This window comes from Sylvia atricapilla, chromosome 12 (genome assembly GCF_009819655.1).
Source record: "Sylvia atricapilla isolate bSylAtr1 chromosome 12, bSylAtr1.pri, whole genome shotgun sequence".
NCBI classification, from domain to species: Eukaryota; Metazoa; Chordata; class Aves; order Passeriformes; family Sylviidae; genus Sylvia; species Sylvia atricapilla.
In genome coordinates this window covers 3,666,610-3,808,899 of record NC_089151.1, presented here as the reverse complement: position 1 = coordinate 3,808,899, position 142,290 = coordinate 3,666,610, and the positions used below count along the sequence as shown (strand labels likewise).

The 142,290-nt window shown below is 45.0% G+C and overlaps 4 protein-coding genes across 4 annotated transcripts in view; 2 read left to right on the top strand and 2 right to left on the bottom strand.

Moving 5' to 3' along the window:
- KCNG4 (potassium voltage-gated channel modifier subfamily G member 4) overlaps nt 1-3,330 on the bottom strand; it is a 13,940-nt gene extending 10,610 nt beyond the window's left edge. The window contains exon 1 of the mRNA XM_066327528.1: nt 2,560-3,330. Coding sequence (XP_066183625.1) covers nt 2,560-3,309 — 750 coding nt within the window. The 5' untranslated portion in view covers nt 3,310-3,330. The remainder of the gene's footprint in view (nt 1-2,559) is intronic.
- Nucleotides 3,331-67,821: 64,491 nt separating this feature from the next.
- WFDC1 (WAP four-disulfide core domain 1) lies at nt 67,822-81,299 on the top strand. The gene is made up of 7 exons (XM_066327526.1): nt 67,822-68,077; nt 73,454-73,649; nt 75,136-75,219; nt 77,440-77,580; nt 78,665-78,706; nt 79,456-79,530; nt 80,330-81,299. Exons 1-6 carry the CDS (start codon nt 67,934-67,936, stop codon nt 79,512-79,514), a joined length of 666 nt encoding a protein of 221 aa, XP_066183623.1. The 5' UTR covers nt 67,822-67,933; the 3' UTR covers nt 79,515-79,530; nt 80,330-81,299.
- Nucleotides 81,300-87,915: 6,616 nt separating this feature from the next.
- On the top strand, nt 87,916-113,658 carry ATP2C2 (ATPase secretory pathway Ca2+ transporting 2). Its single transcript, XM_066327321.1, has 27 exons — nt 87,916-88,014; nt 93,208-93,318; nt 93,943-94,059; nt 95,800-95,889; nt 96,340-96,375; nt 96,476-96,537; nt 97,770-97,878; nt 97,955-98,104; nt 98,499-98,567; nt 98,876-98,951; nt 99,233-99,299; nt 100,489-100,613; nt 102,406-102,503; nt 103,453-103,554; nt 104,390-104,479; nt 105,873-105,974; nt 106,647-106,803; nt 108,411-108,581; nt 108,917-109,014; nt 109,106-109,156; nt 109,676-109,842; nt 110,505-110,573; nt 110,653-110,769; nt 111,402-111,549; nt 112,136-112,231; nt 112,535-112,676; nt 113,317-113,658. Exons 1-27 carry the CDS (start codon nt 87,916-87,918, stop codon nt 113,427-113,429), a joined length of 2,832 nt encoding a protein of 943 aa, XP_066183418.1. The 3' UTR covers nt 113,430-113,658.
- Nucleotides 113,659-113,712: 54 nt separating this feature from the next.
- MEAK7 (MTOR associated protein, eak-7 homolog) lies at nt 113,713-126,367 on the bottom strand. Its single transcript, XM_066327530.1, has 9 exons — nt 126,304-126,367; nt 125,999-126,112; nt 124,717-124,893; nt 121,924-122,154; nt 121,313-121,457; nt 120,245-120,685; nt 118,917-119,035; nt 117,921-118,100; nt 113,713-116,910 (listed from the first exon to the last, which is right to left on the bottom strand). The coding sequence occupies exons 3-9, from the start codon at nt 124,882-124,884 to the stop codon at nt 116,776-116,778; spliced, it is 1,419 nt and encodes a 472-aa protein (XP_066183627.1). The 5' UTR covers nt 124,885-124,893; nt 125,999-126,112; nt 126,304-126,367; the 3' UTR covers nt 113,713-116,775.
- Between the last annotated feature and the right edge of the window lie 15,923 nt (nt 126,368-142,290).

The following is a 142,290-nucleotide window of genomic DNA, read 5'->3' as shown; positions in this document are numbered from 1 at the left end:
GGACCCTAGAGTGGTACAGAGGTAAAGCCTTTTTTGTCTGTTTTTCAGAACGGGTGATGTGGATAAATTCAATTTCCAGTGTTGGTGATGTTGGAAAATGGATCCTTGCAATAATTTTAAGGACGTTTACATCAGATCTTTTGCCAAGTTTCACTCAGAATTGAATAAACCTCACGATTAGGGCATCTTTGAGTTCAGGTGTGGAATTTCAGATTGTTCAGAAACTTTGTGAAGGAATTTGACTGTTTTCTGCCACTGAGCAAACAGATAGCGAATCATCTTTGTGTTCAGCCTAAAAAGCAAAAATTTCAGGTCCTGCATGCCTGTCTCAGGTGCTGGCAAATGTGGCCCCATCTTGGAATCACTCTCTGAGATCAGTGAACTGTTCTGAGTTACAAATCTACAAATCGACTGAGAGTTGATTCTACTAAGTATGACTCAGCTGCAGCCAAGAAATCCTAATTTTAGTCAATTAACTTCATTGGAGTTAATTGTCCAGCTCTAGTTAAAATCTCTTTTGAGATCTCAGTCAGGAAATCTTAGTTGTTGCAGGCTAAGGATTTAGGGATGGAAATTTAGGGATGCCAAAACTGCTTGTTAGTAGTTCAGATCCTCTGCTTTTCCACAAGGCATGAGTATTTTGGCTCATATATTCCCCTGTGTTTCCTGTGACAGAACATCCCATAATTCAAAGGACAGGACTTTTAATCCTCTGTCTTCTGGGGCACAATGACAAAATGCATTAGGCTGTGAGTGCAAATTATGGAATGTTTCCAAATATTTGGACAAATGTGGTGCTTTCCTCAAGTTAATCCTTTATCCTCTCCCCTGCTCTTTCAACAATCCATCTTTTGAGCTTGTTCCAATGCAGTTTGCTTGTTTTTAAAGTAGTGGTACATATGCAAATCTCCAAGGAGTAATGCCATCCTTGTTTTATGGGAAGTCCAGGAGCTCCCAGACACACTTATAACCCTCAGCATGCTTCTCTTTCTAACTTAGTAAATGATTTTTAAAACACACAACCCCTCACATCCAGCAGAGCTCTGCTCATGTGCTGGTTCTTTTGCACGGGGTTTATTTATCGAAGCTTTTCCTGCAGTGCTTGGGAAATGAAGATAAAAATCAGCGAGCCACTTCCATTAGCAAAGTTAGTAGGAAGCACTTGCTGGAGCAGAGTTTGTAATGTTTGTACATCGAGCTGGAAGAAGGATGTTCTATATTTAAAGCACTTCCTTGGAAGAGGCATTGGAGCAGTGTTCACAGTTTTTCCTGTGAACATAGCTTTTTTTTTTTCCTTTTTTCAGCCAAAAAAGTAATAGCTGAGGAAGGCTGCAAGAGGACTAGGCTTATTCCTGAAAGGTTGGAGCCTTCCTGAACAAATGCAAGTTAATATCCAAGGGGTTAAAATGGAACAGGGAATGATCTTAGATTTCAGCCCTATGTGCAGTCCTCAGTTTTATTCCAGGACATCAAATATCAGGATATATTTTAACCACAAGGCTGCTTTGACCAATGGCTTGAGCAGTAAAATAGATCCAGGTCTTTGTCTTGTGCACACCAGGCTGTGCTATAAATGTAAAGATGACTTTATTCATCAATATGTGACACTCTGAGGAGTATCTTGTCTTACAGCAGGGGTTGGGGCAAGGGGTTTATTTGTCACAGATTTCCTCAGCACTTTTGGAAGGGCAATTTGCAAATGAAGTGCAGGATTCATTACAGAGATTAGTCAAGGTTATTTGATGAATTTGGACTTTACCACATGTGAAATAACTTTGGATTCTTGCTTTTCCTCTGGTCTATTATTACAAAAATAAATCTTTTAAATGCTGAAATATTTACAGCAATGCTATAGAGAAGATCCTTCATGTGTGATACAGGCTTTATTTATTTGCCCTGAATTAATGTGGATGAGTTCTTTGAGAAGGGTTTAAATGCAGTTAGCAGTTCAGAGAGTGCTTGGTATTGCTCCTACAATATATTCATATATCTGGGGCAAGAACAGAATTCTCTTAGCATGGAATTGTGATTTTTGGAGGCACAGCTTTTAAGTACCAGTATGTGCAAAAATACTTCATCTGCCTCTCATCCTTCAATCTTTATGCAACTACAGAAATGTAAGATATAAAAATCAATGAATATTTCTCCCCCTTCAAGCACCTGAAAGTTTTATCACAAGGGAAGATACCCAGCTGTTTTAAAAGTAAAGATGCCAGAGGAAAATATTTCTGCAGCTGGTGTGTCCAAAGGAGAGGTTGCCTGTAACTAGAGAGTGAAGCATCTTGAAAACTCCACAATGTCAGCTGGAGAGTCTCAGTGCTAACAAGTTAATCTTACACTGGGAGCTGCTCCTCAAGAAGGAAAAACAGCCCTGTATTGGGGAGCTGAAATACCTGCTCTTGTATTTTAGCTAAAAAATCAGCACAATGCTTGTTCCTATTATTCTCAACATGATATCTTGAAAATGATAGAACTAATTCGAGCCATTGCTGGGTTTTCTGTCCCACACTGTGCCAGAATTAATTCTGTGGTTAGACCAGCTAAGAAGGACTGACTTACCCTGTCTTCTTCAGCTCTCAAGTCTGGCATTGTGCTGACACAAAGGCTGATAGCTGTGGTGGCCACAAAGAGGATGGAGAGACAAGCAAAGACTTTTCCTGGCAGTCCTGACTGGGGGTTTTCCACCATATCTCTGAGTCTGTTCATGAACTGCCCAAACCTGGTCTTCTCATCCAAGACACACGAAGCCTCTTTGCTCCTCCGGAGCTCCTCTTCCTTGCGGATCTCGGCCAGCTCCTGCAGCTTCTGGAACAGCTTCCGAAAGCAGCAGTTCTCCAGGTTGGATTCCTCAATGCCCCAGTACCTCAGCTCCTCCTGGAAAGACAAGGCACACATGTCTCTCAAGAGCATCAGCTTGCCCGCTGCTAGGAAGCTGACAATCATCCCGAAAGCGTTGGGGTTCCTGTCGAAGAAGAACTCGTGGGTGTCCTCATCGTAATCGTCACACAACTGGATGATTTCTTCGTAGCTGCTGCAGAGCTTGAGTTTGCTCAGCCTGGTCAGGGGAAACTCGTCCAAAGTGCTCCAAGGCAGCAGGTATTTGATGCCTCCAACGTTGATCATGATCTGTGTCTTCAGATCGGCTGCAGACACTTGGTCGGGGTGGTAAATCCTCCTGGCTCTCTGGTAATGGACGCCCTTGACAGAAGGGGTTTCCACACAGATGGGGAAGAAGTGGCTCAAGGAATTGCAGGAGTTGTAGCTGATGTTGCTATAGTCTTGGTCACTGCCTCTGGAGAGAATAGGCATCTCTAAGAGTTCTCACCGGGACATCCAGAGCGGCATCGGAGCAGAGGGATCTGTCAGCCAGGAGACACAGGGAGGAGGAGAAAACATAGCAGAGGTTACTGCGAGAGAAAAGGTGCTTCCAGCCACTTTCCTCGATCACGAAATTAATGAGTGCCTGTTTTGTAAGTAAAAGTCACCTCCGTGCTCCTTGCTGGAGCCTGCAGCCCGTGAATGAGCTTTGCTTTGCAGCCTCATTGGTTGTCTGGCAACACGGAGCATTGCCACAGCCTCATTCATAATTATCACCCAGGCTCGGGTGCCTGTAAATCCAGACGGGAACACCTCGGGCTCTTCTCCCGGCAGCTCTGGGCACCGTTATTTCGGTATTTCCCGCTCGTTGTCGCTTCGCTTTCTTATTTCTATAAACCCTCAACTAAGCTGCTTAATCGTTATTAGAGGCAGAGTGCTCAATTACCTGCCACCAGCGGGATGCGAAGTTCCTAATTTGCTTTACCCGGACTGCTCCGGCTGACATCCCTCTGCCTCTTGGGGGGATCGCAAAGATTAGCTGGCAGAGGTTTGCAAAACGCCTTAAAGAGGGGAAGTTCTAAGTGATGGCTGTTGTGACCAACCCGACCCCGTGCCGCTGTAAATTCTTGAGAAGTTGGAGGGGAAGCTTTTCCCACCGCGGGGAAAACTTTGTTAAGAAGGCAGAAAGTGGTTTCTCAGCTCGGAGAGGGGCAGCGATAGAAACACCCCCCTCTTCTTTTCAGCGACAAACCCTTGCCTTTGCCCGGAGTCCTTAGAGATTAAAAAGCACTTTTTTTTTCCCCCTCCTCAACGTTGCGAGGAAAGTTTCCCGGAGTGACTTACCAGCAGAGCGGGGGCAGTGGCGGCTGCCCCGCGGGTGATGCTCACATGCCGCACACGGAGCAGGGGCCGGCGGCAGCTCCCGGGGGTACGGACCGCGACTGATTACATGGAAAAACCCTGGAGCACTCTGCAGCTGCCTGTCTCTTCCCTCTTCCTCCGTCTCTTCTTTCCTGGGAGGGGAAAGCAGCCCCGTGTGTTGGTGTAACATATGTTGCGCTCAGGGGATGCTCAGCAGAGGTGTCCTGAGGAGCAGCTCCTCTCCTGGGATTCTCCTGGTGGAAGATGCTGAGGCAGAGCTGGTGGCTCCTGCCCTCTCCCTGTCCCTCCTCTCTTTCCCCCGGGACTGTCGATGTGGTCCTGGAAGAGGAGGGGAGAGGGGGAAGGGCTTAGCAATAATCTCTCCAGCATCCCTCCGTGCATCCAGCAGGCAGCAGGCAGCAACTGGGGAAGAACATGGAGTACAAGTCCCCGGCTAATGAGGTTTAATAATCAGTAATTTCTGGCAAATCTACTTAATGAAACAATTTCAGTGTCTATTAACTCCTTCCATCATAGTCACGCTGCAGTGGCTTGGTCTGGGGAAACCACGCAGATTCCTCAGCAGCAGTTTCTGTGACCTGCGCCCCCTTTGAAACGGAGATTTGCCTTTTAGTACCCCTAGGTGGAAAGGGGGATTTGGAGGGTCCATGGATGCTGTGCCTCAGCATTTCTTTGGAATGTTTTCCTTCCATAACAGAAAAGATCCGTGGCTTGTAAAGCACAGGTGCCAAGCACTCTCTTTTCCAGATCTGCAGTGGTGTTTTCCAACAGCCGAGAACATTTTCCTTTTCCCCTTGCAGATGTTTGGAAATCAAACTTTGCCATTTCCTCTCTCTGCTCCTGCATGGCTGCAGGGGGCTGAGCTGGCTGCAGTGCTTTTGGGTTCTGCAATTGGGTTGGTACAGATTGCACACAATTTCTGTTTGGGGTCAGAGGAAACCTGGGGTCAGGTTCTGTGGACAAGGGCCCTCTGTGGGGCTCCCCAGGCAGAGAGAAAAGCCTTGGCTTGTGTCTGCAGCCAGCGTGGCTGGGGGTGAATCCTGTTCCCAGAGAGATGTGTCAGTCTGTGGGGTTTAGATATCCCACTGGGAACGTGAAGGTCACCAGGAGAAGTGAGGTGGGGACAAAGTGCTGGTGCTGCTCAGGGCAGTGATGTGTGAGGAGCTGCTGAAGCCCTGATGAAGCTGCTGCTCCTCAGCTCTTTGCCAGCCCTGAGCAAGGCTGTGGCACAGCCCGGGACAGGAAACCTTTGCTAATTGGGCTTTTGGGGCACATCTCTCCGGGCCCACGTGGTGCCCACAAGATTAATTTCTTATCAGGCTTCACCACTGGGGTTTTCACTCAAGCCCTAATTATGCCATCCACAGAGAAAGACCAGAGAGATGCCTGAAGGCTACGGAGTTCTGGGAGCACAGCTCAGGATCACTTAAATCCCACCACCTTTGTGCAGGATGCAGCTTGCTCTGCCCATCAGTCTTTCTTATGGATTATTTCTGCGAAGGAAAAGCAAACCTATTCTAATTAACTTTGGATGGATTGCCTCACAAAAGGATAAAACCAATTAGCATTTCCTTCCTACCTTGTGAAGCCCTTGCGTGGTGATGTTAAAGGTTATTTTTCTGAAACCAGCTGACAAGAAGGTGAATAAATCCAAAGCAGTGAGGAAATGCTGTGTGCAGTGCAGTGATTTAAGTGCTACATTTTTTTATCAAGAAATACACGTACTTTAATTTTAAGTTTTCTTTTCTAAGACTGGGGACTCTAATAGTTGTTTTATTGGGACCTGCAGCTGTGTCTGTAGCTAGATCAGGACCTCATTGCTGGTTAGAATCATACAAATATCTGTCAGAGATAGAGGATGGATAGAAATATTTCTATCTGGATTTTATTGATGACAGATGAATACACACAAAAGAAGGATACCTAATTTGATGTCTGAGGAAGGCAGGCCCTGAACTCAGCTCTGAAGGGCTTAAACATGTCCCAGAGCTGGGACAAACCTGGCCAGGCTCTCCTGGACCCTTCTGCCACATCTGTGAGGGATCCTCCTCAGCACTGAGACCTCCCTGCAGGTGACAAAGGCAAATTCCAGCCTCAGTTCTAACATCTGCTGAGGTGTTTCTTTGCTTTGTAAAAAATTTTAATCACTACTGCTGCAGTTTTCCTGTTAAGTTCTCCATGCCCTTTTCAATATGAAGTTCATAATCCTTAATTTCTTCCTCTGTTCCTTGTTTCCCTCACAATTCCGGGAATTGCTCTCTCCTTGCTCTTTAGCCATCTGGTTACATCAACTCCTCACACACCCTTTATGCCTTAAATGCAGTTTCCCATATGCTTCACTGATTTCTTGGCATGGATGACATTCCTCTCTCCTCCTTGTTTCCCTCCTTTGGCAGTTCTGCCATTCTCCTGTGATTTGGTTCAGACTTTCCTCTCTCAGCCCTGCTGTCCAACAAGGACAAGGTGCTGCTGCTGAGGAAGGAGCAGCAGGAGGTGCCTGGAAACCTGGTGGCTGTGATGGTGCAGCTCAAATCCTGTCCCTGTGACAGGCACAGGAGAACCTGGCAGAGCCATCCTGGGGAGTGAGCAGATTTTCCCTCCAGATTTCAGCAAGGAAAGCCTTCACAGGGCTTTTATTCAGGGATGGGTAAGAGTTGGTGCTGGAGGAGATGGGAGAGCTGGTGGTGTTCACTGTCTCTCGCCTGTGATTTCATCTCTCCTGTTTTGTTCTCTGCCAGCATCCTCTATAAAGAGCAGATACATGCAGAAAAAAAAAAAAAAAGAGACAGTTTTCTTTTTTTCCCACAGAGCACACAATAAAACTGTAGAATTTACGGGCACATGCTGTCGCCGTGGCCAGAAGTGTAAAGTATTTAGAAAAGAGCTGAGAAATTTATGCAGTGAAGGCTCCCCAGGCAGATCCAATGTCTGGCACAGAAAGTCTGCAACCCACCTAGTCCTGGGCACCAGGGAGATGTTTTAGCACAACGTGGATGCTTTTCCTGGTTTTTTTTGCCTCCAGATTCTTGATAGATGCTGTACATGGAGGCTGCTGGTGTGACCTTGGGTTTATGCTGAGACACCTGAGGGCAGCCTGGGCTCTCTTAGGTTGGTGCTGCACCTTTGGGTTGACCATGCAACATTAACCTGACAATATTTCTCAGTCAGGAGAGCCAAAAAGGTCTGAATTATCTGGTTATTATCCATATGTGCATGTATAGATACTCCAGACTAATGATGTCTGTATATAATGGGAAAGGCTCCGTGCTTCCAGCCTCCCAATCATCCTGCAGGGAGCAGCTTGTAATTTAATAAAAGCACTGTTGTCAATCCTCCTCCCTCCCCAAACAGGCTTTTTGTGATGCTTAAATATAATACCAAGATAATTGCTTTGCCTGGCATCTCTAACACAAGATGCATTTCAGGCTTTTAAAGTCAGGGGGAAAACAAAAGTGTAAATCACAATAATTATTTAAGGAAATATGAATGCACTGGAAAGGAAAAGGGGGAAAAATAAGGAAAAGAAATTAATTTTCCAGGCCTGCACTGTCCTCACCCATTGGCTTAGAAATCAGCCCAGTGCTGCATCTTCAGTGGGTGCAATTTCATGACAAAATTATTTGAGGCTGTTTCTTTTATTGATCGAGTGCACAGCCTGTTGTCCATGAGCTCTGGTTCTCCTTCAGGCCCCAGCCAAGGCATAGGCCTGGCCTTTCTCAGGTTCTTTATGCTGGTGCCATGTGAAAGCTGGTGATAAAACATTTTTTTCAGTTCTTTGGGGGAAAAAAAGTTACATTTAAACACCCCAAAATTCATCTAAATGCTTCCATTGTGTTAACTGGTGGTTAGCACTTCTGGAATTAATTGGATTTAGATAGCCTTGTTACATGGAAATTCAGCTCTTTTCAGATCCCTGTGTTATTCAGTGGCCACAAAGAATAGCTTGGCCTCTTTTCTCCATTTAATCATGACGTTACACATTGCAAGGTAAACTTCAAGGATTGATGCCAACCTTTTATTCAGTCCAGCAATGTTTGCTTCATGCTCCTGTTTATTCCCCCATAATTTGTCTTTATGAAGCAATAGAAATCCCCTCTCTTGCCAAATGCCTCGTTTGTATGAATAATTAAATTGACACTAAAGCACTCAATCCACCTCTTCATTATTCAAGCCTTACCAAGTTGCAGCATTATTGATTCCAGTACAATAATGCTGCAATGGCCCAGGAATATGTGGTAAATCAGGCTGTGGGTACCCAGGATTTGTTAAACATCTTATAAAATATTGCTGGCTCATCCCTGCCCTTGGAAACTCCTGCCATGATCCACGGTCCTGTTGTGCCACAAATTGTCTTGGAAAACTGAGTCACAAATCACTGGCAGTGTTTTATTCCTTATTTCCTTCCTTTTTTTTTTTTCTCTGTCACATGGGATGAAAGCTGAAGGGGTCACACCTGAACTACCACTGAAGCAAATGAACAATTCGGGGCATTTCTTTGCCATGTAAATATAAAATCATGCTCATGACATGGGACACACACATTTCTGTGTTGTTTCACTCCTCTCCATGCACAAAGACTGAAACTGTGCCAACTTTGTTGAAGTTTCCTGAAGTTTCCTGTGCTCTTTTCCCTCTGGGCCTGAAAATATTGAAATATCTAGAGAATGACTCCTGTTAATAAACAGCAGCTCAGGAAAGGAATCCCGAAGGAACAATCATTCCTACATGGACCACGGTGAATTTTGCATGAGGGATGAATCACTTAGGTTCAAAAGGGTGTAAGGAATTAAAATGCTGTGTGGCATGGGCAGAGGAACAGCTGAATGCCATGGGGCTGAGTGCTGATTCCTCTGCAGACAGCAGGAGATGATCAGGAGGGGATGCTCAGGTGATTTGGGAGCCAGGATTTACTCCCAGGTCTGTCCTGACTGCAGGACAAACCTGTCCTGGTTTCAGGCTCACCCCAAGCACCACACACAAACTGGGTGTTTGGGGGAGGTTTTCTGCCCTCTCTGAGCATCAGGAGGTCCAAACCGAAGGGCACATCTGTCTGAGCACATCAGGAAACAAATCTGGTCAGCGTTTTTGACCCTGCTGAGAGCTTAGCAGCTGAGGGGTTTGACAGAGAGGCCTGGCAATAATCAGCAGGGGGCTGTTGCTGATAAAGGAAGTTTTCCCTCCATTTTCTGTCTGACTGCAGGCACATTTGGGCTGTGCATTTTGATGTTTCTCTCAGAGCTGCAAGCATCTTGACAACGCAAACTGCGAGATAAAAATTGGGAGCTACATAAATGCTTTCCTTACCAAGTGCTTTTTTATTTCGGTTCCAGAGCGTTTCTGAATCACACCATTTTCATGACTGAGACCGAGGGAATCATTGCAGTGGTGCAGCTCAGGCTCATTGAAATAACACAAATATCCAATATAGAGTGCAGGATACAGCCACAGAGATAATAACTTCTTCTCTGACCCTCTAAAGCCTGGTACTCGACTGCTTTGAGTGCCAAAATTGGGTTTTTTACCATTTTCATGCATTTCTACAACAGAAACAGCAGACATGATGAAGAGGCAAAAAGGTTTGATTCAAAGGGAAGCTATCTGCAGGGTGTCTGCACAGGGCCAGGTGACAGAGGGATTGTCCCAGTGCCACCCTGAGGCAGAGAAAATGGCACCCATTTCAGGATTTGAAAGGCAAGTGGACAGAAGGACGTGTTACTTTTCTAGGAAGAAAATCTGAGGAAGATTTTAACCAGATGTTGTTCTGGATATGTCTCTGTCTACCAGCACTGTTATTTTTTGAGCTCTACCTGTACACACACACCTGACTCACAGTGCACACCGAAGTATCTGTCATTGGCTGGTGCAGAATTAAAAGGGAAAAGGTAATAGTGTGGCCACAGTCCAGTTACCAGGGTAAAATTCTCTTTTTCATCACAGCCACATCACTTTTAGTATCTCTGTGCCTCGCTTTCCCAGTCATAAATCAAATAAATATAATTACTGTGGTCTTGTAAGGGCTGTGTTTGTAATACTGAGATATGACAACAGGCTCCCATTCAAGGAGAGGGACGGGAGGTATTAAAAAGTTCATCTTCAACTAATTCTGCTGGAGAAAACAGCTTTTAACTGTAGGTAAATTACTAAAAAGACCAATTATTTAAAGTTATGTAGCTCAAGAATAAAACCCAGAAGTGCTTTCAGTTTTCAAACAGAAAGAGAAATAGTGTTAAAATTCCATTAGCTACTGTGACGAACTGCCAGATTAAAACATGAATTGCTGAGCAGGTGAGGTGGGTTTGAATACTGAATGCTGTTGATTATTTTCCCCCACTCCTGTTATAATTTATTTCTCAAATCATTTAAAACTAGTGAAGGAAGGTCTGAGAAATTCTTTTTTTTTTTTTAGTTTTTACTGGTGAGATTGATTTCTTCCTCTTGTTTTTCTTAATACCACACTGTTCAAATTACCATACAAATCCAGTTCTCCATTTATGATGCATTAAATGTAAAAAAAAGGAGAAAATATAAAAAATCATTCCAATTATCTTCCTTCCCAAGCCTTGAGACCTTGTGTTAAAAGCAATATGCATAAAACTCATTGTTGTGCATTTAGAACCACACAGTTGTTAAAAAGTACCCTTGAGGTCTTCTTAATAACTTGGCTGGCTCCTCCTTGGGATCTGTATCTGTTTTAATCCATGAAATGTTAGCCTTGTTGAGGGTAAAATATAAAGATATTATTTGATCATGTTAGTGTGGAACTGCCAGAAGGAGAACCTGTGCTTGGAGAGAGGAGGAGAGAACTTTTCCTCCCTGGTTGAGTCCCTGCATCTGCTTTGGGGATGAATTTATCCGGCTGACACTGAACACCTTTTACAATCCCATCACCAGGAGACAAAGCCAGCCCTTCCCTCATCCCCCTCACCAGACTTTCAGCCCATCTGACAACTCTGGTGCTTTGCAGCTCCGTGTCCCAAAAGTGAATTTGGAGCCCTTGGTTTGCTCGTTCCTCCCCCTGTGGGAACTGAAAAAGGCAGAGGACTTTCACAGCATTGCAATAAGCTCACATAGATGGAGGTTTCAAAGAGTTGAATTTTAGGCCTTGAAATATTTGGAGCATAGAAATTTCCTGAGCTGAAAAAAATACAAAACAAGCAACTCTTTTACGCTGTAAGGTGCAGTGTTTAGTGATTAGCTTAAGTAGACACTTGTAAGCCTTTAGCTTCAGCCTGTTGGCTAAAAATCCTTTAAAAAGGCCTTTTAACAAAGAGAACTTTGCCTCCTGTTGTTATGGAGTGAGTTTTACCATCTTTTATTTCTCTGCCTTCACAAAGACTGATAATGAAATAAAAAACTCGTGGAATGCCTCTCGGTCACCTCGTCCTGTTATTGGTGATGAGAACCAACATCCCCCTAAAGTGTTTCCCTGTCTGTTTGGAAGTTCCCATTCCCCAGCCCGGGACAGACACAGGGCTGCCAGGCTTCAGCAGCAAAACCCTTCAGAAAAACCCCAAAGGCTTGCTCAAGTTCCTCTGTTGCTGTCAATAATTCCACTTGTCTCTGATCTCTGGCTGCTCCCTCACCCCTTCATCCATTCCCACGCCAGAGCTTTTGAAGGCTCTAGAGCTGGCTTGGCACAAGGATTGGGATGTTTAGGAAGGTCTAAGTGCTCCTCGTGAGCTTCCCTGCCCAAAACTGGCATCATCAGTTGTAAAGTGATCATCCTTCTCTCTCCATCTGTATTCCCCACCTCCTCTTACCCTACAGAGTCATCAGAGTTAATCAGCTGCCACTGCTCAAAGGCCAGAGAGGGAAAATAATCAGCAAATATTTCGTTCACTATAATCTAAAAATTGCCATTGTACTGAGTCAGCAAAGGTGGGGCTGGGCAAGGCATGGATCTGTGAGTCATGTTCATAACCCAGCTTTTGTTGTGAACATTACAAGAGTGCATTAATTAACGACAAAATCAAGGGAAATGTCTGGCAGGATAGATACAGGGACAGAGGCAGAGCTGGAGAGATTAGAGAAAATGGAAGGCACTCGTAAACTCGGGCTGAACCTGAGGAAATTACTGTGTGTCCACTATGGGGGATTAATCTAAAGCAAACCAGGCATAAAGTAGGAAGAGGGAGGAATGCAATGAAAAGCAAGGGTCTGGAAAGCAGAAATGCTGGTTGGTTTTATGACGTGTTAGCCTAGCACACAGCAAAACATAAAACGACTCCATTTGTTCAATTCCTCCACCAAACTAATCAAAAGATGCTTGTAGAGATTTTTGCAAGGAACGTGCTATGGATCCTGGATTAAATGGGAGCACTGCTAAATTCTCACCTCCAGTGACTTTGGATTTCACTGTTAGAAAGAGATTTGCAGACTTGGAAATGAATGGAGCTGATAAAGTCTTTTAAAGACACAAAAGTTTTGTCTCATGAAGAAAAGGTAAAAGAACTCAGAAGGTTGTGAGTGACACCATCCATCCACAGCTGGTGAGTGGCTGTTTGCAGGAAGTGAAAGGAAATCCTGCTCTGAATAGTTCAGGGACGACCCAAAATTTCATGCTGAATGCCTGGACTACACCACTGAAAATATCTTAAATAAAATGCCACAAAGGCTCCTGAAGGGAAAGGAGTTTTTCCTGTGGGGTTGCTCTTCTCCCCAAAAGTTTTGTCCTCATCCAGTTCTGGTTTGGATGAGTATGAGCAGGAGAGGAAGGGGTTTGAGAGGATGGTTTTTCCCCTTGGCTGGAGTAAGGACAAGACACATTGCTGCAAACTGTAAAAGCAACACCCCCTCCTCTGTGTTAAGCAGCACAAACAGCACTCAGAGCATTTTCACATGCACTTCTCTCCTTTGGCCTTTAAAACCTCTTACCTGGAGCTTAAATGACAGATCCTCCTGTTTCTACGGCGCTTTCTTCCTGGCCCCTTTTCAATAATTCATATTCATCTACAGCTCATTCCAGGGCTCCTTTTCATTGCTCCTCTGATAAACAACAAGACATGAAAGGTACGGGAGATGCTGAGATATGACCGTGGCTCCAAACACTCCTGACGTGGGAGGGAAATAACTTCATTACCACTCGGTCTCTTATTGCTTGCCTGGGAAATATCCAGGCAGTGCCTGACACAGAAATGTGTGGCAACGAGGGAGGGGGAAAAGGGCTCCTCGTGCCTGCAGTATTTCTTCATGCATTCAAGAAGTATTCATGTATTTCTTCAATTATTTCTTCAAGTCAGAATTTTCACTGTTCGTTTTAACCATTTTGCACAGAAAAAAAAAAAAAAAAAACAGAATAAACATGTCCAAGAACTCCTTTGCTTGAAGCAAGCAGAAATTATCATGCTATTTGTTTTTACCCTCGGTAATGTTTAGACATGGGCTGCAGAAACTCCAGGACTCTGGGAATTTTACATTAGAGCATACATTCTGTTCACAGTCTGTGCCCAGAACAAATTCTGTCTCCAAGATGTCAGCGCTTAGAACTTTCCATTTTTGCAGTGATGTGGAAGGACTTCAGTAAATGGCAGCACTTGGCACAGCTCCATCTCACTGAACAGAGACTAATTTAAATTTTATTCATTGCAGACTATTTATTTCGATAGCAGAGCGCAAGAAACTACTTAGAGGGTGATAGGGATCTCTCCTGTTGCTTGTCCTTCCCTTCTGGGTATTTAGCTGGCCAAAAGGGCCTGTCCTTCAACCCTAATGACCTCCAACAGATAACTGCCCTCAATGGCCCAGCCCAGGCTTTGTGCGTGGGTGTCGATTCTCCTTCTAGTAATATTTAATCTGCTGAAGGGATTAGAAATAGGAAAAGATTTTGATTAGAATGAAGTCACCCAAATTGCCCTAAGCTCCTGGAGTAATGCTAGCAGCAGAAGTAGCAGTGAGCTTTCCCTGCTGTCCTTCTTGGTGGAGTCCTTCAAGACAACCCTGGTTTCTAATCACGCCCTGGATGAGTCTCCATAACCCTCCACACTCTGGTTGCTGCTGGAGTTTGTTGGAATAGTTTTTGCACTATTTCTGCAGCAGTTGTCCTTTTCAGAGGAACTTTCCCCAGCCTTTTCTCCCCCCAGGAACCCTCTCAGTGTACTGGGCCATGGTGATGGAACCGAGCAATGAAGCGAATCTGTTTCTTTGTTGGGTGACAGCACAAGGGTGCTAGTGCTTGTACTCTGCTCTTTTACTGCAAAACTTCCTAAAATCAGTGCAGGTGCTTCCTCCTCTCACCTGGGAATGCCTCAGCAGGTGAAAACAGGGAGAGTGCTTGAGGTGATAACACACAAGATTAGCAGAGGGTGTCACTCTGGCCCTCAGCCCACCCTGAACTATGACTAAGGAAAATGAACTTTGCTGCTTCACTCAGCACCTCCCTGCTCAGACTCAGAGGCAGAGCTGCTGCTGATCCTGAGGCTGCTGCTCTCCTCCAGCTTTGGGGAAGCAAAAAAAAAAAAAAAGAAAAAAAAAACCCAGCTACATCATCTATTTCTGCCTTGTTAACAGAATTGATCAAAAAGTTCAGGCAGAGTTCAGTGACGAGCCAGATCTGAGGGACCCAAGGGCAAGGAGGGTGTAGCTTGGACTGTAAGTTCTTCATTACTGATGACAGAAGAAGGAAAGAACTAAAGCTGATTAGAAAAGTAAGAAGTGCTATAATGCTTTCCTGAGTTTAGGATGAGATCTAAATTTTAAGAAAAGGCTTCGTGAAGCTTCAGATCCCAACATTTTTTTTTGCTGGCTGCAGGGCTTTGGAAGGATTGGTGCATTCCAAATTCGCATTCTGGTAGTGTGATAATAATACTCCTAATTATTATCCTGTTTCAGAAGTGTTATTGTTTTCTTGTGAGGTGATATTAGCCCATAACTTGTATCACAGCTCAGAGGAAGAAGTGTTTGAGGACTTTGGGACACAACCACCCCTGTAGCACATCTCCCTTGCTGGGGAACTTTCTGAGATGTTTTTGATTATGATTTCCAGCAAAACCCAGTATTTTCTTTGATATTTCCCAGAGATCAATGCTGGCTCTCTGGTGTCTGAGACAGGATTTTTTTCCCTTCAATTGGTCATTAGTGGTGTTGCAGCAGAGCTTAGGAACCCAAGGGATAAGACTGGAACATCCTCTTGTTGGGAGCACACACAGGACAGACAGATGGTTATTGCCTCGGAAAGTTCACCCTGGAAATGGATGCAACAAACTAAGGCAGGCTCTGTGGGTCTGTGCCATACCAAAATATTTCCCATCTTCAAGGCAAAACTTGGTCTCTGGTCTCTGAGAGGCTCCAGACTGAATCCCCAAAATTGTCATTAACTGGCCATTTACCTGATACATACAATGGGAAGGGCCAAATCCTGATTTCCTGCATCCCAGGGTTATTCTGTGCATCCCAGTCCCCTGGATGGTGTCCTGCGAGTGTGAGCAGAAGATGCTGACAGGAGCAAGGCAAGCAGGACCTGCCAGCCCTGGCTGGAGGAAAGGAAGGCCCCTGTGTTGTCAGGGATGTCCCAGGCTCCAGGGAAGCAGTGCTGAGCTGCACATCATGTCCAGAAAAGTCTGCAAGAGGAAATGTCAGCATCAGTCATATCTTCAACTCCGAATTCACTGCAGGCCCTGAAACCCTTTGGCTGATATTAACACATCTTAAGCTAATGAGTCCTTTGAATTGTAATTCCTTCCAGAAGCTATTTGCAATGGATTTAGTTGGCTAATAGTTATAAGTTTGAACTCCATGCTTCCATAATAAATTCCACTGCTACTTCCTCGCTTTCCTGGAGCTTTGTTCTGCCAGATTCACCCCGTGTGTCTCTCCTGGGATGCCTTCAGAGCAAGAGCAGGCTGCTGATTTGTAGTCAGAAGCCACACACCTTTATGAAAGATTCAAAATACCTTGTTTTAGAAAGATTTTAATTTCATTACATTTACAGCTCTAATAAAAATAAAAAAGCTGGGTGCAACACTTACTGTTTGTTCAGTAAGTGTTCTGATTTTCTGTGCCAGTCGATGGAGCCTGGAGTGAATTTGTTATGAGGGGCGAGCTCTTCTAGCTGGAGATTCAATCTGGAGATACAAGCACTCCCATATCATTTTATTTCCATTAAATTCGAGTTTATTAAATATCAATTTTTCACAGCTGATCCCAGGCATGCAGAATGATGATTTTCTACTGCCCCTCTTGTGATGTTAGCACAGCAAAAGTGTTTGTGTCCTTTGTCACACCCTGTTCAGGATGTCACAGTATCAGCAAACATTCTTTTCTCTGGATATATTTGGCTATGGTTTAGTTTGTTTAGGCTGAGTTAAAGACAAAAATAGACCTTTTCCACCCCTTTGATTTTATTAAGCGTTGTCTATTAGTATCAGTGTGGGTTCTTCAAAAACACAGTCTCATGACTGACCCACCAAAGACGCCAAAATCATAAGAAAGCCCTAAAAAGTTCCAGTTGGTTTATGATTAGCATTTTTTTAATTATTGTTTGATCTTTTTTATGCAGAAGCCATAGCCACCTCCGTTATCTGCCTCACAGTTCAGTGCATAATTGACAGCAAAGTGATTTTATCAGTATTCCTTGTAACATCTGTTTCAGATAAAGACAAGAGGAAAAAAAATCCAAATTAAATTTTTGATAGGTTTGCTTTGAAAATACACAAGACTGATCCCACAGTTCCATTTTCTTAAAGCAGTTTCATGCTGTGCTGTTTATTTTTCCTGTATTTCTGATATCCTGGCATTTAGAATTTAGTTTTTTAAGGGGCAGAAGGGCTTCAGGACTTGTATCAGTAAGGAATAAATCCAGTTTTGTGTTTGAAGTTGCAGAGTTTGGAATGTCTGGTCTGTGCTGGGGGTAAAATGAAGAGTCATATTAAAGAATACTCAGCCTTCTATGAGTTGTTGTTTGGATATTTCTGGTTTTTAGATGTTAATTTCTTGGCCATATCTATCTGGGACTATTTCAGATGGTGTTGTTTAATACTGATTAACAATTGACCTTTTATTTTTGTCTACTCATTTGTCTTTTTTACCTAGACAAAAATATGATTTCTGGCAGTTTCGAGCTCTGACACACTGCACAGGAGAGTAAATTGTGACTTTTTAGAATCATTTCCATTTGTAACTTAATTTCTGCATCTAATTTTATCCTCTGAAGAACAAAATCTATTATATTCTATGGAACTACACCAGCAAAAATAGATTGAAGTGAGTAGAGAATCATGCCAGGGATTTGGAAACATTTTTATTGCATTGACACGTTTTGATTTAATGTTCTTTTTTTAAACTATTCACTTGTGCAAAATATCATTATTGTAAAACAAATGGAATCATCACATTTATGAATGGAAGAGGACACTGCTGTCAATCTTAATATTCTTCATTGCTTCATCCCTTTTCAGTCTCATCCCACTGTTGCTAATTTTGCTCCTTTTTAAGGAAAAGTTATTTTTTTTTTTACTTATCTGTTATTGAAGTTGGTTTTGGGCAGTTTTAACCCACAGCACATATCTCACTCTTTCAGAGGAGGGAAGTTGTGCTCCTAAAATGACCAGATCCACTGAGTTATCCCACAGGAACCAAGTGGGAATGTTTCCAAAGGGACAGGGAAACAATCAGCACTGAGCCACAGCAGTCATCCCCACTTGGGTCACCCAAGGCTGGCACCTCCTCTGGCAGGAGAGACCCCTCCTCTCTTCAGAAAACCTAAAAACAAGGGGTCAGGAATGCGAGGTCACCTCAAATCCCTGCTAAAATTTAGTGCAAGTCCCCTCCTATTTAGTGCATTTCCCATTTTTCTTTGGAGCCAGCAGAATTACCTTGACAAGAATAGTTTTACTCACTGGCAAACTTTGGTTTTGCTCAGTTTTTGGAACTTTTCTCCTCTGACATTTAACCAAGGAAAACACCTCTCTTCCCAGAGATGGTTCAGCCTCCCTCTACCATACAGCCCTGCTGCTGCAAAAATATATTATTAATGCTTTAATCAAGCAGCAGCACTTTGATTAACGTCTTCTCCTGGGTCACGAGCAGAGAGAGAGAGAGCATCATTAAAACCAGAGGCTGAGTCATGGAAAGAGCCACGGCAGGAGAGGAGCTCGGGGTCTGTCATCAAGGAGCTCATGTCCTCAGCGGTGTCGTGTTTGGAGTCACCTGGCTGGCGTTCCACGATCCCTCCCTGCCTCCCCCTGGCCTCCACCCCGCCTTTGTGCCCCTGGCAAAGGTGAAATGAGAGCCTGGCCCAGGGCTCCCTTCCATTCCCTTCCATTCCCTTCCATTCCCTTCCATTCCCTTCCCTTCCATTCCCTTCCATTCCCTTCCTGCTGGTGTCAGACCACGGCCCCTCCACCTGCAGGAGAGCAGCGCTGGGGCTCGCTCTCTGTTATAAATATTGGGGAATTAATTCGTGCTTTTATAAAAATATGCTGTATCAAATGCCTCTACCTCCACAACATAAAAGTGATGGTGAAACTACAAGCTGCTTCCAGGAATAGGAGAGTCACCCATCTGCAGCACAAAGGAGGGTGTCCCCACCAGGAGATGGATCCTCTCCAGAGATAACATTGTCAATGGCCTGGTGATCAACACTGATCAGAATTTTACCTGCACTGGACTGGGTGGGCATGCCAATGCCAGGTTCCCATAAATGTAATCACAAACCTCAGCCCTGCCCAGAAAACCATTCATCAGGCCAGCAAACGAAGGGAAAGGGAATATGAATATGAGTATGAAACACCAATGGAGTGGACAATGAAATGAGGCAATCTCCCCTCTGGCAAGAAAAACTGTATAAAAGTAAACCCTGCAAAGGCAGACTGTGTGAACCAGGGAGGATACAGCACACTGCCAGACCTGAGGTTCACCCAGCACCCATCCTGGGCTCGAGGTTGTCTGTTGATTGTGGCTTTTTCCAGTAATTCCTATTTCGCGATATTTTCCAATAAAATGGCATATTGATGGAATTGGACTGATCATTTTTTACAGTCTCCAAAAAAAACAGAGCCTGAGAAAACACTCAGAGAAGCATCTTGTTAGGGATTGAAGAGGTTTTTTTCCTGCCCTGGCAAAGATCGTTTTTATACTGAGCGAGGAATTTGACAAATTCTCGTATTTATGTCGTCTGGAAAACGTTTCATTTTCATGCAGTCTGTGTGCAGAGGGTGATGTATAAAGAACATTTCCTCGCTGCCATTTATGCATGGATCACTTTCATGGATATGTTTGATAAGAAGTTTTCTTTGCCTCTACTATTGAACACCACATAACTTTGTTTTAATTCTTATTGCTCGTAGTGGACATCTTTGTGTGAGTAAATAAATGCACTTGTGCATATCTGCTCTGGGATATAGATGCGTCACAAATGGTGGATGAGGAATGATTTTGAGAAATATGAGGGGGAAAAAAAACACTTCTCTGGTTCCTTTAAGAAACGTTTGGGCTCTCACTAGGCATGAACGGGGAGTTTTCTCCTAAACACTGTTTTGCAAGCTGCAGAAATCATTTTCTGCATCACATTTCAGCGTCAGAATTTCCTTTAAAGGGATGTCACATGCTCCCCATTATTTTCTGCTTCAATACAGTCATTTTGAGAGGATCCATGATCTTTTATTAACAAGAGAAATCAGGGGGCAGCCATTTCACTGGTGGATCATTCTCAACTTGTCTGATGCAGAGACCCTAAAGGCTTATTCTGGATGTGGCCTCACAGCAAATTTCGGTCTCAGTCCTAATTTTTGTCCTTCCTTCAGTGCAGAGCTCCAAGTTTCGTGCAAACTGATGCGTAAGCTGCACTGGTTTAGAGGTGTTTAGTGATTATGGGCAATGTTAGTGACTCCTGCAGTAATTATCTTATGAAACAGGCAGATTAAGCTCTCGTGTGGGCAGGCAGATGCAGAGCTCTGTCGTGTGGGTGACACTGGCAGATTGGGCTCACATGAAGCAATTTCACCCAAGGGAACGTGAGCAAGGAGAGTTGTGTAACAGCTTCTCACACCTTAGGCTTTCCTTAGATCACGTCCCTGTAAAATCCTAAAAAAAAAAAAATAAATAATTATTTCAGGAATTTCACAACTTGGGATAACTTGCTCCTGGTGAGTTCAGAGTCCAAGAACTGGATTTTCAAGCTATTCTGGAGAATAACTTACTCTTGATTGATTGATTCCTCCCTCTGAGGTCTGAATTCCTGTTGCTGATTGCAGCACAATGGGTAACCACACCAATTTTGGGGATTGCAGTAAGTTGACCTGATGTTGTGGTTATACCAAGGGGAATTAAACCTTGAAGAGCTACAGGGTTAGAGTCCCTCACATCCCCAGGACTGTGGGAAAGAGAATGGCAGAAAGGAATAAGGGGCAAACCCTTGTATTTAAAGGCCCTAATACTGGAGCAAAGTCCCTCACATGTGCCCTATATATTAATTCAGAATCTCTCATGTGGCTGGAAATGAAAGAAATGCTCTGTTTGTTCTGAATGCTTTGGCTTTGCATTTAAAAGTCAAATTGCCAAGGCTCTACAGGCATGTTATTTGTTGGGTTTTTTCTTGCCTTTATGCTGGCAGAGTTGGGTAAACTTTATCACTTTAGTTCAATAGCATATCTGGAAGATGTTTTCTCATGTGTTTTCTATATTCAGTATATCAGTATCAATGTTTTTTACGTAGATTTTTTCAGGGATTTGTGGATAATTCTGGCTCTGTCTGGAAAACATAAATGCCAACTGGTAAAAATCGAGTCTGAGAGGAGATCTGGATGTCTCAGTAAATAAATATCTATAGAGAAGAGGTGATTTTCAACTCAGTCTAGTTGTTCTTAAAACACATTTCTTCAAGAGCTTTCTGTTAAAAGACCAGCCCAAAAAGATTTAAGAACTTTTTTTTTTTGAGAGAGGTGCACTTCCATTTTTCAGCAAGTGCTCCCTAACCTGAGACCCTGTGAGTCACTTGTTATTTCTTATTGCCATTCCTTTGCAATAAATTCATCACTTCTTCAGTTGTAATGCTTTGACTAAAGCTGTAATTTCCCAAACACTCACCTGTGTTTGCTGAAGATGTATTTTATTTTTTTTCCTGTTTCACTGTGGTTTTGTTTTCAGTTTGTTAAAACTCCCCTTTTTTTTTGCACTCTTTTATTTTTCTTTTCTTTTTTTGTGAATGTAGAAGTATCCAGGCCAGCAGGGTGGAAGAATTTAAATATTTAGTACCATGAATATTTTATTCTCTCCAGGATTATATTTATGCCTGAAAAGAGAGAAAAGGAACATGTCCTTCTGCCCATCTCTCAGCCTGGGCCCAGCAGCCACAGACATGCCGAGCAAAACAGTCACATTTTTGAGATGATGCTGTTGGGTGGTGTTTGTTTAAGTGACAGCAGTTTTTAAGATAATGTGACAAAGTTTGAGCCACACTGGTGAAGGTGTATCTCTATTTTTTAAAGTAAAACCAGTGGGAAACTTTTATTGATTTCAGGCCCACTGAGAAGCAGGAGGTGACTTTTCTTGCCCAGGGCTCAGCCTCATTTTGCACTTGTGGGGTTTTTTTGCTCAAAATGTTTGGAAAGCCATCCACTCCCAGCACAGGTGGCAGCAGCGGGTGGAAGAAATATTTTGGGTGTGCTCCTCCTGCTCCATCCTTGTCAGGGACCTCTCTGAGAGCTCTGAGCTCACTGTGGTCACCAGAGGTGACCTCCAGGACCCTGCCTCATCCAGCACTGAACAGAACAAAACATCTTTGTCATGATTTTAAAACTTTTTCAGTGCTTTTTTATTATTATTATATAGCTTTTGTAGCTGTCTCTTTTTAAGGCTCAGGGTGAATTTTTCACAGGTTTTAAATTTATAACGAATCCAGCAACTCCTTTATTTAATAATAACATTTTTAAAAGGTCACCTGTATATTACCATTGAAAAGCAAGAATAAAGTTAATTGCTGTGTAGTCCACTAAAAAATATCTCTGTTCATCAGAAGATTTTGCCCAACTCAAGGAGGAGTGAAATAAATGAGACACTTGAGGGATAAGTTGTTACTCCAAACACAGATATCAGTCAAGCCTCTGCCTTCTGAAGTGGGGCTTTCCAAGGCTCCAGGGAAGAAGAAAACTTTCCTGCTGCACTTTTTCTGATTTATAGAATAAATCCTTATAGAGATTGGGTTTTTAATGCTGCTGGCAGTCTCAGGAGCAGCAGAATTGGACAATCACAGGATTGATCGGAAAGCTCCAAGTTCATCAAGTTCAGTGTTCACCAGGTGCCCACAACCCACATCCACCTGTTTTTTTTTTTAACATTTTCAGGGATGGTGACTCCACCACTGCCCTGGGCAGCCTGTTCCAGTGTTTGATAACCCTTTCTAGGAAGATTTTTTTTTTTTTCAAATATTTCAAGTATTTTCAAATCTAAACCTCCTCTGGCTCAACCCGAGGCCATTTCCTCCAGCCCTTGGGAGAAGAGTGAGCAAGGCAGAAGCAAATTAATCAAAATAATCCCTTTGACAACTTCAGCAAGCTGGTTCCATTGTCGTCTCCCTTTTACAAAAAGTGGCATAATGAAACCCAGTTTCTGGTCTGAATTGAGAGCTCTGAGTAGTACTGCAATACATTTATATGGCGGCTATTACCCAGCCTGTGCAATACTTTAAAACATATTTTATTTCTTAGTGCTAACTTTTGTTTGAAACCAGGGGAAGGGCTTATATTTGGAGCCATTACTGTGCACTTAGAAAACACCTGTAAAAGGCAAAGGGAAAAGGAGATTAGTCCAGCAATGGGAACAAGAAATGCTCTGTGAAACCTGCCCATTTCCAGGTGTTTGCAGGGTCTCAGGTTCCCTCTGGCTCCTGCCCTGGATTGTGTGTGGGGCTGATCTCAGCTGGTTTCCTGCACACCTGACACTGGAACTCTGTGTTCATTAAGCAAAACGAAACTGATCCTTGCCTTCCCCTTGTCTGACAGGTTCACCTGACAGTTCCCTGCCATAATTAAATGGCAGAGCATTTGTTCCTGTGCCAGGGGATGATAAATGTGCCTGGGCAGCACTTTGCAGTTCAGTTTCTCCTCAGGCAAGGTTTGCTTGGGTTTTGAATGGAGTTGTGTGACTCCAGCTACTCTAAGAAATATAATTACATCTGATACCTGGTTATGCCACTCTCTTGCCTCTCAACAGGCTTCTCAGAGAGCACTGACCAAAAATTTCCCCCCAAACACGTGGTGTTCTTACAGCAAACAGGAGTTTAGGCACTGAAAGTACAGGCTAGGGGATGTGTCCCAGGTTTAGGATTATTTTATCTGTCCATGCTGCTTTGTCCTTAAAAAACTCTCAATTCTGAAAGACCAGCTGAGAAACTTCAGCTTGTTCTGTTCACTTCTTTAGTCCTCATTGTGCATGCAAATATAAACATAAATAAAAACCAGAATATTTTATAAGCCAGAGGATCTGCAGCACCTATAGCGATCTGTGTAAAGGGGTTACAAACCTGATTTCAGCAGCCTTGTGGCCACCAATAGCATTCACCCCTCTCACTGTGGGTTTGCTCAGTGATGAATTTTCTCACTGTTCTAAAGCTCCCACTGGATTTTGGTGTGTCTATCCATGTATCATAGCCATATTAAGTAATGAAATTGTAAAATAGAAAAAAAAAATGCTGGTAAATCAGGAGTACAGTGCTCCAGTGATGTGCTCCAAATTAAAAAAAAAAAAAAAAAAAAAAAAAAAAAAAAAAAAAAAAAAAAAGGTTTCTTTTTTTCCCCCTCCTTTTTTAGACGTTCTTCTAGAAACAAATGACATAATGGAGCAAAATGAAAATACCTGGAGTTTAATTACAGTCTGATGTGAGCACCTCAGAGGGACAGAACGAGGGGAATGGGATGAATTTTGAAATGCCAGCAGCCTGGCAAGCAGCCACATCACAAGCCACACACTGGCAATAAAATGCATGTGCTGGGAAACATGTGCATGTGTTGTGCTTGTTTTGATGAGGATGGAGCACAGCGTGACTGTGGGGGTTTATAAACAGCACTGGGACTCAAAATTATTTGTGGGTTGGAGTAAGTAGGAGAAAAGTCTGATTGTAAAGTGTTTTGGGGTTAGAATGTCCCACAGACCTCGGGGTTCCGGACACTTTGTCACCAACAGTTTTAAGAAACTGAGGGAGGAGGTGTTTAAAGCTTGACTTTACATTAATTACGTTGCTGGAGGAACATGGGAATAGCTGACATAAGCTGACACAATCTCCTGTGGCTGGGGCAGGCTCTCCTTGGAGAAACTCTGCAGCCCCAGAACCTTTGTGCCTGGAGGGGCCACAGGAACCTTCCAGCTGCATTCCACACAGAGCAGTAAAAAAATAGGGATGGGAATAATTTCCAGAGAGGAATTATTCCAGAGGGAATAATTTCCCTCACACCTGCTCCCAAAGCAGGATTAAACCACTTTTATCCCACTTGTCTGTGTGACTCCCCTTCTGCCCATTCCCTCTCTCCTGCCACGAGAGGTAACTGAGAGCATCCCATCCACAAATGGATCCATTCCTGTGCTGCCAGTGCTGAACTCTCTTTAGCAAGAGAGTAACAAGAAGTTGTCAGGTTTTTTTCCAGTTTTCCAACTCCCTTCTGCCATTCTTACCCTTGTCCAGTGCCTATGGAGAGCTGCAAGGAGCAGAGTGGGGAAAATCACACTGTGTTTTTACAGCTTAAAAACTGCTTTTAGTGTCTGGAATACTTTCTAAGTGATGTTTTCCAGCTCTCCCACCACCTTTATCACTCTCTGCATGTTTCAAGAGGCTCTCTGTAATATTTTTTACACCCTTGGAACTACAGGTACCGAAGTAATTCAGATGGGAACCCATGGGGTTGTACAGGCCCCTTGCAGACTGGGGCCAAAAAAACCAGAGCTTTGTCCTGCTGTGTCAGGACTGATGGAAATGTTGGGGAGGGTCAGTCCCTCCAGGAATTTGTAACAGTTCAGGCAGCCCAGGATTCTGCTGAGCCTGGAGAGCAGGGGCTGCCTGGCACAATGTGCTGGCAATGGAGGCAATAATTCCCAAACCCAGAATGGCTGGCAGGGAAACGATTGAAAAATGATCTTTATCAAATTAACTGAGAATGTGCATTGTGGTTGTGTCTGGATCACTCTCAGGGGTGCTCTCAGCTCTCATTCTCCCAGCCTCAAAGACTGCACATTGCTGCCAATATTATGTATGGGAGACAAGAAGAAGAAACATTCACTCATTCATTTGTCAGCACCACCTCAGTATGAGCCCTGGGGCAAGATTTAGGGTCCTCCTGGCTGGAATTTCAGCACAGGAACTTCACTTCTAAAGCTTTCCATTTAAAGCGTCCAATTTTTAGAGTGAATGAGTTAAAAACAGGAGGAGGCTTCAGAAATCAGGACCCAGAGCTGGTGCAAAGAACTCGTGTAGACAACACTCAGCATCAAGGTGAATTAGTATGTCTTAGCTTTGGTGAATTATTAAAAGAAATTTGGCTAACATGCCAGAGAGGAATGTTTGGAATATGTAAATTATCCAAGTGTGTGTGCTTCGAGTAATACATCAGAGAATGGAAAACTCTGCTGGAAACAGAGACATTTTTACTTCATCATGGAATAAAGCAGTGCAGCCAGGATCTCAGGTTTTCTTTCTGCAGAGATGTTGAAAGGTTTTGTGAAAAAGGTGCTAAGCCACAAAGCTAAGGCAGGGCTGGATTTATTTTCCTGTTATTTTTACTTCAATGAAATTATGATTCATTTCAATGTGAAAATTAGGAGAAAATGTGGCTGTATTTAATGAGAGGAACCAAGGCCCTAAACCCTTGACAACTGATTGCCTATCAAGATATCTTTTCTTTATATGTAAATCTATCTGCAACTTTTTATCTACACATTCAGATGCAAGAAGCCCATAATATCTCTTTAGATATTTACTATAATTCCTTTCTGCTTGTATAATCCCACTTTTCTCTGTAGAATTGCTGTAATAATTGGTTGTTTTATCACGGGGCAGAATGTGCCCACTGATAGCTGGTGCTGATAGAAGTGTCCTTCAATACTAAATTAAAAATATGTGATTCTATCATCGTCTGTCTAGACCAGGGACTTTCATCCTCCTGCTGTCTGCTGCATCATGACAGTTTCCACGTCCTTCCACAACTTCATCTCCAATTTAGGTAGGAGCAGCAGCACACATGGCGAGCAGAAATAGCCTGGCTTCCAGCAAAATGTCACTCACCCCATAAAGTTAATAAAAAAGCCCAATACCTTATTTTTCCTGCCCTGCAGTTTCCATCTCACACGTCAGGAGAACGTGCAAGGCTGTGGGAATGGCCATCTGTTCTGCCTGCACAGTGCTGATACTTGGGAGTGCTGAATTACTCAGATGTTCTCATTTTCAGAGACATCTGGAACTGGTGGCCATCTATTAAAAAAAAAAAAAAAAAAAAAAGCAGTAGGGAAAATTAAACCGGGCTGAGTGTCTTCTCCACGGAATCAGGAGAAATTTCAGGACCAACATTTGTGGAATCATGGAATGGTTTGGGTTGGAAAGGAACTTAAAGCCTGTCCAGTCCCACCCCTGCCATGGGCAGGGACACCTTCCACTGTCCCAGGGCTCTCCAAACCCCATCCAGCCTGGCCTTGGACACTTCCAGGGACCCAGGGGCAGCCACAGCTTCTCTGGGCACTCTGTACCTCCCCACCCTCACAGGGAGGATTTTTTTCCTGATATCTCATCTAAATCTACTCAGCAAAATGTAATAAAGCCAGAGGGGATGACACCATTAGTAGGTTTTAGTAGTTTGTTTTCTTAATGACACCATAGAGCTCGTGAGGAAGTAGAAGGAAGAAAGTCAGGAGTGCAGAAAGGTGCTAAAATCTAACTGGATGGACTCAGTTATGTACAGACAAATGGGGCACATTGTCCAAGCCTTTAGAATGAAAGTACTGTAATTATATTTTAGTATTATAGTGTTAATTGGTACAGGGGAATCCCAAAGGTCCATAGGAGAGTCCTGGATTCCACGTGAGTTTATCAGTGAGCCAAGGGCACCTTTGTCCACACCAGGAATCAAAGGAACATTTCCTTTGGTGGGGTAATTCAGCTGCCAGTGGTGCCTTGGGAAGGCTGAGCTGGAGCAGAGACTGGACAGAGCTGGAGAATAAAGTAGATATTTATTGAGAGGCCTTTAGGGTACACCTTGGGCAGGACAAGAGCCTGGCCAGGGTTATACTTGAGGTAGACTTACAATGGTCACAAAATGCCTGACCAGCAGGAGATCTCACATTTTGATAAGTTTTGGTCCATTTGCACATTGGGGTTTAATTGTCCCATTCCAGCTGTAGGCTGTGAGGTCCCATCCTTCTTGTCCCTCCCTTCACCCACCCTGTTTGTGCTTTTGGGGCTGAAAGTTGTCCTTGGTGTGCAGCAGGAGAAGGATCTGTTTTGTGTCCCTGCTGTGTGCAGAGCTGAGTGACACTGACTGTGAGCTCAGAGCTGCACCCCTGGGCACCACAGAACCTGAAACACATTAAAGTTCTAACCTGAGGCACCACCAGTCCTGGGATCAGCTGTCCCTTGGCTGGAACAGACATGGGTGTTGGAAAATGTGGAAATACCACTCCAGTGAAGAGGAGAAGCTGTTCCCCGGCGAAGAGAGCAGGAGCAGCAACTGCTGAGGACTCTGTGGAGCACCTCAAGAACCACAGAGCTGATGTTTCCCCTGCAGCCCCAGCACGGAGAGGGCCCTTGGACAAGGTGCTTTGGATGCCAGTGCAGAGCCAGAAGGAGGAGTGGGGAGAGCAGGGGGTGATTAATAACTCTGCAGTAATTACAGCCTCAATAAACACAGCGTGGTGCCACCCAGGCAGGGAGGAATCAGCTCGAGGGAATTGCAGTTTCTCCCTGCCTGGGCTGTGCCACCTCATATTTGTGCTCTCCCAAGGCATTTTCCTTTTAAAAAATCCTTTCTTTTAAAAGTAAAATGAACATTCTAAACACGCTTTCATTAAAGAAACTATCAGAAGATTTCTGCAATTCTCTCTTTGCTACTTGAAACAATTGAAGTCTTCTACAACTGCTTTTCGTTCTGATACAGAATTTGTTTTAGTATCTTTCTGACAGGGTGCTTGTGTCAGAGAAGGGAAGTTTGATGAAGAAGTCTGGAGATCAATTAATTTAAGATTCAGCCTTGCTGTGAAGTTTCCTCCCAGCAGCTCTTGTTTAGGAACACGATTTTTCACATACTTTAAATTGAAGTCCAACACACCAACAGGATTTCCTATGGATGGAGCAGGTGCTTAACAACAGCACTGCCAACACCTGCAGCTAAATCACAAATTAATCTTTGCAAATTTTGTTTATAAAAAAGAAAGAAGATGTTCTCCCACTTGTACCTCCTGCTTGGTTCTGTAAGGTGTATTTCGATTACATTCTTAATTCTTTTCATGACAATGATGAACGCCGATTAATGTTGAAATTCCTTTTTATTATTATTTTTCATTTCCTGTGGGCTGAAACTCTTGGAACCGACGACTTGCTGGACCTGCAATTTAAGGGAAATGAAAGAGTGGGAAATGAAATTGAAGATAGTGGCTACCTGGCTTAAATTGTGTATTGCTGCTGTGAAACCTAAAAGCAAATATTCTCTACAAGCACAGTGCTGCTCACAGCCCGGGCAGGTGCTTTGCACCTGTGGACCTGGCAAGTTCTGGTTTTTTCCTTTATTTAGCAGCAGTGTTTTCAGGTGAAATATTTTCCCACAAATCTTCTCATGCAAAATGAACACCTGGACAGCGAGCTGTGAGACCTCAAAAAAGTGGGATTTTATGTGTCAGAACTGGTGTTTTTTCTGCCACTTTGTTGTGCAGAGGAAACTTTTACATGGGAGCCAGTGAGCCTCAGAGACACAAATTCACCTTCTAGGGGAAATATTGTTTGTGGGGGCTGCTAAAACCATCATGTCAGAAATGGCATGTGCAATCTTCTCTCTGATTTACCACCATTTGATGGCATCATGTTTAAATATTAAGTGTTGTGGAGTAAGACAGGCTGTTTGTATCTGCCACAGGACATTATTCCTAACTGAGCAAATTGGGAGTGACTCATCCCTTGCTTGATTTAAGGATGTGCTTGTTCACATATATATTAAATGTCCAGATATATTCAAAACGTTGAGGTGGATTTTCTGCCTTTATTGTAGCAAAGTAGTTTAATACAAGCCCTAGTGCTCATTTTATGGGCTTTTTTGGGAGGTTTTGGGGGTTTTTTTGAGGGGGGCTTTGCTGCTGCCTCACGGGTTTGGAACCAGTCACACACTTTGTTGCATCCAGGTTCCTTTGGAGACTGAATCCTCAGTGAGCAGCACGCAGATGGCAGTTTGTGCCAGCATTCCTGGGTTTGTTACTCCCCGTTTCAGATGGCTATTTAATTTGTTATCACTTTTGGCTGGAAACCTGGCTGTTAATGTAATCAACCGCCTGCTTTCTGTCAGGCCCCAGGCATTTATTTCCATTACTGGGGTTGCCTAAAAAAAAAAAAAAATAGAAAACCAAAAAAAAAGAAAAGAAAACCAGCCTGGAGGGTGGGTGTTGGAGTGAAGCTCTTTGGAGAGTTGTGTGTCCATCTGGTGTGTGAGTCTGGAATAAACAGAGAGGGCCTGGTGTATCTTCAGGAGGTGTGAGAGCAGGATGCTTCATAGCAGCCACAGGGGATGGTGCCTGTCTGAAGACCACAAGATTTAACTCCATTTAAAAGACCTTAAAGGAGGGAAGAGCCCAGGAGGCATGAAAATAAAATGGACCTTTTCACCCTCAGCCCCCACAGTTGCTCTCGCTGTGACTTTTTGCAGTGTTCCCAAATTCCATTCACAGTGTGGTTCTCAAGGACCCTCTTCCCCCAGACACTGTCCACCCCTAACTCCCTTCCCTCGTGTTCCCCAGCACAGAACTGCAGGGTTCTCACCCTCCTGCTTCTTTTCCCTGCCTGCAGCTGCATGGGTTTGGAAAGCAAAAGCAGCTGGGGGTATTGCAGGGCACCTGCAGCTCAAGACAAGGGAGATAAAGATGACAGAAAATCAAAGGAATAAATAGAATAAAATCGGGAGGAGGAAAAACAAATCGCGTGGGGCAGGGGGAAATGAGGGGGGAAAGGGAAGATGGAAGCATCTGAGGGGTGCAGAAAACTCTCTGCAACATTTTTTTCCGTAAGACACCAAGAAAGTTAGTGCTGGTGAGGCAACGAACATAGATTGGATATTTTGGAGAAACAGAACTAAGAAAGATGTGTTGTAGTAGGACCCACGAGGGGTAATTTTAGATGATTGGCTTTAAGGCATTATCAGTATTGTGTGCCAAAAGTTGATAGGCCAAAAAACGCTTATAATATTGTATTGTAATTAGGAAATAGTTTGGCTTCTGATTGTGGTGGTGTGAATTGTAACATCTCTACTGCCTCACCCTTCACATGAGACTGAAAATGGAATAAGAGCCTTTAAAACGCCTCTCGGGAGCCCTTCTCTGGGTCAGAAAAAGGGATAATCCAACAGTGTGCCACAGCTCAGGAAGCTCTATCCAGGCTGCTTTAAAAAAGAATGAGCCCTCTGAAAAACGAGAAGGGAAAAAGTCTTCCTTCCACAACTGATCCCACTTAACTACTGCAAAAAAACAAAGAGCAAACAGAGATGAAACACATCCCTGCTAGCTCAGAAACCTTCCTGCAGGCCTGGGGCCAGCTTTGCCTTTCCTCACTCCCCGAGCACAAAGCTGAAAGACCAGAGCTGAGCTGGGCACAGGGGCCAGGCCACCCTGGGCCACAGCTCACTGCATTATTGCTGTTTGTTGACATGTGCTCTGTAATTCGAGGGACCGTCTGCTTTCCCTGGCAGCAAAGTCAGATGGCAGTCTGGGATTTTCTGCCCTGCACTTGATTATTTCTTCTGTCTCCACAGTAAGAGCCCAATCTGTCACTGGATTATGCACATTGACTTAGCAGAGAGATTTTTAAGGCTGAAATGAGCCTGTGAGAACTGGCTGCTGAAATCTTAAAGCCCTTGGGTCTGTGAGAGTGAAATATTGGGAAGGGAGGGATTGAATAATAATAATAATAATATTCTGCACAACCCAGCCAAAGAAGAAGCATTCAATTTCTTTATATTTCCATCATGCAAATGTTTTATTTTAAATTCAGTATATAGGTAACGGAGAGGTTTTAAAAGACCATTAGCCAAGGATTTCCTCTTGGTTGATTTTCTTTTCTTACAACTGAATGCCCCAGATTACGTTCTGAGGTCTATTATTGACCAAAGTTTGATGGTAAAAGAAAATACCAGGATCCAGAATGAATGTTTGAGGCTGAATCAAAACACTGGGGGGAAATCTTTGGCCAGTCAGGACAAAGGTCTTCCACAGCCCCCCAACTGGTCTGTGTTGCTCTGACCCATGAATTTCAAGGTTTGACCCTGACTGGGAAGGTCAGGAAATATTATGCATTCTCCAAAGCCATTGTATTTACAACAGCACAGCCAGAAGTGGGCATAAAAAGCTGATAGAGATCTTACAGTTTATCTCTTGTGATTTAAAAATCAGCAAGGTGACATAAATACACCACTATCTCCAACAACTGGGGCTGTGCTCCTTCCTCCTTCCTCGTACGGATTCCCAGTGAGATTTCTCTCATCCCCTTTTAGCTCAGTGAGTTCATCTGACCCTTCAGCTCTCTCAGTCTGACCCACATCACCACCACCCTTTGGAGGGGGAGATGTGCCCAGTGGCACAGATGTTTGTGGGCTGGCTCCACAGGCAGAGCCTGTCCAAGAACATTCATTTCTTTAGGTGGGAGTGGGTGGCTGTGAGTGGCTCCTGGGTGTCACCACGGGGCAGCTCCCACTGAGCTCTGCTTGTCCTGCTCCACCTCCCAGTCATTCCATGGATTTCTTTGAGTTTTGGGGGTGGTTGGGCTCCAAAGGGTGTCCAATTCTTTGGGTTTAAAAGATGCCTTGGGAAGGTGAGAAATCCACCAGTCCCATGTATCTACTGGATGTCGCTGTAGAACACAAGAGAAAGATGAGAGACTCCAAATATTTCAGAAGGCAAGGAGCATAGAAAAAAGGCTTTATTTTCTAATTCTTACTGCCTTTTATAAGGTGCTCCCATACAGAGTTATTGTGGTTGGTGAATAGGAACAACACCTCTCTAATGCCATGGGTTAAACCAGAGAAACCGCAGAACACCACCTGGAGAAAGATTGTTCTGAGAAAGGAGAGTTGTTTGCCAGGATTGTTTTGAGAAGAAGCTTTCTTGAGAAATTTTTCCATGCGAAAAAGTTAGCAGCTGTCATCAGGCTAAAAACCTCTCAGACCTAGAAATATCAGACCCACATGCTGGGGATCAGAGATTCCATGTGGATAACCCTGAGAGTGTGCCTTGAATGGTTCTGTCTTTTCCTTCAGAAACTGGCCAGACACCCACTGGCATGTTGACTACACAGGTGGAAGATGTCTTTTCTAGGGTCTCACAGGAAAGACGTATGATACCTAAACCTGATGCATTGGCTAAAGCCACTTGTTTTAGGTTGACTAACTGGCAAATTTACTAAAAGCAAGAGAAATACTAAAAGCAAGCAAGCAAAAAAAGCATAAACATAACACTTGATTGAATCCCGTATTTTCTTGAACTGTCATCTAACAAAGGAATTCTATGACACTGCTGAGCACAGAAGATGGAGAGGGCAGGAGCTCAGCAGCTGATGGTGGCTCCTTCATTGCAGCACACCCAGGAGCTCAGCAGAGCCAAGCTGGGTGCTGATGGAGCAGATGTTTAGGGCTGATGTTTTTTATTTTAAATCACATTACAGCCATGCAGCACCTCATCCATTCGGGATGGTGCTGAAGCACCAAAGGATGCAGAGTGTGATGGCTGCTTCACACAGCTCCTCACAGGCTCTGGGTGGCTCCAGCCCTTCCCAAGCAGGCACTGCCTGCACACCATCACCCCTTGCTGCATCTCCTAATTGCTTATCCCAGCCTTTGGTCAAAGAACATGGAATGCAAATCACGGGAGAACGCTTCATTTGGCTTTGCAAAATTAACCAGATGGATTCACTTTTTTAAAAAAAAACACTCAAAATCTCAATTCTGTCACGAGGAGATGATCAAGGATAAAGCCCACAGAGCAGTTATCTGGATTCAGCTTTGTGGTACCTGGTGCGTCCAGGCCAAAAGTTTGAAACCCACTGCAATCGTTAAAACATGTTAATGGCAAAACCTGAACCTTTAAACTGAACCACAGAATTTATATATTAAAAACTTATTTAAAGTTATTTTGTAAAGAGATGAAGTGTTGGTCTGGAAGGTCAAGACATCAAAGGTCCATCTGCAGCAACCTTTGCTGTATTTTTTTCCCAAATCCTGTGAACTATCAGTTTTAAAAATGTGGATAAAAGGGTTTTTTTTCTACTCAAAGAGTTAACATTAAAAAAAAATGTTATTGAGACCAAATTAAATCTAGGGAAAGTTGTTAAATCTCTTAATTAAATATTTCCATCAAGCAATATGACATTTTTTGGATTTTTCTGGTTTCCTTGGAAACCCGTTTTTGCCATCCCTGTCTGTCCACGTGCTCCAGCTGCTGTGGGTTGAGCTCTGAAGTTTTCACAGCAGCTCTGGAGGGGCAGGGCAGGGTCAGGCTCTTCTCTGGGGCTCCAGCAGCAACGTGAGGGTCACTGCAGGGACCTGGGCAGGACAGGAATTCTGGATGATAAGGAATATGTGATGAGTAGGAATGTGTGATGCGAAGGTGTAGTACAGGTGTCCTCCAAAAAAATCACAGAAATGTTTTTGCTTGCAATTCCAGGAGTCAAACACACTCATATTTTATTAATGCTCTGGTTTGATATTCTGGAATTTACACCTCTGACCGTCTACTGAGTTCAAGAACATGTTTTCTCCTAGAATGGTTGTAAAGCAATGATCCCATTTTATTTGGACTGGGATTTTAAAGAGTATCAGGATGAGCCAAAAAAACATTGCAGTCAAAATCAAGACAACTTTTGTCTCTGTAAACTTCCAAATTCCTTCAAATAAAAGAATGTAGCTGCATTTCCCTTGATTAAACCGTGAGAAATATTGAACATTTTTAAGATTTCTGGGCAGAAATGTGTGTGTTTCAGAAAGCAGATATCAGCCAGCTGCCCTCCACTGCTCCCTGCCCTCACCCAGGTCCTGTTAACACCACACCAAGCTCTAGAAGTTTTCTCTGGCTCCATTTTCATTTGGACACTCTAATCCACATAACCGAGTCCACAAACCTACTGATTCCTAAAGAAATAGTCACCCTGAGACATTCTTACCTGAAATTAATTGGATTTTGCCTTTAATAAATGATAAATTTTTAAAGGAATTTAAAGATTGCATTTTAAACAACTATCAAAATAAGAAAGTTGGTGGGCTTTTAGAAAGTGATCTATTTTTTTTTTTTATTTTGATATTTCAGGTGTCTCCATCTCAAAAATTAGTTGCTTCACAAAAGAGCGAAATGTTTTCAAATTCAGGAATGGAATTTTTTTGTCCACACAGAACCAATGGAAGAAGAAATCTGAATTTCTCTTCCTGGAGGAGTTTCAAAGCGTTGATGGATTGTGCTGGTGGACAACATCGGACTCTTCCAAAAATCTTACAGCTCTTCCAAAAATCATATCACTCTTCCTAAAATCTTACAGCTCTTCCAAAAATCATACAGCTCTTCCAAAAATCATACAGCTCTTCAGGGAACAGGAAAAATCTTCCCACTCACTTCTTGTGGCAACGGAGGTATTTCACAGTGAACTTTAAAAACATTGACAGATTTCTTCCTGCAGCCAGAGGAAGAAGTGAGAGTTTATGTGTTTCAAAGAAAATTGAGCTGCTGGCAGACAACATCAACGTCTGTGTGTGTGTCTTTCAAAATGCAGTTGTCACCCCCAATGCAGTTGTAGTATGAATCACACCCTGAAGAGTTATATAAGGTTTGGGCTGTGAGTAAAAGCTGGCTTTTGTATTCCCCCAGGGAAAATTTGAACCTAGTGAAAAAAAATATATATATTATTGTTCGAGATTTAATTGTAACAATAACTGAAAAGCCCTGGAATTAGGAGCCTGTTTATCTAAATTCAGTATATTGTATTTGTAAATGGATAAATATCAGTGTCCAGAGGGCCAGTTCAGAGAACAGCTTTTGTGGCCTGAATTTAGAAACCACCCCGTTCTGATGATAAATAAGAAAGGTCCCCTTGGTTATGTAAAAAGAAGAGGGAAGCATCTCAGTGAATAATCCCGAGGGATTACAGAGTCCCAGTGAAAGTCCAGTATTAGCCAGCAGGCAATGGCTTCACATCTGGAACAGGGAGCCCAAAGTCAGCTGGGGGGTGGCCCTCATTAAAAATAGATCTGCTGGAGAGCTAAGGTGATTATTGGTGCTGATTTACAGGATTAGACACGGGCAGCAGTCTGTCAGGCTATTTCTTCACTTGAGCACACAAAAAAACCTCCTCCAGGACTGGTGCAAGCAGGGATTGGTGGTCAGGGAGAGGAGAGGGAGAATTTGGGAGGGGAGAGTGAAGACACCTTCCCCCTGCTCCTCTGGCATGGTGCTGGTGGTGCCTGGAGCCAGAGCTGAGCTCATAATCAGACCTGCAGAGATTTGTGTGGCTTAAACACTGGAGATGTAAATGATTAACGTGATCTCCCTGCCTGATGCTGTGAAGTCTTTGCAGCTGGGCACACATCCAGTTGATGGAAATTGCAAGGGAGCAGGGAGCTACAGGTTCATCTCTCTGAAGGAAATCTGGATACCTGGGATGGGCTGAGAGTGGTGGATGCAACTCATAGAATAAAATTATTCTTTTATTTTAGAATAAACAAGTCAGGGGACTCCTCACTGCAGTCCCCACAGAAATAACAGTGTGCAAAAATCTGACTGAGAAAGCCTTGCTTTCCTTGTCACTAATTCCTCTTTATTCTTTTTTTTTGGAATTGTTCTCTTTGCAAGAAAACACTTAGCAAATATTGCAGGGGAAGGAAGGATAGATTTCTGTTCAAAGACAGGAAAAATATGCAATTTTTGAGGCTAAACAAACAGTTTGGATAACCAAAGGTATATGTTCCTGACAACCCATTTGCTGAGACAATGATAGAACAAACAATTTTAAATAATAAACACATTCAGAAGAATTACAACCCATGCTGTCTGCCAAGGGGGGAAAGCCTCATCCATCAAAGAAATGATTATGGGTAGTTTGCCCAGATCCTGCTAATTCCAACAGGTACCACAATTTCCTCCTAACTCCTGGTTTATGTATTTACTGATGGTGAAGGAATATCCCGTGGAATCATGTGAGCACTGAGCTTTCAGCTGGCCATTAAGTTAACTGCTGAGAAATTAGAGCTGGACCTCAGAAACGCAGATTCGTGGGGGCTGTTTGATAATTCTTTAATTAACTGCTCCTGCAGAATTGCCACGTGAATTTTGTTTTACCTGGGGCTGTGTCATCCATGGTGACCATTCAGATTAACCTGTCAGGCCGAGTAAATGTACTTTTCTAATCAGGTTTTTAATGTTTCCATCTGTGGCTCGGGCAAAATATTTCAAGATCCTTTTTCCAGCTTGGTTCAGGAACTCTCTCCTGAGAGAGGAGTGTTGCTGAAAAAAGCCAAGCCATGCCCATTCCCCCATGCAGATGTGGGTGGGGATTCGATGGGGATTCACATGCTGGAGCAGAGATAATAAAAGAGAAGCCCATAAACCCAGTTATTGAAGCCCTGGCAGGCAGCAGCACTTCCTAAGCCTAATGGCTGCACCCAGCGTGTGCTTTGGAGACAATCTCACTCAGTGCTTCCCCTGTAAATAATCATAAGATACAATGGATCTGTGGGAATTAAGTTCTTAGGAGGTGGTGATGTCATGGCCACAGATTCAGGGCACTATTCACTTGCTTTTGGGAAACATTTGATAGTTACATAATATTTCTCAATCCATGTTCTGGATCAGCTTTGTTCCATCAGGCTTTTCCCATTACTTTAATAACTTCTGGCCCCCAGCTTCAAAAGTTCTTTTTTCTTTTTTTTTTTTTTCTTTTTTTTTTTTTAATGTGCCGCCATATTTAAAAATTAAAAATAAAACAAACAAACAAACAAACAAACAAACAAAAAATAGAAACAAGAAAAGGAAAACAAAGGCAAAGAAAAAAGCCAGGGAATCCAGTAACTTCTAATTCATGGTTGTTGCTCACATGGATATAAATAATAGGGGTTGTTTAACTGAGGGCAGCTTATTTCTTATCTGAGGAAATATTAATGCCCTCCCTGTTATCTAATTCAGCATAATGTAAGGGGATTTAGTGGAGATTAAGAGAGAAAGTGGGAGAAGGATTTATATTCTTTAGGGCCATGCTGGTGCTCCCAGGACTTTTGGCATCACTTCCATTAGAAGAGGTGATTGCTCTCCGAGGAGTTAAAATAATTGGAAGGAGAAGCAAGCTCTTACACTGGAATGAAAAGTCCTGGGGAAAAAAAAAGCAGCAATTGTTCCAGTTTCAGACTCCCTGCTCTGCTGCTGGAAGGAAAAGTCTTTGTTCTCAGACCTGGAGCCTGAGGAAAGGCCAGCACCCCAGCAACACTTAATTTTTAACAGCTCTGCTCCTCTGCAGAGGTTCACTCCAGCCTGGCCAGACAGTGACAGAGCACAGTTCTGTAATTTAATGTTATCAAACCTCTGCAGTTCTGTGTGCAGCTCCTCGGGGTGAGGCAGGCTCTGGAAAGGCTGTCACACCTCCAGGTGACAGATCCAGCATCCCTCAGGGAATGAACTGAGCTTTAGGAGTATCTATTGCTTTTACACTGGAATAAACTTTGTGTGTAGGTGGGGAGCTGTACCAGGAGTCTGCTTCTGTTTGTCCTGAATGATTTGATGTGACTGAATCCCCAAATTTACCCTTGCAGTCGAGAATTCAAGGAATGCTCTGCACCAGAGTGCCCCTCTCTAGTGACAACATGAGGAACTCAAATAACATTTGCTCCTCAGCCTTGGAGCCCAAAGCATCACCTCCTTTCCTGGAGGTCACATATTTCCACAAGCATTTTAGAGAAGTGAGATGAATCCAGTCATTGCAAACTTACTTCCTAAGCAGGGAAAGGCTTATGCAAAGCCAACCACTCATGAGTTTTCATGAGATTCCAGCTGATGCCAATAACGGATTCAAGTGGATTTTGTGGGAGCCTGGTTGTGTTAAACAGCCAACAGTGAGAGAAGTTTTCTTCAGCATCTCAGTTCGTGTGTGAAATGCAAGGTTGATTCTTTTCCCCGTGGAGGTGACATTGGTGGATCGGCACAATTATACCTTGATGAGGATGAAAAGTGGATCCCTCCAGGGCACTGTGAAGGCACTAGACTATTTATGACATTTGATCTTATGGTTCTGCTGAATGTAATTGCTCATTTTGATGCTAACTGAACAAAGGCAGGTCAGAAACTCAATACTTCCAGGCCGTGTAGTGAAACAAACACCACCTTTCCACACAAAGGAGGTTTGAAGGGCAGGAGCAATATTAAAATGTGGATTTGAATTAAGGAAAGTCACATCTACAGTCATCCTTCTCCATTCTGTGAGTGCGGAAATCTGTGTCTGTCCTTCCTGGGGCTGCAGCAAACTTCTGACCAGGATCATGGACATTTGCTGTTTGAAGCAGGTTGGAGGTAATTCCATCCAGATCATTGGGTTTTACAGCCTGCTCCTTTTTATTGCTTTTTATTCCAAGCAAAAGGAGTAATCTTCTGGGAAGGAAAAGAGAAAAAAAAAAATCCTGGATATTATAATATAGCTGTAACCATGCTGTCCAGTCATTTGCATCCACAAATGGAAACTCTTGTGCTTTGTGAAAGTGAAGGTTGTAGCCATTCTCTGGCCGGCTTAATCCAGACAGTGATCCCATAATCCTTGTGACATTTACTGGCTTCTCCTCCTAACCAGTTTGGAGCCGGCATGAGCTCTTCCAAATGTTAATTTAAACCATGGAGCACTTACTCAGGGAAGCAAATGGAAATAAAATCCATATTTGCAGCCATTATTACAGCTCGGGTCTGACTTTGGGCTTACGGCACAGCATTTTGTTGAGCTCAGCTTCCAGCCTTTGTTCTTCTCTGACCTGGAATATTGGAGGAGTTTGAGATGACCGAGAACATTTTTGCTTTGGAAATCAAAGAAACAGCTTCCTGTGGAATTCTCAAATGTGAACAAACTCATTCTGCTTGTTTAGTTTTGGGGTTTTTTTTAAGAAATATGAAAACTACACGCCAGATTTCCGAACTTCTTCTCATCATCACCCCATGTGTGCAATATTTGGTTGAGCTTCTCTCACGAGCAATTTTCATACCAGCCATGCCTCCCCACTCTGCTGTTAGTTCTCCATCCCCCAGCCCCTGGACAGTCCTGCACAGATTCCCACCAGGATCCTTCCTCTGGAACAACCTCTGCTGCATCTCCCATGGAACAGCTCCTCTGGGTGTGTGTTTGTACATTGTCACTGCAGCTCAGTGACAGGAGACAAGGCTGGTGCTGTTCTCTCCTCAGTTTGTCGTGCCTGGGGGTGCTCAGGGGAGGGGTCTGGCTGGCCCAGTAAACCCAGTGGGAACTCAGAGCACATTTATCCCTGTGATAAATGAATATACAGCTCAAATGCACACGGCAGGGCTCAGCCAGCCCATGCCTTGGTCCAACAAAGCAGTGCTGGGGCACTGAGGACACTCCAGGCAAGGAATCTGTGTCCATTAACCTGGTGGAAGAGGTGCCTCACTTTTTTGCCTAATTTCCTCTTGGTTTGTTTCCCATCTGATGTTCTGGGATGATCTGCGGTTAATTTGGCGCCTTCTCTGAAATACCCTATGTGAATTGAAAACCTGAAATGGGACCCCCGAATCAGGCCCCCAGGTCAGGAGCCTGCAGCAGCTTTCCTCACCACCACCTCGCTCCAGTCCCTCCTCACCCCATTGCGTGTGGAGACGCTGAGTTTAATTGTGTTATTCCTGGCAAAGAAGGAGAAAAAAAGCAGAGGAAAACTAGTTCTAACAATCCTATTTGTGAATTATAGCTGTACACTCTAATCTAATCATGTTTCTCTTTCCCCAGATGTGGAGAATTTTGAGAGTGCCTCATTACCGACCACTAATTAAATCTACTGTGAAAGAAATGTTTTAGGTGAAATCCTGCCAGCTTGGAGTTGCTGGCACAGCTCCCACTGACTTCAGTGGCACTCAAGTGTTGCTTCTTGGGTTTTGGTCTAATCAGAAGATGATCATTGTAATTATATATTATCTGGTAACATCTGGGATCTCCAATTAAATCTCAGGCCTCATGGCACTGGGCAAAGTAAAGAGGTTTATTTGGGGTTTAGGTCATTCATCATGGGTAAAATCCTGACAAGTGCCTGCCTATAACCAAATGATTTATTTTCTTTTTTTTTTTTTTTTTTTCCTGGGGGCCCACAGCCCCCTTTGAAGCCAGAGTCTTTCAAGAGTGTGTGTTTGGGTCTGGGAGGATTATCAGCCCCAAACAAGGAGGACTCAGGGGTTCAGTGCAGGAGCCAGACATCCTGGGGAAGGCTGGCTGGAGTTCCAGGGGAGGTGGTACCCACACACACACAGGGCTCTGCAGCACTGGGGCTCCTGCAGGAGGGACCCACAACAACACCCACAGCACAGGAGAAAGGAGTGGGGCTGTGAGGTCTGCCTTGAGGGGCTGAGCTGCTCCAGTGGCTGTGAAACCTGCGGGATGTGAAAATCCAGTGTATCCAGCCCTCAGATACAGCTGGGGCTGGCTGGATGGTGACTTCCCTAATTCCTTCCTAGAACTCATTTAAATTCCTCGCTGGTTTGTTTTTCCCTTCCCCGTGGCTCTCCTTGATCTATGTAGTTCAATTAAAAGGCAGCATGAGGGCAGTGTCTACAAGAATTTGTTTATTGCCACACTTTGCCTCCAACAGACGTTCTCTAAATGCTCCGCTTCTACAGCAACATATTTTCCACTTCTTTTTTTTTATTTCCCTCTCCTCTAAGCTGCTAAAACTTTGCTTTAAAACTACAGTGTGCGTTGACAAGTGTGTGCCCAAACCCCTGGCTGTTGGTACAAACTGAATTTCCCATTTGTGAGCACTCACCTGATGTGTCAGGCCACCAGGGCAGACAGAAAGAGGCTCAGATTTGGTTTCCTGATTTCCCTCTTTGCTCACAGGAGCACTGCAATGAAAGAAGACTTTTCTGGATCTTTTTACCTTTCAGCAGCACTTTGGGGCTAGATGCCTCCCTGTTCCATCTGTAAGGTTAATTGTGGATGAAAAGGGACAGAATTAGGTCTCTGTCATGGCACCACTGTGTGTTTGCTTCCTTGGGGATGCTGCAAATCAGACATCTCCCACCAGAGAGTGTCTGAGGGTTAATAAATAAATACTTTATTTCATACAAGCTCTTTCTGAACAGCTCTTCCCATGTTTAGTGCACACCATGATTTTTTTTCCTGAAATCCTTATTTTGAAGGGATGTGCATGCCCTTAACCTGCAGTGCTTCATTTGGCCAACTACAAACCTATTCAGCAATTCCTTTTACATTTGTACTGACTTTGTATCTCTGAAGAAAGATTTGAGAGGTCAAGGGGCCTGAAACACTCAGCTGTGGAACATCAGTGCACAGTCAAAGCAGCACAGTCCCTTCACGTCAGCTGGCACTGCTCTGTGGGAAAGGGCTGCTGTGGAAATTCATCCTGAGCAGTTTTTAATGATGTTGTGTTAATTCTGTGGCTGTACTTCTTCAGGTCACCACTGAAAGATGTTTCTTTTGACACAGGGGAGATTTCTGGGAGATTTGTCCCAAACTGTTCACGCATCCAGCTGAAGTCAGCAGGACCCTGTGCAGTGTTTTATCTTCCCAGAAAACTCTGTTACTCAGTAGTAAAAATGGCCATACATCAATATTGGGGTTTGCATTTAAAAGAACCAGTATGCCATAAAAAATAAAAATAAAATAAAATCGCCCTTTGCCTTTCGTCTGTGCCATTCTCTGCTGTGGAAGATGCAGTTTCTGTCTGCAGGGACAGATCTGGACCAGGGGTTGTCAGTGGAATGGGGAAGGCAGGGCAAAGCTGAGCTGGCATCAATCAGTGCTGTGAAAGGGCAGGGAAAGAGAAGCTGCCCCAACAAGAATTGCAGGAAAACAACCTGGAGAGCTGAGCTGTGGCTGTGCACCCTGTGCTGCTGAGGGCCCAGTCCCCTCTTCATTGTCAATTAACCTTTCAGAGCAGAGGCTCTCCTTGATCTCCGTTTGTTCATCCAGATATTTCACAACTCATTCCATGGACAGGTCAGCAAAGACTCTCCATCCTCTTCCTCCCATTAAAAATCATCACATGCATTAATATTGAAATATCTCAGCTTAAAAAGCTCTTTACTTCAACTGGGACAGCTGAATTCTTGAAAAATGTAAAAAAATAACCCTTTACTGTCTCGACAAAGGCATCTCCAGAACAATTCTAGAGGAGATCTGACTCCTACCCCAGTTCCAGTTTGCAGTGCCATGCTGTGCTTTCAGATCCTTTCAGCTCTGGATGTTTCTATTGTGACATTTTCTGCACCATAAAAACACTCACGCTTTCAAGCTAAATCCACAGTTGTGGCAGAATGGGTACCAGAATTGCAGTCAGATCCTCAATTGCCTTTAAAAGAAGGGAAAAATGCTGTGTGACATTTGAGGATGACACTAACAGCATCACTAAAATAAATTAAATGAATGCTACCTCTTTTTTCTGAGTGGCTTTTAGGAGTCTTTATAATGCTTTTTGGATTGTTACTGCAGAGTAGCATTAACAAAGTACCAAACATCTATTTCCATGTAATTCATCTTTTGCAATATTTGATAGTCCTGGAGTAATGGAGGAGCCAATTTGTAACTGGAAATGGAAGAAATGGAGCGTCAGAAGACAGAGGATGCTATCAACTAAGAAAGCAAACAAGTCTGTGAGATTAGAAAATGCGAGTTTTCAGCTTTCAGCACCTTCTCAAACAGAACTGATAATGCCACGTGGGGTTACAGGAGGTTTACCCATGGCTGTAAAGCTGCAAAGAGCTTGTGTAAATAGATTTAATTTCCAAACAAAATCAGACCTCACTCGAAATGAGCCCTTCTCTCTATATTCATCCCCAAATAGAAAATTGCTTAAGAAAGTTTGAGCCCTGACTTCTAATGCTCCACAACTTAGAGATTTACACTGGCATGAAGCAAGCCTGGCTCTGAGTTTACAGGCAGAATCTCAGAGCAGCTGTGTCCTGGTTTGGAATAAATTAGGGATTCAGAGAGTCTGGGGGTTTGTTCTGAGCTTTGTGTGACCTCTAGGGTACTCTGAAAAAAAAGAGAAAACTCTGTGTTTTGACTTACGAGGAGGATTAAAAGCTAGAGGTGACATAAATCACAGATAAGTGTGGTGAGGAGGAGTCTGGGGCAAAGTTAAAGAATTTCAGTGGCCACCTTTGACTGAAATGTTCACAAGGCTTTGCCCTTGGCCATTTCTCAGCCCATGACATCATGAAGGTGTCCCAGGGATGGTTTAGGCCATGTTTGTGCCTGTCTGGATGCGCCTTTCTTGTGCTCAACACAAACACAAGCAGGAGCTCAAGGCCAGGGTCCCAAATCCTGTCTCAGCTCACCAATCCAAACTGCAGTGGCTCCTCTCACCCCATTTTCTACATTATCTTATAAAACAACAGTTTTCAGCTGTTGATGAGGCCTCAGAAGACCCTGAATGAAGCCCCAGTGAAGGACCAATTCCCCCCAAAGCACAGGAGCCCCCCAGAGGAGCCCATTTGTGGAATCACTGCAGTACAATTAGCTCTGCACAACCCTTCTGTGAGGAATTACAGCACCTTACTTGCAGCATCTGTCAAAATAATTGCGCCTCTCACTGATTTTTATCCCTCCATCCCTTGTTTTAAATACATCCATTAATGAAGGGGCCCTGAGCTGAAATGAGCAGTACATCTTCCTCCTTATCCCCAGAGCAGGTTGCTGGGAACTCGAGTGAACTGAAACCCTTCCTGTCAGCTCACACTCCATTCCTCTGCTTGTTCTGGTTGTGGAGACAAACCGTAAAGGGAAAGGATGTTATTGTTGAGCTGTAGGTGACAGGTGACACCAGAGAGCTGAAATTGCACAGGCAAGTGCAGAAACTGGTGTGGTTTTCCTCCTGGAGGCAGGAGGATGGTGCAGGGTGAGTCAGGGCTGTGCTGGTTTGGGACAGAGCTCATCTTCATTTGGCATCGGGCTGTGCTTTGGAGCTGGGCTGAAGCTGTTGATAATTCAGGGGTGTTTTGGTTTAGATGAGCAGAGCTCACTTAGAGCCAAGGACTCTTCTGCTCCTGGTGCCACCCTGGCAGTGCCACCCTGATGGGGCACAGGGACCTGGGCAGGGACACGGCCAGGACAGCTGGCCCAGCTGACCAAGGCAGGATTCCCTTGCTGCAAGAGGAGGGTGAGGATGGGAGGGTGCAGCGTTTGATTTTCTTTCTTTGCCAGAGTTGGGATTAAATGCACAAGACAGTATTTCTTGTTGAGACTCAGATGTTTGTTTAATTCTTATCTATGTTACAGTCTCACAGACCATGAGTTCTACGGCACTTCTAGCCAACAAACCAAAAATGGAGCCCTATCTCTTTCTCTACAAGGCCTTTTAAGGATAAACTGTCCAATGAAGAAATGACACCTCAATAATTTTTACTTTTAACTCAATAACCAACCACCCATAGCCCTCAATGCAGACTTTTCTACCCAATTACAAAATACTGCCCTGACCCATGAAGAAGAAGGTGAAAAAGAAGGACTCAACCTCCACCCTAAATCCTCCATCTTGCTTTATATATAAAGTACTGTATTCTAAACCCTTAAAGTATTAGTTTCCCACCCTGTGCTATCACACACTTCTATCCAAACCCCACACCCACAATCCCAGGGCTGTCACAGTTTTGGGATCCTTTTCCATGCCCTCAGGTCACTGCAGTGTTTGCCTGGGGGTCAGTGCCTGTGAGCACAGAAACTCTGGAATTCCCAGTGCCCAGGGCTCCAGCAGGAGGGTGCAGAGCTCTTGCTGCAGATGTGGGCACACATGGCAGGACAGGGGACCCGCAAACGTCACTTCTCTGTGGAGGAGTTCATCCTGGGCTGCTCCTCAATCATCTCTGCTAAAACCACTGGCAGGGAAATGCAGATGAGCCAAATTGGAATCATCTGCAAAGAAGCAGTAGCCGAGGGGGTATTTTAATGCAGTAGTTCTAATGGCTTCCCATTTCCTGCTAGGGAAATGTGTAACTAATTAAGTCTATGACATTCATTTAACTCAAACAATAAAACGTGCTTGTGTCATCAGAGGTATTTACTAAACCTGGTATTTACTACACATTTTCCCCGGAGGGAGAAGGGGAGAGTTTGTAAACAAAATGTTAAAATATGTGGTTTTCACCTTTCTGAATCCCACGTGAAGCTGTTGTCAACACAACGAGGATTTGGGGCATGAATTAATACTTATTTTTATAATTCATATTCATTTTAAATTATGAATTAATATAGGAAACAATATTTATTTTAAGGTTTAAATTCACGTTCAAAGCTAGTCAGAGGAATAAGTCCTGCACTTGCAATAGCAGATGTTGTATAAGCGTTTGCTTCCTTGCTGTGTGCCTCTCTTGTGCCACAAGATGAGCCCTCAGCGTGCTGCAGGGAGGAGAGCTGGCAGTACAGCCAAAAAAAATCCACAAACCTGCAGCATAAAGTTCTGAAATCTCAGAATAAATAGCTTTAACTGGTCATCTCCTAGCATTGCAAGGCAAGTGTGCCAAGGATTTGCCTCCTGCACTTGGCTGCCGGCCCACACCCACATCCCTGCCCCAGCAGAGCCCTGTCTGTCCCTGCATGGCACCAGGGGACCCTGAGCACGTGTTTTGCTCAGTCTGCCCACTCAGCCCCTGTGCTGGGCACTGCCTGATTCCTCCCAGCAGAATCTAACTGGAGATTATCCCAAGTATCACGACAGAGCCCGAAGCCGACGGTTCAGCTGAGCGCTGGAGCAATGGGTTGGATAATGCACCTTGGGAAAGTTAATCCTTAAAAATCCCTTGGACACATCTTGTTTTCCAGGTCAAAGCAGAGCTATATTTAACCTTTCAGAGGAATTCAGGGATTTGGGGATGGGGGACAAAGAGAGGGCTGAGCAGTTGTTCTGTGGGCTGCACCACCTCATCATCTCATGGTGCACAACAAACTCGCTCATTCCGTGGGAGCGCAACAAAAAATTGGATTTTGTTCCTCTCCTCCCAGATCTTGTCCCAGCAGATGACAGCCAGGCACAGAAATGAAATAAAGCACCATATCAAAGAGATATTAAACCCTGCCACCAACAATTGGCTTCATTTTTCTAGTTATTGATTGCTGTCAAGGGCCTGTCTGGGGAAAGCTGCAGAGTCCTGGTTTATGACAGCTCCCAGAAACAGCAGATCTTCACATCCTTGCTCTGGGAACATTTCTATCTTGCCACTTAAATTCTTAAATTCTCCTATAAACTCTGTTATTTTATCCCTTAGAAGTGGCCCAGAAAGGCACAAAGTTTTCCCTATCTCCTGTGGGGCAGGGCTGATGGCAGCATCCTGTCACTCAGGGGTACACAAGGAGCTCTGGCTGTGACCCCTCTGTGCCAGGAGCACTGCAGCACAGCAGAGACGCTCCCAAAACACCAGAGCCCTCTAAAACAACTTTATTTTTTCCATTTTTATTTCAACAGCAACCTCAGAGAGCCACACAACTTAAACCTCACGCGCCCTTTGAATTGTTCTATACTGCAAATGCCGTATGGATGCTGGGAATATAAAAGCCTTCCCATCCTCTCCAGTTTGGAATCATTTCTGCCTAATCATTTCTCCCCAGAAGGCTAAAAGAAGGAATTTTCTCCGAGGAGGTGAAAGAAGTCGGCAGTAAACTTCTCAGGGCAGTAGCTGGAGCAGTTTTTGGGGTTTGTCTGAAGCAGCCACAGGACAAAATAAACAAAATTCCTTCATTCCCTTCTCCTTTCTCCCAGCCAAAGGAAGTTCTCTTTACTAAATGTAGGGGATCTGTCATCTGCTGAAGCCCCATTCACAGTTTCCTCACTTTTGCTCATTTTTCTCCATCCATTTCACACACGGGGGCTCAGGCCAGCCCAGCGTGCAGTGCTCTCTTTGATCTGTGCACCAGAAAATCTGTATCAAGTCAGCTGCACATTTCTAAGCAGATTAAATTTGCCCTTGTGGTTCATCTGAAGGCTGACAGATCTCCTTTGTGTGCTTTGTGGTCCAAGATCCCAAACCAGCAAAACCCTACAGCCCATCTGGAAGTTTAAACATATGAGGCCTCCTTCACTGGGAATTATTTAAAGTGCTTAAAGCCTCACGCAGCCAAAATCCTCTGCTTTTATACTCTCACCAGTGACCTTCACCTGAAATGTTCTGGGCTTGTAATTTGGGGATTTTTTTTTTGGAAGATGGCTTTGGAAAAGTGAATAAAGCCTACAGTCTGCAGGTGAAGAGGTGTAGACCTTTTTTGTTTGGGAGGTGAGGGAGATGTAAGGACCTAAGGCAATAGTTTTTGAGGAAATTGTAAGGAATTGTGTGGCTGTGTAATCCCCTCTTTTGCTCTTTCTCAGCCCACGTTCAAGGGGAGCTGTGCTCCCAAGAACTGGAGGTGTGACAAAGTGCAAGGATCTGAGGGAAAAGGTTGCCAAGGTTTGAAATTATGTGAGACCTGTGTTTGCAAAAAAAAAAAGAAAAACAGATGCTTTTCCCAGCTGGAGAAGGTCCATTTTGGGGCTCTGACATCTACCCCGGGTTCCAGGAAGCAGTTTTACCACGAAGACAACTTTGAGAGAGGCAAAAACTCTGAACCAACTCCAGGCCCAGCTCCCTTCTCTAACTAAAAACAGAAAATCAGCATTCTCATTTCTTCCCAACTGCCAAACAAAATGGAACGGTTTTCATGGGGAAATTGATACATTGGTACTTTTAAATACAAATGCCTTTTTTGGTGGTTATATTTAGCCCCCAATATCTCCTGGGAGCTATATTTGAGTGCCATGCACAGTGGAAAATAGCCCTGTGAGGTCAGGAGCCAAACACAGAAGGAACAAACCTCCCAAGTGTTCTTCTGGATGGTGCACATCCTCCCTGACCAATGGAAATCTTCCCATTTTGGTGCAAAATCATTTATCTGGCAAATTACAAATGTCAAGGTAAAATGTCATGGAAGGAGTGGGAACAAACTGTGCCCAGTTTTCCTCTCCTTTTGCACCGCCCTGAAGCCTTTCTGAAAGGAGAAAGTATTTTCCAAAATATGCTCCTCTGGAACAAACTGCATGTTATTTATGGTTCCTGACAAGATTCTATGCTACTGATACCCTTGATTTGTGTGTTTAATTTGGGTTTTTTGCAAGAAAAACAGAGAGTGGTTGTTTATATGAACCTGGAATCTGTTGCAAACATCCCAGTTCTTGACCAGGGTAGTTCAGAGAAATAATTTATCTGAAAAACGAATTGCTCTTTATCATCTTCACAATCTGTCAGGTAAAAGAAAAAAAAAATAAAAAAGAACAAAATTACAGGAAAAAATAACAAACCACTTTTTGATTTAAACAGGACTGGAAGAAATCTAAACTGATGGGGGAAGAATCCTGGCTGGTGGTTTTTGTGGGATCTGCAGCTTGGAGGAGCTGAGGGAGAGAATGTCAAGGAGAAATCTCTGATTTAGGTCCTGGGCCTGAGGGGATAAAGAGATCTCCCTGCTCACATAAAGTTAGGAACGAGCAGGGATTTTACATCATTTTGTTGTTCCTGATAAAGTCATTTTGAGCTTCTGGAAGTGACTTTAATTGCTGGGGTGGGACAGCCCAGGGGGTAATGGTGACACAGAGCCTTCAACATCAATCCCAGCCTGATGCTCCCAACCCCAGGTGCAACCTCCTCCTCTTCCTCCTTCTCCTCCTCCTCCTCTCCTGCCTCTTCACCATCACATTTATCATCTGCACAGGACTCAGTGGCACCTGAAGCTCTGAGGAATCAGGAGATTTGTGGTTGCTGCCATCGAGACCACCCTGGGTATTTCATCTTCAGCCCATAAAAGCTGCAGCCTGTGCTTCTAAAACACTCACAACCCATGGAGCCGTGGCTGCTGCACATGGCTGGGGAGGAACAGAGGCAACTTGCCATGTTTTGTTCCATCCTTGCTCATAAATAGCCTTTGCTTTGATGTTTCAGATGACCTTAGCATCCCTCAAACAGTTGCAGCCCTCAATGGCTCATTCCGTGGGCTGATGTTTGTAGATAAAGTGGAGGTTTTAATCCACGGTAGCAAAAGGTCAGTTGGAAAGGGGGAATTGATTTACCCCTGGGTCTGTCTCCTCTGTCTCAGAACTGGGCTGTAAAAGTCACAAATTGGTTTTGCCCAAATCAGAAGAAAAAATTGATTTAATTAGATAGTGAACTACCAAGGCAGCAACTGCGGGGAGTAATTTCTGTCAATTTGAGTTCTCTTTTTAGTGAAGCATCTTTTGCAAACCACTCCCATGGCCTCTAGTCACAAACTCTTAACTCTCTGTGAGCACTGCTCATTCCCAAACATCCTCCCCAACATCCCTGCCATCTCTGCTCTCACTGACCTCCACGTGGGAGCTCCCTCCTGCTCTGACATCCCATTCCTCCTCACTGATTCCCTGCCAGAGGTGGAGGTCATGGCAGGGCCCCCGTGGGGAGAGGTGCTCCCAGCAGCTGCCTTTCCTTGCCCTGCACCATAAGCCCTTTGCTGGCAGTTTTCTAGCTTTTGTGATCTCTGGAAATCATCATTTTCAGCACCAAAAAAAAAAAAATCCCCAACATCTGTGCAAGGAAACGTCCTTGGTAGCTCAGCATCCAAGGGCTGTGTGCACACAACCACAGCAAGAAACACAGAACTTTCCTCCAGCTCTAGCTCTGGTGACAGGAAAGGGAAATCTCCCATAAATTACAGTTGTGCTTTTAAAAGTTTGTAAGCAAATGGACATAAATGTCCTTTGTTCTGCACAAAGGCCTGTTCATGCAAGATGCAAGTTGAGGGCAGCCCTTGGGCAATGCAGAGTGCCCCTGTTCAAGGTCTCCCATGAATGCCACGGCTGTGGGGAGAGCTGGTATATCCCTGAAAACAAATATTGTGAGGAAAAGGGAAGGGGAAAACTTTCCTAAACCAGATTGCTCAAGAAAGAAGCCTGGAGTTTGCAAGATGCTGGGCTGGGAGGGGAGTAGTGAGCCTGGTGTTTTGCTTGTAGATTCTGAAAGTTTGGAAGATTCAGAAAGTTTTGTTTGTGAAGCTGGTGAAGGAGCACTGGGTTCCCTGTGAGCTGCTACATCTGACCTCAGAACCAAAGGTTTTATAGCAGTGAGGTCTCCTCTGAAAGGACACAGTGTCCCCAAATCCAGGACAGCTGCTGATGCAACAGGAACCACCATTTCCCTGTTGTTTCTTCCCTCTTATCTCTCAGAAAAACCATTTCACTGCTGGTTGGGAATGTAAAGAACAGCACAAGGAGCTCTCTCCCTCCCACAGACTCCTGCCAAAGTGGTTTAGGCACCTGGGAAGCACAGGATGGAGGGACAGATCCACAGCACCTGTCTGCATGGATGTGGCAACACATCCCTGCAGTTCCCTTCGCTGTCAGAGCAGAAAGTGCTCCAGAGCTGGCTGCAAAGCCCGTTACAAAAATACCATTATTTAAAGCAGCGGTTATTTCATTACCGTGGTCAAAAGAGATTGTGGCCATTTAAAGGAGCAGGGTAGAGTCTGTAATGTAATTAGATGATCCTGAAAAAGCAATAGTGGAATTCAATCAGTGAGCAATGCACATGCACTTCCTGGAGGTAATCAATCCCGGTGTCAAAGGAAGCCCATTGTTCTCGTCCCCCAGGGTCTCCTGCTCCCACAATGTACAAAGGGATTTCTTGTCAAGACCAACAAATCTACTTCCCCAGCTTAGCCAGAGATAAGGAAACAATGTCTGGACTATCCAGACAATTTGTCTATCTTTAGGCACTTTGGTTTCTCTTTCTAAGTTTCACTGTTTCAGTGTTTGGGCCATTGCTGATGTGCAGCTGATAATACCTCCCCTGGGCTAAGGCTCTGCCTGTGAATTTTCCATTTTGCACAATGTAAAACTGAAAATCACTGGAGGTCGTTTTGCTTTTGGAACAAGATGTTGAAAGCAGTGCTCACATCCCGAACTGGCTCACACACAGTAGGCAAAAAGTTATTCAAAATATAAACCAGCTTCCAAGCTCCTCCTTTGGTGGTCCTAATTTAGAATCAGACTTTTTATTGTCCCTTGCCACCTGTGTACTGTGAAATTTGATTTGTACACACTGGCCCAGAAGCTCGGCATTCATTCATTAATTCTACCAAGAATGTTCTGGTTTTTAACCAGAAAATTGAATTACTTGCTACTTAATTTTAGTACTTTCCACCTTTTGTCTAGGAAATCGAATTATTCTGGTTAGTTTTCTTTCTCCAGAGCATAATAACTCGCACATATACACTGCCTATCTGTATTAAAGTAGATACAGTGTCCTCCCAGCAGGTAAAATTCCATCTAAAGCATCCCTGCCCGAGCTTGTTGAGCCTCACAGGAGTTACAGTGGTGAGAGTGGAGGCAGAACTGAGTCAGTGTGTCTCTTTTGGGGGAGCTCTCGGGGGCTCAGACAATGTGGGGGATGTCAAAAACCCCAAGTGTCTGCCTCCACGGAGCTGCCATTAGCTAATGGCTCTCGATTGCGACCGCTGCAGTTCTATAAAGAGAAAAACTTCCCCCCAGAGTCACATCCCCGGCAGCAGCAGGAGCCCAGCGGGGACCCCAAGTCAGGGGGGATTAAGGGCATTTCCCCAAGGCTTCCCAGTGGAATCAATGCTTGCTAATCTTTAGAAAATCACACTAACAAGCTCCAGGCACGAACGGCGGGAGCCCAGCGCAGCGGCCCCCCAAATCACGCACAGCCCATTAATGGATCAGGCCTTTAATGAAGCAGAAAATCTCTCCCCAGCAGAGGCCAGAGGATGCTTTAAGGCTCCCACCTCTCCTAAGCTGGTCAAGTCAACTCTGACTGCCAAAAAAAAAAAAAAAAAAAAAAAAAAATGCTGGTTTTGGGGCTGATCCAGCTTAAGAGGCAGCCTCAGGTGCCCACAGGTATTTGAGGTCCGTGCAAGTGATGATCAGCAGCTCCTAAAAAATGCTGAGCTCAGAAAGCCCCAAATGGCAGCTCAAGGAAAGCTGCTGGTGCTGTGCTGTGTGTTCAGTGCCTTTTCAGGAAATACCCTTTTTTTTTCTTCTCTTTCAAACCATCAGGCAGATCTAGGAGGTGCAGCTGGCCAAAGTACAATTGCTCCAGAGGCAGGTTACTTCAAAATGAATGAAATCTTGCTACAACCTACATTAAAAAAAAAAAAAAGAAAAAAAACCTTGCTTTTTTTCCTATCAGTCATAAAACCTAGTTATTTCCTGAGCAATGTTGCAATTTGCCTGATGCTTATGAGATATATTGCCTGCTTTCTACTCTGTTTCCTATTGGGCAGTCTGCAAGGTTGTCTAATCTCGAAAAGAAATAAGCATCTGTTTCCTTCATGGTCCATGCCTGGTTTAAGGTAATTATACTCCTATTATACTCCTACATGAAAAATCCTAGGGAAAATAAGAACAACTGATTTTTTTTTCCCCTCAAAAGGTTTTTTAACTTGTAATCCACGAGGAATGAATGTTGGATCACTCTTTAAAAGAAGTGGCCTCCAAACTTTTTGTCCTCTCTCTGGGTAAGTTTGGTGCATTTCCAGGTGCTCCACATCACTGATGTGTCTCTGCAAAATCTGCACCCGAGGAACTCCTCCCTTCAAAGATCTCCCATCCTGATCCTCCTGATGCATCAGCAATCTGAGCATCCCAGGAGCCGTGAAAATAAAAATAAGAAAGCTGTTGTTTTTTGTTTTTTTTTTCTCCAAGAGAGAGGAGAAAGAGTGACCAAAATGCAGAAGGAAAAAGCAAATTGTTGGGTAAAGGACAGAGGGCAGGAGGCAACGTCTTAGAATTGATCACACCACCCTGTGGAGGGAGAAAAGATATTTTTTCTCACTCCTCCACATTTTGAAGCAGCTCCCTGGAGGTGTTGGCACTGCCAGGAATGGCCCATCAGGGATTTGTGCAGAGATAACAGAGTGACTCCTATGTCACCTCTGCATCTTCATATCTGTTTGTTGGATTTTCAGTAATAAAAAAAAAAATAAATAAAAACACCAAACAACCCAAAACGCCCTTATCCTTGTTCTTTGGAGTATTTTACTTTTGAATCTCTAGGGGTCAGCTCCTCCAAAACAAAAGGCCCTTGGTGTCTCCACTGCCCCAAGATGGAGTTTCAGTTCCATTTTCATCCTCAGAGGTTGGGCTTTGCTTCATCTGTATCAGCACACACTTAAAAGGCTCAAGCAAAGCAACTTTCCCATTCAGAAAAAAACCCAACCAGACATGCTCCTTAAGGATTTCTGTTTTTCAGAGCTCCTTGACCCCTTGACCTCACTTCTCAGGTTTTAATTTAAAAAAAATCTTTTGACAGCTATTTTTCATATTTCTGATTCTGCCATGGGGAAAGGACAACCATCACCTGAAATCTGGCTCTGAATTAAAGACCTTGCAGAATCAGCATTTTTTAAATGCAGCCTTTGAACAACTGGAATGTTTCCTTCCATAAAATCCTCAATGAAAACTGTGTCTTGAAGGCAATATTTGCCCCCCTGCAGAGTGTGAAACCCGCAGATTTCAGCACAGATGCTGCAATCCCTGGGCTATGAGAATGAAGAGCTATTTCACTTAAAATGGGGACAGGATTTTATCCCTAAACACAATTGTCCCAGAGCAGCTTATCCCAGCTGAAGGGATAAGCTGCCATGAAGTGGTGAAACACAAAGCAGGAGGGACATACCTTGAAAAAATTAATTAGAAACAGTTTCAGGTTCTTCTCTGCCTGTTGTCAGTTTTCTGACACATTCCTGCTTTATAGGGTCGGGGGTTTGCTTTGTTCTGTTGTTTTCTGCAAAATACACCCAAAGAGCAGCCAAGTGGGAATCAACCCCAAAATATCCCGTGTGCAGAGAGGGAGGCCAAGCACACACAGGTTGATGTAGAAGGTTGGTTTTTATCAAACCCAGATTTTTCCTCATGTTTTGTAAACCCTTATTCCCCGTCTGGGGTGGGATGGGGTTGGCTGGGGTGGCACTATGTCATTTTTCAGAGTGCCCTGACCCAGAGGAGCCCTCAGAGGCTGTAAACACAACCCTGCTCATCCCTGCCTCTTGGAAACACTCAGCTGCTGTCAGCCCTGCTCTGCTCTCAGCCATCACCATTCCCAGCCTTTCTCTGCACCCTTTCCACCAGACCACGACCCCACCAAGGGTCAGGGCTCTGCAGCCTGAGGAAGGCAGGATAACTGTCATTATTTTGGGGTTGGGGACCAGGCTTGTGTTCATTCTTTACAGTGCAGCTGGAGCAACAAAGTCTGGCTCTGCAACGAGCTCTTCCCAGAGTTACACTGATCCTTGTGGTGCCAGCAGATAAAACCCCTTCCCAGGGACACATTTTGGGGTGCAGCTTGGCAGTGGCACCCACTGACCCTCGAGGCTGGAACACCAGGATTTGAACTGCTCGTGTTCTTTTCCCTCTGCCTCATTCCTTACCATAAAACCTTCTCTCCTCTCTGCTTCTTTCCTTAAATAGGAGTTCCATCCCCTCTGAGGAATAGCTGTGGGTGCCAGGGTTTGCCCTCGGGCTCCCAGTGCCTGTGGTGGGGCTGGGAGGGAGCAGGACAAGGACAAGCAGTGGGGCTGCTCCAGCCCTTCTCTGCTCCATGGACAGGCTCCAGCTGGCTCCAGGGGCAGCTGGATCCATCCCATGGTGGGAAGGGGAAGGATCCAGCCAGTTAGGCTGGCATTTGTGACACCAGAGCAGCAGCAGTGCTGGAGACATTACTCACATCCCAAGATATGTGGGGCTAAGGCCAAGATTCCTCATGGATTTACAGCTCTGTGAGACTCTTCCAGGTCTCTGTGGCTTTGCCAGTCACCCCTCAGCTTCTGGGCTCCCACCTGAGGTCAGCAAGTGCCTCTTTTCACGGTGGTCCCAAAGCTCTGGAAGGGACTCATTTACAAAGCCCTCAACCAGAAATATGCTGCTCACGTGTCAGGGAAACCAGGAATTATTCCCTCCATCTGTTTCTGCACTGAGTGTGGAGATACAAACCATTCCAGGATGAGAGGAAGGAGGGATAGGAAGAGGAGGAATGTACAGAGTGAGAGGAAGGTGAAACAGGCTGAAATGCCCCTGGGTGACTGGTGGGCACAACTTCAACTTTTCAATTTAGAATTCCCTCTCCAAGCAAGCCTGGAGAATTTTTTATTTTCTTCCCCTGAAAATCTGGAACCTGATGAAATATGTTGTCATCTGAGTTCGTGGTATACCTGTCAAAAATATATTTATGGCTAATTAATATTTCCACCTAAAGCATCTATTTTTAGGTGGTCACTTCATAAATAGTGCAGAATTACAATTACTGCTTCCCTCAAAAGGGAATTGTTTCTTTTTCTGAGTTATTCCTGGGCTGAACATGTTTTTCCATGTTTCCAGGAGCTGCTCTGTTGAATGAATCCCTGCTCCACTAGATGCTTTGTGTCTAATGCGTTTGCTTATGCATTCCTGAGACTTTGCATTGGTCCCAGCAGCAGCCTGGATGTTTCTGGCTGTGACTCTCACTAAAGGCCTGATGGTGCAATTATTCACGTGAAGGGAGTTGCTTTATCCTCAGTTATCATCTCTTCTGATCTCTCAGCAAACAATTACTTGCAAAGAAATCAGAATCGGGCTGTGTTACACACAATTATAAACCTAAATTGGTGCGGAGGGGAGCAGAGCAGCACGTTTTCTTCCTCAGAGAGAGAGGAAAACTGTAGGAGCTGGGCTGCTGTGCCAGGTCATGTGTGACCTGTGTGTTAAGTTATGGAATTTCTGACCTAAATTCCAGTGTTTTCTCCTGGATATAATGCTGCCTTCCTATAGCACAGACTGCTGGTTTATTAGTCTTCATTCTCCCTTAATTTAAGATCCCTTCTATTCCTTCAAATCATGTCTAAATCTGTTTTTCCTTGACGCTTTGAGTGAGGTGCTGCTTTGTAGTAATTCAGTTACTGTATATAAGCTGTTTGTTGAGATGTTTAAATCTGCCAGTTTAGGTGTGGAAAACTTCCTCTGTGGGAACTCCAGACTAAAGCTTCAAAGGAAATCTCTCTTGGAGGCAGCTCAGCTAAAACTCCTGAGAAATGAGTTGGGAAGAACCTAATCCAGCCCAGCTTTGCAGCTTGAATTTTCAACATTGAGCTGACTACAGAGAACGAAGGCTCCTCTGCTCAAGGAATTGTTGTAAAGATGTTTGAAAGAGGGAGGGAGTTTATTCGAAATTTCTAGAAGCAGGACTACCCAGTGATCCAGCTGGTGACTGTCCAGTCATTAGCTCTGCAGAAGGTGCTAATTGTTACTCACACTGATGTCCAAATTAAACGTTGCTTTGATTTGCAAAGGCTGCCTGGGATTTCTGGCTGCCACCGAGCTCCCAAAGGAAAGAGCCTGAGGAATGGGAAGCTGGATGGAACTAGAAAGGGTTTCTCCAAAGGGGAAATGGGATTTCATCCCTTGAGCCAAAGACAGGATGATCCCATCTGAGGGACAGGGATCCAGGGATGAAGAGATACAGCTCACATTTCCACAGTTCCCTTTCAGGGGGGAGTCTGGAAAAGCTCAGCTGTAAATGCCAGGACGTCTCAGTCACAGGCTGGAACAGCTGCTTGAGCCTGCACGCAAAAGTAAATCTGCCCTGCTGCAAACAGCATGTCCAGGGCTTCTCTGGCAGAAGTGTTGAGTTAATTGAGACAGAGGGTTGGTAATAACTGCCAGCTCTGCAGCCACGGAGCCCCAGATCAAAGGGGTCTTACCCCATTTGTCTCCATTACCTTGTCATGAGGAGGATTTTCCCTCCACACAGGCTCAGCAGAATGTGGATGTGGGGCTCAGTGCCTCAAAAACCTCCGGCAGACTCATTGCTCCAACGCCGGGGGTTGAGATTTTGGGATCTGTTGCTGTTAGGGACAGGAAAGAACGAGGCAGGCAGCAGAAAGGTCAGAAGAAAGCTCTCTCTTTGTTTTTGTGACTCCATCTTATACACACTTTGACAAGCAGAGCCAAAGATTGGCCACACTGGTAGACACCTCTTCGACCTCGTTGGTGAACATCACCATCAGTCATCTTTCTCCTCCCAGAGGAGAATTATGTAAATAAAATAGATAAATTCTAAAAATATACAGAGTTTTCTTGAAGCTGCATGAGAACAAAATGCAAACAGTGAAAAGAAGGCAAACTTGAGGCAACAGGGATCCTTCTCACAAGAACCCTTCCCGTGCCTACAGCTGCTGGTGGGAGCACTGTGGGGGTCACTCAGCCATCAGCTAAACCACCTTGTCACCTTGTCCCTGAAGGATTTGATGGAATAAGAAAGGCTTTGAATCTTCTACTCCAGCTACTGAATCCTCAACACGTGGACTTTAGTCTGCATCACTCCTTTGAATAAAATCTGAAGGGAAAAAAGTTATCCAGAGGAAGAGCCTTTTTCAGCCTGGGAGGAAGAGATGAAGTTCAGAGCACCCAAAGGTGTGGATGGACAATAAAGGAGCTGGTGTTTAACCACACAAGAAGCTATGATTAAATTAATCCACCATTCTCCTTTTTGCAGCTCTTTGGGGGGAATTAGATCAAGAAAGTAACAAAGGAATGCCACAGTCTGCCAATAATGTAATTAAAGGACCAAGCCTCATCTGAGCTTTCTCTTGCCAAAGAGCTTGTTGGATGTAAGTCGGAAAAAACCCTCCAAATTCAGGACTTTAAAGAGAAGACAGAGAGATATTGTGAAAAAGTATTTGAATACCCAGCTATTCACTTCTTCCCATCAACACTGTCCAAATACAGACAACATGGATGATGAAATAATGCACTTACTTCAGGAAGACAGGGTAAAAAAAAGTGATTTCTTAGGGCTGGTTACACTCAAAAAGGTTACATCAACAGGTTGATGACTTTAAAAGAGAGGTAGAGTGTTAGAGGACCTGGAACTTGTGCCAAACCAACTGTAAATATTTATCCCATCTTAGGGAGAGCTGCTAAAAAACAGCCCATGGGACCACTGCACTCAGATATTTTTAGGTTTTTCTCCTGCTCCTAATAATTAAATACAAGTCACAGCGGCCTGAGGTTGCCAGGATTCCGGCTGGACAAAATACACAACTGGTTCTGTAGAAATAATTTACATTGGAACACATCCAGCATTGCTGGGCACTGCAAAACTCAGACAAATGGAACCTGAAAAAGGAAAAAAAAAATAAAAAAAAAACATGAAAAAAAAAAATTGCCAAGTGGTGCAAAATGTGAATGTAAATCTGAGCTCAGACTCTGGCAAGCCCTGGAGCTGCTCTGCAGGTATTAAGTAGCCAGTATTAGGAAGAGTTATAACATACCAAGCAGAGAGATTTGATTATTAGATTGGCATTAGATATTGAGAATAAATTTTTCTCTTTGAGAGTGGGGCTGAACAGGTTCTAACGTTTCATTCAACCCAAACCAGTCTGAGATTCTGTAATACTCCTCCATTACTTTTTGAGGGACAGGCTAGAGGGGCATAAACACACAAGAAGCATGCTGGAGATTTAAGTTTATGGATATGCAAACAAATGTAACTATGCAGACGCATAAAAATATTTATCTTCATGTAACATAAACATAACACTATATAGCACAGTTATATAGCACATAAAGTTTAACAAGGACATCGAGCCAAAACTGAAATAAACCTTTTCCAGCCCATAAAATTCACCAGGGGAACAGCAAAGGCAGCTGTGCCCTGCCAAGCTGGGGGTGATCCCACCAGAGTCAGAGGTTTGATTGTCCTCTGCAGTCACATTCAGCTCTGAGTATCCACAGAACCAGGTCTGAAATCCAGTTTGGTTTGAGTGCTGCACTTAATCCCTGCCTGCTGCTAACAGGGTGTTCAGGGATTTTGTGCTCCCTGCTCAGCTAACAACGTCCAGATTGTTTTGCTGCTTGAGCAGGGGCTCCAAATGCTGAAATCTCTGTGCAATGATCAAACCACGACTTTGTAACAGAGACACCCCCATCTCCCATGCCCTCCTTGTGCTCATCCTGTTGGATTCATGTTTTCTTTTCTTCACGTTAGAGCCTGGATTAATACATGGAAGTCACAGTTTTGTGTTTGGACTCAGTGTTTATTAATTCCTATCTCTATTACAGGCTCATGAGCCATGAGCTCTAAGCAAATTAGAGAACAGAGGTAAAATGGAGAGCCTTTGACTCTTTCTATTTAAGCACTAATCACCCAATAACGAGATGACACCTCTATCATTTATGGTTTTGACCCAATAATAACCACCAAAGCCCGCAATGTGGACCTTTATCACCCAATTAGATAAAAATACCCAAAAGCAAGAAGAAGAAGGTGAAGAAGAAGGACCCAGACAACGCCCCAAATCCTCCATCTTGCCCCATATATATTACTATAGACTGAAACCTTAAATCTAAGTTTCCAGAATTCCAGCACATCCTTCTCTGTGCTGCTCTGTCTTGCCCTGGTGGTTTACAGAGCAGAACAGGGGATGCCAAGCACTGGGAGAAGCTGCACGTTCCCCTGGATGTCAGGATTGGGAAAAGCTGTAATAGGCAACATCTGTGACAAAATGTAAGTTTCTGCCATCTGAAAAACGAGTGGTTCACTGGAGGACAACAAACCTCCCTGTGAAGAGATGCTGTTCAGATGGAAAGTTCTGTGCAGAGATAAAAGGTGGAAACTCTCCATGTGTCTGTCCCAGCCTGCTGAACAACTGAGAAGGAATTCAGCTGGATACTGAATGTGCTGCCCAGGACCTCACACAGAGACACCAGGAGGAAACCTCTTCTATTATACTTCTTCCAGCACCTTCAAAAATATTAAGTTACATCTGACTGCTGGAAGAAGTGCCTTGCTGAGCTGAGGAGGGAAATTCGTCAGTATAGAAGATCCATCCTCTTAATTAGGGTACATACATCCAATCAATGAAACTACCTGAGCTCTCTTGTGCTTTCTGCCACTCTGATGCTTGCAAAATCTGTCTGTCTGCCCAGGGGAAAGTGTGGATGTCAGGAGGCAGTTTTGGGGATTTTCTTATAGGATGTTTCTGCTTTACAACACCAGCTTGGCATCTCCTGATTTTTGATTTTGAAATGGGATCTCGTTATATCTAATGCCCAAGCCAAGAGAGGATTCAAAACAATGCAAGGATGGAAGCCAGAGCCTGAGCTGTGCCTGGGCACCAGGGGCCAGTGGTGAATGAGATCCAGCCCCCTCAGCAGAGGTTTGGGACAGGAGAGAGCCTGGATGTGCCCTTCAGGCCAGGTGGGTGATGGAGCCACGTGCACTGATTCCAGTGAGCGACAAGAAAGGGAACACTCCCAGACAGAGCCCAGCCTGCAACAGCTCCAAACACCGCTGTCTGTCTTCAGCCAGCTTTAGATAAGGCTTTTATCAAGAGGTCAAAGGCAAGTGGGATTTTCTATGCCTTCTTCAACCCTGCACTTTGGAAAAGGAGAGACAAGGAAAGCTCTTTGCCTTCTTACAGCAAACTCCTTCAGAGCAAGAGCGTGATCCAGCAAATGCAACAACTCGGGCTCCAAAATCCTTGGAAGCCTTTTAAGGAATTCTGCAGCAACATTTGTGACTGCAAGTCTTGCCATCCCTGAGGAGCTGCAGGGATGCTCCCTGCCTGGCCAGACCCCTGCTCCTGCACAGAGCTGGGGCTGAGGGGCACCACAGCTCGAGGTGACACCAGCAGCTCTTCTGGACAGCTCTGACATCCCCAGGGCTGATGTGAGCAGCTATTTCAGACCTCTAAAGACATTTGCCTGGGCCTGGGATATCATTTAATGCCCTTGCCAAAGTGCTCCTGGCCTCAGAGGAGCAGCAGCAGGGCAAGGGAGTTCACTGGTAATAGGATGTGGGATGCAGGGGTTAAAGGTTCCAGAAAGGAAATCCTACACAAGCACGATGCTGATACACATCTGACCCCTCCTCTGCCTTGTGCAGGGTTGCAGGTGTCTCTGACAGGCCCTTGAGCTATGAATTTGCTCTCTCTGGATGTAGCAGGATATTTGCTATGGGAAGCCCTCTGTCTCCGGGGCTGTAGGCAGGCAGAGCTTCAGCTGGGAGAGGGGCAGCCCCAAAATCAAGCTGCTTGGCCCTGGCCAAACCTTCATGGGTCAGAGCAGGGCATCAGGCAGGAGATGACCCCTGTTTCAGTGTGAAATCTGGGATTTGCAAGGGCACGTGCCTTTTGGGTGGTTTTCTTGATGTCCATGCGGATGTCTCTGTGTGGTCCCTGGCTCTGATGTTGCTGTGGTCCAAGCAAGACATTCTCATTCTTTCTGAGAAGCCCCAGAGCACAGCTCAGCTCTATTAGGGCTGACCCCCTGAATGCAACTCTGTCACCCCCAGGAATTCTGTCTGGCTGAATGCAGAGCATGGCAAAGGCTGAGGATTCGCTGTGAAATCCGTGTGGATCCACAGCCAAACTTCCCTTGTCTTTAATTTCAGGGTGAATCTATCCACTGGGAACATTTCTCTGAGGTTTCCAGTCTGTGACTCGTCTCCTCTCAGCAGCCCCAGTGTGAGAGCTCCACTGCACATCCCTCCCAAAATCTGCAGCAATTCCCACTGCCCTGGGGAAGGATCCACTGCCCCCCAGAACTTCTCTCCTGTGGGGACACCAGCAGCTCTCAGAAACCTCTTTTTTTGGAGACAAAAAGGCTCTTTGGGGACAGGCACGCCCCGGAGGGAGCTGGCACCAGGGAGCAGCGGGCAGGAACCGCAGCTGGGGCAGAGGAATTGTTCAGGATTCCCAGCGGAGCCCCCAGGGCAGCACGGCCTCGCCCCAAAGAGGAGCGTGTCCCCCACTCTGAGAACGATTTTCCCATCCACAGCCCCGTGCCTTTGGAGGCTTCTCGGCCCTTCTGTCAGCACTGAAGCCATTGCTCCCCTAATAACATTCATCTGCTTTGTTTATACCCCATATCCAACAAAGCTGCTTAAAAGTAGAGGCTTTATATTCTTCTTTACAGCCCTTTCCCAATGGTCAGGGGCCACTTAACATCGACCTCTGCCAGCCTTTGCCAGGGCTCGGGGCCAGATGCTTAAAGGGAATCACCTGTCTGTGTTTTGAATTGCTTTTGATCTTTTATTTCACTCTATAAATTCCCAGAGGGGCTCGCTGGTAGCAAACATCTGGCAGAGTTTTGTTTTGGTTTTTTTTTTTTTTCCTGCTCAGGGAAGGAATGAATCCAATATTGAAACTCCAGATTTGCAGTCTTCCCTTGGAGCTGGCCATGAAATGAGTGTGAGTGAATCATCTGCATCCAGGGTCACCCCTCCAGAGATGCTGCAGGTTCTTCTGTTTGCTGAGTTTTGTATTCACCCATCAGGATTGGCACAGCCAAGGGCCTCCTTTTCCCACTGATCCATGCAGGGAGTGATCCCAGCTGCTGGATTAGGCAAGGGAAAAAATTGACAGTGATAATATCTCTGCTTTAGGATACCTTAGACAAAGCAGAGGTTGGAGGGGTGAGCCCACAGGGGTGTCTCCATCCCTGCTGGGGAGCCCAGCCCAGCCCTGGGGCTCTCCCTGTTTTCCATGGGGCAGGTTCACCTGAGGGAAGCTGTGGCTTCTCCATGTTCACATCCACCAAAAACCTCTCTAGATCTACTCCGTTTTTCCTGATTTCCTAAGAGTGAGTGGAAGTGAGGCAGAACCTCTGACCCTTGGTGAGGCAGCCAGAGTGGCAAGGGAGGAGCATTAGATTATTTTTTGGGGGGGGACACAAAGCAGCTGTAACCTGGGACCTTCCCACTGGGTTAGGGAACACAGAAAATCTCTAATAACCCCCAGAAAACCACTGCGCTTTGCTGCTGGCAACAGAACCTGTGCAGAGCTGGCAAGGAAACAGCCCCTGGAAAAGGAATTGCAGCAACCCCTGGATTGGAGGTGCAGGGATTCTATCCAGCCAAAATGAGTCACCTCGTGCTGCTGCAGTGCTCTGAGGAAACTCTCTCTTTGATAGAATCTCTCTTTAAAAGTCAGCTCTTTCCTCTGGGAAAAGGCAAGTCTTGACTTAGGCTGACCTACCTTGTTTTTGGCTAGAAAAAGATATTTTGCCTTGGCTGTCCCATGACTTTCACTCACAACCTCCCTGAGAACATTTTAAAAAATCACATTTAAACCACCCCAATCAGCCAGCATGAACCTGAGTTCCAAAAGTTGTTTTATTGCCCCAAGCTGATAAAATGCCCATCCTTTAATCCAGATCCATCTTCCTGGCTGTAACAAACGATGCTGAGGGTTCCACAGGCCCCAGGGATGTGCTCAAGTCTCTCCCACGTTCTTTCACTTTCATCTGACAGCAGTTTATGGCACTGCAGAATTTGCCTTATTGCCACCATCCTGTGGGATGGAAATTTGCAGAGATTCATGCACAGAGGGTGACTCTCTGCTCAGTGGTGATGGATGGAGCAATCTCACTCAGAATCCTTGGAGCCAGCAGGAATTTGGTGGGAGGAACTGCACCACAAATCTCGAAGCAGAGAAATCTTGACTAAGGGATGTTCTGCTGATTCCCTGGACAAGCACATGTTAAAGAATTATTGTAGCTGCTGGCTGCTGAATGCCAAAGATCTCATATAAACTGGAGCCAAATCCAGCCAAGATATTGTAATAATTCAATTATGTCTTATACCACCATCACTAATTGACTGTCCTGTGCATAGGACAGCCCTGCACTCACTCCCTGAGGATATAATCATCACCAGAGGGAATTGCTCCACTTGGAGTAAACGACTTTATCCCCACTGTTGTGCGTGGATAAGATGTAGTTTAAAAGAAAATGGCAGTTATTGCTTTTATCTTTCTCGTGATAATTGCTTTTAAATCACCACACATCATCAAATACCTGGTGTTTGAATTACACAACTCAGAAAACTAATTATCAGTAAATTCTAGATTTCTAACTACTGCCAGTGGTTGTGTTTGTAAGGACTTGGGCCCAAAATCTCTTCACAAACTGCTCAGAATGCTTTACACTAATAGCTGGAGCCATAAACCTGCCAATGTTCAACAAGAAATTCTTCATGAATCAAGGCTGTTCCTCTTCTTTTTTGTCTGAATGGGCCATTCAAAAGTGAACTTGGTAAGACAGAAACTGCTCTGTAGTGGGAGAAAAATGCCTCCATAAGTGAGTGGACTGAGATCTCTCTTGTTTTAGGTTTCACTGAGCTCCAAATGGGAAGACAATGTGGATATGAATGGCAAAAATGACGTCCTGGAGTTGTCCTGTGACAACACAGCCCAGCCAGGGACTTCCAAGAAGATGAATATCCAGAAAAGGGGGGGAAAATATTCCTTCCAGTATTGCCAGGGAAGTTTTCTTAGCCTTGTAAAAATAAAAATGCAATCCCTTGTCTAGCTTCCAGCAGAGACTGGAGGTAGAAGCATGTGAGGAATGGAGGTGGGGAGCAGGAAGAATCCATGGAAGAGTTGTGTGCAGGATGAGTTACAGTTCCATCAGTGTTCTAACATCACTTTGTTATTTCATTTTCGTTCTTTCATTTTGTTTTCATGTGCAGGCCATGACCAGCTGTTGCAGAATTCTCACTTCTTCAGTGTACAACCCTTGGACTACTGCAAGGCACAGACCCTGTTTTTTCCCAGATAAATGTCAAAGCTGTGTATCTGCAAAAATAAAGGCCAGTAAATGGTGTCTGAAGTAGCCATTAATCTTTGGAATTAGTTGCTCTAAGTCCAGATTGCACGTATATGAAACAACAAAAAATGGAATTAAATTAGGGAGATTTATCGTGAGAGGTCATCTCACGGTGGTTTGGGTTTCAGCGAGAGCACAGACCAGTGAAATAGCAACACAAAGACATAAATTAAGTAGGAAACCTCCCAGAAAAGTCTTGTTTATTCTGTGCAAGCAGCCATGTCATTTGTCACCCAGAGCACAGGAGTCAGGGCGCGGGTGGGAGCTCCTGGATGCGCCTGAGAGGTGCTGGATCGAGGTGCAGGAATTAATATTGAGACAAAGTGGGCAGCTGTGTTTGTGAAAGGAACTGGAGGATCCTGTGGCCTCAGACAAAGCCCTCTGAGCAGTAAAAACTCAAATCAGAGGTGGAACAGGTCGCAGTGTTATGGCAGGGATCCATTCCTCTCTGGATGGATTGAAGCTGCCTGAGTGTGCCTTTCACTAATTGCAGCACAGCTTCAGATTGTGCTTGGATGAGACCTGGGTGGAGGTGACAGTGACCTGCAGGTGCTGAGCTCTGCCAGCATCCCAAGGTGACACTTCCATCCTCAGGGAGTCACTTTTCTATGGGCTGACCTGTGAGCTACTCAGTTTCCACTCAATGAAGAGAGAAGCCTGAGGAGAATTTCCTATTTGAAGGGAATCTGGGATAAATTCTGTTTTAAATGTGTGACTGCAGCTTTGGGGAGAGGAGAGTTGGTGAGATGGGGCACAGCAGGTGACAAGGACCTGGAGCTGTGCTCCCTGCAGGGACAGCCTTCTCAGCAGCCAGGTGCAGGGTGAACATCTCCAGCTTGAATGTTCACTCTCTCTCCCCTTCTGTGCCTGAAACAACTGCACCATGGGGTCACCCCAAACCCTGTCAGCCCCCAAAACCCCACCTGCCCCTATGGATCAAGCAGGGGTAGGTTTACCAGAACAGTGCAGGGTATTGGATCTCCACAGGGATCCCCTCTCAGCTCTTTGGGAATCCTCAGACCATGCAGAGACAAGGCACTTGTGCTGTCCCACTGGGATCCCCCAGCCTGCACCTCTGCACCTGGGAGGGAGGTGACCATCTCCAGTTTAACTCTTCATTCCCTTTTCCCCCCATAAGAGTGATCCCTGGTTTTATTTGCCAGCAAAATTCCCTGCCATGGATCGAGCAGATTGTGCTGCTAAGAACTTTTTATAGCAGCAGAGATATAGAGAGAACTGCCCAAAGCACAGTTACTGCTAGAAAACCTTAAAGAACATTAAGTGTCAATAAATCAAATATATTCCTTTAAACACTGAGCTTTTTAAGGCCCACCTTGCTCTTTTTTCAGGTTCCCATCATCATATTCTGGCAAGCCTCAAGATGAAATCCTTTGGCTTCCAGCTGCATGCAGCTATTGACACCTGGGCATGGATCAAAGTGAATTTCCACAGCTTTTGGGTATAAGGAATAATTGGAAGATTTTTTTTCTTTGTGTATCCACAGGGTATAACACTCCTCTGCAGACTCATTTTAGAGTGGATATAAAATAAATGCTGTACATCCAGCAAGGCTCCTCTCTGCTCAGCAGGGCTGCAGCCAGGGTAAAGGGAAGGCAAACCTTGTGTCTGTACCTCGACGAGTTTTGTGGTTGTGTTTCTTCCTTCACTCAGGTGGAGGCTGGAGGAGAAATTCAGGGGGAATTATAAAATAAACACCCCTCAGCGAGCCCTGAGCAGCTCTCCTGACATCTATAAAGTTATAAACATTCAGATATACGTATTTATACGCGTGAATGAAACAGCTGCCTCTCTCTTACCGTCCTCCCTCAGCACCTGCCTGTGTCTCCATCCCCGGCAGGATGCTGGGCTGCTTTCAGCCGGACTTCACCAGCCCATTCCCATCCTCCAGGCACTGCGTGTCCACGGAGATGTCCCAAACCCCACGTCCACTCCTTCCGTCCCTCCCATTGTCAGGCACAGCCTGACTCATGTCCCCTTCCTTGCTTTCTCTGTGCTCATGTTATTTCCAAACCATCTTCCTTCCCTGTTCCACACCCCGAATTATTTTTTTTTTTTCTAACTCCTTCAAGATCTTTTTTCAGAAAACCGATGTCACCTCGGTTTAAAGGAAGCTCCTGGATGTTTATCGTGTCGTTAAATCATTTCCTACAAGTGGGCTGCAGATGAAATTCTCACTCGGTGAACTCGAGATGCAAACCCGCAGCAGGGAGCGCACCAAGGGAGAACCTGGGCTTTTGGGGACTTTGGGTGAACTCTGTAAAACTCTGCCGAGCCCACCCCTCCGAGACCTGCATTTCCCCCGAGGCAGCTGTCATCTGATCCCACGCTTTGGCTCTCAACGGGGCTCTCGGAGGATGCCAGATGTTGGGAACAAAGGTCTAAAAATAATCTTTCCAAGTAATCTTCCCGTCCATCACTCACTCAGGGAGAGCGTGAGCTTTGTCGTGAGCATGTGAGCCGAGAACCTGATCTCACTCGGAGAAGTTCAACAGCAGCTCCCGGCTTCTGCCTGTGGGCTTTTTTTTTTTTTTTTTTTTTTTTTTTTTTTTCTTTCCTTCCCAGAAGCTGCGCAGGGAAAAGCGGCTCTGGGAGCGCTCAGCCCTCGCTCTTTTCTCCCCTCCCTCCTTTGCCAAGCCTCGGAACCGCCCGCATCCCGACTGCCGGGCTCCTTACTCCATCCCTCCCTGAGGGGAAAAAAAAAATTAAAATTTAAAAAAAAAATGAGTTCCAGGTTGCTGCCAGAGATGCTTTTCTGTAAAAAACTCCTCGCTGCAGCCTTGTGTGTGTCGGTTCTGCTGCCGGAGCCGGGCTGTGCCAGGACCCTGTGGAAACGCGCTCTGCTGAAAATGACGGAGAAATACGATGTGAGTAAAGCTGGGAGAGGGGAGAGGGGATTTTGGGGATGCTCTCCCCAAAATGGGGAGTTTTCCCTGCGCTTTTTGGGGATGGCGAGTGTTTGGCTCGGCGGGCTGCTCTGTGTTACGGGATTCATGAAGTTTTTCCCAGGCTGAGAGGAACTTTTGCCACCTAGCTGCTGCCGGGGGAAGTTTGGGAAGGGCAGGGAGAGAGCTTTGGGACGGCACCGGCACCGCTTTCCCTGGAAAACTCCCCTGGACAGCCAGGGAAAAGTGACCGGGGAGAAGGGGGATGCAAACCCTGCGGCTCCAGGGATAGGTGGAGTGGGATGAAGATACTGGGATTTATTGCTTGGAGAAGGGAGAGTTCCCTGCCCTGCTCCTGTGCTGCTTTTTGGGGTAATTTTGGGATAAATGTGTGCTGGAGGGAGAGCTGGTGGCATTGCCCTCGGTTCTGGAAATCCCTGGAGCACAACAGCGGTGTGCCCATCACCCTAAAGGGTGGCGATCCCAAAACTCCATCCCCGCGGCTGTGCCGTGCCTGGCACATTCCCTGCGGGCAGAGCGGCTGCCCACGGCCTGGCACACGCTCGGTGGCACCATCTGTGTCTGACTGCTCTTGGCAGCCTTCACAGGGCACTGGGCACAGCCACCACATCGCTCCCAAATCCACTCGGAGCAGGAGCGCTGGGACTGCGACTGGGACAGCAACAAGTTACTGGGACCTGTCCTGGTGTGTCTGGGTCAATGGGTTAGAGATGGCCACGAGGGGATGCAAATAAAATTTAAAAAAAGGAAAATAATTGATAGCTTGAATTTTAGGACCTGCTCTTTAAAAGGGGGAAAAAAATTATAAATTTGAAATTTTTACTCGATCCATTCAAGTTTCCTTAGAAACCAGCCCTGGGGCAAGGTTTGTGCCCATTGAATTGCTTGGGTGCAAGCCCCAAACAGTTTATTTTCTTGTGCTCAGGTCTGATTGCATCTTCCAAACTCTGCACGTGTTTAAACAGCACTTTGGTGTCACAGGCAGATTCCTCCATCTGTTTTCTGCAGCTTTTCATTCAAAAAGGGTAATTTTATGCTTTTGGCTTTTAGAGTGATGTTGGTGCATGGCAACATTTGGTTTGTGTCATTGCTGACTCAGAATTGTCACACACATCCTTTGCCCCCGATGAGAGAACTGAAATTCTGTCTTGTCTCCACGGAATTTTTTTCAGAGAACATTGTGCTGATATTTGAAAAGCACCTCAGGGTTTTGTAAGAAATCTCCTGCATTATAGCCTCTCTTGGGATAGGATATCCTCTGGTTTGAATTTTAATTGGAGAATGGTGACATAAAGAGCTGAATTTCCTGCAAAATCACTCACTGGAAAATGCGTTTATGTGGATGTTCTTCTGCCATATTTCATTGTGAAGCTCAAATTTAATAGGAACTGTGAGGTGAATGACCCGGAGAGATAGGACAGGAGCAGGACAGGAATTCACATGTCGATCTTCAGATAAGGAGCCCTGCCGAGGCAGAGCCGCCTCCCCTGAGGATATATCCTCTTCTTTCAACCTGCGCACCTTCAAAGGGCTGTTTTTCCTGGCAGCCCTGAATCCAGGTGCTACTGATCTGGCAAGCTCAGCTAGAATTGCTCGTATTGACAGAAACATTGATCCAGGGAAAACAGCAAAAGCTTTTCTTTCTCCTCCTCAAAGCCTTGTCAGGGGGAAAGCGTCTGCTCTCCATCCTCTCCTGCACCAGGAGCCAGCTCTGGCAGCCCCTCTGGTTTCTCACAGGGATGTTTTCTTTCTTACCAAATGCTGCGTGTTCCCTGCAGCGGGGAAATCAGAGTCTGGAGGCAGAGCAGCGGATTTGTGAGTCACTTGGCTAGAGGGATGACAGATGGAGGTGCTCACGGCAACCTGCAGCCAGATGGGAGGTGACACGGGCCACAGACACCCCTGTGGCACCTCAAAGGACACGGGAGCTCTGTGTGGTCTGAGCCCAGAACATCTGAAGCTACAGCAAGGAGGAGTGCAGCCAGAGAAATGCTGGATGCAGAAGGAGGGGCAGGTGTGAGTGAGGATGAGGAGCTGGCCAGGGGCTTTTCACTCACCCTGAGGAAGGGTGTGGCCTGGCAAGGAGGGGTCAAGTGGGGATGGAGAAGGGAGAAGGAGGGATTGCAGTGAGGAGATAAACCTGGCAGTCACAGCGGGATGCAGGAGCTGAGCTTTAAAAAAAAAAAAATCTATATATTTTACAGAGGGACAGTTGTCAAGTTTAGTGATTTGCAGCTGGTGTTTTCCAGCCTCCACACTCCAGAGACTGTTCCCAAAGGGCAGAGGAAGGGAGGGAGCTACCTGGGAGTGGGCTTTAGTTCATTACAAAACACCCATCATATCTGTTGGGACAAACTGGGCCAGTCTGGATCTCATTCCACTGTCAACTACAGCAAGTGTTTCAGAAAAATCCCAGCCTTCTTTTAAAGTTTTCCAGAAATGAAGAATTCTTCACAGCTGCTGTAATGCTCTTCCAACAATTTATTTACCCTCCAGCAGCCAGCTGTCATAAATCAGCCCTGGGGTACCTTCTTTGTGCCCCAGGAGATTTCTGGCCCCCGTGTCCTCAGAGTAACCTGTGAGCACAGCAGTCTCAGCCTCCCCTTTGGAACCTGCACTCACACAAACCTTTTTTTTTTTTTTCTGTATTTCCTGCTTTTCAGCCTTTTAGTCATTTTTGTGCATCTTCTTGGAGCCCACCCCAGCTCTGCAGCGTTCTTCCAACTGCAAACAGCAGAACCAAAATGACAAATCCCGAGCCAGCAACAGGAGAATATCATTCCCGTTGCTTTGGTTTTGTCCTTCAGATTGTTTAAGCTGCCTTCAGCCTTTGATCATCACTGATGGGTGATTTTTTTCCAGGTCTTTAATGGAAATATTAGAGGATTCAAAATTCCCCCTGACTGTGTGGGTTTTTTTTCAGAGGAAAGGTTTTATGGCCAGGGTTTGGGAATACCTGCCAGGGCCAGAGCTGGTGGTGAGAGGCTGAAATAAGCCTCATGTGTCATCTCCAGGGCCTCCAAGCAGAATATGAATTAGCAGAGAGCTGTGCTTTGACACAGGCTCAGGGACCAGTTCCAGACACAAATAACTGAACAGAGCTGGGATTTTTGGGAGGCAGACTGCATCCTTCAGTTGCTATTGAAATTAGCAATAATTCAATTTTGGCTGAGGCTGAGTGATTCCATCCAGGTTGCAGCTCATCTTTGTTGACTTCCAGGGTTCCTCAGCTGAACTCTGAACTTTTCCCCTTACTTTGTTTCTGCCTATCTCTAAGGAAGATATTGTCATTAAATGATTTAATAAGTCTCCTCGGGAAACAGAAATTTACCTCCTGCACTGAGAAACGCTTTTAAAGAAATTTTGACTGTCATCACAATCTGAAAAAAGAAAAAAAAAAACATCTGAGCCAAACTGTGAATGCTGGGAGAGCTTTTAAAAAACCTTGTTACCCAAACCTGGAGACGTCCTCACCCAGGTTATTTTGGGGAATGAGAGAATCCTGTTTTATGCACACATAAACAAGGGGGTGAAATTATTAAACCAAATAAGCAAAATATTCTTATTTTGAAAGAAATGAGTTGTGAGCAATAGGTGACCAGAGAAAATGGTCAGAAAGGTCATGAGGTACAAAGTTATTTGGCTACAACTTTTGTATTGTTCCACAACGGAAATTTCATTCATGGAGCCAGCTGTTCATTGCAATTTTGGCTTCTTGGTTTCTGAATCATCTGTGAAGTAACTGCAGTAATTGTTTGGTGGTTGCTTTTTTTTTCATGTATCCACTATTTGCCAGTATTATTTTGGCCACGTTTCTGTCTGCAGATGACCTTTCAAACAGAATAGTAAAGTGTGACCTTCCAGGATGAACACTCCCTCCAACATTAGGAGACCTGTTCAGTGTTTGGAACTGCACAGATTTATTGTTCAGTGCTGCCTTTTATCCCAAAATTATACCTGCTTTGAAAATTTTCTCTATTTAAAATCCAGCAACATCCCCTCCCACCCCCCCAAAAAAGTGTATTTTCAATATCTTCAATTTTAAAGCATGTTTCAAATTTGGAGTGTTTGCAGCTTTTGATGAATGGACTAATATGAGAGCTTGCTCGTTCAATGTGGAAAACATCATAAAAATTGAGTTTTTCCAAACCTTTTTAGTGGTTTAAACAGCCTATCAGTTAATGGGAAAACAACATCATGGAATGGTTTTAAAGGAAAAAGCAGAAATTGTTTCTTGGTATTGGGAACCAGGCAGGAGACTGTCATTAGTGAAAATATCAGGAATTCTCTCTCTCTGACACTCCATCTCCATGCAATGTCCTCTTTGGCCAGTTTTTTGGGAGAATCCATGTGGGAACAGGCTGTTGTCAAAGGCACAGATGTTCCAAAGGAGCTGTTAGGGGTTACAGCAATGAGGATGGAGCAGGATGTAGAGGGGGATGTTAATCTCACCTCAAATTTCTCCATAGTTGGTGGTGAAATGTCCTAGAAACCCCTGGGGGACTGTTGCACCATGTTTATTCTTGGAATAAGAATCCCAGTCTCCCATCACTGATTTTGTAACTCACCAGCGATTGGGCCAAGTGTATATTTATACACATTCTTACGTATTTATGACTCTTCACCAGCCTGTTCCTGAGGCCACGGCATCTCTCACTTCACGCCCCTGGCTTGATGCTCTGTTGGAGCAGGGACAATCCTGTAGGAGGGTCCAGTGATGGTGAGATGGTTCTGGGAATCCAGTGCAGACAGGCTGTGCTGCTGTTCTGAATCCCAGGTTTGATCCAGATAGGAATGCTGGGCTCCTCCCCCTGGGTGGAGCATCTCCCAGTGGGATGATGGAATTGTCTCAGCCCTGCAGTGAGCCTGGATGGCCCATGAACAGCAGATATCCCCTGCAGGGAGGATGAGAAGAGCTAAAGAAAACCCCTCCCCATCTGGTTTTGACAGCTGCCAATGAAATACAGACTGCTGGTCACATTTTGCATTTTAACCCAAGAACACAAGGACACCTGCCCTAAGCAAAGATGATGTGAACAGTACACTATCCTGTTTATTTGGCCCGTGAACGGCAGATATCCTCTGCAGGGAGGATGGGTCCTGGAAGGGATAAAAAACCACTGCCCCACCTGGTTTGAACAGAAAGACACCCACGTGTGGTGAAGAGCTAGCTCTCCTCAAGGTCAGAAAATATCGAGTCCACATCCGCCCGCTCCTCCCCAGAGTCATGAGATAAAGAAAAACACCCCTTCCACTGGTTCCAACAGCCTAGGACTAGGATACCTCTTGCATTTACAACCCAAGACAACCTGATTTCCTTTTCTTCTCTTTGCAAAGGATTATGAGTACCCTCTTCATTCTCACAGCTCCCACCAGCAGAGGAACGACCGGTGCCCCCCGCCGCCGCAGAGCCTGCCGGAGCGCGCCTGCGAGGTGCCCAGCTGCCGCTCCGACTCCGAGTGCCAGCGCCACAAACGCTGCTGCTACAACGGCTGCATCTACGCCTGCCTCGAGTCCGTGCAGCCCCCGCCAGGTACAGACACACCCGTGCAGGGGAGAGATGGGCACTGGGATAAACCAGTCAGTATGATCCCAACAGGAGGTGTTTGTTGTCGCTAGACGGATGTGAAATGAAGGATGCGTATGTAGTCGGTTGTTTGCGTACAAGTTTATTTCTTGACCTCAATTTATATAGATTCTGGATGATGACCAGGGATTGGAGGATGAGGTTGTCACCTCTCTGACCCTACTAGAAGTCCATTAATTGTCTCTCCTCTATAGAGGAATGTAAATATCACCTTATTTACTTAACAACTCATAAAAAAAAAAAAACTCCACTACAAAAATGCAAACATCAGAAGGCTGAAAAAAAAAAACCCAAAACAACAGTTTATTGTTTACATAAAGCTACAGTTATAGTTTTTAACACTGCTGTTCATGCATGTAGAAGTCTTTTGATTGGCTAAGTCATTTGTCTATCAGACAGGCACACATCCTTCGGGGCACCTGATTGGCCAAGTGTCCGTCACCACGCTGTGGTGTCTTTTATCTGAGTTTTGCATTTCTTGTAGACATTTTCCAAAGTTCTTGTTCATGGTTTTTAGACTTGTTTTTGTTCCCGTAGCTTTGACGAATCCTTGAAAATTCTGAAAAACAAGACTGCAAATGTCTTCTTACCTACTAAGAGTTTAGCTGGTACAGAGCATAGCCTAAGTTATTCAAATACATTGCTGCACCTCTGGGTGGAGGAACTCTATGGTATATCCTTCCAGGGCAAAGCCTTGGGTGTTTCCCCCGAGGGGTTCAAAGGTTTCCATGCTGGGCAAGCTGGGAGAGAGAGGAGCTTGCAGAGGTGGGGGTGGTGGAGATCTTCCCATGCGTTGGATCTGGGGTGGGAGGCTGGAGTGTGAGTTGGGGGGTGGAGTTCAGTTCCACACTTGTGTTTCCGGGGGATTGATGAGTGGCAAAGTTGTCCAAGGCAAACTGGTGCTGCAAAATTTCCACTGGGTTGAATTGTAGAAGTCACTCAAGGCCAGTTCATTTCCTGGGATGGCATTTTCAATGCCTCATCCCTGGAAGTGTCCAAGGATGAGTCTTGGAGCAACTTGGGATAGTGGGAGGTGTCCCTGCCCAGGAGATGATCTTTAAGGTCCTTTCCAACCCAAACCATTCTGTGTTCCTGTGTTTCTGTAATCAGGAAAAGAGGCAATCCCAGCCTAAATTAGTGCTGACAGAAGTGAGGCAGCCACCTCATCCCTTCCTGCCATGGGAATGAGAACGGGAAGCAGCAGCTGCTTGGGCCTCTAGGACACCAGGTTCTTGTGGATGGATAACCTGGATAACATCCATGGCTCCCTTTCCACTGGGACAACAAGAGCACCAATATAAGTCAAAACCACATCAATCCACCAGGCAACCTCCTCACAGGCCCTTAGAGGAAATCCATGACTTTTCCAGAACTCTGTGCCCTGTGGCTGCTGCATCCTGACACTGTGGTCTCTTGTTTCTCTCTTCTGCAGTCCTGGACTGGCTGGTTCAGCCCAAACCCCGCTGGCTGGGAGGCAATGGGTGGCTTTTGGATGGCCCAGAGGAAGTCTTACAAGGTACAGGACATTTCTCTGTCTTCTCTGCAATATTCATAATCACACAAAGGCTCTGGAGAATAAATCCCTCATGCACAGAGCTGGCCTGGGATGTTGGGCTGCTGGTATTTGTCTGGAGTTTCCAAAGGAATAACTGTGTGGTGCTGGGAGCTGCTATCTGGTGCAGTAAATAAATTACTTTTTATGGATATGGATTATCCAGCAGCAGAGCACTAGGAATGCTGCAGGGAGGGGACTAGGTTTGTACCCATTCTTCAAATAATTAGAGGTATATCTTTCTTTTAGAAAAAAGCTTTGTCATCACACACATAATTCTCTGCCAGCTTCCTGATAGAACGTGGGTGGACTTGGAATGGGAGATCCTTTAATCCAGAGTGGCCTCATCACCCAGATGCCTTGGGCTGGGGCTGTGGCTCTTGGATCTGAAGGAGCTTTGGACAGGAGCCCTGGCAAACTGCTGCAGAGCTGTGTCAAGCTGACGTGAACCTGGGGCAGGAATCTGAGTTTGGAGACTGATAATGAGCTTGAGCTCCTCAGGTTCATTCCATAAGGAAAGGGGGTTTAATTAACTTTTTCCAATACCTAAAATTGAAATAAGGAGGGAGTGGGGAGGTAGGAAGGGAAGTTTTCTTCTATGAGGCACTCCCAGATATACGGACACCTGAAGTTTTGGGGTTTTTTGTGGAAATGTTAACCTGACTTTTGATCAGCTTTAGTCGGATCCAGGTAGTGCCAATAGATTCCCCTCTTTGTTCTTACACAGATGGTTTTAGACTCACTGAGCCTCAATGCTCATCTATTATGGAAACTCCAAGTTCTTGAGGAGAAAATTCTGCCTCCAGCTCATTGGAGCTGCACAGTGAGAAATGAGATAAAATAGGTTCCTCCTCATCCATCCTTGTCACGCTTATATTATTTGTTCTTATCTGAACACCTTCATCTCAGCTTGAGGGAGTAATTAGGGAAGTAAGAACCATCAGTCATGGTGTGAGAATTACAGCAGAGATCCTTGAAACTAAAAATGAGAGGGTGGAGTGGCCCTGCAGTCTGCTCATGTAATGGTCACAAACACTGCCTGAGCCCTGCTTCACCTCCCTGTTCTGAGCTGCTCTTGCTGCCTGTCCCGGGCCAAAGTGATGAAACCTCTGTCTGGGGCAGGGGTGGCACTGCCTGACCCTGCAGTGAGTCACCCCTGAGGTTTGGATTCTGCAGCAGGGCCCTGGGTGTGGAGCAGAGAACAGCACACTGCCAGTTTCCTGCTCACGTTCCCTGACTTTGAGCCTCCTTTGCTTTGCTCCTAATCCCATCCCGCAGCAGAAAGAGTCAATAATTCTAGTGGCACTCAAACCACTGCAGAAACGGTGCATTGGCCAGGAAACAGAAATTGGTGAACCTGAAAATACTGCACTCAGCCAGCTCAGAGCCAGGCTGGGACACACTGATCCCTGCTCGGAGGGCACAGCCCCAGGGAGGGATCATCCTGCATGCTGGGCAGTGCTGATGCCTTTTTGGGCTGCCTAAAAACAGAGACCACACAGAGTTTAGGGAATAAAAAGCTGTTATATTTATTGAAGGCCCTTCAGGTACATTTAGGGCAGATGAAGTCCCCCAGGGGCTGCACCCAAAAATGGACCACAGGTCACGGATTTTCACACTTTTATAACTTTGGGCCATTTGCATACTGGGGGTTAATCTTCCAATTACAGCTCCAGATAATGAAGTCATTTACCCCAAGTTTGCTCCCCCCAAACTCATTTTAGTTTCCATCTCTCAGGGCCTGAGGCAGTGAGGTGTCCTCCATTCCAGACCTGGAGAGGAATTGCCTGGTCTGGCCAAAAGGGGAATGCAGCTCACACTGTGTGTGGAGTTTAGAGTTATCCACTAAAGAACAGCAGAATTAGAAATATATGAAAAATACAACAGCTGAAATCCTAAATCATCAATGCTGGGTGGAATCCACCCCACAGCTGGCACAGAGCCTGCACACAGGGCTGTGGAGAGAAAAGACACATTTTTCTGGCCAGAACCAAGCCAACAGCAAAAGCTCCACCTTGGGCAAGAATGAAAATATTTATTATACCAAAAGTTCTGTCCCAAGGGGATGGGGCTGAGCTGTGTCAGGACGGTTCCCCGTGCCCAGGAGCCTGAGGTGGGTTGTGTTTGGGTCCCCGTGGGTGTCACAGCCATGGCGGGTGGGTGACCTGCAGGTTTCTCTTGCAGCTGAGGCCTGCAGCACCACGGAGGATGGGGACGAGCCTCTGCACTGCCCCACGGGCTACGAGTGCCACATCATCAACCCGGGCAACACGGCCGAGGGCATCCCCAACAGGGGCCAGTGCATCAAGCTCCGGGGAAACCCAGGTCAGTGCTGCACCCCCCTGCCTCCTCTCTTTCAAATCAGTCTGTTTGCAGAGGACACTGAGCTGGGAGAGTGGGTGGGAAGGTAGGAGGGCTCTGCAGAGAGACCTGGAATGGCTGGATGGCTGGGCAGAGTCCAGTAGGGTGAAGTTTAATAAGACCAAGTGCCCAGTCCTGCATTTTGGCCACAATAACCCTCTGCAATGTTACAGGCTGGGGATGGTGAGGGTGGACAGTGCCCAGGCAGAAAGGGACCTGGGGGTACAGGTGACAGCAGCTGGACATGAGCCAGCAGTGTGTTCTGATGGCCAAGGGGGCCAATGGCTCCTGGCCTGGATCAGGAATGGTGTGGCCAGCAGGGAGAAACAGGGAGGTCATTCTGGCCCTGGACTGCGTGCTGGTGAGGCCACACCTCCAGTGCTGTGTCCAGTTTAGGGTGGACACCGAGTGCTGTGTCCAGCTCTGGGATCTCAGTTTAGGAAGGACACTGAGTGCTGTGTCCAGCTCTGGGATCTCAGTTTAGGAAGGACACTGAGTGCTGTGTCCAGTTTAGGATGGACACTGAGTGCTGTGTCCAGCTCTGGGATCTCAGTTTAGGATGGACATTGAGACACTTGAACACATGCAGAGGAGGGAATGAGGCTGGTGAGGGGCTGGGAACACAAACCCTGTGAGGAATGACTGAGGGAGCTGGGGTTTTTTAGCCTGGAGAAAAGGAGACTCAGAGGTGACCTTATCGCTCTACAACTCCCTGGAAAGTGGTCTGAAATGTTACCCAAATTTCATTTCATTTGGGAAATCCTCTGATTCCTCTGGCCTGTAGCTACTGAAAAGGTTAAAAAATGCTAGTGGCAATTCCCACTCTTCTGTCCAGTGAGTTGTGTCCACAGAGCTCAGTAATCTCAGTAGTTTATAAGAGGTTTATAGCACTCCAAATTACTTCAGCTACAGAGGACTTTTATTTTCCTCATTGTGTGGTTATTATTCCCATATCTAATTTCTCTGTGCTGTACAGAGAAGGTCAGAGTTTAACACAAAAAAATGAAGGCTGGCTGGGTGTGTTCTCACCATGTACCTTCTTTTCCAGATGGACACAGCCTGAGGCATAAGTATTACAAGGAATATTTTGGTAAGCTGCTGGCATGAAGGATTTGTTGTTTTTATTAAGCTTTATCACTCTTGCAACACTTACAAGGAATTTGCTCCTTATGAAATGAAGGTTATACATAGAAAAAAAGAGATTCTTTATCCTTGACTCTTTATGCCATGGTCAGAAAATCTTATTTTAAGATCTACAAAGTCCTCACTGTGGACTCTTGAGAACCAGAGTTTTCAGCTGTGGCAGAATGAGTTAAATGGTGCAGTCTTTTGCCAGGGGAACCACCCAGCCCAAAAATCTTTTTTAGATTTTTTTTTTCTTTTTTAAGCATATTTTTGGAGGTTTGCTCTTGGCCCAGGACTCATTGCAGCTGAACACAGATCTCTGTCAAAAGCAGGGTTTTGGACTGTGGTAAGAGATAAGGGATGGCTGGAGCCCAGTGAATCTGTCCCTCAGTGTCCCCTGAGAGGTGGCAGGTCCCTCTCACAAATCTGGGGCTCAAAGAAAGCAGGAGCATCTCCCACATCTTTCCTCACAAAGTTTCAAAGCTCCTGATTTCTCCCTCTTGGAGAACGTGGATCAGATTGGAATCTTTATTTACCAGCAGCTAAATTTGGCCACTTTGGCTGATAAAAACTCTTCCAGCGTGGGCTATCCCAGCTCTCCAAGAGAACTGCTAAATAACAAGACCAGTAAAGCTGCCCTGCTGAGACAACCTCGAGAATCCATTTGCCACAGCCTAACCCCAAACCTGACTTGGCTGATATTTGTTTTTACAGGCAGTAATTCCAACAATTTGGTCGGCTATGTGAAAAACCAGCAGAAGCATTTGGGCTAATTGAAGGTGTGCCCGGGTAAGTGCCTTGTGAATAAAGGGAAAGGGAGGTGGAAATAGCTGGTGCTTAGAATGCAATTATTCAGAGAAACGATTGTCTGAGGGTGATTATTTCCTCTAAGCAAAATGCTGGAGTAAGGACAGCACCTTCAAACCCTGTAGAGGTGCATGAAACACTCTGATGATTCCACCAGACACACCAGATTTCTTTGCAGAACCTTTGCCTTATGGGTTTTTAGAGGATGGACTGATTTTTTTAGGATGAAGAATAATTTGTGTCCCTTAAGACTTTAAGTTTTGTGTTTAGGGGCTTCTTCTAACACAGGTGTAACTGGTCCTGCCAGACAAACTAAAAATCTGTTTATTCTGGACTGGCTGCAAAAAAGGGTCAGTCTTGCAAATCGTTCAGCACATGGGGGCATTTTCTGTGTGTGAACACTTGCGCTGAGCAGTGGGACCCACTGATGTGAGCAAAAGCAAATTTATCTGGCCAGAGCCAAGCCAACAGCAAAGGCTCCAGTCGTTTTATCAGCCCTGCATTAGGCAAAAATGAAAATATTTATTATACCAAAAGTTCTGCCCCAAGATGGTTTTCTCAATGCTTTCTGCTTCACTTTAAAATGAACTTGGGCTTAGCTGGGAGTTGTGGAAACAAAGCAGTTCAGTGTCTTCCTGTACCTACGTCAGGCTGGCTGTTAAGATTACTCAGCTACTTAAGGACAAGTCCTGTGCAAACATCCCAGGAAGGATAAATATTTTAATTCCTCTTACGGTTTTTCGTTTTTTTTTTTCCCTTTCGTTGTTTGGTTTTCACGCAGCTGGACCACTCTGTCAAGAAATGCTTTGCCCAGCAGTTTTCTGGTCCCAGATCTCCACCAGCACATCTCCAGCATCCCCCTGATCCCTGCCCATCACTGACAGAAAAAAAAAAAAAAATCCATTATCCAAGGAACAGGATGAGTCCAGATTTTAACCCCACCAGGAAGGGGAGAAATGTGATGCCCTGAAGGAAACCACACTGCTTATCAGCTGCCTTTCTACAAATGAAATACAAACACCTCCAAGGGATCCCTGCGAGCCACCGTGCCATGATCAGGCTGCTGACACAGAGCCTGCCCTTTATGTGCTCGCTGCGTGTCCCGTTCAGATTTCAGGCCTCTGAACACAACCCAGTGACGTCAAAATTCTACCTAAATATCATATCTAAGTTGTTTTAAAAATAGGTGAGACTAAAGAGGTTCTCTGGATCAAATCCAGTGCCTGCCTGTCTTGAACAGCTCCTTTAAGCCTTTTCATCAGCTTAAAACTCAAAGAAACCTGCAAGTTTTTTCTTTTTCTTATTTATGTCCAGCTAAAAAGCCAGGCTGGACACCCACTGTATATGGTTAATCCTGAAGTCTTAAGAATTTGAGGAAGCTTAAGCGAGGAGAAAAACCAGCTTTATAAATGTTTTTAGGTTACTTTCCTCTCCTCAGTCTGGTGACCTGCAGATTGAGAGTTAATAATGGAACAGATTCCTTCCTACAATATCCAGGCAGACACACAAATGCATGCCAAGCTTTGTGATGTGCTGGTTTTAGCCAGCAAACTGTTCATATTCACAAAATCTGTGGTTTTGTACCTGCAAAACCTCAGCAAGAGGCCTGAAGTCTGGAAAATTTGTTAAATGTGTTAGAGAAGCAATCCCAGGATAAATCTGTGTGATGAAAAGGGTTATCTGGCAGATGGGCCAGTGCTCCTCAAGAGTCCTGTATTTTGTGTTGACTTCCATAAATAATCAAAATCTGGGTATTTGTATTTGGGCCTCCCAGCTTCTTTTAGCTGTTTAGAATTACACAATGGAAAACACATTTTCTATTAATGTTTTCTTTTCCTGCGGCAATCCTGAAGGGACAATTGCATTTATTGTGGCAAACCAGCCAGAATTGTTTGGCACAAAAGCCACATTTGCTCCATGGCATAGTCCACGTCCCCATCTGCATACATGAAATTAGCATTTTAATTTGCACAGTAGTAGCACTGCATATAAATACCCAATTCACAAATGCAAGTGCCTGCTTCCACTCACAAAATACAGGATTTCTTTTTCCCACTCACTTATTGGTTTAATGGTTTGAATGTCCAATGGTTTGAATGTCCAGGACACCTATAAAACTCTTGATGCTTTGCACATGACATTTGCAGCTGGAGAGGTGGAAGGTGCCAAACTGTTCTTCTGTTTCCCATTCTAAACACAGTCCTGGGTGCTTCACAGAGTAAAGGAATAGCTGAAGAGCTCCACAGTTCCCTAAATATCTTCATTTTTTTTCTGAGTGCAAGATGTTAAATGCAGCAGCATGTTTGGACAGAGCCATTTCTAGATTTTCTCTTTTACAGCTTCCTGCAATGAGATCTTAATTCCTGCTTGGACACAGGAGCCACAGTACCAGGGAACTGTGGAGTGGTTTGGGTTGGAAGGGAGCTTAAAGCTCATCACCTTCCACTAGACCAAGTTATCCAGGCTCCAATCCATATTTTATAGTTCCAATCTGTGTTTAGACCAGAAACTCCCCACTTATCCCACTGCAGCCTCACTCCTCAGTGAAATGGATTGATTTTGTCCAGTGTTACTTTCTGCAGAAAAAAAATCAAATTCTGATTAAAGGAGCAAAGCCCTCCAGTGATCACTGCTAAGCCCCAAAGATCAAATGCCAAAATGTTCTAATTTAAACTAAAAAATTCCTAAAACCATATGAGGAGGTAGATGAAAAATTGGTGCTGAGCTTTCACAAACTTGAAAGATTAAAACTTCAAATCTCAACCTAATCTCTCAAAGCAGCCCAAAATATGCTTCATTTGAGTGGACACATTCACTACAGTGTCTGTTTTCTTTGTAGCTGCAGAAGCACTTACCTGACCCACGTGGGTGGGACAGTACAGGTATTTTCTGCTTGCAAAAGTAATTTTAAAAAAAAGAAAATTGACAAATCGATAATTTGATGGTGAATTTCTTTTTACTGGGTGTTATCTAAGCCATCCATCCCCCTTCTTCATGGTGCTATAATGCTCAGGGTTTTGGTTTTTTGGGTTTTTTTCCAAATTAATTCAAGTTACTAATTGTCAAACTCAGAAGCAAAAGCCACAGAAGGGATTTGTCCAAGTGCTGTGTTTCCAACAGTGAAATGAGAAAACTCAGACACTGAGATGAAAACACAGAGCAGGTGAGTTGTCCTCAGCTGCTCTTCTCTCCAAAGACAGATGCTTTATCCTGGTGCAGCCCAGCAGGAAATACCTGGTGTGGGTTATTTTTTTACATTTCCATGAACACTTTGCAGCGTGTTTGGTGCTATGATAACCTTCCTGTGTGTCACGGAGTGCTGGCAATGCTCCCACAGCCCCCAGGAGCTGTGCAGCCCCTCCCTGGTTCGTGCCCCCGGTGCTCAGATGTGTTCAGGTTCTGCTTTGGTGCTCAATAAAAAGTGACCAGTCTATTTTTCAACCCTGCCGAGTTTCTGTTGTGTCTTCTTGATGTACTTTCAACTTTGGATTATGGGAAAAGACAAATCTTCTAAATTTTACTTGTTGGGAGAACATAATGATGCCTTGGGAAGGCTGAGCTGGAGCAGAGACTGGACAGAACCAGAGAATAAAGTAGATATTTATTGAAAGGCCTTTAGGGTACACCTTGGGCAGGACAAGAGCCTGGCCAGGGCTACACCCAAGGCGGACCCAAAATGCACCCAAAATTATCACAAAATGGACAAACAGTCACAAAATCTCACATTTTTTATAAGTTTTGGTCCATTTCCATTGGGGTTTAATTGTCCAATTCCAGCTCCAGGCTGTGAGGTCCCATCCTTCTTGTTCCTCCCTTCACCCACCCTGTTTGTGCTTTTGGGCTGAAAGTTGTCCTTGGTGTGCAGCAGGACAAGGATTTGTTTTGTGTCCCTGCTGTGTGCAGAGCTGAGTGACACTGACTGTGAGCTCAGAGCTGCACCCCTGGGCACCACAGAACCTGGAATACAGGAAAGATAAAATGTAAGGCATCAGTAACACAAGCAGAGGGAGACAAAAGTCGTTTTGTCCACTGGAAGGGAGGTGAAGACCCCAAAACACATCCACCACCCCTGTCCCCCTTCCAGAGGGGTCACTGCTGTGGGTCAGTCCCTCAGTTCTTGGCCCCTGTGTTTGTCCTGCCCAAGAGGAGCTGGGGGCAGCTCTGGGGGTGATGCCCCAGGAGAAGTGACCCTTTCCTTGCCCAGGCACTGGGTCAGTGCTGCTGCTGCCAGCTCAGGAGCTTTGGGCTGCACCAGCAGCTGCTCAGGCAGCTTTACAGGATGCTCAGAGGGTGAAGAAACCAAGCAAGGCAAAGGCCAGAGCTGGGCTGGACTGCAGGACAGAGCAGAGGGGTTGGGCCATTTCCAGCCTCCACCATCCCACCTGCTCCACCCACCCACCCTGCTCTACCTGCTGGGCAGGAGTCCTGCTGCCCTGACACCACAGCAGGGACAGGAGCTGCCTGCACCTCACCCACGGGGGGACAGCAGCACTTTGGAAAGGTTTGGGGGGGTTGAGATGAGCCCAGCCAGCAGCAGGTGTCAGGGGAGCTCCTCACTGCACCAGGGAAATGGTCTTTGGGGTCACTTGGACCTCTCATGGTGCTTCGGGATCCTTGGGGTCACCTGGAGCTCCCCAGTGCATCCCAGAAACCAGCAGCTGGATCAGCAGAAGGACTAACAAAATGGGTCTTCAAGAAGTCTGTACCCACCACCAGAATAACCAGAATAATATAAAAACTTGCAGTGTTTCTGACATGCCTGGTTCAGAGCTCTGGGAAGCTCTGTGGTGTAGGAGTGTCCTGGTCACCTTCAGGAGGTTTTCCACAGTTTGCTGAGCAGTGAAGAAGCCTCTGAGGTCTGGATAACACATAAAGGAGTTTTTGGAGGTTGGAGGTTTCTCTTTGCTCGTGGCACATCAGGGGTTGGTTCATACAGGGGGTTATTTTCTTCCCCCACCTCCCACGGGCTGCACAGACTGGATTTCCCTCTGGAGATGGGGTTGGATGACCATCAGTTGTCTCTCTACAGCAAAAGGATTTACAGCAAAATTCAGGATCTTTTAAAGGTAAATTTATTTTAAAAAACCCAACACCTTCTTCTGGTGAATCTGCAGAGATAAATCCTATTTCTTCTCATTTTTTCTCCTTGTTACTTTTCCATGCAGTCAAAACAGCAAGAACAAGACAAGCTGTGCAAAACAAAAAAAGATCTTTAGAGTTTCCCAGAGGGAGATGTGAGTGGTGGGGCTCGTTCCACCCAGCCTGAGCCCTCCACCAGATGAGTCTACCAATTTAAGCAATGGAAACTGCCTAAAAATAAACCAAAAGAATTCATTAAATTCCCTTTTCCTTCCCCATTACACCCCTGGGGACAGACCTAAGGATTTTACTTGACCTTTATGAGACAAGATGGAAAAGGACCGTGGTTCTAAACCCTTTTATTCACTTGTACAACCAGGAGCAGCAGAAGTTCTGCCCAGGAAAATCCCAACCCAAAAGTGAAGTGTTTGGAGTTTTGGGTAGCAGCAAACTCTGTTCTATCCATGCAGAAGAGTTTTTTTCCCTCAAGGTGGCACAAGAGGAACAAAAGTGCAACAAGCCCCACAGCATCATGTTGAACTCTCAGCATCATATTTTTGAGCTCAAGGGGTCTCAGAGAATGGCTCTTTTGGTGTGTGTGTCTTTATAACAGGTATTTTCTAAAACACCTAAAATCTAAAAACAAAACAAAATAAAACAAAACAACAACAAAAACCAGAAAAAAACTCCAAACAAACCAACAACCAAAACCACAAAACAACCCCCCTCCAAAAAAAAAAAAAAAAAAAAAAAAAAAAAGAAAAAAAAAAGAAAATGGTTTCCCAAATAATCTCCTTAGAACTGGAGCTTTATTAGCCAATTAAATAGGAAGTACTGTAAGGGCACTGTAATTGGGCTGTGTGTTACGCTTTTAGAGTGTGAAAATGATAGTGTGAAGAAATACAACTTGTAATCGTGTTGTTTTCTTAACATTATAGTCTTGATTCAGTCTATTCCCAGCGTTTTCTGAGCCATGGGATACCAAAATACATTAATTTTTCATCAGATTTCCTAACATGCAGAAATCAACAGCAGCAAGAAACTGAAACTTGAGTCTGTTCAGCAGTTTCTCAGAGTGAGTGGCAAACAGCAACTTTTTTTTTTCTCCCTGCATTTATTCCATCTCATCAAATATAATTTCCCATAACAGAACTGAGGGAACATAAAGATGAGAGAGAGGGACGTGGTGCTGAGCCCAAACCACGCTGTTCCTCCCCAGCTGCCAGTTTGCTGGATAACAAACCACCCTGCACTGATGGTTACACTGCATTGTTATACTCATCAAAGGGTTTTTCTCCTTTTTTGTGTCCTGTTTGTCCTGGAATTTCTGTCAGTCCCACTCAGGACACGGTTCCCTCTCCCTAACCCAGGGCGTGGCTGTGGTGTGGGTTCTGGATTTTGCTCTTGGAGCTCCGTGTGTCTCTGCAAGGTTTGAGCCCAGGGGATGATGCTAAATAAGAAAAGGATCAGCCTGTTGCTTAATTAGCCACATGGCTAATGAGGGCCAGGCTGGGGCTGCCCACACCGTGCCCAGCACAGCCCCAGGATGCTCCCCGTGGGCAGCAGCTTCATGGATGATGGGCGAGGATTTGGGGTGAGAAAAAGCAAAACCAAAGGGAAATTTTCTTCCCACCTGCCTAGAGAGGGCAGAAATGTGAGGATTTGGAGCGATCTTAGGATTGTGAGGACTCCAGACAGGCTCAGGTGGGCAGAGGAGGGGATTCTCTGCCAGGATGGGCTGCTGTGCCTTGTCCAGCTCCTCGGAAGAGCCGCACAAGGGGAAGGGGAACCAGCTCAAGTTCAAGAGCATAAATGAGCTCAGAGAGGTTTCACCCCCTGACTCTCACACAAAAACCCAAATCCCTGTGTGTCTACTCCAAGCCTTGCCTAAGCACCTTGCCCAAACCCTGGGCAGGGCCTTGGATGTGAGATTCCCGAAAATCAGAGCGCAGCGCTTGCCCTGGCTCCTTTCCCGTGGGAAGGAGCGATGTTTCGGTGATGCAGGAACTTCCTCCCTCTGCCTGACGCATCCAGCTGGGATCCTTGCGAAAGCATTGCTCAACCGAGGGAGCCGGGAAGCCCCAGCTGTGTTTTCCAAGGTCCCGGCTCCTTGCTGGGTGTTTCCCAATCGCTGTTTTCCCAGAGGTTTGGGAAGAAATCTCTCCCTCCACAGCATCTCGGTGGCTGCTCTCTGTAGCTGCATCCAGGGGCTTTTCCTGGAGCTGCTGGGATGCAAACACTGAGATTCTCCACGGAAAAGGAGAGGTTTAGTGATGGCTGGCCAGGTTTTGGGTGCCACAGAGGTCACGGGGTTTGGCCACATCGTGGTGCAGAGCAAAATAAATGTGTAGTTTTTCTGGACATCGTCCTTGGAGGAAACTCTTGTTTTCCTGCAGAAAACTGCACATCTTTTTTTTTTTTTTTTTTTTTTTTTTGTCTGGCTGGAAATGAGTTTTGTTCCCTCGGTGGTGCAGTTTTTACTGTCTAAGGAGGATCTTCATCTCCCAGTTCACACCTCAGGGACAGTTTAGGGGTAAGTGGATCCTGCAGTGACAGTACCTGGGGGAGGATGTCGGTCTCCTGGGGCAAACCAGGGCGTGATGCCCTCTGACCGGCAGCCGTAAATCTTTGGGAATGATGCAACCAGTGAGCTTTATCAATCCTAGAATCACAGAACCAGAGAATATCCCGAGCTGGAAGGAACACACAGAGGGATTACTGAAGTCCAGCTCTGGACACCCAAGTCCAACCTTAGCGGCGTGTCGAGCTCCGACAAAGCACAGACACAACACTGTGGGTTTCATAAACCACCATCACAAATCCCCACATCACACATCCCTGGTGTAAACACCTAGAAACCGCGGCGTTGTGCTGACTGGAGCGTTTCCTAAGGAGGACTGGAAGTTTACAAACAGGCTCTGCCATACCTATAACCTGTCCTGCCCCTGCCTCGCTCACACCCCTGTTGAAACACCTTCCCTATCTTGGGAAGGGCGGAGAGGGAAAAAAAAAAAAAAAAGAAAAAGAAAACCAACAAACCCCAACCTGCTCTTCAGGTGCGTGTCACGCTCAGAGAGGCGTGCCTGGTGTCCCAGCACGGTGGTGGCACACACACACACAACCTGCCCGGCCCCATTGATGGGAGCAGCTCAAGCAGCGCTCCTCCCTGGGGCTCGGGAGCCGGGGAAGGCGGGACTTGGCCGGCTGCAGGTGCCTCTCCCCGCAGGTAAGGCCGAGCTCCGGGCGGCCGGAGCCAGCCCCACCGCTGCTGCCAGCCCCGGGGCCGAGATGGGCCAAGGGAGTTTGGCCAAACTCTTCCAGAAAAGGTGGCTCCTCCGCTTCGTGCAGAAATATCAGCCCCTGGGAAGCGGCGAGCCGGGAGAAGAGGTGAGGATGGCCTGAGTCCTCTTGCCTGGACTTGCTGCAATAGTTTGTGTGGTTGGGGTTGGTTTCGGGCGCTGTCGCTGCTGTGGCAGCCGGGGATGAGGCGGGTGTTGTTCTCCAGGCTCAGGGAGCCGTGGGGAACCTCGTTCCTATTGCAATAATCCAAAGGCACAGAGCTCGAGGCCCCGAATCGTGCCCAGGAGCACGGATCTCTGCTCTGAGGAGGATCCAAACTGAGGAAAAGCGTGGGAGAGCCTTGGAGCGCCGTGGGAGCTCTGGGAGCCTGGGCACAAGAGGGGAGATGGAGAGTAAGGCTCTCCTGTCCCCAGGGTACCACTGCCACCAGTGCTGTCACTGGCAGAGGGGCTGGGACCCCCGGGCTGGGACCCTCAGGTTGGGACTGGTAACCAGTGGCCAAGGAGAGTTTAGGCTCAGACCCCCAGAGTCCACTTGGAAATCCTGCTTTGCTTTCCTGAAAAATGGAATGATGAGAAAATGATTCTAATTTTATTTTTTTCCTGAAAAATGAAAAATGCTGCACTGGTGTCCCCTTCCCTGCCCTCTCACCGCCCGTCCTCGGTGCAAATGGAGTGGCCAGTGGTGGTTTGGGTGGCATTTTTGCTGTTCTTCTTGGGGTTTTTTTTGCCACAAAATCTTCCGGTCTGGGATTATCTGGTTATTTGCTCAGCACAAGCTTTCGTGGCTCAAGTCCCATTTTTCCTCCCACATGGCAGAGGACTGGTTGGGTGCTCTGCCACGTGAACCCCACTTGTCTGATTCCTTCAGCCCTCACTGCCATCCCAACGAGCTCCATCCACACACTTGGAGGGATCCATGAGCTTTTCCTGAGCTACCATTCCAGCTCATCCCCTTCCTGAGTCTTGCCTGTCCAGTGTGGGGTCACAGGGAGAAGAAAATGAGACACTGAACTCTTACCCTGTGCAGTGCATCGGGTGATGCTGCTCTGCGCTGCTCACCCAGAGCTCCAAATCCCAGGAAAAAGAAGATCTTGATGAGGTCACAGAAAATCTCTGTAACCTGGCTTGGTGGCAAGCTGAGATTTCTGATTTGCACGTAGGCAGGAGGCCACTGGCAATTAGGCTGGCTTGTTCTTAGGCTGCACCATTTATGCTGTGCCAAAATAAATAGTGACATGTATTTACTTCCAAATCGAAACCCCTCTTGAATTTCAGCTCTGGCCCTTGCAGAGAGTGGTCTGTGTAGAACAGGAGAGGGAGGTGAGGAGAGCTTTGGCATGGGGTAGGAAGTAGACAGCAGTGGCAAATGAAAATAAGAACTTGGTAAATCAAAAACTTATTCTCAGAGTATGATTTAGGCTGGTACATTACTCATTTCTCCCTTACTTGATGGCATTTTGCTTTTTTACTTGAAAATAGTTGCAAAGCATGTTCAACCTTATAAATATTTTGGTGAAAGCACTGTGCTGGGCCATAAAGGTGTGATTCCAGGTGATCTGATGGGACTCCAGGCAGGATAAATGCCCGAAGTGGGCTGTGAAGGAAAGCCCCAGTGCTGTCCCTCTGGGGTGATGGCCAGTTCACCTGTGGCCATGGTGTCACCTGGAGATGGCAGGGCACTCACCTGGCACATCAGAGCACACACCCAGCCTGTGGCCAGACTCTGCTGTGCATGCTTTAACTCCTTCTCTGCAGTGCCCCACTCAGAACCAGGGGGATTTTTGTGGGGCTGATTTACAGCTCATGAGAATTGTGTGTTTCCTGCAGAAATCTGCAAAGAGTTCAGCAAAGAAAAGTCAAAGATTTTATTTTTTTTTCTCAGCATCTCAGTGTGTGTGCACATGCACAACCACACGTGTCTGTGTGTGTGGAAGTGGGAGAAACCTTTGGGAACTGCTTCTTTACATCTCCCTTTCCCCCTGACCACCTACCAGGGCCACCCCCAGTGGGCACAGCCCAGGGCAGGATTCTCAAGGGGCTGCAGCTGGGGGCTTCAAACCAGCTTCACTGGAAAACCTGTGGCCTTAAAACAACCAAAAAACTATATTGAAGTCTGTATCTATAAGCAGGGGGACCAGATCTTTGTTTAGTGTAAAAAAATGTTGGATTTCTGTTGACAGATGTGCAAGAGGAGAGTGGAAAATTATGTGGGAAGTGCAGAAATCGTGGTGGTGGTGGTGGTAAGAAAGGGCTGGGAGCTTGGATAGGGAAGCCCAGCCCCTCCCCTGCAGGGCTGGGGGCTGCTCTAGGCTGGATTCTGGGTTCTGCCTGTTCCTGTGGAACATGGATCTTTTTGCCTGCTATGTCCACCCAAAAAAAGAAATGTAAAAGGCTTTGGAGAGAGTGGTTTGGTTTATTTATTGCATTTTTGGCGGGGATAAAGTTAAATGTTTGGAAGGGAGGCTGAATAACCCAGCCCACTCTGGATTGCAGGCCAGTAACTGGTCCCGAGTAACCTAAGACAGGGAAAAGAATATGCAAAGCCTCAGCAGGGGCAAAGGTGGGGGAAAATCCCGAGAACTGATATTTTGGGCTGTTTGCCAGAGTACACAAAAAGGGCTGTGTGCTCTGCAGAAAGCCCCATGCTCTCTTTCTCCCACACGGGCTCCTCAGTGGCACAATTGATGGATTGTTTTGGGATGAGGGATGCTCAAGTACCTCCGAGGTGGCTCCCAGCCACACCAGCTGCTCTTTACAGCCTCCAGTATCTCCTGATCTTGCAGAGAAATAGATAAACTGATAATTCCCCTTTTGTTATTTCTTTCTGCCCTGCTGCATGGAGCCTGTGCTCTTGTGCCAAAAGGATAAAGGTTATAGATGAAAATGGATATTGTGGAGAGCCCACATCTGCTTTGCTATGTAAATACAAAAGCCAGTAGTGCTCGAGGAGAGGTTTGTTTTTGAGGAGATTTGCACAGGACACTGCCTGGTGCCCCACATCCATGGGGTGGGATGGGATTGGGGCACGGGAGCTCTGCAGGTGCCCCACATCCATGGGGTGGGATGGGATTGGGGCACGGGGGCTCTGCAGGTGCCCCACATCCATGGGGTGGGAGGGGTTGAGACTCTGCAGAGGAGGAGCCCCACTGCTGCATTTCCAACCTGGGCACTTCAGGGGCTGTTCTGGTGGGGAAAATGCCACGTTCATGAGGGAAAATCCCTTACAGGTGTAGGCTCAGCAGGGCAAGTTAACTCATCCCAATAAAGCTGCTCCTGTCACAACAGCCCCTGGCTGCCTGGAGCAGGGAGCTGCCAGCATTTCTCAGAGAAACCACAGAAGGCTCAGACACATCCAGAGCCTCTGTCATTTATTTCCTCCACACCTTTCTGAAGGTAAATAGTTCTGATAGAGCCGGGCCCTGCTTCCCTTGCTGCCCTTGGGGACTGCAGGCATGTTCTCCTCGTGTCCGGGTCTCTTCCTGCCCTCCAGCTGCTTCCATTAAAATTTAAACTCCTCCAGGGCAGAGCTGTACCTTGATATCTGTGTGTGTCACCTGCAGCACAGGAGAGCCTGCAGAGGCCACATTCATCAGTGAATTCAGTGAATTCAGGGATGTGCCTGTCCATGGCAGCCCCGTGGTTTCTTCCCACCAAACCCTTCCACCTCCATAAGCGGCTCTTGGGATTTCAGTGTCTGGATGTCAACAAAGTTACAGGGAACTGAGGAGTTTGTACAGCCAGGCCATCCAAACGGGGATATAAATCATGAGTTTTAAACGTGGAAGGGGTATTTTTGTCTCCTCTCCAGAGGTCTGTTGGGGATATGTGGAAATAAGGGTGATGTCCAGTGGTAGGATGGCTCAAAAAGGGGAGCAGGGCTGCAGCTTCTTTGGGCAAAATGGGGTCACCAGCTGGAGGGAGCAGGAAAATCCACGGAGATCTTGGGGAAAATGCTGGGGGTTTGTAAGGGCAGGTTGTTCTTGGGACAAAATGGTTTTAAATGATCCCTGCCCAGACCAAGGGGGTCCCAGAAGACCCCTGTGCTTTTCCCCTGGTAGCAGGAGGGTGCTGGAATCCCTCGTGCTGGCAGCTGAGCTGTGGGTCAGGAGATGGCCATAAAAAGGGGCTGCAACAGATGGATCTGGCTAAAGCCCGTTCCAGGAGCAGGCCTTAGAGATGCTCTGAGCTCTCCAGAAGCTCCAGGACTGAAACCAGAGAGAACAGCCAAGGGCATCCTCGGCATTTGTGGTTTTCTGCATTTATGGTTTTCTGCATGTATCTCAGGCTTTAGATTGCAAAGCCCTGGATGTTCCTAGAAAGCTCCAGAATATCCAGGGGAGGGAAAATTCCCCAGATAGCACTGCAGGGGGATGAGCCAGACCTGACTGCATCCCACAGCAAACATTCCAGGGTGCTGGGGGCCAGTGCCAAATGCCTGCCATGCTCTCTGGGGGTTCCTTTGTTAATGAACACACACTCCTGTGCTTTATGAATGAAGGTAAAAAGGAATGGAACTCCCTCCTGCCCCTTGGGAAGGGTGAGATTTCTCCCTCTCTGTACTTAGCCTGCCACAGTGATCACAGTGCCTTTATCGTGGGCCTGGCAGAGATTTGGGGAATGCTGCTGCTCTGGGAAATGCATTGTAGAGAAGGAAGTGAAGGGAATTGAAAGGGAGGGGTTGGGATGCTGAGGGGTTGGCTGCCAGGATGGAGCAGGAAGGGTTCATCCTGCCTGGAGGCAGCTGCAGAGTCAGTGGTGGAGCAGAACAGCCCTGCACACAGGAGGGGAGATTTTGCTTTTCCTTCTGGCTCACACCTCCAGCTCACATTTTCAGTTCATTTATTATGCACTTCTATTCTGAACATTTTTTCATTTCATTTCATTCATTATGAACATGCTGTATTCATTTGTTATGTTCAGTTATTAACACACGAGGGGAAAGGTGTTTTCCCTGCTCTGAGCATCCAGTCTGGGCTGAGACACTGACACCTCAAACAGCACAAACCTTTGCAGATCAACACCATGAGCTTCTCCTTTTGCTTCCCCAGCTCATCCCAGCACCAGAACGTGCCGCTGGTTTTAAGGCTGTGGTCAGGATTAATTAGAGCTGCTATCACAGCATTGAGATTTGGGAAGTGATGCAGTGGCTGAAGGTGCCCAGCCGGCGAGGGGAGGGAAGGGAATGGGATTAAGGGAAGACTCAAGGAGGTGCTTTAATCAAGGAAAGCTTTAATTAACACTTCTCTCACCTAACGATGGCTTTGTGGTGTTTACACAGCCCCGAGAGGAGTGTGAGCTGAAAATAATCGAGCAGGAGAATGAGGTGGCGGTGCTGCCCCCGAAGGATGCCTGTAAATGCCACAAGGAGGACTTGGCCAGAGCTTTAAACGTAAGGATTTGTCTTTGGGAATGTGGGATGGGCCTGAGCTGCAAAATCAGCCTTTAATTGACTCGCAGACTCCCGGAGTGCCCGATCCCTCTGCCTTTTGTGGGATGGATCCTCTCCTTGGCTGGGCTCAAGGGTCCCCACTGTCAGGGAAAGTTTTAGTGCTTGGCTTTGGTTTGGTTTCTGACCTCAGGGTTTTTTAAATCCAGGCAGAACTGATTTTATCCCTTCTCATTTTGTTCCCTTTGAATTTTGTCCTATTTATTTTTGTTTTCACCTTAAATACACAGCACAACCAGAAATTACTTCTTCCTTTTACTAATTTAGATTTCTAATTTGTCATCTCTGATATAATTTCTCCCTTTTGGAAATGTATATTTTTTTAAAAATTAACTTGTGCTTACTTCATGGGTTTCTCTGGTGGCTGATGGTAAAATTGCATAGTTTAACAAAAATACATATTTAAACAGAAAAAAACAACAGACAGATTTATTTTTTCATATGGGACTGAGCCATGAAGATCTTGCCTAGTCTGCTGATGAGTGTTTAATATAAATTTGGCATAATGAGTTTTCTGTAAGTATAATATGGAATGTTTGGGTTGGGTTTGGGATTTGCCCCCTCTAGGTTGACTTACAGACTGGACTCTCTGAGTTTTCTGTGCTCCAGCGCCGCTTGAAACATGGCTGGAATGAATTTTCAGTCGAGAACACAGAGCCAATATGGAAGAAATATCTGGACCAGGTGAGGATTCTCTGTACAGATCCTCATTTCTTGGCAAAAACCAAAACCTGCCTGGGTTGCTCTGAGTGAGTGTCTGTATTGAAATATTCAGGGTTTCACCTTCCAGAGGCTGAGCCTTGGAACAGGCTGTGCCCTGGACACAGGGACTGCTCCTTCTCCTGGGAAAACCACTGTGAGGTCCCTTTGCAGCTCACTGAGGGTGCAGATAACATCTTCAAACAGAAATGAACCTTTTTATCTCCCCACAGCCCACAAATCAAATGCTGTAGATCATGGGCCTGATTGCTGGAGCACATTTATTCCCTTTAAGGCAAGTGATCAATCCCTGAAAGGTTTGAGCAGAGCCAGTGGTAACTGGAGAATGCTCTGATTTTGGCTATCCCACAAAAAAAGGGACAGCTGTGGAGCTCAGGGGGGTTTTAGGGTCTCTGCCAGGGATACACCAGTGACAGGTACATTTATAAATGGTGCCATGTGCTGTTGACACCCACAATTTCACACCAACTGCCCCAAGAAGCCAGGCAGAAAGTGAGATTTGCTATCTGCTTTTCCCCCAGCTGAGTTATCCTTGAGTTTTGCTTTTATTAACTATTTCTCATCAGTATTTAATGCATCTTTCACGTCTCTTTGGGAGCTTTTAACCAGACAAGAAGGGCATTTTTTTGTTTGGTTTTGTTTTGTTTTTTTTTTTATTTTTCATTTCCAGCCAGTGGTTTGACTGAACTTCTTGCTTAACCGAATCACAAGGATTTGAGTTGCTTTGAAAGAGTTCATTTTTATTTCATGGTTTATCCCTGTTTTTGATACGATCGCTATTCTTTAAGCTTTTGGTAATCATCACTGAACCCCTCCAAGGATTCTTTTATTCCTGATAAAAATCGAGGTGGTGGTTTGTTGTTGTTTTTTTTTTTTTCCTGCTCAGCCTTAAGAACCAGTTTCTCCTACAGGGACACCAAAGGGATTCTTTGGTGCATCTCTGATCCTCCTGCAACCTTTTGGTGCCTCTGGTCCTGCACCATTCACAGCCCTCAGCAGCCCCTTGCTGTGGCTTTTTCCAGCTGCTATTTTTGTAAATACCCCCTTTTGACTCGATTTTATAAAGAGAAATGGAGGGACTTTCACTTTTGGATCCAGGCAGGAATAAATTCAAACCCTGGCATCACCACACAGCTGTTGCACAAAGCAGGCAGATATATCTTTATCTATTTAATTCCCTTCCATCAATTCCCACATCAGTCAAACAGAGCTGTGATTCTCTCAGGTAGGAAAAAGGGCCTAAAAAATCTCTGTTTAAAAGTGAAACAAGTGAGCACCTGACTCCCTCAGCCCTCAGTCCAGCGAAGATTTGAGCAGATTAATTAAAGAAAAAATGAAAAAGAAGATGAAAGAGGATTTCTGGTTTCAGATTCTAAAAAGACAGTAAAGTTTTTGTTTGTCCTCACTGTGCATCCAAGAAGCTTTTGGAATCAGCTCTGCGCTGTGTGTCAGCAAAGGGGAGCAAAGCCTGTGCAAAAAGGGGAGAAGTGGGGGGATTTGTGTGCTCTGGTGGGAGCTTTGTCCTGCTGGTCCCCAAGGCCACCCATCACCCGTGGGGCAGGAACTGCAGAAACCTGAACACGTGCAAAGGGGGTCCCTGCAGAAAACCACCCAGGGACCCTCCCTGAGGGGACCCTCCCTGAGGGCATCTGCAGCCAGCTCAGCTCCAGCACCTCTCATCACATATTTTTCTTGTTTTCTCAGTTCAAAAACCCCCTCATCCTCCTGCTGCTGGCCTCAGCTTTAGTGAGTGTCATCACCAAGGAGTACGAGGACGCCGCGAGCATCACCATGGTGGGTGTCACCTGTCCTTTATCCCCAGGGTGGGTGTCACCTGTCCTTTATTCCCATAGTGGTGGCCCCTGTCCCCCATTCCCATGGTGGGTTGCCCCTCTCCCCCATCATCTTGGTATGGGACACCTGTTCTTTGTCCCCATGGTGGGTGTCACCTGTCCTTTAACCTCCATGGTGGGAGATCCCTGTCCCTCATCCCCACGGTGGGTGTCACCTGTCTCCCATCCACACGGTGGGTATCACCTGTCCTGCATCCCCCTGGCAAATGTCACCTATTCTTTATCCCATGTGTTTGTTGTCACCTGTACTTTGTCCCCATGGTGGGAGGCCCCTGTCCCCCCATCCCCATGGTGGTTGCCACCTGTCCTTTGTCCCCTGTGGTGGTGGCCCCTGTCCTGCCCCCATTTTTGTCTCTCAGTGCCCACAGCTGTAACTGTCCTCTGTCCCCAGGCTGTGCTCATCGTGGTCACCGTGGCCTTCATCCAGGTGGGTTCTGCAGAGCTCTGCTCCGTGGCTGTGGCCAGCAGGACAGAGACCAAGAGACCTCTGCTGTAACTTGGCTTTCCTCTCCCTTCTCCTTCCAAAGGAATATCGCTCGGAAAAGTCTCTGGAAGAGCTCAACAAGCTGGTGCCTCCCGAGTGCAACTGGTGAGATGTGGCTGCAGCAGGGGCTCAGCAGGGAGTGGGGCTGAGAGGGCAGCACCAATGGGGGAAGAAAATCATTCCAGAAAATTATTCCAGAAAATATCATTCCATAAAATTATTCCATCCTGCCATGCACAGAATGAGAACCTAGTCCCTGGAAGGGTGGCACTGTGAATGGGTGCAGCTCCAGGTCACAGGGAAAGGGGATGAAATAATCAGTGCTGATCAGAAATTATTACGATCTTTATTTAATTATTAGGAAAAAAATTAGAAAAAATTAGAAATAAGGAGTAAGCACCCTGTGGATATGAATAAATGCTAAGACACAGGTGGGTCCCAGAAAAATCCTGCTCCCCATCCCTGCAGCATCCTTCATGTCACTGTCTCCCCAAGCAGGAAAAACCTCACCTGTGTATATATTTTGTTGCTTTAGGGTAGCTTTTCCCCCAAGAGGACAGGCACAAAGCAACACCTGAGTGTAGGTGTGGGTGGGACAGGATTCCTGTCCTACCTGGGGCTGCACACACGTGTGGGGCACAGGCACAGCCAGGTCACAGACCCTGCAGCAGCAGCAGGGTGGGTCAGACACCGCATTCCCCACGGCTTTGATGTTGTTATCAGTGCTGGGAATTACAGGAAATGTTTTTCCTATTTACGTCTTTGCAAATCAGTTTCGTCGCGGCCAACAGAAATAAGTTGTGAGGCTCAGGGGAGCCTTGCCCTGCAAAGAGGTGTGGGGTTTTCCTCTGGTCCAAAGTTCACCCTGGAGCTTACAAACCTCACTGTTGGTTCTTTATTTATTTATGATATGACACCAGGAGCATCCAACTGCCTGGAAGGCTCCACTTTGAACGCGACACTGGAATGCCAGGGGTAATTCTAGCTTTAAAAAGCCTCTTTTTAGGTCCAAGAATCTGCAATTCATTATTTAAAGCACGAAAGCACAACTTCTAATTGCTCCTCTATTGTATAAACCACGTTTAAGTCACTTCTGAAATGCAAATCAGCCATAACCTGCCCATCTGTTTATGAATCAAACCAAGCCCAAACTGAACAAAATCCTCTGCTCATTGCTATGAAGATTTTCTGTTCCTATTTACATTGGAAGCTCTTTGGGGCAAGGCTTCTTGCTTTCTTGCCAGCCACATTCCCAAGCTTGCAGAAGGAATAAAAACCTCACAGCTGGTTCCCTTTCTGCTTTTTTTTTTCATTTTTTTTTCATTTGCCTCGTGTAGCCTAAGGGAAGGAAAACTGCAGCACCTTCTAGCACGAGAGCTGGTGCCTGGAGATATCATCTACCTGTCTGTGGGTGACAGGGTTCCTGCAGACCTCAGGCTCATTGAGGTAAATACAGCTGGGAACGAGCCTGGCTGGGAAATTCCTTGTCTTAACAGTGCCAGAAACACATCTTTTGAATTAGGTTACGGATCTGCTGGTGGATGAATCCAGTTTCACTGGAGAGGCTGAGCCTTGCAACAAGACTGACAGCGTGCTGCTGGAAGCTGGGGACATCACCACGCTGAGCAATGTGGTTTTCATGGGGACCCTGGTGCGGTACGGGAAGGGAAAAGTGAGTCCTGACATCACTGATCTTCTCCTGGGCATTAATTACATCATTGATCTTCTGCTGGGCATTGATTACAGATTCCTTTGGTGTGGGCATGAAGGAACTGGAAAAGGTGAATGACAGAGGGCAGGTTAGGTTGGATATTAGGAAGGAATTGTTCCCTGGGAGGGTGTTGAGGTCCTGGCACAGGTGTCCAGAGAAGCTGTGGCTGCCCCTGGATCCCTGGAATGTCCAAGGCCAGGTTGGATGGGGCTTGGAGCAACCTGTGATGGTGGAAGTTGTCCCTGCCCATGGAAAAGTAGTTAGGACTGGAAGATCTTTGAGGTCCCTTCCAACCCAAACCAGTCTGGGATTCTCTGGTTTTTTTCACCTCCATCTCTCTTTTTCCCATTTTCAGGGCGTGGTCATTGGCACGGGTGAAAATTCCCAGTTTGGCGAGGTGTTCAAGATGATGCAGGCTGAGGAGGTAACACAGTCCCTATCTGGGGAAATTTGGGATGTCCTGGATGAAAGCTTGTGAGCAGGAGCAGTCCCAGGAGTCAGTGCACTGGGACCAGCTCTGCTTCTGTCACAAAACGCCCGTGTGAGTGAGGGACAAGTGGCTGACAGAAGGACAGGACAGGCTCTGTCTGTTGGAGGGCTGAGGGTGGGAAAAGCACAAGGGACCATGTACTGACAACCAGGACTGTGTGGGTCACTTGCTCTGGGCTGACCCATCATCCTCTGCTCCCACACAACCACCAAAGAAAAACCAACAATCTCTGATTTTTGCAGACTCCCAAGACACCTCTGCAGAAGAGCATGGACAGGCTGGGCAAGCAGCTCACCCTGTTCTCCTTCGGGATAATCGGTGAGTGGGATGCAAGGCTCACATTTGCATGGCTGTGGAATTTCTTCGTGCCCCAGGGCTGCCCTTCCTAAAGCACTGCTGGCTCTGGGTTACCTGGACTTTGGGGCTTCCAGCAGAGACAGCAGGAGAGATTTGGTTGAACTAAAGGAGAGATCTGGGTGCCCTCACTGCGTGTTTAGTTCTACAGCAGCTTCTGCAACAGGTTTAGTTCTACATCAGCTAAAACAGGTTGGAGATTTTTTTTCATTCTTTTTTTTTAATCAGATTATTTGCCCTCCCAGGTTTGATAATGCTCATTGGCTGGTTGCAAGGGAAGCGTCTCCTCAGCATGTTCACCATTGGAGTCAGGTGAGCACTGGAGAGCCCTTTTCTCTTTGATTCCTAATGGAATTCCCTGTTCAAAGCAACGGATATTTCACATAAGAGAACTTGAGTAAAAAACCTTTCAAAAATGCATCTCATGCCCTGGCAAAGTTAATGTGAGGTTTAAACAGAGTGGAGAAAACCAAAACCAAGCTTGAGGGTTTATTTAATTTTAGAAACTGTTATCCTGAAAATCTTCACTGGCATCTCTGCCTCATCCTGCTGTGAATGGCCTTTCCTATCTGTGCTATGAATTCAGTGGGAGTGTACCAACAGCAAATATTACTCTTTCCTGTTCCTACAGGATTTATATCTAAAGAAAGGAATGCACATCTCATACAGCACAGAAAAGCATGCACACCACCTTTAATCAAACACAATTTTAAAAAGTGAAATTTTCAGTAGTGCCCATAAAACCTCTTAACTTGGTGTTGTCATGGCTCTAAAATCAATTCTTAAGAAAAAGATTTTAAAAAGGGTTCTATGGAAATAATAATAAAAAAAAAATCCTAGGTGAGGAGACAACAGAGGAGCCAAACTGACTCAGTGCCACCTTCCTGTATCCCAGGGGGATGTGGTGGCAAAGAAAAGTGGTTAATCCTGAGTTTTGGAGGGCAGACTATGGTTTTTTAAAGTCTCCTGGATTACATTTTGCACATGCCTAGAAACACTCAGAGTTTCCCAAGGAATATGAATACTGAATATACAGACTGTGGCTGGATTTTTCCAGCATATCAGGTGATGCAGGTTTTGAGGGTGGGGACATTTGGGGAGCTTGTTTTGTCCCCCACATGGTGGGGTAAGAGGGAAGGTGAGGGGCTGCACATGGCCAGGAGCCAGTGACTGATGTGTGAGCCCTGAGGCCAAGGAATATTCATCTCCCATCCCCAGAAAGTTAAATAAATGAAATGAAATCCAGCCTCTAAACCCCTGCTTGGCCAGAAATCACTGCTCTTTGGCCATGTAAAGAAGAAGAAGAACTGTTCTGTCAACATCCTCCAGGAAAAGGTTGAAGGACTGGATAAATATCCTGATTTTGTATTGACAGTGTGCCAGGAGTGCCAATGGTTAACCCCTTCAGACCCTTAGGAAAACTCAGCCCCTTTGGCACCCTGGGCTCAGTTCTTGTGGTTTGGGCCCCGTGCTGAGGCTGTTGTGTCTCTGCTGTCCCCAGCCTGGCCGTGGCTGCCATCCCTGAGGGCCTTCCCATCGTGGTCACCGTCACCCTGGTGCTGGGAGTGCTGCGCATGGCCAAGAAAAAGGTGATTGTGAAGAAGCTGCCCATAGTAGAGACCTTAGGTAAGGCTGCAAAGAGGCCACATGGGCTTGGTCACCTGCCAGGCTCCAAAATCTGAGCTGGACAGCCACAGGTTGGCCTCAGGAGCCTTGGTCTGATCCAGAAAAAATAAATTTGGAATGGGCTCACTGGGAAAGAGTGACCCACTCAGGATTAAATACATTTTCTACCCTGTGTTTCTCACCCTTTTCCCTTGTTTTGGTGGTGTGAACACAGGCACATGCTTGGAATGGTGCAGCCCAGCCCACGGGGAGCAGAGCCCCTCTGCAGACACACATTGGGTTAAAATCTTTGTTTCTCCTTCCTCTCCATGCTCTGGGATCCTCTTGCAGATCCATCCTGGCCACTTCTTCAGTGTCTGGCTACAAAAAAAAAAATCTCCCAGCCCCTCAAGTCAAGCTTGGCAGCACAAATAAAGGCATTTATCCTTCTGCAGGTGGCCATCTCCCTGCTCTCCAAAAAGTCACGGGGAGAGGGACAGAGGGGACCTTGAGAAGGCATCCAGCACATCCTCACAGCTGTAGGGCACAACGAAATGGGATAGAATTGTTCTTCCACCTCCCCTTATCTTTAATTTGCCCCTTACTCCCAGGTGGCTGCACTCCAGGCTTTGCTGCCCTGCCCTGGGTCAGGGTAGCAGGGATATGAAGGAGCAGACACGGTGTCTATTTATCACCACTCATTAAATGCACGATAAATACCGAGCCTGGTCCGTGCAGTTCCCAAAACCTGCAGCTAAAACCTGTCCTCTTAGGAAACACTGCTATTGTTTGAGCTGCCCTTGTTTGTTCTGCAGTTAAGGAATCTTATCACCCCGATTTTATTGTCCCTGCCCTGACCCAGGACATCTGAAACAGCTTTTCCCTCCTGAGGGAATTCGTTCTGGTAGGGCTGCGCCCACAGAGGCGGAACTGCAGGTGCAGAGAAGGCACAGCCAAAACTGCCTGCTAAAACTTCTGAGAAGGAGAAAAACAATCCTTTAATTATCAAGAACTAAAAATAAGGCATTGGAGGTCACAGCTTTGCTCTCTGCTAATCCCTCAAAGGTGTGATTCATTTAATTGCAGCCCAATCTGCTTTATTTTCCCTGCAGGCTTTTACCTGGAGGTCATTGTGCTTCTGGGGTCGGTGCCTGAGCACTGTGATCACCTGCAGAGCCAGGGAAGACACACTCGGAAGGAAGCTAGAGCCTGAACCTTCTTTTGTATTAATTTCCTCCCTTCTTGGGAGCAGAAACTATCTGGAAAGTGATGGCTCTGCTGATTTGCCCTTTGGTGGTATTTTGTAAATGGGCTCTGGAAAAATATGCTTTACTGGACCAGGACAGGCACAAAGCAGAGCAAAGGGGCAGTTTCTGCTCTTAGATGTCGATCTTTGAGGATTTTTTGTGAGAGTCTTTAGCCCATCTCCTCTCACAGAGCCTTGGTGAGGCAGGGAAGGGCTGCTATTCCTGATTTACACAAGCAAGGCTTCATTGGCAGAGTGGGAATTGGGTCTGTCCTTTTGGAACAGAGCAGCTGCTCTGTTGTGTGATTGCAACTCAGAAACGCTGACCAAGACAGTGTGACCCTCTTGAGGTGCCCCTACCCCACCTCACACCCAAATGATGCTCCCAGTGCCCCAGTGTGCACTCAAATCCTTTCCTCCCCGATTAGGAAGTTCATCCACTTCTTCATCTTTCCTCTCTTTCACCGGCGCAGTTTCAACACAACCATCAGTGAAACTTTTTCTCCCTCCTCCCAACCCCTGGGCTGCGTTATTTCACCTGCTCTGACCCAAACCATCCCACCCCAGGTTGCTGCAATGTCATCTGCTCCGACAAGACGGGCACCCTGACTGCCAACGAGATGACAGTGACACGGCTCGTGACCTCGGACGGCTGCCAGGCAGAGGTGGGGACCAGGAGCTGACCCTGCTGGAGTCCAGCAGCACTGCATCTGCCTTGGGTTCACTCAGACCCCAGCGAGGGAGGCTGGCCCAGCCTCAAACCAGCAGTTTCTTGCACATTTCTTAAAGAGAAGGGATTTTTTTGGGGGGCCCTGGGGACAGAGGTGGGGCTGAGGGTACAAAACCTGTTCAGAGATGTTCACTGGCATGACCTGCTGTTCTCTGCATTTATCGTAAATACTGAAAGCTGCCACTGACCCTTGATGCTCCATCTCCTGTAGCATAAGAGCAGCTTCATTCTCTGCTTGGTTCATTCCTCTCTGTGCAAAATGAGGGGAAAATGCAAAATGTGAGGCAGAGGAGACAGGGAATAGGCTCACTGGGACAGAGTGACCCACTCAGAATTAAATGCTTTTTCTACCCTGTGTTTCTCACCCTTTTCCCTTGTTTTGGTGGTGTGAGCACAGGCACATGCTTGGAATGGTGCAGCCCAGCCCACGGGGAGCAGAGCCCCTCTGCAGACACACATTGGGTTAAAATCTGTTTCTCCTTCCTCTCCATGCTCTGGGATCCATCCTCCTGCAGATCCATCCTGGCCACTTCTTCAGTGCCCACTGTGCACTCCATCAGGAGGACAGGGCTGGAACCAACCCAGTGGTGCCACTGCTGCCAAAGCTCTGCAATCATCTCTCCCCTGAGCTGCAGAAGACTCCTGGAATCACAGCAAACAAGTTCCCTATAGGACAAACTGACTTCTTTCATCCCTAAAAAGCCATTTTAATGTGATATTGTCACTGTCTGGGGCCTTTTCCTTTAAGCATTGCTTTGAGAGAGAAAAAGAACCCCTGCACTCCTTGAAAATGAGAATTTTCTTGAGTGCATCCCCCTTCACACATCTGCATCCAATCCTGCCTGCCAAAGGGGAAATTTCCCATCTCTCTCCCCCCCCCTCAGGTCAGTGGTGTGGGCTACAATGGAGAAGGAAATGTTTATCTTCTGCCATCCAAGGAGATCCTTAAAGAGTTTTCCAACATCTCCATTGGGAAACTTGTGGAGGTAAGTATAAGTGATGAACCAGCTTGTCCTAGTTACGTTCAATTTTCAGCTGCACAAATAACTTTGGATATTTAGCGTGGAAAAAAACCCACTTTTGTAATTCTAAAATGGACTGTCTTGCTAAAACATTCCCATGGAAAGACTGAGTGTGATGGAATTCCTAAAGCTTAGCAGTGAAGGGCAGTGATCATAATGCAGGGAGAGACCACAGCCATCAGCTTCAGGAGTCAATGATATTCTGAATAAAAATACAATTCTAGCAGAGTAGAAACCAATACATTTTACCCTGTTCAGGTTTTTAATGTGCAGAGATTCTAGACATTAGCCAGCTACACAGTCAGTTTATAAATTTATTGTGATGTTCTCTGGGTTTCGTGTCAGCTTTACATAAAATTTTGAACATTCAGCTGTAGGCTAAAGTGGAGTGTTTGGGTGGTGAAATGATTTGAGCTGGAATCTCAAATGGAGATTATGTCCTGGTTTATTCATGCTGCACATTAGAAACAATAGCAGGAGAGACTGAGCTTTCATTTTCATGATCTATCAAGCTCATTTGCTATACCTCATGTTTTCTTTATGTTAATTTATCCAAAACATAATATTTTACCAAAATATCGGTGTATCTCATGGATTAAGTGGCTTTAGAAAACACAAGGAGTGATCTCAAGTGATGCTGCTGCGGGGAAACCTTTCCCCAAAACTTTTGGGATGTGGCTCCTTTCATTCCCCAGTCCTCCAACATTTCATTTAAAGAGATGGAAAAGCTGTGACTCCAGTGAAGCTGTGACTGCAGTAATGACAGAAATAGCCCCTGTAAAGCTGTCCTTCTCTCCAGGCCGGCTGTGTAGTCAACAACGCCGTGATCAGGAAGAACAGTGTGATAGGACAACCCACAGAAGGAGCCCTCATTGCCCTGGCCATGAAGGTAAGAGCCTGAAAGTTTAAATTTTTCCTGCAATTCAAATAAATAAATGAATGAAAAGCTGGATTTGTGAAGCCTGGCAGCAGAGTGAGGCTGCTTTAGATCCCCCAGACTGGTTTTAGTCCTCCCTTGTCTCCCCTGCCCAAGGTGACAGATGTTGCCTCTCCCAGTCAGCCTCTAGTCGTGCACAAACACTTTCCTTGAGCTCCTGTGCTGACAGCAATCATTGTTTGGCTGGGTTAGTCCTGCACTTAGGCTGGGTAATGCATTTCTTTTGGGCTCAGACAGAACAGCCTTTTTTATATTTCCTGCACGTGCCAATTAAGGGTCCAGGAGGGAATACAGGAGTTAAAAATGGGCAGGAACAGTCCAGGCCACACTGCATGGCAGAGGGTCACCCTCATTTTGGGTCAGCTGCTGGCTTTTACCTTTTCCTAGTCATAGTTATGTAAAACAAGATGTTTTTATGAATATTGCATTTACACACCTGGGCAGAGCTGTGAAACACCTCAAGGGTCACCTCATCAGTGTCAGCAGCCATGGCCTCAGCCCTCGGGTGGGCTGTGAAGCACAGGAGGTCCCTGATGAAATGATGCCCCTGCACACATCTGATCTTACCTCCTGCTTTTAAAGCTCCTGACTCTAGCAGTGAAATTATGATTGTTAATTTTTTTTTCTTTTTAAATAATGGCATTTTGTTTGCCTGAATCTTGAGTTAAAGCCTTTCTCCTGCTCTGCAATTCAGTAGCCAGGCAAGAGCAGAATATGAGGGAGGCTGTCTTTCCTATTTTTCTTTTCTTTTCTTTTGGTTTGGTGGGAGTTGGGGACAAACGCTGTCAAAAGCAGCTTCCAGTCTCTCCCAGTTCACCTGGAACACCCACACACTCTGCTGGAGCAGGAGTCTATTGATTTAGGTTGAAAGGTTTTGTTGTGAATTGTTTTTTGAGTGTAATTCATCAGGAAATAATTCAAAACCACATCCACCATTGACCATTCTGTTATTTGCTATTTCCTTTCTTCTTTCAAGTCGAGTTGCTGGGAAATAACCCAGAAATCTGCTCAGCCCATTGCTTTGCCATAGGTTTAGAGAATCAACTTGATCCTCCTTTGACCCAAAGCCTCACAAAAAGGCAGGGCAGCTCCCTAATTCTTTAAAAATTTATAAGGAATCAAGCTTCAAACTCTAATTTAATTTATCCCATACTAGGAACACCAAAAGGAAAAATAAGGGGTTTAAATATGAATTTTGCTCTCCTCATGTTTTCTCCTGAGCTGTGTGGTATTCGACAGCCTGAAAAGACACAGTCAACAGTCAATCCTTGTGATATGGAAAATATATCCAGGTTTTTGGCAATGTCCAGCCTCACAGTGCTCTTTTTGTTTTACCTTTCTTCAGATGGATTTAGCTGACATAAAGGACATTTATGTAAGGAAGAAGGAAATTCCATTCAGCTCCGAGCAGAAGTGGATGGCTGTGAAATGCACACTGAAAAATCAGGTAAATCAGGAATTAGCTGACATAAAGAACATTCATGTAAGAGGGAGGGAAATTCCATTCAGCTCCGAGCAGAGGTGGATGGCTGTGAAATGCACACTGAAAAATCAGGTAAAGCAAACAGAGGCAGGGGCTGGTTTCGTGTTTCCAATTGTGCACCTCAACAATGGGCATGAAATGCTATCTCTTCAGCAAATAACATTTTCAGGAGTTAACTATGTTGGGAGAACTGGGAGCAAACCTCAAAATTCCCAGCTTGGGTGGATTTTTAGCTTGTAAAACTGTTTGAATGGGAGGAGAGAATACTTCTCATACCGTGTTTTGAGCAGGAAAACAAAAGCTTTTCAGAGATAACTGACGGGAGAGAGAGGTCTGGTGTTTGGTAGAAAAGGTTGGCCCTTTATCCCTTACTGGGTTAAGGAGGTCATTTTGGCTGATGTTATGCTGTGGTTTAAAAACTCACCAACCTTTTCATTACCATGATGTCTGTGAGGGCTGAACATGAAAAATGGCCAGAGCAAAAATATCCCATCCTATCCATAATAAATGCTCCTGGGCATCTCTCGAAACAGGTAAAAGAGGAAACAGGATCTTTTCTACCTACCATTAAAGACTTAATTCATTTAAAATGTGCTCTTTTTTTTGGATGAAGTGTGTTCTCTCCTTGCTTTAAAGGATCAGGAAGATATTTACTTCATGAAAGGAGCATTTGAAGAAGTCATCCAGCACTGCACCCTGTACAACAGTGGTGGCATCTCACTGTCCCTCACGCCCCAGCAAAAAGCCCTCTACCAGCAGGAGGAAAAGAGAATGGGCTCCTCAGGACTTCGAGGTCAGTCCTTGCTGCCCATGTCTCTTAAGATGACAGGTTATATTCTCTGTTGTGGTCAGGATGGGCAGAGGCTCAGTCCTCACAGAATCACAGAATGGTTTGAGTTGAAGCGATTTTAAAGCTCATCTCGTCCCATCCATGCCATGGCTGGAACACCTTCCACTGTCCCAGGGTGCTCCAAGCCCCATCCAATGTCCTTGAACATTCCAGGGATCCAGGGGCAGCCACAGCTTCTCTGGGCACCTGTGCCAGGTCCTGCCCACCCTCACAGGGAAGAATTTATTCCTAATCTCCAGTATAAATCTCCCTTGTTTCAGATTAGCCCTCAGTTCTTAGCATCACTTTCATGATCTTTTTCCAACACTTGTTAGAATGCCAAGGGCTGTGTCTTAGGTCTGCTGGTCTACCTTTTTCTTTTTTTTTTTTTTTTTTTTTTTTTTCCCTGGGTTTAAACTAGTGCGTTTGAAAGCAAGAAACAAGCCCTGGAAATGTGAATGTCTCTGTCCCATGGAGTGCTGTGATTGTGTGGGATACACTCAGGGTGCTGCACTGCAGAGCTTTGTGCTGGGCCTGATCTAAGCCCTGCTCCACCAGGTTTTGTTTTTGGAGCAGACAGCAACAAAAAGCCACTTTGAAAGGAGTTCCAAACATGGATTTGGGCGCTGAGATTTCTGTTTGAAGCTCGGTTCAACCCTTTGTTAGGCCCAAATCTCTCAATCTCCTGATCCCAGCTGCCTGTCAGTGCACAGCCCACGGGAGTTCTATCCACGTGTCACCTCCATCACCAGAAACATCCCCTCAGCAACACCTCAGACTTCCACACAGTAACAGACACCACTCCCAGGTCGTAAGGAGATGAGGACAAGCCTTGGCAGCTGCATCTGGAGGATGGTGTAGTTCATGTACAGATTCTCCCACCCCATGTCCTGTGGTTAGGAACTCCTGTGCAGCGCTTGATTTACAATATCCAAATCATCTGCCCTCGTGGCATTGGCAAATTGCTGCTCTGAAGGGAAGTGATTAACTCAGGCAGCTGCTGCAGCTTTTAATTCCATCATCAAAGCAACACTGACATGAACCCCTGGCAAAATATCCTTGAGTGATTTAAGGGTGATTGAATGATAACGGGTGTGCACCAAGAACAGAGAGAAAATGTTCAGAGCCTGAGTGTTTACATGATGGGAGTTTCATTGGTTTAGCTGAATTTACATTTCACATTTTTAGTTTTTTTTTAAAAAGTGTAAGTTTTTGCAGGAATGCTCTTGTTTAACTTAGTAGTTTAATAGTGTCTGGTTTAGCAAAACACTGTCCAGATTTAATCTGTCTGCATTTAGGGAAGACATGGTAGACAGCTTAAAATTAGAAAGAAAGGAATCCTAAGAGAAACATGTCAAACAGAAAAGCTCTCATTCAGAGGAACTATTCTTTAGTGGGCTGAATTTTTGTGTCTATACAAGATCTGATTGTAATGACTAAAGATCTGCTTTTAATGACTTTTCTGCTGGAAAACAGGCAATTTAATATCTTCTCTAAATATTCCATTTAAAGCATGAAAATACATCATTAACAGTTTCCTCTTGTCCTCTTTTTCTCCCCTCTGTTACCAGTACTTGCTTTGGCTTCAGGTCCAGAACTTGGCAAATTAACATTTCTGGGTCTGGTTGGAATAATTGATCCCCCAAGGGCTGGAGTGAGAGAAGCTGTTCAAGTGCTGTTCGAGTCTGGTGTGGCAGTGAAGATGGTCACTGGAGATGCCCTGGAAACAGCCGTGGCTATAGGTACCAAACTTTGCTGCTTTCCTGGGGGTCTGTGGTAACATCTGTCACATCATTCAAGTGCTTTTTTTCCCTCAATCATCAACTTTATAATAATTTTTGTGTGTGCAGTAGAAGGCTTTAAAGGTCACTGAGTTTTTGCTTTTCCACTGAAACAAACATTAAGTGGAGTATAGAGCAGCTACAAACTCTGGGCCAAATTCCAGTAAATTGGTTCCACTATTTTAGCACCAGGAATGGCAAAAGCTCAGTGTAAGACTCTTAAAACACACAGATAGCATTGATAGGATTATAGAATCCACTGATATTTAGAGTGTCAGTGCCTCTTTTCTTTGCAGGACAGAATATTGGTCTCTGCAATGGGAAGCTGAAAGCCATGTCTGGGGAAGAGCTGGACCAACTGGCAGAGGCAGAGCTCTCCTCCATTGTTCAAAATGTAATGGCTTTGATTGTGTAAAAAAAAGCCTATTTCCAGTAGCTTCCATCTAATATGAGATTATATTTTGTCTTTTTTGTTTGTTTTCCAGGTTTCCATTTTCTTCAGAACAAGTCCGAAGCACAAACTAAAAATAATAAAGGTACTGAGGAGCCTCTGAAATTCATTGCACATCCCACAAAAACAAGGGGGAGGGAGCCCCAGTTCTCTGGATGATCTGGTCTTCCCCAGCAGCACCAGGTCAAACTAAAGGACTGTAAAACCCCAGCCAGAGAACTTGGCACTGTTTCTCTGAAGGTATTAGCTATGGAATTGGACTTGATGATCCTTGTGGGATCTTCTATGGTTCTATTTTTCTTGCAAGTCTGTGCCTGGGCGTACAAAAAAACCTAGTGAGGTATTAGCACTATAACATCAGCAGAATGATTTCTGAGGGTTTTACCCCCCTCTTCTAACTTCTGCTGTGGTTGTGAGATTCTCCATATTCCTGAAAAAAAACAGTCTCCTAAATTCTTGGTCTGAGCTTTGTCCTCAGTATGGTGCCGAGTCTGTCCTACCCTCAGAGTCAAACAGAGCTTCTGGTCTTTCGCTGCAAGAAGAGTAAAGCAAACAGTGCAGAGTCTGAAATTGCCAGCCTGGCTTTCCATGTCCCCTCCCACAGGCCTTGCAGAGGGCTGGAGCTGTGGTGTCCATGACAGGGGACGGTGTCAACGACGCCGTGGCGCTGAAATCCGCCGACATCGGGATCGCCATGGGACAGGCGGGGACGGACGTCAGCAAGGAGGCTGCCAACATGATCCTGGTGGATGATGACTTCTCAAAAGTCATGTAGGTTTAGAGGTTTTCTTACTCTTCAGCTCCTTTCTGGCTACCCACGGCAGGAATTTCATTCGCAGTTGCGTGAGGAGGCTTGGGAATGGAAGTGGAGAGCCACAGGGTGGCTCTGACTTGTCTTTAGTTGTGTCCATGGCAATGACTTTCCTTCCAAGTGGTGCTGACCAAGCCACCTTTCAGCTGAAAGCCCTGGTTTCTCATTGCTGTAGCTACCTGGGGATCTGAGAGCACCTAGAAGTTGGGTAGATTAGAGCTTTCTTTCAGTCAAAATTTGGACTCGGTGATCCTGGAGGTGTTTTCCGACCTTTATGATTCTACCTCGTTCTCTGCCTCATGCAGGAAGCTCAGAGGAAAAACATAATTTGCAGTGCTCTGTTGGTTCATGACAACAGAGAGAGTGGGCAGGGTACAGTGAGTCTATAAATAGGTCCCAGGCCTGCTTTATGAACCAAAACGGGGCCCAGGTTTTCAGATCTACTCATTGATAAAGGAATTGTCAGTTAGAAGCTGCACTGACAACCTCCTCCTGGGCTGGGCTCTGGCTTTCCACTGAAACAAGGGCTACAAAAGACAATTTGTGTTTTGAGTGCCATGGGGAGCTCAGTGTAAAACTGTGTGAGTGCTCTTGACTTAATAAACTCCCTTCTCCCTTTCAGGAATGCAATAGAAGAGGGAAAGGGAATATTTTACAACATAAAAAATTTCGTCCGGTTCCAGTTGAGCACGTAAGTTCCTGTTTGCTTCAGCTCCTGTGAAAGCACCTTGCGGGTGAGGCCCTGCAGAGTAATGTTCTGTGCTTTGCAGGAGCATTTCAGCTTTGAGCCTAATTACCTTGTCAACAGTACTCAACCTACCAAACCCACTCAATGCGATGCAGATCTTATGGATCAACATCATCATGGATGGGCCGCCAGCACAGAGGTATGGAGGAGTCCACTGAGCAAAATAATCTTGGGTTTAACGGGTCTGAACTTGGCCTAGGAACACAAACTGTTGTGATTCCTCATCAATCATCATCAGTGGTTCAATGAGCTGCACATTTGCTCCCTCCTGGTCTTTCAAAAAGCACTTCACATTTACTTGAGATTTTCTGCATTTTCCTGTTTTATGGTGGAATCACTTAACTATTCCATTTTTTAACTAGGAATGGCTTGTTATCCTGAAAGCATCACCTGCTGGTAAAATGCCCAGGGAATAGTGGGGATATGCCCCAAAATCACAAGACTTAGGAACCTCATCCAACTGCTAATTACAACTACAGCTAAATACAGTTACAGTTTCCACATTATGCACACTCCCACAGTTGGCTGTCACTCTGGGGTGGGATACTGGTCTGACAATCTAATGTTATTTTAGCAGCTCAATATGCAGAAAAGACCTTTGGTATCAGTGTCATGATCAGTGACATTTTTGGGGCTTATGTCACCTTGCTTGAATATTCCTGTTGTGTTCCAAAGAATTGCATCCCCCAGCTCCATCCTGGTTTCTCAGGATGTCCATTTTGGGACACCCTGCATGAATTAACACGATCTCTCTGCTTCTCTTGGAGGCAGTTTGGGGGTTGAACCTGTTGACAGGGACACCATCAAGCAGCCCCCCCGCTGCATCACAGACACCATCCTCAGCAAATCCCTGATCCTGAAAATCTTCATGTCAGCACTCATCATCATCAGTGGAACCCTCTTCGTCTTTTGGAAGGAGGTGAGGGAAATCTGCTCTGGGATCTTGTTTCCATCAGGGCAGGTGGAGCACACAATGAGGGCACTTTCTGAAGGACATGAGAAGGACTTTCTGGAATCCATCCCACGGGGAAGGAGGACCAGTGTGGGCAGAGGGCTGAGAAAGCAGGGTCAGCTCCCAGCTCTACTCCTACCTCCCTCTGTTACCTCTAATTTGGTCCTTCCAATATACAGTGGGAAACATTTTACTTGATGTGGCATCAATACTTTAAGGGACTTTTCATCTCAGACTTTCCATTTTCCCAGCAGAAAATGCCAAGTACAATGGATTGCTGTTGGTACTTGAAGTTTCAGTAATTTAATTCAGAATGTTCTTCACTCGAAGTCCACATCAGTTTAAGAATTTAAAACACAGTTGATAAGATCATAGACTTTAAAATTATCAAAGAGAACTGAATGCTACCTATAATAACCAGAACTACATTTACTCCTTTGTTTTACTACCCTTGGATTTGACTGGCCTCATTAAAGAGAACATTTAATTCTTCTATTGAATTGGCATATTTCTGTAAGGTTACACTAACTCCTGAATTTTTGTGTGCTTCCAGAATCCAAAAGGAGGCATAACTCCTCGAACCACAACGATGACTTTTACCTGTTTTGTGTTTTTTGACCTCTTCAATGCCCTGACATGTCGCTCTCAGGTGAGATGGCTCTGTCAGCAGTAATTTCTTGTCTCAAATCACAAACATAAACATTAGAATACCAGCATTTTGCATAGTAAGGGTTTTTAAATGTTATTTAAAGCAGTATGTTTTTTATCAACTTTTTATATAGATAAAATGATCCATCGCAGTTCAAGTGCAACTATACTTTCAATTACACAGCTCTAAGTTAGTGTTCATGTAACTTAAAAAGTAATGGAGATGAAATGTAAAAAACAGGATGACATTTAGCTCCAACAGAGATTGGGAAAAGTTACTTTTAATTTTTTTCCCCTTTTCTAGACAAAGTTGATATTTGAAATCGGCTTTTTCCGAAACCGCATGTTCTTGTATTCCGTGCTTGGGTCATTTTTGGGACAGCTGGCTGTTATCTACATCCCTCCACTGCAAAAGATCTTCCAGACAGAGAATTTAGGAGTGTTAGGTAAGTAGCAAAATAAATAATGGTTTATTGTTTTTTCTTTTCCCATAAAGTTTCTTTAGAAAGCAGATGCTGTTCCCAGTTTGCTCTATTAGCTCCCAACACATCACTACTAGGGGAAATCAACCAAGAGCTCTTATCTCTGTGTATTTACACAGAGCTGTACCCAAATAGTAGTAGTATTTAATACTATCCCAGTTTAGATGCTGAATTTTGATTTACTGCACCCAAATGAGAGTAAATGGAGACATGCCAAGCTTTTCCAGCTCTTTATGATGATATTTCCTGGATCATTATGCAGACACTCCTTTTGGAAAGAGACGGGTTAAACTTCAATTTCCCAGCTGAAATGCAACAGAGATTTTAATTTAAATCAGCAAATTGCACCCTACCACACCGTGTTACATCTACATTAAGCTGTTGTGATGAGCAGGGGGCAGGGATCCCAAATGATCCCTGTTTCCACCCTCCAAGGGGACTGTCCCAGCTGTGGGTGGGTGGCCCTCTGCTGCAATGCTGTCTCTAATTCTCAGCTGGCAAGGGCACGTACCCAGAGGTTCAGCAGCACAATTCCCAGCTGCAGGAAGGCTCTGGGCTGGGATTCCTGCCCAGCTGAGCTCGCCTCCACTCTCTCCTGTCCCAGACCTGCTGTTCCTCACCGGCCTGGCTTCCTCAGTGTTCGTGGTGTCCGAGCTGGTCAAACTCTGTGAGAAGCGCTGCTGCCCCCCAAAGCACGCGAAGGCGCGTCACAACTGACTGAGACTGCTCTGAAACACACTCAGAACAGAGCTGTGCTGCTGGATAATCCCAGCCCAGAGCTTTGTGACCCACACAACCTTCCTGAAGGCACCCAAGTGCAGCTGTACCAACAGTCCTCACACCAGAGACTCCTGTACTCACTCCTGAGCTGTCTGCAGAAACCTCCAGAGTGGCTCCTGGTTTGAACCAAGAGCAGGTGTATTTTTGTAACACTGATCTGTATTCCAGAAGGCTGTGCTAGCCCCAGACAAAAGAAGTTTCACACCTGTACAGAAAAATCTATTGTGCATAAACTGAGATTTTATTTATTTAAATCGAAATCATTTTTATTAATAAAAATCTACTGACAAGTATCTGAGTGAGACTCATGACTTAGACACAGTCTTTAATGTTTAATAAGAGGAGGGGAAAAGACCTGCCTTGAAGCATTTCTTTTCCTTTATTAGAATTTATAGTGTCTGTGGATTCCCAGATGTCCAGGCTTGACTCAGAAGTACTTTCAAGGCAACTGTGGGGAGCACTCAGACAGAGCAGGGAGCTGAAGTTTTTGTACCTGTGTACAAAAACTGACAGGAGAAAAAGGGAAGGCTGATCACACCCAGTGTTCAGCAGTGGATGGATTTAATGGGAAAGGGACTCACTTCCCCATGGATTTACTGGGAAAGGGACTGGCTTCCACAAGAGCCTGAGAGTAAAGGTCAGTCAGGAACAGAGCAGGGATGTTGAGCTTTGCAGCTGGGTCAAAACTGCACAAGAGGGACTGAGCTGTTCAGATCATAGCTAAGCCCATTGCTGACAAAAGCTTCTGGACATTTTTCAGGTGCATGCGCATGAAGCCCAAATTTCTAAATCATTAAGTTCAGGTTAAAAGAAAAACTGAGTCTCTTCCAAGCTCATCTTTTACATTCAAGGAACAATTTGGAATAATCCCATCTGCTGGCTGGATCAGTAAATCCAACCTAGTAAATAATGCTTCACTGAGACATTTGCTAAAGTGCCAGCATCAGTTTTCTTCTTGCCCCAGCTTAACACCTTCACAGTGAAGAGAAAGAGTCTCAGACACAAACTTGTCAAAAAACTACAATTCAGAGATCACAATGCTATGCTGATAGTCACAAGATGAAGTTTAAACAGGATTCCATTTTGGATGCATAGTCTAGAAAGAAACAGCTATACTGACACTCATTAAAAATCAAAGAAAATCTGGCCACTGAAATATTTTTGGTGGAGAGTAGCTTTGTACAATTCAATTTTATTTTTTTTACCCTTGCAGATGGTTTCAGTTCTCAAAAACAAGCTTCTGATTTGTAAAGAAAGGAAAACAAAGCCTAGCTGTTTATTTTATGTTTAACTGCAGAAATTCAGCAGTCTCATCCTGTATGCCATCCACATGGGAGTATTTAATAGGCTTAGTCACTGCTAAGTGAAAAAGACCTCTGAGACTCATGGTGGGAGTTTGAGAATGTTCAAATAAAAGCTGCTATCACCACACTCGCAGACAGCATCATTACTACTCCTTACATTGTAAAATGTAGTAGTATTATTATTATCTATAGAGAACTATACAAAAGTATCAGTGCAATTGTTCTGATGCTTTTTTTTTTTTTTTTTTTTTCCTGTGTGTTACAAACTTGGGCGATTATCAGGTTTCTCTAAGCATAAAAGGACATTCTCCCAGGCCTTTCACAGCACTCTCTGTACTGGAACAAACAGCATATAAATGTCCCAAGCATTAGTTCAGGTACTCTACAAAACACACAGTTGCCTGGATGGAGGGATTTCTTCATGCCCTCCTTTCAAGGCTGAATTCATATTGTTTAATATAATTTTTAAGAATTAGACCTACATTAAGGCACATCGTTCAGAATATTTCAATCTGGCTCCCTATGAAAAACAAGAGGTGGGGGAAAAAATCTCATACAAGGAAAAAACCAAGGGAAAGAATTTTAAGGAAAGCCACATGAGCAGAAATTATAGAATTCTCTTGTTTTTCTCTAAGCTGCAAAGAAGACAAACTCATGCCAGGACAAAGGGGATGGGACAGAGTCCTTTCCCTCAGGAGGAGAAAGACTGACAGTCAGTGACACTGATAACCGAACAGTTGTTGCTGAGTTAGAAATTACAGCCCCTGGTAGAAATCAGGGTTATTTTTACAAGGTAATTACACATAGAATTAGCAAGTTCAGACTAATAATTACTGAGAGATGGGAACTAATTCAAGTAGAAGAAGTCCTGAGTATAAGAGACCTGCCAAAACTGGTGCTGACAGTGAAGAGCCACAAAACAGAGCACAAACTCCAACAATTGCATTTCACATGGTGGGGATTCTTTTCCATAATAGAGTAATCATTCTTTGTGTGGAAATAAAGTGTACAGCAATCTTCTTTAAACATTTTACAGACATAACCCTGATTTTTTATTTCTTTCACTGGTATAGGTATCTGCAGATCCTATTCCCAATTAAATGTGGCTGCTTCTTACTCAGCCTTTTTTACAGCCTGATCTTTTACTCCAGTCTCATGAGACTGCTAAAGAATGCACCTTCTCTAGAGAATTCTGCTGCAGGTATGGCCTGTTTTCAGGATAAATATGGCTCCAATGCTTCTGGTCTAAGTTTAAAAAGCAGCAGATAAGTTTCTGCAGAAAGAGACGAAGCGAGATCCACTAGGGATAATGTAGTACTATAAAACTTGTTACTGTATAATTATTCTGGACATCCTACAGCTCACATGGAATCACTTGCTAGAAATCTGACTTAGAAAGCTCGAAATTTAATGCTTTAACTGAAATAATGCAAATTAATAGCACCCTTCATATGGCATCATGTGGACTATTCTAAGTTCACCAGTGTAAGACATCATTACAGTTTGTATGCTTTGCTGACTAATTTCATTGCATGCAAATAAATATGTGCAGTTGAGGTATAGGAGCTTTAATCAGTGCCTTGAACAGGTTTTATAAATATATAACTATGTACATATCAATACTCCAGGACAGAAAGCTATACTGTCAATAACTTCTGCTGCTTTTCATTTAGTGTGCAGACAGATCTATGGGGAATGAAAGCAGTTTCATATTCAGCTAGACCTCAGCCATGCCTAATGATTATGCCCCCAGTTAATTTTTCTGTCCTCCCCAAACAAAACCCTTCAGGCAGAACAGTGCCTAAGTATTACCTAAATATTTTAGACCTAAATATTACACAAGTACAAGGCTTAAGCTTTGTCCCAGACAATGAGGTAAATTCAAGGGGAAAAAATACGGAAAAAATATCTCATCCAAGAAACATTATCACCACTTGAAGCAAATAAAAGTAAAAGGTTTTTGTGTTACTGTGGCTCCTTTAGCTCTCCTCATCATCCTCTTCATCCTCTTCCATGGGCTCCCGCAGACCTTCGCTCTGGCGGCTTTTTCCAGCCATTTCCAACAGGGCCTGAGCCTGAGGATCCACGTCCAGGATACTCTTCTTACCTTTTCTCTTCAAAACAAAATAAAATACAGCCCATTTAAAATGTCAGGATCAAGCCACAGGGAAGGGACACACTGAAAAATCTGTGATGTGGTCTGCAAGCCTAGGACAATGGGGAAGACGTATTTCCAATTTCAGAATCCAGAAATACATCAAATGATTTTTATTGCTGCAGCTACATTAAATAGCCATAAACTGCTCCTGAGATGACAGTGAGATATTTGAAGTTTATTCAGGTTACACACCATCCAGGACATCCTGGTTAGCCCCACCTCAGTCTGAAGCACTGATGTGAAGATTTTAAAGAAGAGATCCAGTTACAATTTAATATTTTCTGTTGAAACAGTTTCCTCTGTTTCTACTTAGAGCTATGTGTCCAGTGAAGTCAGGGCACATGAATTCAATATGAAAAGAAGTATAAAAATTAAAAAGAAATTAATTTTAAAACCCCACCAAACTGTACAGACCAGACAGTTTAATAGGAGAATAAATTGCAGGGATACAGGAGGCTGGAGACAGACTCCTACTCACTCCCAGAAATAAACCAAGTGCAGAAAGACTGGCATAAACCTATTCATATAAATTTATGCTAAAACAATAGTAAGCTACTGATGAAGAAAGCTTTTGGGTCTCTTCCTGAACTACAGAATAAACTTTACTTAAGAATTTCCAGTGCTTTTAGAAACTCTGGGTTTTAACTGAGCCACTCCAAGGAGGTTCCTCCCAGAGACCATCCCTCAGTATTGAAAGGGCCTTTTGAAATTCAAAGTCCTGCAATTCTGCCTCTATCACCTCATGGCTCCTGATACTCTTTCTTGTTGACACCTTCAATAATTCCACTACAGTTTTGCTGTTTGGTGCTACAAAACACATAGCACCAATGGTAAAGAAAATGTTATGCACTAAATGGAGAGAAAGTGTTTAAACAAAAATCTGCAACCCTGAGCTTTGCTTTGTCACTTTGTATTCTATTCCAACCAGGACACAATTTCACAGGTTCAATTCACAATGTCACCTACCCCTGCACTCTCAGGGACATCTCCTACTGCCCAAACTTCCATGGCATCCAGTGTAAAATCCTCCTTGGCTGACAGCTGGGGGCTGTTGTAGGTGGTGCACCGAGGTTTGGCTTTGCTGTGGCCCTTCCCATAGTCACTGTCTATCCAGAGCCCAAAGTAGCCATGCTGTCCACCCATCCCCTGTGGAGAAAACCAGCACATTAAACACAACCTGCACAGGGAAAACACACTGGGAACGTTAGGAAACCTGAAAATAAGCTGCTGTGGTCAGTATTTATGCCACACTTCTGTGGGTAGGTGAAAAAAAGGTATTTTGAGTGAAGCCTCTGTACCCACATCTATTATTCCTCAATACAACCGAAAATTTACCTGAGTAATGCTCCCCTACCTCTGGGCTTCAGAGAGTACAAATATCTGTGACTTGTAACAGAAATCAAGCTCCTGGCTTTTGTTTATTGACTATTAACAGCTCCACTTCAAACAGAGTGGCAGTGCTTGGGTTTGCTGCCTCCTTTCCATTTAGGAAAGTACCTACAGAAACCAATAACGTAATTTGATGTTGTTCACTTTCTCTAGAGCAAATGAATTCCAGCCTGCTGCAATTCCCAAAGTTATGGCCACATAATGCTTCCATTTCCAAGACAGGTGATGTGTTGTAGCTCTGCAGAAACTCCTCTACATCTGGAAAGCTCATTTGTGAACAAGGTAGGAGCAGCTCCTGCCACTGTCATCACACAGCAGCAGCAATGTCTGCACTCTCATTCTGCTGGGCTTTCTCCTCCATAATTCCAAAAGCAGTTGGTGTGGCAGGGAGAGCAGCCAGCAGGAAAATCCTCAGTTACACACATCACTGTTTTGTGCTGCTTCAGGCAGGCAAATTCCCTCACAGAGTAACAAGTGAAATAAATCTGCTCTCAGAAAGAAAAAAACCCCACAAAGCATTTCCAAATGCTAGCCACAAATCCAATTTCCAAATCATCATTTCTGAATACTTACAAGTCCATTTGGCATAGTCTGTTGGCCATGGTTTAAATACATGTAGTGGTCATTGTACCCTGTGTATGTGTATACAGCCAGAGTGGGGAAAACTGAAAACAAAAAGCATCTGTTGTCACCTGCAAACAGAGAAGCACCTCAGGTCAGACAAGAGGTCAAGCAATAACTTGTATTAGAAAAAATTATTTAAGCTGAATAATTCAAAAATACCATCTCCCTTCTCAGAAAGCTGGTAGATCTCCCATCAAAGTTTAGATGTATTCTTTATTCTCAGTGCACTCTGTGCAGTCACAAAAATCAATGTGATTACAGGCTGTGATCCAAGGGCAGAGGCAGAGGCACCACTAGGACATTGTGTCACTGTGTCACCTACCCCAGACTGTATTATATCACCCAAAACTGGCCAGCTGACCTGTGCAAACTGGTGTGAATGCAGACATCCCTAGTTCTAACTACATTGATACATAAATAAGTTCAGAGTTGACGATTTAGAGCAATTTTCACCATGCCCAGTTTGGGATTCAGAGGCACCTGTGCTGTGCTTGCCCTGTATGTTTTGTATGTTTCTCTATCAGGAAAAAAATACAAGGAAAAGGGATGTGCAATCAGTGTAAAATAGTATGATACTAACTGCCTGAACTGGTGATTTTCAAATACTCATTTAGGACATGAATTGACTTTCTAATATAGGCAGAGTGAGGATTCCCAGCAACAACAAATATCCATAGCCCTTGTCTTTTTTTCTTCTCAAATCCATCACAAACATTCTTTCCAAACAGTTCTTCAAAAACCTCCTCTTCTCCCCCAAAGTTTTAAGGGAACAAGAAGTTTAGCTTGATCAAAAAAATCCTTTGGCTGCTGGATTTTAAAAGGGGAACAAAGACAGTGCACAAATGGTAAGAGGAGGCTCAAGTGCTCCTGATGAAGGACTGCCATCCTGTGGTCAAATTTTTTAGACACCAATTCATCATCTATGCTCTACTTCACTCACTTGCCTTTAGTTTTCAACCTAAGCAGCTACAAGGCTTGATAGATTTCGCTGCAAACTTGTTCTGTGGTCAATAAGTCCTGCAATTTTAAAAGCTTTATCAAATAACAGACTATTAATATTAATCAGTAACACGCCTGACTGCCATGCTAAGAATAACTTTGCATGTGTTTTATGTTCTTTGAAGATTAGTGTTATTTTTGCCACAGAAAAATTCAATTGGAAGTGTAAGAAACACTTTTGTGTCATTAAAAGGGACATTAAGGCGACAAGATTCTTGTGCCTGCACAAAAAGCAGGGCATTTACCAGAGATCCTAAAGAAAAAAAAGTGAGTTTTACCTTGAAACTGTGGCTTCACCTCCCAGGAGTGAGATGCAAACCCACCAAAGAGGAAACCATCCAAGTCCCTTATGATCACCAGGCAAGGGCCTTTGTTCACTATGTGGGCACACAGCTGTGAGAAGCTTTCCCCGTGGAGCCTGGAGGAAAATAAAAGCTGCCACTTGTGCTGCATCTCTGCAGGAAGGTGGGAGTTGATGTAGATGATGGCTGGGATGTCAAAGAGACTGACAACTCCTCTCCCTTTGATGCCTTTGCAGTGAGGGACCAGGTTGAGGATGTCGTTGGTCTGGTCTGGGAGGGAATGCAGGACGTGGAGGCCTTGCCTGATGACAACACTGAGGAAAACTGAGATCTGGGGAACTCTGTACACCCAGTCCTCAATGACACTTTGGTCAAAACTTGTCTCCAGCAGCTGAGAACCCACGGGTTTTGTCCCATCTAAAGAATAAGACACAGATGTGGCAGGGGTTAAGTCTCCTTATCTGGAAAATAATCAGGTGATTTTTAAGTGTAAACATAATATTCCATTATTGTAATGGACAGAAAAATATGAAAGGAGCAAGGAACAGTGAAGTGTCAACTACATTAAGAAAATGCAACACAGAACTGAGAAACAGTTACCTGTGGTATTCTTTGGTTGGGCTGCAATGATTTAGACACACAGACTCCAAGCTACAACTCATGAAATGTTCTTTACAAGACACCAAAATCTGTTATTAAAATGGTGGAAATACAGATCTATGCTTTATAAAAGGACACAGTCAAAAATACATGATAAATTTTATTTAAATAAGTATTATTTAAATGCCCATTCCTATCATTTGCAAGTCAGGTATTTGTAAAATAGACATGTTCCACGACAAACTGGGACTTCAGATCAAATCTCACCTGAATTTAGGGGAGAAAGACGGTCAGGTTAAATAAATAAAATTCCAACGTCATTTTCTAAGCACTAGGTTTGAAATTTTGGTCTCACCCTTTAAATTCAAAGCTGTGACCTAAAGAGAGAAATTCTCCTGAGATCAGTGACTCAGCCCTGGGATATGCTGAATCAGAGGTGCTTACCTGGAAGCTTCAATTCTGACAGCAGCTCAGAAGCCAAAGCTTTGACTCCACTTGAAGAGTCCCTCGTGTTCTCCAAACTCCAACCTTTCAGCTCCTTCCTGTAGCTCAGTACATGGACTACAGATGTGATCAGATCCTCTGTGAACTTAAAAGATTAAAATATCACCATTTTGGTACTTCTTAAGTGAAATTTCCAAGAGCTTCAAAGGATCATCTGAAGATAAAGTCAAGCAGTAGTGACGCTGTAATCCCAAAGGTAGAAACATCTCTTGCCAGGACAAGTCAGGAAGTACAGCAATGCTATTTCGGTGCCATAGGCCTTGAAAAGAATCCTTTCTCAAGATATTTCATACATGTTACTTCACAAAGTACCTTCATAAAATAGGGAATTGAAAGAGGGAGGAGAGGGTCAAGCTTTGCAGTGTAGGAGCTGCTAGTGAATTACTGTTCTGTGTATCTCAAAAGCTACACAGTTAATCCTGCAACTAAATCTCTAGAAAGCATTTCACTCGGTTCCCAGAAGCACCAGCCACACCACAGCCCTTGCTGGCTCTTAACTACAGCCCTGCTCTCTGCCTGTCCCCCCAACACACATTTAACTGCTCGTTTACCTCTTGGATTTGTTTGCCTTTCAGAGGCCCTCCCGTCTTGGCGATCATTCTCATTATGATGCTAATCTTCTCATCTGCGTTCCCTTTTAAGAGGTTCGACATAAAAATCACAAACTGCTCCTTAGCAATCTGTTCACTCAGCCCGGATGATTTGCCAGGCAGGTCAATGCTTTTCATTCCATTGTACAACCGAGCAGTCATCGGCTCTGGCAAGGGCTCCCGGGTGTGTGCCTGCAGTGAGAGAAACAGCAAAGAGCAACATTTTACAAACAAAGAATAACTGAGGTATTCCAGGTAATCTGTACTGACATACAGTCTGGAGTATCGGCAATAAACTTTTGTCAAAGAACTGCTTTGCCAAGAGAAAAACTAAAAAATCTCTACTTTTATTGTGATTTTTTTTTTTTTTAGTGATTTAGGTTGATACTGTTTTTCTGGAAGTGCCACGGGCTTCAGAAAAATCAACACTGTAAAGTCTTAATAGGATATTAGCAAAGGGTTTCTAGGTGATAACTCTGGTGCAAAGGTTTACAGCTCTGCCAGTTAAACGTTCAAAATTGTGTTTTAAATCTGCTTTCCATAGTTCAGCTCACTTAAAAACAAAGTAGAGTGTTTTCCATACCTCAGGTTTGGTCTCAAGGTACAACCCCACATACAAGTGTAGAAACAATCCTGGAAAATTTCCCCCTGCATAGCAACTAACTGAAGCACAGATCACCTGAATTTTAAAAAGCATCCCTGGTGTTAAGAGAGTCAAAATCAGCACTTATTCATGTGGATTGCATGCTTGGCCCTTTGAATTGAAATCTAGCTGGCATATCTCACCATTCATCATGGCTCTGTGGGAAAGATCTGACTCTGGATTCAACTTTGAGAGCGTTCAAAAGATAATTACAGTTTAAAAATAAATCATCTCGAGAACGTGCACACTGGAGGACGTGATTACCCAGTGTCCTCACTGTGCACAGAGATGTGACCTGACTCCTCCACACGGGGTGTAGCTCAGTGGGGACTGTGCTGAAATCAGTGGAGCCCCATCTGCCTAAAAGCCCAACTCCACTCAGGGGAGCTGCTACTGCTGGTTCCTGATTCGATCCCACTCTCGGGAAGCCACCTGGGCTGCTCCTATTTGCTGTTAATGGCTGTTGCTGGGCGTGAGAGATCCGATATCCTGAGCTCTGCGCCGCCTGCACTGACGTCAGGGCCACAACTGCCATTGATCCCGGCAGCAGCAGAAATAGCAGGCACAGCCTTTCACATCGGAGCGCTGCACAGCCAGGGAGGGACGCTCACAGGGGGTACAGCTGTCTTTGAGAGGCTTTCTAAAAACCCTACATGAGCCTCAAGTGGGAGAGGCAGCAGGGAACACAACTAAAACATTATAGTCAAGAATATATGTGAATTTTCACTTCACACTGCTGAATTACCTACCTACTCCCTACCTAATCCCACCACTTCACTGTGCTGTTTCATTTTGCTTCTGGCTGTTTCAAAGAGTGGGCCTGGGGTGCCAAAAAGAAGGAGATGTGTAAAAAAGGAATCCTTAATAACCACCTAACTCACACCTCTGACAGCTTAGAAGCCTTGATTTAAAAAGGCTTCAGGAAATTACCAAGAGGTTCCTGCTCTACCTGTTTCCCAAGCGATGCAGTGCAGCCTGTCCTGGCCCAGATGTGCACCCTAAACAGAGCACAGGAGGTGATGCTTGGGGCCTCACCAGTGGTACCAGATTGTTGTTGGATCAAATCTCAGCCCAGGCACGAGCACTGTCACCTACAAGTCAGAAATGCCATTTGCCATTCTCCCTGCACCTCCAGGAAGTCTCCCAAAAGATTTTCATTTAGGCTGCCAAACAAAAGGACAGGAAGGGAAAAGGGAAATGCCCATCAAAGATCACACTGATCTAGGGGAAAGCTGGAAACAGAAATTCTGCCAGGCCCCAAACAATTAACAGGTACCGAAGATGTTAGATGAGTTAGTGCTGAAAATCAGGCAGCAGGAACATCATTTCCAAACCTGCTGCTCCAAAAACTGGTGACAGCTCACGAACAGCCAGGCTGCAGGAAGGCTGAAGCTGCTCTGTATGCACAGGCATTGCTGAACAACTTAAAATAACCTGCTGCTTTCAATGAGTTTTAATTTGACTCCATTATCTGTGTAATATATATAAAACTGCACTTTACCACCACATTCATTTGGCCACTTAGTGCCTGACTAGCTGAAGTTATTAAGGATCCTAATGACTCATTTTTCTCTTTTCTTGATTAGAAAATGAATGCAAAGTTAATCAGAAGCATAATGCATGTTAATCAGCAAAAACAGGGAGCCACAGCTTAATCAAGTCAAATTGAATTCTCTCCTTTTAGTACAAGTGAAGAGATTAGAGACAGTGATATGTCGAGGGAGACAGGCATAACCAAATAGTATCTGACTTTGTGACAGCTTCTCAAGACAATCTGTAAATGATCCCACACTACAGACTCCAGGGGTAAAAATATTCTTCCCATTTTTCAGGTCTCTGTGAAAGTACTTCCATACACCCCAACTTACTTCAGCATCAGAAAAGCTGCAAATGGACCCAAAAGTTCAATTTAAGAGATAAATGCAAACTTGAAAGCCACTACTCTGGTTAAACTGCAGGAAAAAGATAGATATCCATCCTGCCCCAAAATACAAAAAATTAAATTGAGATGAGCAATCCTTAAAAAATACCATATCTTTATAGTTTATTTCTGGAATTCTGTTCAATGCACTACATCCCAGGTATGTCATGAATAACAGATTGTCTCTTACCTGTAGTGCTGCCAGAGTCACAGTTTTCTTTGCAGCTTTGGCATTTTTTGTTCCAGCTGAGCCACTCGATCCTGATAAGGTATCGAATAGTCCATCAATGTCAGACTGCTCCTCAGGAAGAAATCTGGAAAGGTGATTGTGATAGGCATTGCTTTCAGCATTCCCCATCTTTTCAACCTGAATCAAAGGAAAAAAAAAAAACAGTCAAAAGAAACATTAAATACATCAAGGTATCACAAGGGCCATGAAAGACACATCAAACAGACTAACATACCAGTGCAAGCTTTACAAGAAGAGCAAATCAGCAGCCTTACAGGAAATTATTAAAACTACTGTTCAGTCTCTGTATTCACCAAGGCTCAATGAACCTGGAGAACATTTGTGAACAGTAACTGTGCTTTAAAAGCTGACAGTCTGACAGCTCTTGGCTAAATCCACCCTGGCCACCAATGCAAACCTCAGTCAAGTCTCTATCAAATGGAAAAACCAATATGATCTAACAGTTGAATTAGTTTAGACAAAGTCACCGTGAGTTTGACAGCTGGAATACATCCCTAACATGAAGAGAAAATGATAATAGATTAGTTATGACAGATTATGCTGCATCTTCCTGGTGCATTAATGGACTGAACTTAAATTTGCCAATATGATGGGGCACTAAAACACCATCACTGCAAAGTCTCTGAAAATCACATGAGAGTGGTGTTTTTTTATGGACACATTATAAAAATATTTTGAAACAAAGTAACAAAACCATTTAGGAACACAGCTCAAGACCCATTAAAAACACATATTCACACAAAACAAATAAATCAGTCATTGGGAACTGGTACCCACAGAATTAAAGTTGGCGAGAGGGGGGTTGATTTGGGGTTTGTTTCACACTTTCAGTGGTACAACTATTTCTCTCCATGTCCCAGGAATCACCTACATTAGAGAAACTTGATTTTTGGTGTTGTCTGGGCCACGTGCTCTGCCCTTCTCCCTGGAGCAGCAGAGCACACACCTAACAGCGCCTGAATCCCCAAATTCCACCAGGACCGCAGCGACAGCCACCACTGCCAACAGCCTTCCCATCTGTCTGGGGAAGACACAGGTCTGGGGTGACAACATGAAAAAGATCAGATATAGAATAAATGGATCATTCTTTGGGGTTTTTTCCTGCAAATTCCACGTCCTTCCTGACTGCTCTCTTTTGCAGACAGGCCCATGACACAGCCCTTCAGCAGGAAGGACACACTGTTGAGCCCAAAGCAGTATTCCTGTCGATAACTTTGTTTACCGTAGACAAGAGCCGGGTTGTGGCTGCTTCACCTTCAAGCCTAAAGCCTTGTTTGCCTGAGGAAGATGCCGACCGTAGGGCAAACACCGAGGGGTGAATGGAAACCACTATAACCTAGAAGACAGACCGTGGAGATGCTGTTAATTTAAGCAGCGAAGCGCTGCAGGAAGGGGGTCCTTGAAGGTTTATTCCCGGTGTTCCCAGCCCAGCTCAGCCCTGCCCATCCCTCCGCAGCAGCTCCCGCCCCATTCCGGTGACGAGGCGGAGCAGAGCTGAGGCGAGCCCCTCGCCCACTCCACGCTTACCGGCAGGTGACCGCTGTGTCACCGCTGTGTCACCGGGCCGGGATTGATGGTCCCTGCACTGTGACACCGGCCCGGGCCCAGCCCCGATGGTCCCCGCGCTGTGACACCGGCCCGGCTCCGATGGTCCCCGCGCTGTGACACCGGCCCAGCCCCGATGGTCCCTGCACTGTGACACCGGTCCGGCCCCGATAGCCCCGCGCTGTGACACTGGTCCGGCCCCGATAGCCCCGCGCTGTGACACCGGCCCGGGCCCGATAGCCCCGCGCTGTGACACCGGCCCGGGCCCGATAGCCCCGCGCTGTGACACTGGTCCGGCCCCGATGGTCCCCGTACTGTGACACCGGTCCGGCCCCGATGGTCCCCACGCTGTGACACCGGCCCAGGCCCAGCCCCGATGGTCCCCACGCTGTGACACCGGCCCGGGCCCAGCCCCGATGGTCCCCGCGCTGTGACACCGGTCCGGCCCCGATAGCCCCGTACTGTGACACCGGCCCGGGCCCGATAGCCCCGCGCTGTGACACCGGCCCGGCCCCGATGGTCCCCACGCTGTGACACCGGCCCGGGCCCGGCCGGCGCCATCCGGCACCTCCGCCTGCCCGGCCGGGGCGGAGCGCGGGGCCGGCCCTCGGCCACGGGGAGGGACGGGCGGAGCGAAGGGAAGGGAAGGGCATGGAGGAAGGCAGGGAAAGGATGGAGGAAGTGGAGGAAGGCAGGGAAGGGGTGGAGGGAAGCCGGAAAGGCGAGGAGGTGCTGTCCCCGCGATCCGGAGGGGACAGCCGGAGAGCTCCGGAGAGCAGCGGGAGCGCCGCCGCCATGAGGGCTTCCTCAGCACTGAGGGGACCCTTCTCTGCAAGGGAACGCTTTTCCCTGAGGAAATCCTCCTTTTTGAGGGAACTCACTGCCCTGAGGGAACATTTCTCCCTGAGGAAACACTCCTTTTTGGACGGACCTTCTCTCCTTTTTGAGGGAACCCTCCGCCCTGAGGACAGTCTCCGTTTTGAGGGGACCGTCCACCCTGAGGGGACCCTTTTCCCTAGAGAGACTTTCCTTTAGGGAACCGCCGTCCCTGAGGAGACCCTGATTTCCAGAAACCTTTTTCCCTGAGGAGACCCTTTTTCCCGTGGCCTCCCTTTGCCCTCATCCTCCTTATCCATAAAACGTGTTTCAGAAAGAGTAAAAATTCAGAGTTACAGCTGGGACACCCGCTGCAGCTCCTGTCAGGGCTGAGGTGTCAGGTGCCCTGTGCTGAAGCAGTTTAAAAAACATCCCCAAAAGTATCCTGGGAAGGTCCCTGAAAGGTTTGTTGAGGTGTTGCTGGCCCTGATCTGTGCTGGGAACAACTCGTGGCCTTTGGGAAGGGAAAAGCTGTAATAAATACACACAGACAAGTGACTTTCAGGGTCAACACTCGGGTGAATTTCAATGGCCGTGGGGAGTGGAGGGAAAGCACAACAAATTCCCAGTGAATAGGTCCAGTTTCTGTCTGCTGACTGGCAAAGTCGGACTGGTCTGAGGCTGAGAGGTAAAAAAGGTTGTACATGGGCTAAGGGATAAATGCAAGGTCGCAGGGACTGGCCATGCCTTCAGTCAGACGTGAATAACCTCAGTGGTTGCAAAACTCTCCTCCTAGAATTCACTTTTTTTTATTTTTTTTTTTTTTCCCCCACATTGGCAAATTTTCATCCCATTTGCTTTTTTTCCTTCCCTCTTGTTCTTTTTCGCCACAGGGTTTTGTTCCTGCAGCACACCAAGGCCTTCACATTCATAGCAATGACACCATTTCTGTCCATGCTTTGTCTGACTCTGGTTCATTTTTCCTGCAGCCTGAGCTCAGCGTGAAGCCTCCTTCTTCCTTCCAGATGGGAGGAGATGAGCAAATTCCCACAAATCTGATGATGTGAGTGTTCCTGCAATGAGGTACCATGGAACAGCTTTGGCATTTAACTTTTAAATATAGTCTGATCATTGTGTTTTCAACAGAAAGCAGAAGTGTACGAAAGGAGAGAATTTAGGGGGAAGAAAAATAGTTGTCCAGAGAAGTTATTAATGTCCCATCCCTGGAAGATTTCAAGACCAGGTTGGATGGGGCTTGGAGCACCCTGGGATGGTGAAAGAAGTTGGAATGAGATGAGCTTTAAAGTCCTTTCCAACCCAACCCAATCTGTGATTCTGTCTGTACTAAGCATAGTAGAGCTCCCATTGTTTTGCTCTTTTGCAAAAATGAGTAAAAATCTTGATAAAGTTAAACCACACTTTTTAATTGTGGTTTTTGTTTTGTTTTTTAACCTTCACGGATGCAAAATTTCATAAAAACCCGTAGAATAGTTCTCTCGTTGCCAGCTCAGCCTTAAAAACAAATTGACCAGAATTCCAGGGTGGATGCTGTTTCAGATTCTCTCTGATCACCGCTAGAGGCACAGGATCCAGCTCCTGTCAGCAGGGTCAGGACATAGCAAGTAAAAATTAAGGAACTAATGGCATGATCATATGATGTGAACGCAGCCTGGGTTAGTAGAAGGTGTCCCTGCCCGTAGCAGGCACGAGATGACCATTTTAACTCAAAACAGCTCAAAACATTCCATGATTCAATGACATTCCTCTGGAAGCTGCTGGGGATGTCTTTGCCCACACGATGGCATTGCATGTTTAGGAAGTTCTCTGCGGGTTTCAACACTGCCCCGAGTGGGTTTGGATTCCCCTGTTTACACACTGTGTGTTAGAAGTAAAACCTGTGTAATAAATTATTTCATCCCTTTCCTATTAACTCCGTATAATGACCGTGAGGACAAAAGTCGGTTCTTGGTGGAAGTCCCTTCCTGGGCCACGAGAGCAGGTTCTGTGTTTGGTTTCCATCGATGTTAATGAACTTCCAGATGATGCCCAAGGAGAAAGATGAAAAGCGCAGAATGAGAAAAACAAACTTTTTCATTCAAGTTAACTTTTTCTTCTTTCATTTATTTTTAAGGTCAGTATTTCTGTGGATGTATTGCTTTACATGCAGTTGGATTTTTACATTTGTTTGTTTTACGAGTTGTGTTTCATATTTATCTCTTTCTCTAGCACCTCTTTTCAGTCTGGAAATACAAGACTAGAGATTCATGTCTTGTTGACCTTGCACTAAGACTGACAACCAGTAGCTAATTCTGGTTGACCAGTATTATCTTCACAAACAAATGATTTCATGACCCTTTTACTCCAGCTACTGGGCTCGGAATCAGTCAAAAGCTGCTGAAAGGTACCTGGCCTGGCTTAGCTCAGTTGTATCCTCTCTTGACTGTGAACTTGTGGGTTTGTTTGCCCTGCCCGTCAATCTAACCCGAGCTTCCTGCTGCTCCTGGACGGCGTTTTGTCACTTGCCTGTGACACTAGGCTGTAAACTGCAGGGTAACCAGCTCTTAAAGCCACAAGGTACTCGCACTAAATGGCACAGATTATGCTCCTGCTGCGGGGCAATTTCCAGGTCAGAGGCCAAACACCCTTTACACGCCTTCTTGGCACCGAGAATGTAAAAAGTCAGGCTGGAAACCTGGTGCGTAAGGACGGCAATTCGCAGCTCTCTTTAAATGAGTCGTCACTTCCTCATGTGTATTTTCAGCTACTCAGCAGAGCTGGTTGTCTCCAGTGCTTTGTTTCCGCCAGTAAGAAAGAGAGAATACACTAAGATTCCTTTTAAGGACATTCAGGAATATACTGATGTATAAAAAACGGGGAAAAAACACAAGAAGCTTCTCTGAACAATTGTGGCTAATTTTGTGAACTGATGTTAGACGCGTGTTTGATTGCATAATGGAAAAAAACAAAAACCAAAACTATTTTATTTAAAAGACTATGTATTTTTGACCTCAATAAAATGGAGTAGGTTTGGTTTTATTAGTTTGCCAAGACCACAGAAAATTTAGATGACCTTAGTTCCAGGTAATCCTCATTTCAGTTCAAGTCTCAGGTAAATCTCCTTCAGATAAAATAAATTATTTCAAATAACTAAATAGAATGTAAATGAATGAGGCAAGCAGCTCTGCGTTTATATCAAGCACATCTGTTTTACCTCAGTCATCTTTTAGTTTCTGTAAAATTATTTTTTCTCCTCTCTTGAGTTGGAACAGCGAAATTTTGCAGCTCGTTAGTCTTGTATACATATGTTAAAGTTGTTACCCTCTGGTGTCACTGACTCAGAACCGTTCTGATTCACCTTTGATATGATTCATACCTCGAACTGAGTTCTCACTGAAGGCCAGCTGAGAAAGGGACCCTGCTGTGCCAAAGACTGTGCAGACAGACAGGATTTCTGTTCCAAAGAGCTTATAATTAGCTGTATTCACACATGCAATGAGCAGAGCTGCAGCCCTCTCAGCCACAGGCATCTGAGAACTCCAAAAATGGTGATATCACACCGGAGGCACTTTTCAGCGGGGTATCTTGGCGGCGTATTCACCTTCTGGGAAAGGGAGATTGGGACTACAGGTCAAAATAAACCATTAAGTTTCAAGCCTCCGGCAGCCTGGAGTGTCGATAAGCGCTGCTGTAAGTCACACGGAGGAAACACTTCTGATGCTTTTCACTCCCCGGTTATTACTCAGCATTTCAGTTACATTATATTGCAGAACTCTGGCCTTTGCAAAAGAGGTCGCATTTAAGTTCAAAGAGTTAAATTATAAGAGACCCATAACCCTGTTTTAAGGTCTAGTGAGCGCAAAAGTCATTTCAACTCTTTCAGTGCCATTGGGCTCTGTGTTTCCTGTTTTGATGGAGACATGAAGTTTCACAAACCATCTGCAGTCACAGTGCAATCCTGCAATAACGTTATTTGATGAAACTCGCTGTAGGCCCAGCCCACTGATCATCTGTAGGGTGACTTCAGCATAAAATTCCTTTGACTGTAAAAGGTGTGACCCAAACCTACCCCTGATGCCCTTTTATATCCGTGTTGTTCAGCTCTGCCTGTAACTGGCTGCTGGAGGAGCGGTACCTTCACAGCTTCTCACCTGATTTGCCTTCGGGTTTTTGTGGGATTGCCATATAAGGGTAAAAGAAAGTCTGATTCTCACTCAAACCGAGTCCTTAGGTAGCAACAAAAGAAGTTCTGGGTTTTGCAAGTCTTTGTACTTCCCTTTGCAAACCCGTCTGCCTGCTGGTAACCAACTTTTCTATAAAAGGAGAAAGGGTGCAGTGAACAGATAAATCTGATTATTGGGGTTGGAACTAGATGATGTTTAAGGTCACCTTCAAACTATTTTCTGATTCTATGATTATGGGTAGAGATTAGAACATGCAGTATTTTAGAAAATGTACTTACAGGTGGGATAATATCTATATAAACCACAGCCAATTTAACAAGGCAAACAATCCTTAACAAGAGAACCTTTTCCACCAACTATGCAACCTCCGATGCTGAGAAACCCTACACATCCCTTTTTGTTTATTTTCTGCTTAGCCCAGGCCTAGTTTGAATTAAATTCCAGATTACTTACAGCATTACCCATCCCTTTTGTTTTGTTTGCAAAGGTTTGTAATCTGTGCTTAGTGAAAACTGTAGAGGAGTACAGCAAACCTGTAACTGAGTGAAGGAGTCAAATGGTAGAATTCTGTCTCTCACTGAGTATCAACAGACTTTGGGTTTGCTTCTTTTTTGTTTGTTTGTTTGCCTTAATTTTGGGTTTGTTTTTTTTAATTTACAGGCTGCTTTCTATGAAGGAATTTTAGAATTTGTTGAGGGTTTTTTGGTTTTTTTTTTCCGATGAGGAAGTTTTCCATAGAAAATATATAACTTTGGCTGTTTCCATATATAGTACTGCAGGAAGGAAAGCAGAGGATCCTTTTGCTGCAGATAGAAACAGAAGGTCTCATTTCCTCAGAGCACAGCTTAATCCCATCTATTTCAATTGTGATGTGGGCAGCACTACACACAGTAGCACTGTGGCCCAGACTTTTTGTTCTGTTTGTGAGCCTGGGTCACCTCACAGGGTGTTATCACCACTGTGTCCTTGGGGTCAGACTGTTTCGTCTGCTCACCCCAAACCCTGGAAGTGTTACCGCCACCAGAAACAATGAGCTGGAAACACGGGGGAAAACATCAAACAGTTTTAGAGCACTGCATCTGGCAAACAAAAACATGTTTGAGTACGAGATGGGAAAGTTCTGGCAACATTCCTGAACTCATTTTCACCCTTGTTCACGTCCGTCTTTAATGAATGCAGACTCTTTCTCCACACAGTGGGAGAAAACCCCTTGAAACATCTTAGATTTGTGAGGAAAGACTTTTTCAGCAGGACAAGCTGTGTTTCTTGGCAGCGTGCAGTATTGACACCCACCACGTAACAAGAAACCAGTGTTTTGTCCTCTGTTGTATGGAGAACCCTTAAGTTTTGAAAATAAGTGATGGAAACTTGATCATGGCTTGTGATGTCAAGAGCCATTGAGTAAACAAATTAATTTCTTGCAGTTTCAGGGGGTTGTGCTTTGTTATGTGCAGCTCCTTTTCCAACACGGCTTCTTCCCTTCCACCTGGGCTGGATTTGAACTATTCATTCTCTGTTTGTGCAGTACAGTTTATTTTCCACCATAACTCATCTTTTTGACTCCCATTTTTTTGTCCAGGTGTGGAGTGTGTTTCTCAGAGTCCAAAGCCTTTGGTTTACCTTTCCCTGAGTAACCCAGTGCCCACAATGGGATGCTTATTGCCCGAAGCAAAACCAGTGCAGGCTGTGGGAGCACCCAATTGTTGCTGACTGCTCAGTGCTGAGGTCTCTGCTCCAAGAGTATCCGGGAAAAGGTGAGACACCAGATTGAAGTGTGAGAGAGGAAGCTGTTCCTGCCTCCTGCCTTTCCCAGGGGTGTATGTATATGTATATACACTATATATAGTATGCAGTCATGTCCTTGTACATCTCAGCGTTGCCAAATTACTCCGATCAGTTCCAGGTTGGGTTTGTTGGCTTTTTTTTCCAAAATTTTTGGCTATAAAAGCCTGGCTCTGGAGCAGCTTCCTGTGTGTTCCAGCAGCTTCCTGTGTGATCCAGCTGCGCTGTCTGCTGGAGACATGAGCTGTGGGAGGAAGCTGGGGCAATAAACTGTTTATTCCACGTGTGGTTACTCCAGTACCTTCACAAAACACGTGTGGTAGATGTGTCCCGCAAAGATGTGTCCCGCAAAGATGCTCTCCAGAGCAGAACACAGCAGCTTTCTCTGTGTTTTCTGTTTTCAAAGTTGTACTTTATCACCGGAGAGTGAAACCAGCATTATCAACAAGCAGTCTTAAACTGCGAATCCAACTCTTCTCCCCAGTACAAAGAGCTGTTAAAGGTCAGTTTGGCTTTTTTCAGTCGGCTTTAATTAGGCATTGCAAACAAGCAAGAGGATAACCTGTGCTTTTATATTGAGTAAGGTACCACTGAGATCGAGATAGTAACAGTGAGCTGGGACAGCTTTGGAGGGCTGCCTGTAAATCATCTGCTGCTGGAGGTGACTCAGTGTGTCCCCAGGCAGGGCTCAAGTTGCAGTTTAAAGCAGCGGTTTCCAGCACTAAACAGAAAATATGTCACAGGAGATCAGAGTCCAAGCCAAGCTCTGCCTTTAGGTAGGGCTCTGTGCTGGCACCTGATGTGGAGGAGATTCAAGCTGGTGGGGAAAAGAAGGTGAAGTAGTGAAATGCTTTGTGTGAATGGTTGGGATTGAAAAATCCTTTGGGTTTTTGTTTGGTTTTGGTTTTTCTGTTTTTTCCCAAGGTCCCTCCTTGTCTTGTTCTATGGCCTCAGGCAGGTTTGTTGTTCACTTGCACATCTCTCCACACAAATACTGAGAGGGTACATGGTGTAATGGCTCTGATTTTATTCCAGTGCTGTAGCAACATGCTTTCTAACAAAACAGGGAGGAAAAGGAACACCATTGTTTCTACAAGCACCCCTGGGGCCACCTTTTATTCCCATCCTGCAGAAACAATCTCACTCCCTTAGGTGCCTCTTCTCAGAGGTGATGCCAAGCTCTGGAGGTGCACAGAATAAAACTGGTTCCAGTGGCTTGAGGCGGATCGAAAAAAAAACCCTCACACTCAAAAGCAGCTACAAATCTGGCAGAGTGTGAGGCCACCACCAAAACTGGGTGTCACACGATACCTTCTGCCACTCAGGAAGAGCAGGCTGTTTCTATGGCTACTACTGCCTTTCTCTCAAATGCATGAACCACCGGTGCTGATGAGATCATTTTGTATTATAGAAAAAAAAAAAATTACTCACATACTGCTTTACACTGCAGCATTTGTTGAGCTAGTAAATATCTGACTTCCTACGATAAAGACATTTTCCACTTAAGGTGTTTTTATAAAAGGGTAGGATTTTCCTCGTCTCAGATTTATAAGTGCGTCCATTTTGGCCTCGAAAATCCTTGTTCTGGTTTCCATGACAACAGGTCTGATTTTGGAGACTATTTCTTCCCCTTACTTCGTCTTGGGTGGGGAAGAGTTGCTGTCCCCTTCCAGCAGCAGTGCAATGGGCAAAGAAAATTGTTGTCTTGGAGAAAAATCTGAGACTTGAAACCAGAAGCTTCAGCCAGTTTTTTGAAACATTGGTGAGAAATGCATGAGAAGAATGGCACTGCTAACCCAGCACATGTTTGAGCCAGATTTTTTTGTACATGAAGAGTCAAGTGCAGTGTAATTCCAGGAAATTTTAGTCATATACCACCCAGTCATGTACTTAGCAAACTGCTCTGGTATCCCTGAATAGCTCGGTGTTGGCACACAGCAAAATAACCAGACAAAGAGGATCCAGCCAGTCTGTTCATATTGTCACTTTACCGATTAATTAGTACTGAATGCACTTTATTACTTGAAATACACTCTCACCCAGCTCTATTTTTTCCCTCAAGACGTCCTGTTTTCAGTACTGAGCTGCTAGGACTGTCTGTTTCACAGATCATTCATGGCTAAGGCATATTCCTTCAATGTGGAGCAGCTCGTTTGAGACCATGGGTAGTAAAGGCACCATAAATAATCCACAGCTGCTCTACAAGGAGCTTTCCAGTGGATTTGGCACTTTTAACATTTTCAGGAAAAATGAAGATAGACAGCTGCTTCGTGGCTGAAGTGGTTTAGTAATTGCTCTTCTAAAATGATAAAAAGGCCTTTTTTGCAAACTCCTCAGGAAATTCCTGGCGAGGCCTTGGTTTCTATTCCCTGCAGAGAAGAAGCACAATGTACCTGCATCCTTTTGGGTAATAAGTACCTTCAAATGTGCTGTCCAGTCAGGTTTCAGATGAAACTTCTCTTTTTCACTTACTGCAGAGTTTTCTTCATTTATGTGGGTAAAAGGCATTATTACCACAGTGTTTAAGGTGTCATTATATTATGGCCTTATAATCTCATTTGAGCTGGCAGCAGCCTGATGAATAATCTACCCATTCCTTAAACTAGTATGGGATTGCTCCCAGTGTCTATCCCAAATGCTGGAAATTCCAGCCCATCTTTTCAAGCAGAAATCCAAGAGTAGGTCAGGTATTCCCCATTAAGGCAGAAGGCAGGAGTATCTCATTTAGGATCATTTATCCACTCTGTTGTAAGCTGTGTGTAATTTACACTAGAGGCTACTCTGTGACTCTACTGTCCCCACCTGTGCAGTCCCTGACACATCTCAGGGTAAAGTGAGATTATTGCTGAAAGCCAGGAGCAGTTAAGGGTGAATCAATACCAGGCACAACACAAAAGTGATTCAGTGATTGCCTTAAATAACCACGCAGAGGTTTTGCCTTCTGTCATGACTAAAACATGCTGCCCGTGCTGCTGAAACAGCGAGTCCCTTGGGGACAATGAAGTCACAGCAGCCCCATTTCAGCTGTGCAGCCAGCTAGAGACAATGTAAGCACCCTCCTTTTCGGTGCCCTCCCGTGACATGCAAGGGATTAAAATGTGAGTCATCTGCTGAAAAAAACACTGATCCTGAGGCAGTAGGATGGCTCTTAAGAAAGGTCATTCAGTCCATAAATATTAATTATGAGTGGTGAAGAAAGCAGACGCCATTGAAAACAGTGAAACCTATGCAATTTCAGCTGCACTTTAAACTTTGCAGATATCAACGTTTCCATCTCTAAATTGCTCTCACACTTGATATGCTTCAGTGGTTTTATAACCCATTGGAAAATTAAATTTTTACCTTTCTGAGTTTTTTCATTTCTTCTGGCACAACTTCCTGTGATATTGCACCCCACAAAAGTGTTGTGTTGAAATCCTAAATTTTGTTTGTAGTGCTGTCTGAATGGTCCTGCAAATAATTAATTGATTCCTGTTTTTCATATAGCCCAGAGCAAGTTTAGAGGAAATAAATGTAACATGAGTTAGTCATCCTTAAATAATCTCAAAGCAGGGAGCCCTACATTAACAGCAGGCTGATAATTAGCTGTGCAGTGCTATCTCCAGTGAAGCTTTGCTTGTGACTTCAAATAAATTGATGAGCTGTCATTTATTTGTTTGTTTGCTTTTTCTCAGCAGGCGAATTTACTGCCTTCTTGCTGAAGTATCAATTATTCCTGTAGAATTGAATAGTGCTGTTTTAGGATTATGCATGTGGAGGCTAAGGTGGTTTGAGGCATGACAAAAAATAATAATATACCACCTCTGTTAAGACACCTGTGATAGGTACTTTTTTTCTTGTAGTAGAGATAAATATTATGTTACAGGAACAGCAAAGAATGGGCTTAACAAGAATCACCAGACCTGATCTAGCCGTTTAATTTTTTATTTTTTTGCAGGCTTCTGCTGTCGACCATCTGCAGCTGCTGTCGGTCAGGCATTGATCTGACCTCTGAGGGATAGAAATCCATTCTGTCCCCTGCCTGGTCGTTCAAGGCTTTTTATCTTGGCGTTTAAATTGGATTTTATTCAATTTTATTTAAATCCACTGTATCAACACTTAATGAACAGAAGCCCTCCCACTCTGCTCTGTGGCATCCCATTGTATGCCAGCTTTTTATTCTTGTGTGTGTGCTATACATATTCATTTCCCTTAATCTTTCATGCTAATGTACATTTCCCTTTCCCATTCTTTTTCTCTTCTTGATTATCACTGAATACCTGGGTGATACTTAAATGTCAGAAAAGCCCTAAGAAATGCCACATACTGGAGAAAAAAATAGTATATGTTTAAAAAGCCCTGAGCATGGGAATGGGAATATCTGCTTTCCAGGCTGGGGGACTGTTCTGGCCATCTCAAAAAAAAAAAAAAAATCTCTTGAGAGAAAAAGCTTTATATTTCTGGTGGTCTTTGATTTTGAACTTTGATATTGAAATTGGAGGTTCAGAAATGAATCCTGTCTTCTCTCTAGTTCATCTCTGCCCTGACATGATAATGGGTCACTTGGAACAATCAGCTGGCTTCATTAATTATTAATCCTAACACATGGCAAGAGCAATCTGGAGATTTGCTGGATGTGTGAGGGTCTGTTGATGGAAATGTAAAGGGGGCAATTATCAGTCTGAAAATAAATGAGAGTGGCAAGTGCCCAAGAGGAGGGGAAATCAGGAGGCTCAGGTATAGCTGGAAGAATTAAAAGATATTTTATTTCACGGTCAGATTGATATCTTAAGTTACATTAAAATAAAAATTCCTACAGCATGTAGTTCACATGAGGATTGGGTTACTTGGCTGAGCTGTGGTCTAGGCAAATACGCATTTATAAACGTTCACAAGAATTTTGATACTTGCTGAGTGCGTAGGAAAAGCAGTGAGCTGGTCACTTTTAGGAACTGATACCCCATCAGGCAAGAACACAACTCTCATCCCTGCATTCTAGTGGCTTTCTTGGGCTTTTATGCTGAGGGGAGAAAACAGAAGTCTTGAGACACGGAGTAAGAGCTGCTGCATAACATGAACGCTGTTTGAATGTGACCTTTTATCTACACAGACCAAGTAGTCTAATGAACAACAATGCTTATTGCTACTGCAGAAGGGGAAAGGTGTCAATTTGCCCCAAAGTGTGATACAATGAGAGGATTTTTTCCTTATGGCCTCTCTCTCTGTTTGCTGCACCAGAACGGGAGCTCGTGTTCCGCTGGTTTCAAAAGGGCTCAAAGAGTCGAGGGCAGAAGGAGCTTCTCTGTCCATTTCCTTTCTGTCAATAAGACATTGATGAGGTTTGTGCACAATAACATCTTATTTGAATATCCTTAAGACACTTCCTGGCAGAGTGCTGTGTTCCAAACCCCTGCCTGCTCTGTGATGCCTTGCTGAGATGTGCTGCTCTCCTCTGGATATTGTCTGGATTCAGCTCCCAGGTGAGCTCCTCTCCCAACACCAGTGGAGCCATCAGTGACAGCTCCAGATATCCCATCCCAGGTTTTTTCCTGCATTTTCCAGCTCCAGTGACAGTGGAAGGCAAGAATGGAGAGGTTAACAACTGCCCCTCTCACCTCCAAGGGCTGGGAGGGCTGGCAAACCACAAAAGGCTCTCTCCTGCTCAGGCTGCCACAGCTCCGGCAATGCTGTGCATTAATGGAGCTCCAGACTGTCTGATGGGAGGTTTTTTGTTCTTTTGGGGTTTGTTTTTTTTTTTTTTCCCTCACAGAGCAAAATATTAACTAAGTCAATTGATTGCATTTTCATTTCTTGAGGGAGGTGCAGCCCACACATGCCATTGTGTCTGAGCACAGACAGTCTGCTGAGGCAATACTTGTGTTATCTCAGGGGTGCTTTGTGCTGCAGCTCCGGCCCTTGCTTCTGCTGTAAAAGGAAATGGAAATTCTTGCTCACAAGACCCATCTCACAAAGAAATAAATTCTTGTAAAGTCGGCGTCCCAAACTTAGGAAATTACAGTATCTGCTGCAGCAAAATGCCCTGATAACCCCCATCCATCTGAATGTTTCCATAATCCACTACAGATTGCCAATTAATTGCATACTTAGTTCTATGTAATAAGGACAGATAATAGGCTGTATTAGTGGAAGTCCCTCAGGGGCAGTGGAAATACATCACAATATTCCTAAATAGCGTATTTTTATTAAAGCAACGCCTGCAAGCTTCTGTCTGGTACTAGAAACCTATTGTGTGGGGAGTTGTACATGTAATGAAAGGCCAGATTTACAGCACACACTTCTATTAAGTGAAGTACTTAATTGCTTACTTCAAGTACCAGTTCAAATAAACTGATCTCATCTATTTTCTAATTAAATGTGGGAAATTATAGTGTGGCTGGTTGGGACACAAGGTTTTTTAAATCCTCTTTTAGAGCAGGAGGAACTGTAAATAGTCTCTCATGCTATTAAGATTAAAATGAGACTGAAATCACAGAAGCATCCTTTGAACAATGGTGTGTGAAATATTTAGGATTTTGTAGACATAAATAAATCACTTTTTTTTTTTAGACTCTTTTGTGACCAGTTTGGATTTAGATTAAAATTCCTATTAATTAAACCAATTACATAATGGGCAGACATAGCTTTTATATAAACACACATAATTAATTTTATTTGGATGAATTGAGCTCTTCTGGGCTCCACTGAACATAATGTTCATGATGACCTTTTCCTGCTTACAGGAGTTTTAATATTTCACAGCAGTATTTCTGGGAAGCAACTTGGTAAACAGCAATTGTTCTCCAGAGGATAAAAAATGGGAAACTTGGTTTGGAAATTGAGTCAGATTGTAACAGGATTATTAGAGTCTAAGGAAATTATGCATCTTTATTTCGTTTATTGCTACACTTAATTAATCTTGCACATCTGTGACAACCACAAGAGGGTTGTGTACTTTCAGTTTAAAATTTTTTGAACATTTCTTGTGTGTGTTTTATACCTGGAACATTTTAGTACCCAAAGTCCTCCTGCTGGGCATAGATCTGCAACCTCCACATGAAAATCCTGCTGTAGAACCAGAGATGGATACAGAGTGTTTATTTTCACTGGAATTACCTCAGGAAAGTCTTGGATTGCTCTGGAATGCCTGGGAGGGCTCCCACTGAAATGCCTGTGACTGTTACCTGTCCCAAAAACTACGTGTTGCTTTTCGTGTTGATTTTTCTCACGTTCTCTTGTGTGTGTTGCTTTTCAGAAAGGAGAAAAGCTGAGCACTTTCAGAACAGTTTGCTGCTCTCAAGAACTGTTTCATCTTTGCTGTTTCCTTCTCCTGAGGTTGTCACATGACTGATGAAGCAAAAATTCACGTCGTGAACCGCTGCTGGTAAGAAGAGGCAGAATGAAGCTGAGCCTCCCTGCCTCCTCATGTATTATACATGTGAAAGCCCTGATAATTTCATAGGATTTCACACACTAAAAATAGTGTCCCCATGACCCAGGGCCTCTGGATCTTCCTCATAGCAGGCACCACATGAATTAATCACTCAGCTCCACCTTCACTTTTGTGCCAGAGCCTTAGTGTAGATTAATTCCCAGGAGTGCCAGGCATTGCATTTGCTGGGTCCAACAGGGGATATGTCAGTTATTACCCCTGGAAACATGAACACTCATGTCCACAGGGAGGGTCAGCTTCCATTTAGCCTCCCCCAGGCCCATATGCAACAGACATTATTAGTATTTTACAATAATTCAGCTTTGGTTGCTTCTAGGGAGAAATTACTTCAGTAAATTAGGAGTAGATGGATGTTTTCCTCTCTCTTAAATGCAAGGTTTGGAAGTTTTTTTTGCTGTTCTCAAATGGGTTTTTTGCTATCAAACTAGAGAATCTTATTCCTGTAATCTAATCACAGATGTTAATATGGAGAACAGTGGTTACTAACCAAATAGAAATCTGCCACTGTCTCTTTTCAGTGCTGATAAGACTCTTTCTTTTTAGCTGAAACCCATCTGGGAAGCATCTGCGTCACGTGCAGTCACTTGCCTGCCTTGATAAAAGGTTGAGAAAATACTGATTAGAGCTATTGATCTGGACTGGAATTAAAGTGCCTACAGAAACTCCCTCCCACGGTGCAAGATAAAACTATTGGTAACATGTAATAGATCTCAGGAAGCTTCTTCCACCTTCAAATAAGGGGCAAAGGCCTCCTGAATTGAAAATCTGAATTTACAGCACAATTCCAACACAATTTCTCTATGCATAGATAACTTGTTCCTAGTTAGTATTTTTTTTGTAATTAACAAAAACTTTTCTGTTTTGCTGCCCAACTGAGCAATAATAAGAGCTGACAAAACTTTTGTATATGTGGTGTGTGGAGATCTGCTCTGTATTTAGCAAACAGCATTCTTCTCTCCCCCAGCTCTGCAAACACACTCTTGTAAATCTGAATCAAAACCCATTCAGGACATTTCATCTTAAGTGGTTTCATCTTACTGTAATTACCAAGCATGTGAGGAGTAGCGAAACAATTGTCTGCACAACAATGGAGATGAAATAAAGATAGCCTCTAATTAATTCCATCTAGGTTATAATTAATTTTGACTGAGTTGCTCAGGACAATAGCCTTAAGTCTCACAGGCTTCTCTAAAAGAGGGCTGATCACCAGCTGCTGCTCTTGATTTTCAGAGCAGATGGGGCTATTTCCAGCTATGCTTAAAAGGAAATGATGAGGAGGAAGGTGGGCAGTGATTGATTTGCTTTGAACAGGCATTGGGGTGACACTGCTGAGGAAATGCTCTGTCTGAAAAGTAGACTCTGAAAAGGTCTTTAAAGATTTTAGAGGTGTTTTGGTTTAATTTATCTTTAATTTTGTAAGAGGCACGTTTTTATTATTAGCAAAAGTTCGATCAGTGATGGGATGCCATGTCAGTAAATACTTCATTATATACTATGTATTAAGTAGCATATAAGCATATTAAGTAGTACATTAATTAAGCATATATAAGTAGCACATAAAGCTTTGGATCCCAGTGTTGATAAAAGTGATGAAGGATACAAATACAAATGTTTCTAGTCCTTGCCATTTTGTAGAAACAAAAGATGAAACGATCTCTTTAGATGATTACTCTAGTTCTCGTCTCTCTACAGATGATGAGAGATACAGAATAGTTTTTAGCCTTTTCCCTGTGATAATTTTTCACAGTTTCCAGTTAGGCT

Coding starts and splice junctions, on each gene's coding strand:
- WFDC1 (XM_066327526.1), top strand. CDS start 67,934: ATGAGTTCCAGGTTGCTGCCAGAGATGCTTTTCTGTAAAAAACTCCTC. Junction 73,650..75,135: donor GTCCGTGCAGCCCCCGCCAG/GTACAGACACAC, acceptor TCTCTTCTGCAG/TCCTGGACTGGCTGGTTCAG. Junction 78,707..79,455: donor GTATTACAAGGAATATTTTG/GTAAGCTGCTGG, acceptor TTGTTTTTACAG/GCAGTAATTCCAACAATTTG.
- ATP2C2 (XM_066327321.1), top strand. CDS start 87,916: ATGGGCCAAGGGAGTTTGGCCAAACTCTTCCAGAAAAGGTGGCTCCTC. Junction 110,574..110,652: donor GTCCGGTTCCAGTTGAGCAC/GTAAGTTCCTGT, acceptor TGTGCTTTGCAG/GAGCATTTCAGCTTTGAGCC. Junction 112,677..113,316: donor AGAGAATTTAGGAGTGTTAG/GTAAGTAGCAAA, acceptor CTCCTGTCCCAG/ACCTGCTGTTCCTCACCGGC.
- MEAK7 (XM_066327530.1), bottom strand. CDS start 124,884: ATGGGGAATGCTGAAAGCAATGCCTATCACAATCACCTTTCCAGATTT. Junction 121,458..121,923: donor AAGGCAAACAAATCCAAGAG/GTAAACGAGCAG, acceptor TAATCTTTTAAG/TTCACAGAGGATCTGATCAC. Junction 119,036..120,244: donor GGTGAAGCCACAGTTTCAAG/GTAAAACTCACT, acceptor CTCTGTTTGCAG/GTGACAACAGATGCTTTTTG.